Here is a 110056-nt window from a genome sequence, read left to right as displayed (position 1 = left end):
CACATCTGTGCCTGAAATGTCCACAAAAAGATTTAAAGGTGAAGGATAGGAAACAGAGAGTGAGGTTAAATGGGCAGTATTCACAATGGAGAAGGGTAGTTAGTGGGGTTCCTCAGGGGTCTGTGCTAGGACCGCTGCTTTTTAACATTTATAAATTATTTAGAGATGGGAGTAACTAGCGAGGTAATTAAATTTGCTGATGACACAAAGTTATTCAAAGTCGTCAACTCGCTACAGGATTGTGAAAAATTACAGGACAGTGGCGTTCCTAGGGGGGGGGGCGGTGGGTGCGGTCCGCCCCGGGTGCACGCCACTGGCAGGGTGTCGCACGCCTGTCCGCTACGTTCGTTCTGTGCTCCCTCTGCCCCGGAACAGGTACTTCCTGTTCTGGGGCAGAGGGAGCATGGAAACGAACGAAGCGGACAGGCGCGCGGCACCCCCCCCCCCCCCAGCGGCGTGCACCCGGGGGGGGGGTTCCTTCACCGGGGGGGGGTTGCGCTGCACCCAGGGGGTGGGGCGCATCGGCAATCCGCCCCGGGTGTCAGCCCCCCTAGGAACGCCACTGCAGAAGGACCTTACGAGACTGGGAGACTGGGCGGCTAAATGGCAGATGACGTTTAATGTGAGCAATTGCAAGGTGATGCATGTGGGAAAAAAGAACCCGAATTATAGCTACGTCATGCAAGGTTCCACATTAGGAGTTATGGACTAAGAAAGGGATCTAGGTGTCGTCGTCGATAATACACTGAAACCTTCTGCTCAGTGTGCTGCTGCGGCTAGGAAAGCGAATAGAATGTTGGGTATTATTAGGAAAGGTATGGAAAACAGGTGTGAGGATGTTATAATGCCGTTGTATCGCTCCATGGTGCGACCACACCTTGAGTACTGTGTTCAATTCTGGTCACCGCATCTCAAGAAAGATATAGTAGAATTGGAAAAGGTGCCGCGAAGGGCGACTAAAATGATAGCGGGGATGGGACGACTTCCCTATGAAGAAAGACTAAGGAGGCTAGGGCTTTTCAGCTTGGAGAAGAGATGGCTGAGGGGAGACATGATAGAGGTATATAAAATATTGAGTGGAGTGGAACAGGAGGATGTGAAGCGTCTGTTCACGCTTTTCAAAAATACTAGGACTAGGGGGCATGCAATGAAACTACAGTGTAGTAAATGTAAAACAAATCGGAGAAAATTTTTCTTCACCCAACGTGTAATTAAACTCTGGAATTCGTTGCCGGAGAAAGTGGTGAAGGCGGTTAGCTTAGCAGAGTTTAAAAAGGGGTTTGACGGTTTCCTAAAGGACAAGTCCATAAACCACTACTAAATGGACTTGGGGAAAAATCCACAATTCCAGGAATAACATGTATAGAATGTTTGTACGTTTGGGAAGCTCGCCAGGTGCCCTTGGCCTGGATTGGCTGCTGTCGTGGACAGGATGCTGGGCTCGATGGACCTTTGGTCTTTTCCCAGTATGGCATTACTTATGTACTTATATCTGCTACTTATTACATTTTAAGCATACTGTGCTCACCAGAATCACTAATCTCTGTTTTAACTCCATTTTACCAAACAGTGTTTAGTCAAAATAAAAGGCATTTCTCATTGCAGAAATACCTGCAGACTTCAGGCTCAAAAAATGTATGAATGAACCACATCTGCTTCTCCACCAGCTTAGAGCATACTGGAGTAAAAGAGCAGTGTTTTGCCGAAAGAGCTGGTGAGTAGTCCTGGAATATCCAGACCGGTCGGCCTTCAAACTGTATCCCATCCTTATTGCTCTTGTAGAGGCGGAGGACCAGTGTCATCTGCGAATAACAGTGAAATTTAGCCAGCACAAATCACAGCCTCATGTCTCCAACGTGCGCTGGGCCCAGACGATGGGCCCATTCCAGATGAATCAGGCCGCCGTCCCCTGCCTGGGGAAAGTGGGCCAAAAGCCAGCCTTCAAGAGTCGCACTCAGAGAAGCCTCTGCAACTGACTTGGGAGTTCCACAAACCGCAAATTATCACGTCGGGCCCTGATCTTCAAGTCCTCGATTTTCAGCTGCTGAGATCAGGTGAGTTCCTCCAAGCGCTCCAGCTCAGCTGTATGGATCTGATGCAGATCTCCGACCTCTGACATGTGGCATTCGACCTCTCCAGTCCTGCAGGACAGCTCCGAGGTAGTATGAGCAATCCCTGCAATCTGGTCAGAAAGCTGGGTGAAATGCAAGACCAGCGCCTTTACCACTGCATCTGTCAGCTACGGAATAAAGTCCAGGGTGTTCTGAGAATGTGTTGGGGAGGCCACCATTTTTTCCTCACCCACCCCTTCCCGTGCACTCCGCTCCATGGATAAATCCTTCATATCTGTTCCCTTCTCCACTACTGCCAACTCCAGACTTCACGCCTTCTGTCTCGCTGCACCCTACGCCTGGAATAAACTTCCTGAGCCCTTTTGCCTTGCACCATCCTTGGCCACCTTTAAATCTAGACTGAAAGCCCACCTCTTTAACATTGCTTTTGACTCGTAACCACTCGCCTCCACCTACCCTCCTCTCCTCCTTCCTGTACACATTAATTGATTTGATTACTTTATTTTTTGTCTATTAGATTGTAAGCTCTTTGAGCAGGGACTGTCTTTCTTCTATGTTTGTGCAGCGCTGCGTACGCCTTGTAGCGCTATAGAAATGCTAAATAGTAGTAGTAGTAGTAGTAATCTTGTCCCTGGCGCAGCGGTTTAGTTGACATTTGGACGGTTGTTCTCATTAGATATTTGTCCATGCAGCTAAATAAAGAAGTTATATTGTTCAGCAGCAGTCTGGAAGCAGGGGTGCAGATTAAAATAGAAGAAAAAGGGAGGGAGTCTCCAAGCTGCTCACCAGCACCACGTCTTGCCCCGCTCACCGCATCACGTGACCTCTCGGTTTGTATTCTTTTAACAAACTTTGGGCTAGATATGCTAGTCTGTGTTAATGTATTAGTCATTAGTATGCCTTATTTAATGCAGGTCCCCTTATTGTCAATATGGCCTATCCTATATAATAATTCTCACCTCCCACGTTCTGACTTGCTGCCTGGGACCGTGGCTCATTCCGAGTTGGTCAGGACGACTCCGTAGATCAGGCTGACATCACCGTAGCCATTATGATGTCAACTTCAGAACCCGGGGGGGGGGGGGGGAACCTCACAGCTGATCCATGTCCAGAGGAGGGTCACTGGACATGGGTGGCTGGAGGGGGGGCAGGGGAGAGAGGAGGGTCACTGGACATGGGTGGCTGGAGGGGGGGCAGGGGAGAGAGGAGGGTCGCTGGAAATGGGTGGCTGCAGGAGGAGCAGGGGAGAGAGGAGGGTCGCTGGACATGGGTGGCTGCAGGGGGGGGCAGGGGAGAGAGGAGGGTCGCTGGACATGGGTAGCTGCAGGGGAGCCGAGGAAAACCTTGCCAGTGCCCATTTAATTTGTGTCAAAAACGGGCCTTTTTTACTAGTTTATTAATAATTCACATTAAATGGCAATAGTGCACATTAATGCAGGTTAGTAAATCTATCCCCTGTACTTTTTTCTTCAGGACTGCTTTTTGTTATATGTGTGTAATATATGCTAACTGTTCTGGTTGCTGCTTGAAAAATTGATGGCCCAGCACCTACTAAAAAATAAGCTGAACTTTTCCCTGCAGCCCCTATACAGTCCTCAATTTAAATGTAATTAGCTATGTGAATAAGTGAGATAATTAGAGGATAACTCCCTGTGGTTATAGAGATCTGGATAAATAACAGATTTTGAACCTGTTAAGGTAAGAAGAGCAGGAATTCTTACATTAAGATGCAATCAGTAGGGCTGGCACAATTTACTCAGTGGCCTTGAGGAGAGATCTGGATTAAGTTCAGAGCTTTGCTTGTGCTCCCTGGAGCTGGGGATGCTGTAGGACAAAGGGAGTCTCAGACATTAGGCAGCAGTGCCACCTAGTGATCAGAATTAGGGTGTGTGTATGGGGGTCTAAAAAGTGCTACAATCTGTAGATTTCAGCTGAAGAATGGTCACTGCAGTGGTTGCCCTGGATAGAAGGGAGGTTATAAATGGGGAAGTTGGGAGGAAGAGGAGGGGACTCCTGGGTATTTCTTTGGCAGCACATGTAAAATTTGTCATGCCAAAAGTTGTCTGAATCAGTAAACTGGAGGCCCTTAGCACCACAACCCAAGGAAGGGCTGGTTCTGGTTGATCTGCAAACCAAAAAGGAGCAAAATGAAAATGCACTCCTTTCCCACATAATAATAATAAACAACCCATTAGCAGCTCAGCTGTGAAAGCTAGTGAGTGAACCATATGGCAAAGTGGGTGTTAAGAAGCCAGAGAGGAAGAACACCTGCTCAGCTCTTTGCTTCTCATTAGTTAATCGGCAAAAGCTTTTGGGAAGAAACTCACAGTATTCTCCCAATTAGAGACATTCACCTGAGCTCTTCAGGCCTCTACTTCACTTCTGTTCCTTTTATTTGCGTACCTGTGACATGTTCCACATAAATTTGCAGTTCAGCTATTGTTCTTGTGAGGCAAGAAAGCAATAACAGAAAACAAATACTGATTACATATACATTACTGCATTAGTTCAAGGCTAAGCAAAAGTTACATTAAGATTTCGACTTTGTCCTCTGCAGGATGGGTTTATCACATACTTGGTTTGGCAGGGCCAGTCTTAGGCAGGGGTGACAGGGGTGGTCACACAGGGCCCCGTGCTCCTGGGGGCCCGCATCTCTGGCACATCTGGCCTCCTGTCTCGGAACACCTCCCTGCTCCGTACCTTAATGTGTATCCACATTTCAGTGGAGAGCATCAGGCAGCGGCAGCGATGTTCACATCCCATCAGCTGCCGAGCCCAGAGCTGCCTCGCTGCTGCGAATTCCCCCTTTTGATGCCACTTCCTGCTTCCAGAAGGGCAGGATGCAGCAGCAAGGAGGCTCTGGGCTCATCAGCTGAAGGGATATGAACATCGCTGCCACTGTCTGACACTCTCTACTGAAATGTGGTGGATGCACATCAAGGTACGGGGTGAGGTGGGATTCCGAGAGCTCCTTTTAAACTCTGATAAATTATGGCTTATGGTGACAGACGCAGGTGGTGGGGGGGGGGGGGTGCAGGCTGGAGGCAGGGGCAGGGGCATGGCTGGGGGTGGGGAGGGTGGGCGCAGGCGGGGGGGCCTATTGGATTGGTCTGCACAGGGCCCCGCAATTGCTAAGACCGGCCCTGTGGTTTGGTGTTCTTGTCCATGACACCTGTGCAGGATATGTTTATCACAAACACAAGTCACAAGCTGCTTAGACCATTCTTTTCTATTTTCTGCTTACATTCTTAACCCTTGATGCTCCTCTCTGGATAGGGGGATCCTATTTTTATAAATGTTCTCAGGATCTTCAGTTCCTAGGGGCGGACTGACCACATGGGCAACTGGGCAGTGCCTAAGGGCCCAGGGCAGTGGGGAGCCCAGTATTTCACTCCCACCTAGGGCCGCCAAGAGGGGGTTACAGGGGGGAAAAAATTCCTCGGGCCCGGGCCTCCGGGGGGGGCCCAGTGCCGCCGCAGTCCAGCCCGCCAGCCCACCCGCCCTCCGTCGCTCCCTGGCACTGAACTTAAGTGCCTCACCTTCGAAAGCGTAGCAAGCAGCGGCAGACCACTCCTTCCTTTCTTCCGTGTCCCGCCCTTACCTGACGTAACTTCTGCGAGGGCGGGACACGGAAGGAAGGAGTGGTCTGCCGCTGCTTGCTGCGCTTTCGAAGGTGAGGTGCTTAAGGTCAGTGCAGAGGCCCCGGGGGTGGAGAGAGGGGTGGGTGGAGGGGGGGCCCAGAGACCTCGGGTGGGGGGGCGGCCTTGTCCCGGGCCTGGCCCAGTCTCTCGGTGGCCCTGCTCCCACGTGACTGACATCCCTCTCTCCCCTTCGTCCCCAGGTCCAGGACTGGAACGCCCCCTCGCTCTCCCCCTCCCACACATCCGTCGCCAAATCCCCCCTTCCTCTCTGCAGGCAGGGACACCGGTAGCTACATTGACCGTCTGCTGCTGACTCAGGAACTTCTCTCCGCCGCAGCCTGCCCCCTCTTCTGACGTAACTTCCTTCTTCCACAAGGGCAGACTACGGCAGAGGGAAGTTATGGCGTCAGAGGCAGACAGCCAATGTAGCTGCCAGTGCCCCCGCCTGCATAGAGGAAAGGAGGCAGTGAGGTACCTGGAGGCTGAGCTGTACTAAGGGAACAACAGGGCAACTGACCTGCAAACTCCAATGTGGAAACAAACCAAGCAGCTCAATTAGAAATACCAACAGATTTTTATTGATGATAACACAAACCAAAGCAATGCCTGACATAGGCCGTGTTACTAGACAACATAGCACCTTTGCAAACCAGAACCTCACGCAGGAAGAACTCAATACCTTGGTTTAATGAAGAACTGAAGAAACAAAAAACACAAGTTAGAAAGCTAGAACGAACATGGAACAAAAAAAAGACGACTCTACACTCAATGCTTGGAAACAACTACAAAGAAAATACAAATACACCATCAGACAAACCAAAAGATCATATTACAAAGCTAATATTGGACCAGAATACAAGGACACACATAAACTTTTCCAACTTGTGAGTAAATTATTAGACACCGCTCCGGTTTCCTCAAACATCCCATCAGCAGACAATCTTGCGAAATATTTCAAGGAGAAAATTATGAAATTACGACTCATGCTACCAGCCAATACCAATGACTACGTAAAATTCCTCGACTGTCTAGACCCAACACCCGGTGAACATCCAGCTGATCGAACCTGGACTAATTTCAACATACTCCTGGACGATACTGTTTCTCAATCGATCAAAAGATTCATCAAATCTCAATGCAAACTAGACATATGCCCTAACAACCTTATAAACCTCGCACCTCAACAATTTACACAAGACCTCACGATGCATTTGAACTATAAGCTACAAAATGGACTCTTCCCAAAAGACAAAGGAAACATTCTACTCACCCCCATACCTAAGGACCCAAAGAAAAATACAAGTGACTTAACCAACTATTGCCCAGTAGCATCTATCCCTCTGGTAACCAAACTAATGGAAAGCATGGTGACCAAGCAACTCACCAATTACTTAAACAAATTCTCAATTCTTCATGAATCTCAATCAGGATTTTGGTCTAATCACAGCACCGAAACAGTTCTTACTACTCTTCTAACTGAATTTAAACAAACAATTGCGACAGGAAACAACATACTTCTATTACAATTTGACATGTCCAGTGCATTCGACATGGTTAGCCATAAAATATTACTAAACATCCTAGAATACTTCGGAGTTGGTGGGAACATGCTTAACTGGTTCAGAGGATTCCTAACCACAACAGCATACCAGGTGACATCCAATTTGAAAACAGCAGCTTCATGGACACCTGAATGCGGTGTGCCCCAAGGATCCCCACTCTCGCCGACCATCTTTAACCTAATGATGACACCCCTGGCTAAATCGTTATCCAATCAAGGCCTCAACCCCTACATATACGCAGATGACATCACGATCTACATTCCATTCAAACATGACTTAAAATAAATCACTGATGTCATAACCCATAGCTTCCAAATCATGCACTCTTGGGCAGATGCATTTCAATTAAAACACCGCAGAAAAAACGCAATGTCTCATACTCACATCTCAATATAACACAAATAAATTCACCACCCTAACCACACCAATCTTCTCCCTCCCCGTGACAGACACCCTGAAAATTCTTGGAGTTACCTTCGATCGAAATCTCACACTTGAAAACCATGTGAAAAATACAACAAAGAAGATGTTCCACTCCATGTGGAAACTTAAAAGAGTAAAACCTTTCTTCCCAAGAAACATTTTTCGGAACCTGGTAAAGTCAATGGTGCTAAGCCATCTAGACTACTGTAATGCACTATATGTTGGCTGCAAAGAGCAACTCATCAAGAAACTTCAAACAGCCCAAAACACAGCTGCCAGACTCATATTTGGCAAAACAAAATACAAAAGTGCCAAACCCCTAAGACTAAGAGATAAGTTACACTGGCTTCCACTTAAAGAACATATCACGTTTAAGGTCTGTACACTGGTTCACAAAATCATTCACGGGGATGCTCCGGCTTACATGATGGACCTTATTGACTTGCCACCCAGAAATGCTAAAAGATCAGCACGTTCATTCCTAAATCTTCACTTCCCCAGTTGTAAAGGGCTAAAATACAAACTAACACATACGTCTAGCTTCTCCTACATGAGTACACAACTGTGGAATGCACTGCCAAGGGACCAGAAAAAAATTTACAATCTAAACAATTTTCGTCAATCACTGAAAACTTATCTCTTCAACAAGGCATACCACAATGACCCAAAATAGGAATTGTAATTCATCACCAATTACGTAAAATCCAGAATGTTTTTTCCCTATGCTTACTGTGTAGTTCTTCTAGTTAATCTATACGACATGTACTATACCAAGTGCATCTTACTATGAAACGACGTTCTATTATTTCTATCTGCTTAATTTACCAGGTCATCAATGTCCTTAGATAGCACCAATTGCTTCTTTTACTCTGTAAGACAAACCACTATGTTATCCACATATCTATTATGTCACCCATGCTCTCTATGTAATCTATTGTACCTTGTTCACTCTGTAATGGCAAAATGCCATGAAGGAACATTGTAAGCCACAATGAGCCTGCAAAAAGGTGGGAAAATGTGGGATACAAATGCAGCAAATAAATAAATAAATATAAGGGCTGCGTCAGGGGCAAAAAAAAAAACTCTCTTGGAGAAGGCACCTTCTTAACACATAAAAAAACAGCAAAGTAATAATACGTCTAGCACAAACACTCTCCAGAAGATGGCAGTGTGCTCAAAGGAATCAGTTTCGCTGGTGTTTCCATACAAGGATGAGCTGTATTTGCAGCAGTCAGACTAAAGAAAAAGGTCAGTGGCACTGGCAGCTTAAAGGCAGGAGGAGAGGGAGGCCCAATGATCCTTATTGCCCAGGGGCCCAGATCACTGTCAGTTCACCCCTATCAGTTCCACCTTTGGAAACAATAAGCAGAATATTGGGGTCCCAGAGATTAGGATTTAGAGGCATGTTTGCTATAGTGCGCTAAACAGTTAGCGTGGGTAGTGTGTTCCCATGGTAATGGATACCACACGCTAACAGCAGCCAGCACTTTAAAAATCCCATTCTACCTGCATAGCACATTAGGGGATGAAAACTGGCTGAGTTATAGGTGGAGAAGGCGTGTAGACTGTACACTGCAGTTAGCGTAAACTGCTTACTGTGTGTTGTCACAAGAAGGCATTAACCCCCAGAATTTATATAGGGCAGCCAAAGTTAGGCACACATTTCCATACGGTGGTTTCCATTTCTACTTCCACGCATAGCTTAATAGGTTAATTGGCTCTTAATTGGCACAATCAATTAACCTTAGCTAGTGTGCCCTATTCTATAACCCCCTGCCTAATTTCCATCCCATTCAACTCCAAAGTGGGCATGGGCATGGGCAGATCAGGGGCATGCCTGGAAGTTAGGTATGGGGTTATAGAATGCTTGCTTTTCCATGACTGAATGCCAGTAGTTGGGTGTGCCAAATACCAAATAATTGAAATAAGAAATTGTGGTCTAGTATCCAATTACAGTCAAGTATAATAATAATAATAATATGACTACTAAAGGTAATTCATATAGAAATATTTTTGTGGACAATCAGATGATAATTCATAAGACGACCAACATTTTTATGCTCATACCTCCATTTCTGTGCCGAAAGTGATGTACTTATTTGTAAGTTGTGGGTCATATATTTATTAATTTGGCTCCTGGATGGAGAAATATTTTTAGTAATGCTGAGACAATCTGTTCACTTACAGAGAATGCTTCCCTGACGCAGCTAATGCAAAACATAGCCCTATTTCAGATGCTCTTCTATGTTAGAGATGCAGCAACTCAGATTGAGATAAGTACTGAAGATAAGTTGACATAGACAATATTATATATATGAATGTGTTCAAGAAGATTATGCAAGATGTATTGAATCACATGAATTTATGTTAAAATGTAAAATTGGACTGATGAGGAATGGAGGTATGAGCATAAGAACGTTGGATGTCTTACGACACATTGTCTCATGGCTTATGGTCTGATGGTCCACAAAAATATTTCTATATGAACTACCTTTAGCGAGCCATATTAGTTGGGTGCAAGCATTTACACCAGCCTTTGGAAGGCATAAATGCTCACACCCAAAGTTAGGCATGAAATATAGTAACACAGTAAATGTCCGCAGACAAAGACCTGCATGCTCCATCCAGTTTGCCCAACAAGGTGGCCAGAGTTGAATCTGCACAGGTTCTACTTCTTTATGACTAAAGCCTGATAAACCTAATCTCTATCTTTCCCTGCCAATTTTGGGTCACAGACCGTAGAACTCTGCCCAGCACCAGTCCTACTTCCCAACTACTGTAGTTGCACGCTATGCTAGTATTCTATAAAAGCCATTCCGCACAGAACTGTCATTATAGAATTTGTGCTTAGCATGTATCATCCCAGTACCTAAATGAATCCCCCCTAGGTGCCTCTGTGCTATTTATGAATAAACTTAACACTAAGGGTGAGTATTTAGAGGCCCTTTTACAAATCGACCCTACCGCCTAGGTAGCGCAGGAGCCCGGCAGTAGTTCTGAAGATGGCACGCACAGTTCACCACGGTAGAAAATCATTTTCTATTTTCTACCACGGGGGGTGTTCCTGGCAGTCATCGGCAGCGCGGCCATATTGTCGCGCAATGCCCGATTACCATGGGGTTAGCCATGAGCCTTTATCATCAAGTAAATAGGAGGCGGTAAGAGCTCACACAGTAAATGGCCAGGTGCTAATTTGGACCTGAATCCCTGGCCGTTAATGCCGTAAATAGAATTTATGCCCCAGGGGCATAAATCACTTCGGTGTAGTCTCGTTTGGGTGAGTTTACACTCTGAGATTTCTCCACTATTATATAAAAATATTTCAACAGTTGTTGAGCGGACACTGGATTATTTATTCTCTCATTTTCTCTTTCCTTATCATACCCTGGTTCTTTGGTGATTTTAGTTTATTTTTACCAGAGGTTGTTTTTTTGGGATAGAGTATTTGCAAATAGAATTTCAGCATTTATGCAGACGCACTAAGAGGTGACCTGAGCACAGGGGAAAATCACATGCTAAAAGTAGCGCAGGCCACTTTTTAGCTTGTCTTTGTAAAAGGACCCCTCAGTGCACTACTAATTTGATTACATTTTTAAACTTTTAACTAGGATTAAAATATTTACTCCTGATCCATTTTTAACTCCCCTCTGTTGTGCAGCATTCCTTTCTCTCCCCTGCCTATCCTATTTCACCTTGGCATAACATAACAGAGGGAAGACATCAGCCTGGCTTGCAAGTAACATGTGGGACTCACTGCTGGAGAGCCTTTGAAGAGCCAGATAAATGTGGTGGTGGGGGGATGAGGAAGAGATGCTGGACCTGTGTGCTGGGGGGGGAGGGGGTCAGCAGGAGAGGAGAGGAATGGGTACCTGTGCATCAGGGGTAACAGGTTTAGCAGCAGAAACCTGGATGTATCTATAGGGGAAGGATGCAGCAAGAGAGGAGAAAGGTTGGTAGGTGTATGGAGGGGAGGGGGAAAAATGTGCTGTGAGAAGGAAGTGTGTGTATGCAACTTTTCATTATATTCAGCAGGTTTAAAAAATGTCCATGCAGTGGGAATTTAGTAGTAACAAGCCATCCAGCCCAAAGGTATGATTAATTCTGTAATCAAAATTTTTAATACCACAATTAATTTTGATTAACATTTTTAATCATTGCCCACACCTAATTTAAATAGCATGTTGTGCAGGATAATCAGCTACACTGGACATTTGCTCATAAGGATGTTTGGGTCAACATGAAAAAATTGAAAAGCATGTGCCCAAAATGCATGTCGTGATTAAGCATGATTAATTCTGTGATTAAAATTTGCATGATTAATTGTGATTAAAAATTATAAATTTTGCCCACCCCTACTTAACATGTGGTAAGTAAGATATCTGTGCGGTAACTGCAGAGGTGTGCTGGGTACGCCCCCAACAGTTAGTACATAAGTATTGCTGTACTAGGACAGACCAAAGGTCCATCAAGCCCAGCATCCTGTTTCCAACAGTGACCAATCCAGGTCACAAATACCTGGCAAAATCCCCCCAAAGTGTAAAACATTTTATGCTGCTTATCCCAGAAATAAGCGATGGATTTTCCCCAAGTCCATTTTAACAATGGTCTATGGACTTTTCCTTTAGGAAGCCGTCCAAACCTTTTTTAAAACCCCGCTAAGCTAACCGCCTTTACCACACTCTCTGGCAACGAATTGCAGAGTTTAATTACACGTTGACTGAAGAAATATTTTCTCTGATTTGTTTTAAATTTACTACTTTGTAGCTTCATTGCGTGTCCCCTAGTCCTAGTATTTTTTGAAAGATTAAACAAGCGATTCATGACTACCCATTCCATTCCACTCCACTCAGCCATTTTTTCTCCAAGCTGAAGAGCCCTAGCCGCTTTAGCCTTTCCTCATAGGGAAGTTGTCCCATCCCCTTTATTTTTATTTTTGTTACATTTGTACCCTGCGTTTTCCCACTCATGGCAGGCTCAATCATTTTCGTTGCCCTTCTCTGCACCTTTTCTAATTCCACTATATCTTTTTTGAGATGAGGTGACCAGAATTGAACACAATATTTGAGGTACAGTTCATGTACAGCCTTTGCACTAATCCTATGTTCTTTTTTTTTTTTAATTTTATTTTTATTGAATTTTATAATACATTTAGTCATACAACATAAATGTCGGAAAAAAGGAAATAAAAATTATCAAATGTTGCAAATCGTGAAATAATCCAGAGTACATTTAGACCACAATTTATCGGGCAAGAAACAAGGAAAAAAAGAAAGAAAATATACAACATAATCTAAAGAGCGGTGTCATGCAATTACTCACAGCCGAATATCAGCGTGTCAAACCTATTGAACATTCAAGGTTGAGGTTCTCTACTTTCTCTAGAACTAATGAAGACCTTCATTTTTTGGGGTTCAAGAAACATATATGTGACTGAATCAATAGATATAATACAACGACATGGAAATTTTAAAACAAATAAAGCACCTAGGGCAATTGCTCTAGGTCTCAATCTCATAAATTCTCGTCTCCGCAATTGAGTATCTTTATTTAAATCTGGATATATGCGAACTTGTTCACCAAGAAATTTCTCATTTAAATGTTTAAAATATACTTTGAAAATATTATTTCTATCAAGTTCTATCGCAAATGATACCAAAAGGGTTGTCCTCTCCATCACAGTGTCCAGTGAGTTCTCCAAAAAAGCTGTTAAATTTTCAAGCTGATTTTGGGCAGCCAAGGGGTCTAGTTTCTTAATCCCAGTTAAATATTGGACCTTATTAATAGGTGGAAAAGCCTCTGGAGGGATTTTAAGTATTTCCTGGAAGTATTTACGAAGCATATCTATAGGTGTGGTCAAAGGAGCTTTAGGAAAATTTATAAAGCATAAATTATTCTTCCTCCCCTGGTTGTCCAAGTATTCTATTTTCCTCTTCAATATGTCCCTTTCTTTAGAGACATCTCCTGAAAACAACTGCAAAGTAGAGAGTTCAGCCTTTAAATTGCTAACTTGATTGTCTTGAACTTGAAATTTCTCCATTAAATTCTGCTGGGATTGTTTTAAATCCGAAATTTCTTTAGTAAAAGAGTTAGTTACCTTTGTTAGTAGAGAATTCATTCCCTGAAGCACGTCCCATAGGGAGTCCAAAGTTACAACAGCAGGTTTTATCATCTCCGAACCACTAGTAGTAGCTGTTCCCGAAAGCGTGGGGGTCGAGGTGGCATTAACCCTCCAACTTTCCGTTGTTCCCGCTATCGGGGCAAATATCGCCGAGGTACCTCCTAGTAGCGCTTGGTTACTCTCCTCTCCGGGAGTCGAACGAGGCGTTCCTGCCTCGGAGAAAAAGCTACTTCCGGGTCGCGGAGGTGCTGTGTTTTCGAGCGGGCTCAACGAGACCGCTCCTTCGCTGTGACCCAGGGAAACATCCGCGGGTCAATCCGAAGTGGGTATTTGCATAACTTGTGGGAGAATGCCAACTTGCTCCAGGGTCAGCTGCCGGGGAGCAGGGGTAATTCCAGGTACCGAGGAGGACGGTGCTCTGGGTTTCCCCTTCCTTTTCCCCATATCCTGGGGTAGGAGTTACTCGCCCAAAGATTTCCCTGTGCAGTCAAGAGCTCTCTCTCACGCTTCCGCTCTAATCCGCCATCTTGCCCTGAGAATGACTAATCCTATGTTCAAGTGTAGTAAGTGCAAAAACTTATTAGTGCACTCTAGTACACAGACCACATAAAGAGCTGACAAAAGAAGGAGTAACCCCAGGGTAAAATGCTTACTACTCAGTTTCCTTAGCTCTTGAAAGAGTGAGTCTTATGCCCCAATGATTTAAATCCCTGCAACTTGAGGAAATGAGAAAAGCTGGTGAAAACCTCTGCAAAAAAAGTACAAAAAGTGTACTGTATCCTAAAGATCCCAAGTAAGGCAAAAATCCAGTTAGGTGATCTTCAGCTTTTTAAATTGCAAATATTTTGCACCTAATCAGCTAAATGAAACTGTCTTTTTTTTTTTTTTTTTAAAGCAAAATGTTTTTATAAGTATTTTTGCCCCTGAATTCTTTGAGTGGGCAGTTTTCACAGTGCCACAAAGCTGCAAAGTCTGTGGGTACTTTTTACTGCAAAATTTTGGCACGTGTTCAAAGAGGAAAATCACCTGCACTGTTTCAGACCCAGCCCCTGGAAATGCTTGTCACTGTACAAGGGGAAGTGAGCCCTTGGACCGTAGCCAGAAACTGACTTCGGCAGGCGAGCCACTTGGGCTAGGCACAGCACTAGACCAGATTCTAGGCAAGGTTTAGCAGAAGACAAGACGGACAAAGCAGACAAAGTTAGACAAAATGAGGCAGACATGGCAGACAGGGCTCATGAGACTAGGCAAGATAGAACTAAGCAAGGCAACAAGGCTAGCAAGACAGGGCAAGAATTGGAGTCAAGGTTGGGCAGCTGGAACTTGGCAAGGCAGGAACATAGAATCAAGGCAAAACATGGCTGGAACTTTGGCAAGGCAGAACTTGGAGTCAAGGCAAGGCACGGGTGGAACTTGGCACAGTAGAAACTTGAAGTCAAGGCTGGAGTGGAACTCGGAGACACGCTAGAATGGAATTTGAAGACACAAGGCAGGACTTGAAACAAGGCAGTACCTGGAACTGGAAAAAGGCAAGACTAAGACACACGAGAAGAGCTGAAGAAGATTTGTTGGAAAGGTGCTGGGAGAAGGCCTGGGCCTTCCTTAAAAATACACCCAGGCCCATGATGTTACTCCTGGCGCGCCAGCTCGGACTCCTGCCACTGGCCCTATAAACTGTGGGCTGCAGTGCGTGCGCACGCCCTAGGAGGCCAGCACGCAACTGAGGAGGCTGGGAGGACGCCTTCCCTTGGAGCACCACTGAAGTGGTAAGAGCGACAAGGGGATGGGGTAGGAGTCATGGCAGGGCCATGACAATGCCTCTGCACACTAGATTGGAAATTTTGAAACAGCCAGTTTCCAGGGACAAAATTCTATTTCGCATGCAGGATTGACTCTGAACATTGCTCTCTTTAAGACAAGACAAGACAAGAAATAGACAGAGGACTTTGGTCAGTGCAGTAGCAGCAGAACACTTTTGTGTTGGGTGGAGGGGATCCAAGCTCCATCCGCAACCCCCAGTTCTGACCCCTCTCCCAGCTCTGCCTGGCCCTACCCTGCCCCAATGATTTTAACATCATACACAGAACACAGGCCCTCACCAAATAAAAAATAAATGTCTTTCTCCCCAACCCCACACTCTAATTCTCCACTGATCTCACATTTTTCACTAGCTCCCTCTTTTCTCCCCTCTCCGCCCTTCTTCCCCCCCCCCCCCCCCCCCCCATGCCTAGTATCACCGCTCTCTCCTCCTCCCCAGGTCCAGTATCCACTTCCTTTTTCTTCCACCACACAAGTTACATCCAGCATCCTCTCTGTCTCTCTGTCACCCTCTACCCCCCTATGTCCAACATCTCCTCTCTGTTCCCTACCCATCATAGACCAGCATCTCCCTCCCTCCCTGCCACAGCTCCTCCTGCTCTATACCTTTATCACCAGGCAATAGACACATAGCATTGCCACAGTGGTAGCAGACTAAGCAGAGACTAGACAGGAACGTACATGGCCAGGCCCATAATGAAACATCTCTCAGCCCCGAGTGGTAGAACCCCCTGTGATGCATCTCATCTTTCTGACATACACTTCCTTTGGGGGGAGTGGCGGGACACATCAAAGAATTCTACCACTCAGGTCCAGAAGAGGTTCTGCACAGGGCTCAGCCATGCACATTCCCATCTAGTCTTCGCTATACTATTGTAGGCTGTATCTTGGCCAATTGCCTGATGATAAAGATAAAGAGCAGGAGGAACTGCGGCAAGGAGGGAGGGAGAGAGGTGCTGGATCCGGAGGGAGCAAGTGGCAGACAATGCCGAATTGTGTGCTCATATTTTTGGGGTGCCATGGCACCTATGGCTCCCCCGTTCTGAAACCTATAAGACAGTAAATATCTATTTGCTGTAGGATCATTAAAGACCATCATTTCCTTCACTGACTTAAGAACATATGAATAGGCATACTGGGTCAGACCAATGGTTCACCTAGCCCAGTATCCTGCTTCCAACAGTGGCCAATTCAGGTCACAAGTACCTGGTAGAAACCCAAATAGCAGCAACTGTCCATGCTACCAATCCCAGGGCAAGCAGTAGCTTCCCCCATGTACGTATATCTCAATAATACTTCTTAAAGCAGAGTATTACATAGATTTGTAAATACATTCAGTTGTCTGTTCTCTACCTCTCCTGCTTCATCTTTTGGACTTACTTATCACTAATTCTCCCCTCTTGTCTGTTTTTTTATATTTCATTTCATATATTTTTACTTTTGGGGGGACTATATGGTAATACTACCGTCCAAAAATGTGGGTTACATTTTTGCATTTATATTTTTGGTGGGGTTATGGTTATGATGATGGAATGTAAGGGTTGAATTGTTGTTTTAGACATTCTTTTATATTGTAAACTGCTTTGAGTGACTGCTTTGAGTGACCAGGACAGGTTTAAATAAATAAATAGTGCACATTTTTTAATTAGGATCTCATGATTTTAAAATGCTTCTTCCCTGGGAACTTTCTTGTTGTCTTGTGATATACTACTTCATTTTTCACATCTAACACTAGGGGTTCTGATGTAGAGGCAGCAGTGCACACGGTATTTATACTTTACATGTATCAGGATGTAAAGGATGTATCAGGAAAGGGGAGGTCTGATGATTATCAGTCCAGTAGCACCCCTGGTTTACTTGGACTTAAAATTGCAATTTACCTTTTCTTACAGTCACCATGGGTCAACTCAAAACCTAACTAATTAGAGTCATAAGGCTTAACCATTAACACTCTTTTCAACAGATCATTGGTATCAGATTCACTATAATCTGCATTTCTTGACAAAATAATTTGACGGTGAAGTTCCTTGCCTTTTCACCCAGCAGGACAGTAGCTTTCCTAGGAGGATACAGTAAGAGATAGTTTGTGGTGTGAATGGGAGTAGTGAGAGACAGAGTGAAAAAACAGGAAAGAGAAGAGAAAATTTGTTTTGATTTTTGATCACTGGCCGGGAGGCTCAAATTGAATGGATTTTCAAGTGCTAAAACCATCAGAGTCTAGCAACATGTAAGGTATGTGATTGAGGAGGAGGTTGAGAGAAGAAAAGAGGCTAGGGGCGGGGAGGGGGGTAGAAAACGTCGATGTGAGAATCCAGCTAACTTCTTTACTATTACTCCTTTCAGTCTTTCTCTTGTCTCCCAACGAAGGGAGGGACATTTTCAAAAGAAACATCCAAGTTGCGATTTGGACGGCCTTGCAAAATGGCAAAATTCAGGGGCGAGGAAACCCATATTTTTGAAACAAGATGGACGTCCATCTTTCGTTTTGAAAATACCGTCAGAGACATCCAAATCCTTAAATTTGGACGTCCCTAGATTTGGACATCCCTAGACATGGACGTTTCTGACTTTCAGCAATTTTCGAAACCAAAGATGTCCATGTCAAAAACGTCCAAATGCAAGCCATTTGGGCATGGGAGGAGCCAGCATTTGTAGTGCACTGGTCCCCCTGACATGCCAGGACACCAACCGGGCACCCTAGGGGGCACTGCAGTGCAGTTCATAAAATGATCCCAGGAACATAGCTCACTTACCTTGTGTGCTGAGCCCCTAAAACCCACTACCCACAACTATATACCACTACCATAGCCCTTACGGGTGAAGGGGGGTACCTATATATGGGTACAGTGGGTTTGTGGTGGGTTCTGGAGAGCTCGCTGTTTCCTCCACAAATGTAATAGGTAGGGGGGTATGGGCCTGGGTCCGCCTGTCTGAAGTGCACTGCAGTACCCACTAAAACTGCTCCTCGGACCTGCATGCGCTGTCATGGACCTGAGTATGACATCTGAGGCTGGTATAGAGGATGGCACGACATATTTTTAAACATGTTTTTTGAGGGTGGAAGGGGGTTAGTGACCACTGGGGGAGTAACAGGAGGTCATCCTCGATTCTTTTCGGTGGTCATCTGGTCATTTCTGGCACCTTTTTGTGCCTTATTCGTTAAAAAAACACGTCCGGGTGAAAACGTCCAAGTGTTTATCAGGGACGTCCTTGTTTTTTTCAATTATGGGTCAAAGACGTCCAAGTGTTAGGCACGCTCAAGTCCCGCCTTCGCTACACCTCCGACACGCCCCCTTGAACTTTGGATGTCCTTGCGACGGACTGCAGTTAGAGACGTCCAAAATTGGGTTTCGAATTCGATTATACCGATTTGGACGTCTCTGGGAGAAGGACGTCCATCTTCCATTTTATATGGACGTCCTTCTCTTTAGAAAATTAGCCCAATAAAGGCTCATTTTCAAAGCACATAGACTTACAAAGTTACATACGTAACTTATGGAACTTTGTAAGTCTAAGTGCTTTGAAAATACTTCTCTATAGTAACATAGTAGATGATGGCAGTTAAAGACCTGAACAGTCCATCCAGTCTGCCCCACAAGATAAACTCATAGCATAAGAGTATGATGTGATACTACATATGTGTATACTTGATCTTGATTTGTCCTTGCCATTTTCAGAGCACAGACTGTAGAAGTCTGCCTGGCACTGTCCTTGTTTTCCAGCTTCTGAAGTTCTCATTTAAGCCCCACTCCAGCCCATCCAAATCTGTCCATCTACAGGGCACAGATCATAGAAGTCTGTCCAGCACTGGCTTATCTGTTCAGCCACAATCAGGGTACAGACCGTAGAAGCCTACCCAGCACTGGCTTTACTTTCCAATTACTGGTGTTGCTATCTAATCACCACTAATCTTGTTTGGTTCCATGCCTTCCATACAGGATTCATTTGTGTTTATCCCACATATTTTTGAATTCTGTTATCGTTTTCATCTCCATCACCTCTGGCGGGAGGACATTCCAGGTATCTACCACCCTTTCCGTGAAAAAGTACTTCCTGACAATATTCCTGAGTTGGCCCCCCTGCAACCTCAATTCATTTCTTCTAGTTCTACCAACTTCCCGTGTTTGGAAAAGGTTTGTTTGTAGAATATTTGAATGTCTGTATCATATCACCCCTGCCCTCCTTTCCTCCAGGGTATACATATTCAGGTCCTCAGGTCTCTCCTCATACGCCTTGTGGCACAAACCCCATACCATTTTTATCACTTTTCTCTGAACCACTTCAAGTCTTTTTACATCCTTAGCAAGATACGGCCTCTAAAACTGAACACAATACTCTAAGTGAGGCCTCACCAATGACTGGTATAGGGGCATCAGAACCTCCTTTCTTTTGCTGGTTATACACCTCTCTATGTAGCTTAGCATCCTTTTGGCCATGGCCACTGCCTTGTTGCATTGTTTCTTCACCTTGTGATCCTCAGACATCATCACACCAAGGTCCCTCTCCTGAGCTGTGCTTAACAATCTCTCTCCTCCTATCTGGTACATCTCCTTTGGATTTCTACACCCCAAGTGCCTTACTCTGCACTTCTTGGCATTACATTTTAACTATCTACTACTAATAGGGGAAAAGGATTAACTATGAGTACTAATTACATACAAATAATCCAAAGGTACTCCAACTCAAATAAATATCATTCTTTAATGAAAAATAACTGCGCAATTATAATCCACACACACCAAATGGTCCAAAGGAACTCTGCATATCAAACCTCTCACACCATCAACCATACACAGCCATCCAACCTCATTATCCACATAATCATTATATCATCTGCAAATATATAGCTTCATAAGATGCTGTTAATACATATCAAATGAACTTACTCTCTGTATCTATCATTAACTGCAATACATTAAAAATATATGTATGCAGCTACAAACAAAATCAATGTGTTAAAGTTAGAGTCAATCTATTAAAGTTCATATCAGAAGCTCATAACAGGCAAACAGCAAATTCCCACTAAACGGGATTCAACTATTACAGTCCATATATTGAATGGGTGCAGTGCCAGATTTGAAAACAGCTTCCCTCGGAGCCACTTTACATAATCATTCTGATCATGCTAGCTTCCTCTAGTTCCTCGTTCGTACATTTGAACGCTTTCAGATGTACAGGATTCGGGCTGTGGTCCGGGTGAGTCTTGCCGTTTTGGGCTTCCTAGAGGGCTAGCAGTCAATAGTTGAATTAAATGTTTGGTATATTTAATGAGATAAATTCATTTGTTTATTGTATATGAAGAGTAGGCGATATGATTGTGCTTCATTTATTGCAGAAGTTTTATCGTGTTCCTCCTGATGAAGTGAACAACGAAATGCGGTCTTGCATAGAGGAACAAGGAACTAGAGGAAGCTAGCATGATCGGAATGATTATGTAAAGTGGCTCCGAGGGAAGCTGTTTTCAAATCTGGCACTGCACCCATTCAATATATGGACTGTAATAGTTGAATCCCGTTTAGTGGGAATTTGCTGTTTGCCTGTTATGAGCTTCTGATATGAACTTTAATAGATTGACTCTAACTTTAACACATTGATTTTGTTTGTAGCTGCATACATATATTTTTAATGTATTGCAGTTAATGATAGATACAGAGAGTAAGTTCATTTGATATGTATTAACAGCATCTTATGAAGCTATATAATTGCAGATGATATAATGATTATGTGGATGAGGTTGGATGGCTGTGAGAGGTTTGATATGCAGAGTTCCTTTGGACCATTTGGTGTGTGTGGATTATAATTGCGCAGTTATTTTTCATTAAAGAATGATATTTATTTGAGTTGGAGTACCTTTGGATTATTTGTATTAAATTTTAACTGCAATAATTAAAGTACATTCAAAATATACAAATTTCTACTTAAAATTATATTAAATACTATCATTCACACTAAAACTCATTAATTTAATCAGTCCCACTCCCACTATATATTCTTGCTACTATGAAGTTTTGACAACATTAATTATTTTTTAAGAAGTGCTCAGTTCACACTTCAGTCAATAATCAAGTGACAAAGACTAGCTGAGACAAGAACCATCTTTGCACCACTTGTGTTCTTATTCATATCTGGCATAAACACATGAAGTTTCACATGGGTATTATAATGTTGATTAATGGATAAGACCTTTGTGGACTGAGAATAATTGTGAATCTGCGAGGACTCTGACTCTGACAGCGACTAGGCTCTAAAGATCACGTGCATGGCACTCAAGATAAGTAGTGAGCTTAGCATTGATTGATATCATGTCATGCATCATAAACCAACATAATCCATCCGAATCCCCTCCACTACTCTCATCAAATATTCTACATACACTATGTATGTAGAATATTTGATGAAAGTAGTGGAGGGGATTTGGGCAGATTATGTTGGTTTATGTTGCACTGCACATTGATAACATGTAGAATGTTTTATATTTTGCTTTATTTTGTTATTATGCTTTGAACCTCTCATATTGCAACTCATTTTGGGAGTACATTTGTAGGCAACATTTGTTAGTAACACCACTTGATAAATGCACACTGGGGATATTAATGTGCATGCATATGAATAAGAACACAAGAGGTGCAATGATGGTTCTTGACTCTGTCACTTGATTATTGACTGACATGTGACCTGAGCACCTCTTAAAAATAATTACAGTTGTCAAAAATTCATAGTAGCAAGAATATATAGTGGGAGTGGGACTGATATTAATTCAATCAACTAAAACTCATTTAGTGTGAATGACAGTATTTCATATAACTTTAAGTAGAAATTTCTTTATTTTCAATGTACTTTAATTATTGCAATATATTTTGGAGTACAATATTATATAGTTTTTCCTAAATATTGGTGTGTATTAAATTTTAACTGCCACCTTTGACCATTCTTCTAGTTTTTGGAGATCTCTTCTCATGGTTTGTACTCCGTCTGGGGTATCCACTCTATTGGCTATCTTCGTATCATCCACAAAAAGGCATACTTCTAACCTTTCAGCAATGTCTCTCACAAATATATTAAACAGAATTGATCCCAGAGGCACTCCACTGCTCACTTTCCTTTCCTCTGAGCAGATTCCAACCAGTTTCCAATCCAAGGTTGATAAGCCTTTGTCATTGAAATGAAAATATTTAAGAACTGAAAGCTGCTTGGGCTGGCATGATGGACCAATGGTAGTGTTCAGTATAGGAGTCTTGGCTTTAACTCTTGGACCTGACTCCTGCTCCTTGGGCTGACAGGGGCTGGGAATGCTGCAGGGGCACTGAACACAACTAGGGTTACCATACAGCTCCAGATCTGTGGGGAGCGGTTGAGCCCACTGCAAGCTGGGACCAGTGCCATAATCAGGCATGAGATTTGGGGTGGGGGAGGCAATGGCTAACATGGTTGGGCATTAGGCTCCTCATTTGCTCTGCCTTACTCCCTCATTAAAATGACAATTTTAAAGAAGCTTGGTTGACGGGATCCCCAAACCTTGCCAACTGAAGAAATGTGAAGCCACTTCCTATCTGTAAAGCTTAGCTATCAACAGCAGCACATTAGCTGCCGACACCAGGAGCATGCTCAGTTCCACGCATGAACTGAGCATGTACGAAACTAGGTATGCATGTGGAGCCAGTATCAGCAGCTCAACATGCCACTGCTGACTACTGAGCTTTACATTTCTTCAGATGGCAGGGCTAAGGGATCCCTACCAGTAGGTTTACCATATTTGCAGAGACAAAAAAGAGGACAGAAAAAAATAAAAATGGTTGCTACCTTTGCTAAAGAAATATTTAATCATAGACTTTAGTAATGAACACACATCAACTTACTTGCAGTACAGCAGAAGACAATCTACTTCTCAAGAACTTCTGGATTTGGAGGAAGTGACATCACTGACCAGGATGGCAGCTTAATAGCGTGGCTCCGCTGGGGCTAATAGACATTAAAGCAATTCCCGAGATTTTGCCAAGCACGCCGAGGTCAGAGTGGTGGGGGAGAGGTCCCAGAGTCATGGTGCCGAAAAAGAGTTTGGAAAGATTCTGATACATGGCGGAACAGAGTGAGAAATCAAAACTGGAGCCTGCGGGGCCAGGGCTGAAGTGGGGGGCGCACAAGAAAAGGGAAAAAGAGCAGCACTCACTCACCTTATGCACATGTTTATTGTGCTTAGAAAAGCTGCATAAACAAAACCCTACACCACAGATATGGGAGGATCTTAAAACAGTGAGAGGAGAAATTGCGCAATTGCAGATGGCGGAAGTTGATTTTATGAGAACCAAGCTCAAGCAGCAATATTTTGAGTTTGCCAATAAATCAAGTGCAATGCTGGCCCATTATCTACGGACTAAGAGAGTGAGATCTCTTATTCAAAAGATGAGGGATGGTAGGGGAGGCTGGCATTATGCTGATTCTGAAATTGCAAAATGCTTTTTGAAATACTACTAAGATTTATACAGTGCTCCTGAGGGTGAATCAGCTATAGATATAGCTCACTATTTGGAACATGTTCCATTAAAATGACTGAATGACTCCGAAAGAGCTCAGCTTGGGGAACGTATTAGATTAGGGGAGGTGCAAGGGGTGATAAAAAGGCTCTCAAATGGTAAGGCTCCAGGGTTAGACAGATATTCGCAGGGCCGTGCCTAGGGTCTCTGGCGCCCCCCTGCAGACTATCAGTTGGCGCCCCCCCCCCCCCCCCGTGAAAATGATCGCTCACCACTTGCCACACTGAAAGGAATTGTCAGCAATATTCTTAGAAACTAATTGCTATACATTGCAAAATAAGATAGCAGATGTAAATTCTCAAAGTGGACATATTCCAAACGCTAAAATGAAAATAAAATAATTTTTTTCTACCTTTGTTGTCTGGTGACTTTCTTTTTTCAATCATGCTGGTCCAGTATCTGATTCTGCTGCTATATGTCCTCTTAACTCCATTTCCAGGGCTTCCTTTCCATTTATTTCTTTACTTTTCTCCTTTCTTCTTCATTTCTTGCTCTATATCCATTTCCAGCAATTTCTCCTCTCTCCCTGGGTCCTGCCCTCCCATCCATGTCCATTCTTGTCCCTCTCTGCCCTTCCCTCCTCCATCCATACCCAGCAATCCTCCTCTCTCCCCTCCCCTCCATTTCCAGAAATTTGTCCTCTCCCTGGGCCCCCATGTCCATCCTTGTCCCTCTCTGCCCTTCCCTCCTCCATCCATAGCCAGCAATCCTCTCTCCCCTCCCCTTCCCTTCCAGCAATTTGTCCTCTCCCTGGGCCCTGCCCTCCCATCCATGCCTCTCTGCCCTTCCCTCCGCACCCTGGGGCCTTTAAATCTTTTACTTCCGGTCGCAGCAGCGTCAGTGAAAGCGGAGCGCTGCCGACGTCTCCCTTCCCTTTGCGCTCTTGGTTCCCTCAGTGTCCGCCTTCTTCTGACGTCAGAAGAAGGCGGGACACTGAGGGAACCAACGAGTGCAAGGGAAGGGAGACGTCGGCAGCAGTGGCGTAGCTAGGGTAGTTGACACCCGGGGCCCGTCATTGTTTAACACCCCCCCCCCCCCCAATCCAGTACTAGGCATACCGAGAATACAAAACACTCACGACCTATAGAGCAATTTTACCATACCATAAGCAGTCATTTCTACAAGTTACACAAGGAAAAGGAAAGCATCTTAAACACTACAGTGAGCACTAGAACATCAATTCACCTATTGTAAAACGAAACCAGACAGAATAGTACAGATCGTAGATCCTGCACAGTCAATGCCAACTGAAAGCCATGTCTTTTTCAAACACAGATACACCCTAATCCACCATAGGATAAGTAATCATAAACTTTCTATTTAGACAAAAATTAAACTGAACCCCCGATGCCAGACTCTGCATACAATGCAACACCACAGAAACAGAAAATGTCCCCTAGTACTGTGCAAAATATAAAGACAGCAGATGTAAATTTGAAAAAACTAACAAATACCAATCACCACTTTACAAATTAACAAATAGAAATAAAACAAATACAGAAAATAAAATAATACCATTTTATTGGACTAATACATTTAGCTTCCAGAGGCCAAAATCTCCTTCCTCAGGTCAATACAGTATAGTGCTGTTACAGTATCCTATCCTGATCTGAGGAAGGGGGTTTTGTTCTCTGAAAGTTAAGTCAAAATGTATTAATATTAGTCCAATAAAAAGATTACCTTATTTACATGTTCTATTTATAAACATTTATTAACACAGCTAAAATACTATATCCTAAAGCAAAATAATAAAAATATATATTTACAGTTTGTTGTCTTTGGTTTCTGCTTTCCTTATCTTCTTTTCACCGTCTTCCTTCCATCCAGCATCTGTCTTCGCTCTCTCTCTGCTCTCAAGTGTCTGCCCTCTCTAATGTCCCTTCCATCCACATCTGCCCTCTATTTCTGCTCCTTCCATCCACCATCTGCCCCAGTCTGCCATCTCTCTCTCCCCCTTCCATCCACCATCTGCCCTCTCTCTCTGCTTTCCCTCTAGCATTTGCCCTCTATCTCTGCCCCCTTCCATCCACTGTCTGCTCTTTCACTCCCTTCTATCCACTGTCTGCCCTTTCTCTCTGCTCCTTCGATTCACCATTTGCCCTCTCTCTTTCCCCCTCCCATCCATTCAGGGTCTGCCCTCCCTCCCCATTCCATCCAGGATCTATCCCCCCTCTCTCACTGCCCCCTCTTTTCGGCTCCCAGTTCCCACCTGCGGCTGCCCCTAGTTCCAGATCCATTGATTCTCCCATCCACCCCTGCCCCAGGCATGACCCCATTCTCCCTCCTGCTCACTTTCAGACCCCAGTTCCAGCTCCATGCCCCTTCTCCCATCTGTCTACCACCCAGTCCCTTCTGCCCATCCGAGTCCCCCTCACCCCATCTGTCTCCCACCCAGTCCCTTCTGCTATCCAAGTGCCCCCACCCTCACCCCATCATCTGTCTCCCACCCAGTCCCTTCTGCCCATCCGAGTCCCCCTCACCCCATCTGTCTCCCACCCAGTCCCTTCTGCTATCCAAGTGCCCCCACCCTCACCCCATCATCTGTCTCCCACCCAGTCCCTTCTGCCCATCCGAGTCCCCCTCACCCCATCTGTCTCCCACCCAGTCCCTTCTGCTATCCAAGTGCCCCCCACCCTCACCCCATCTGTCTCCCACCCAGTCCCTTCTGCCCATCCGAGTCCCCCTCACCCCATCTGGCTCCCACCCAGTCCCTTCTGCTATCCAAGTGCCCCCCACCCTCACCCCATCTGTCTCCCACCCAGTCCCTTCTGCCCATCCGAGTCCCCCTCACCCCATCTGTCTCCACCCAGTCCCTTCTGCTATCCAAGTGCCCCCACCCTCACCCCATCTGTCTCCCACCCAGTCCCTTCTGCCCATCCGAGTCCCCCTCACCCCATCTGGCTCCCACCCAGTCCCTTCTGCTATCCAAGTGCCCCGCACCCTCACCCCATCTGTCTCCCACCCAGTCCCTTCTGCCCATCCGAGTCCCCCTCACCCCATCTGGCTCCCACCCAGTCCCTTCTGCTATCCAAGTGCCCCCCACCCTCACCCCATCTGTCTCCCACCCAGTCCCTTCTGCCCATCCGAGTCCCCCTCACCCCATCTGTCTCCCACCCAGTCCCTGGCCTTCTGCCCATCCGAGTCCCCCTCACCCCATCTGTCTCCCACCCAGTCCCTTCTGCTATCCAAGTGCCCCCCACCCTCACCCCATCTGTCTCCCACCCAGTCCCTTCTGCCCATCCGAGTCCCCCTCACCCCATCTGTCTCCCACCCAGTCCCTTCTGCCCATCCGAGTCCCCCTCACCCCATCTGTCTCCCACCCAGTCCCTTCTGCTATCCAAGTGCCCCCCACCCTCACCCCATCTGTCTCCCACCCAGTCCCTTCTGCCCATCCGAGTCCCCCTCACCCCATCTGTCTCCCACCCAGTCCCTTCTGCTATCCAAGTGCCCCCCACCCTCACCCCATCTGTCTCCCACCCAGTCCCTTCTGCCCATCCGAGTCCCCCTCACCCCATCTGTCTCCCACCCAGTCCCTTCTGCTATCCGAGTCCTCCCCCACCTTCACGGTCACCCCATCTGTCCCCCACCCTCACCCTGCCTCGTCTTCTCCCTCCCTGCCACCCGTCTTTAAAAAGAAATTGCCGACGCGATAGCGAGCGCAGCACCTCGTGTGGATAAAAGAAGCGAATCCGATCATCTCATTGGGCCTTCCTTCACTGTCCCGCCCTAGAGGAAATAGGAAGTTGCGTCAGAGGAGGGCGGGACAGTGAGGGAAGGCCCAATGAGATGATCGGATCCGCTTCCTTTACTTCCACACGAGGTGCTGCGCTCGCTATCGCGTCGGCAAATAAATTTAAAGGGCTGGTGCGGGGGGGGGGGGTGCCAGGATGAAGAGCAGCGGGAGCGGCGGCACCCCCCCTTTCTGGTGACACCCGGGGCGACCAAAAGATTTAAAGGCCTCGGCGGGGCGAGGGTAAGCACCGCGGCGGCGCCCTCCAGAGGTGGGCGCCCCCTGCGGCGCTTACCTCGCTTACCGCATCGGCACGGCCCTGGATATTCGGCAAGGGTTTACAAGTGCTTTGTGGAGGAGCTTGGGGACCTGTTGGTATGGGTGGGCAATGGCGCTTTGGAGGGCAATGGGCTTCTGGCATCCATGTCTGAGGCTGGGGTGATGGTTCTGCCTAAACCCGAGAAAGACCCCACCGTCTGTGGCTCATATAGACCTATTTCACTTCTGAATGTGGGCACAAAGATAGTGGCTAAGATCTTAGCTAACAGATTGGCTAGGGTTGCTGAAGTTGATTCATATAGACCAATCCGGGTTTATCCCAAAGAGGCAGGTAGGGGATAACATAAGGCATACTCTCCATTTAATATGGGAGGCGCAAAGATCCTTGCCCAGTACAGCTATCTTGGCCATAGACGCAGAAAAAGCTTTTGATTGAGTCAGCTGGGAGTTCTTGCAGGAGGTAATGAACTGCATGGGCTTTGGGGATAATTTTAGTATTTGGTTAGCAGCCCTATATGCGGCTCTGAAAGCAAGCCTAAATATTAACGGAGGATATACATCTTTCTTCCCAATTGGTAGAGGGACTAGGTAGGGATGTCCCTTGTCACCCCTCCTATTTGCACTGTATATAGAGCCTTTAGCAGAATTGATATGTCACCATCCAGATATTCGGGGTATCATGGTTGGGGGCAAGGAACATCGCATCGCTCTGTTTGTGGATGATGTGCTGCTTTATGTTACAGATCCCAAGCAGACGCTACCTATGGTATTGAGGATCCTTTGGGAATTTGAAAGATATGTTGGATTAAGGGTCAATATGGACAAAGGTGAGCTATTGGGGATTTCCTTAACCCACATGGAGGAAAGTAGATTGAGAGCAATGTTTGATTTTAAATGGGCTAAGAATAGCATTCGGCACTTGGGGATCCAGATCCCCAGGGACCTGGGAAGAGTGTATAGTTTAAACTATGGGAGGATCGTAGATCAAATTCGGGTACAGCTATCCTGATGGAGGGGATTGTGGCTTCCCTGGTGGGGGCGTATGGCAGTAGTGAAGATGAATATGTTGCCTAGATTGCTATTTCTATTTCAATCACTGCCGGTGGCGGTTCCAAGACGGACACTTAAACAATTGCAGGGCTTTCTATCGCAGTTTATTTGAGAAGGCAGACACCCCCGTTTGGCAGGATGGGTACTGTGGGGGGCTTCTGAGCGGGGAGGTAGGGAGGTGCCTAATATTGAATAGTATTATTTTGCTGCTCAACTTCGGATGATTATGGATTGGGAGAGGGTAAAGCAAAGCCAACTAGTCAGGTGGAGCAATCGTATTACCCTCACAGACCAATGAGTTCTTACTTATGGACTACTGAAGGAGTGGGATTGGTACTGGCCGGCATACAAAATCCATTTGTGAGGCATCTGATGGGGTTGTGGGGAGAAGTGCAGAGGAGATGGGGACAGACTGATAGGAAGTCCACACTTACACCTTTGCGATGGGAGCCAAAATTTGGGGCTGGGAGAGAAAATGCCATATTGGCGCGGTGGGAACAAGTAGGTATATTGAGTTTTCAAGATGTTCTGCAGGGAAGGAAGGTGAAGAGCCTGCCCGGGGGGGGGGGGGGGGGCATTTTTTCCTACTTACAAATTCGGCCATTTAGCCATTTAGCTACCATTTAGCTTCCAGGGGGCGTGGGAAGCAGATTTAAACTGTCAATTTTCTGATCAAAATTGGGAAATAATTTGTGGGGAGGTTCAAAAAGCTTTGGTATGTGTATCGGTGCAAGAAAATGCATATAAGGTCCTTACCAGATGGTATTACACACTTGAGAGACTGAATGTCACGATTGTGACTGTTTTCCTTGGCTGTGCTCACCTCGCCCTCTGGTGGCCAGAACCGCTGGCTGCCATAGACTGTCTTGCTGTCTCCCTATACATTCCAGACTTTCTTTCTGGTCCAGTCCAGATATTCTAGCCCTCCAGACTTGGTTTGAAGTTTGGCAGCTAGCCTCACCCTTAGCTGCCTTGAGATTGCTGCAGCTGTGAGCCTCAGCTGCTGATGGGCTTTATTAACCACCTAGAAACTTTCTGCTTGGCCTTAGCAACGCCAAAGATCCAGGTTGGTGTTGGTGCAGTTAGCACTTCTGCCTTGTCTTGCCTTGTTTCTTAGTTAGTGTTCCTAGTCTGTGTTTCTTGCCTGTTTGAGTCTCCTGACTCCTGTCTTGAATCCAGCCCTGATTGCTCCTTTCCTGTCTGCTTTTGGCTTCCTTTCCCTGTTGTTTGTGTACCTTATATCCTGCCTGTTTGAGACCCTGTATCTTCTATCCTGTTCTAACCAAGCTTGTGTTTGTATCCTGCCTGTTTGAGACCTTGTATCTTCTATTCTGTTCTAGTCAAGCTTGTGTATGTATCCCTGTCTGTTGGAGACCCTGTATCTTGAATCCTGTTCTAGCCAAGCTTGTATATGTATCCCTGTCTGTTGGAGACCCTGTAGCTTGAACCCTGTCTAGTCTAGCTTGTTTCTCCTCTCAGTCCAGTAAGTCCTGCTGGCTGCCCGCACCTAGGGGCTCAACCCCTAGGGAACGGCGGTCAAGCGCAGGTGAAGTCCTGTTCCAGTCACGCTAGTTACTGATTCCTGCTTGTGTTTCCTGATTCTGGTCCCTGCCAAACTAAGTCCATTCCGGTTCTGCTTATTTCTGCCTCACCTGCCTACAGCTTCTACTCCAGTCCTGGTTGAAGGGTTTTGCCTGCTGCTGCCGCTCCTCGTCAGTGCTCACGATTCCAGACTATCCTTGAGAACCTGACACTGAAGCGGATGTACCCTGGTACATCAGATCTGTGTTGGAGGTGTAAATCTCAACTGGGTTCATTTCTACACATATGGTGGACCTGCCCCTGAGTGGTTCCCTTCTGGCAGGCTGTTATGAAAGCATTAGTAATTCTGATTGAAATTTTTAGTGTGCAATCCCTCGGTGTGCCTCTTGGGCTTACATAATGAGAGAGTTTCTTGGGAGAAGAGCAAACTGATGCGGTGGGGGCTGGCAGCAGCCAAGTGCCTCATAGCATAAAATTGGAAGAAAACAGACCCCCCCCCCCCCCCCGACACTGAGTGATTGGAAATGCAAATTGGGTCGGTTAATACAAATGGAACGCTTTACGGCATACCGCAGGGAAGGACATCTACGACATAAAGGGGGTGGGCTCGATTCCAACAGCGTTTAGCACACATTTAGGATGGCGGGGATTCAGAGGAGAAATGTGGGCTTGTAGGGGACAGGAGGGGGGCAGGGGAAGGGAGCTTCTCCCAAAGAACCATGGGGCATTCCCAAGATATGAAAGAATTGGATTTGGATGGGGGGTTGGGGGAGGGGGTACTGCATAATGATAACGCAAACTTTATTTGGGTAAAGGACAATGCTACCAGGACCACTGATAATAAGATTAATGCAGAGGAGTATATATAGATGATAACATAGAGGGGTATAATCAAACTGGGCGCCCATCTTTAAGGGTGCCCATCTCTAAGGACGTCCCAGCGAAGGGGCGGGGCATCCTGTATTATTGAAATAAGATGAGCGTCCATCTTTCGTTTCGATAATATGGTCGGGGATGGCCAAATCTGAACATTTAGGTCGACCTAAATGTTGAGATCGCCGACCTTAGAGATGGGCGACCTCGGTTTTCTCCGATAATGGAAACCGAGGATGCCCATCTCAAAAATGACCAAATCCAAGCCATTTGGTCATGGGAGGAGCCAGCATTCCTAGTGCATTGGTCCCCCTCACATGCCAGGACACCAACCGGGCACCCTAGGGTGCACTGCAGTGGACTTCAAAAATTGTTCCCAGGTGCATAGCTCCCTTACCTTGTGTGCTGAGCCCACCAACCCCCCCCCCCCCAAACCCACTCCCCACAACTGTACACCACATAGCCCTTAGAGATGAAGGGGGGCATCTAGATGTGGGTATAGTGGGTTTGTGGTGGGTTTTGGAGGGCTCCCATTTACCACCACAAGTGTAACAGGTAGGGGGGGTGGGCCTGAGTCCGCCTGTCTGAAGTGCACTGCACCCACTAAAAACTGTTCCAGGGACCTGCATACTGCTGTGATGGAGCTGGGTATGACATTTGAGGCTGGCATAGAGGCTGGAAAAAAATGTGTTTTATTTTTTTTTTTGGGTGGGAGGGGGTTGGTGACCACTGGGGGAGTAAGGGGAGGTGATCCCCGATTCCCTCCGGTGGTCATCTGGTCAGTTTGGGCACCTTTTCAAGGCTTGGTCTTGAAAAAAAAGGGACCAAGTCGGCCAAATGCTCGTCAGGGACGCCCTTTTTTTCCCATTATTGGCTGAGGACGCCCATCTCTTAACCACGCCCCCGTCCCGCTTTCGGTGCACTGCCGACACGCTGCCTTGAACTTTGCGATGGAAAGCAGTTGAGGACACCCAAAATCGGCTTTCGATTATGCCGATTTGGGCGACCTTAGGAGAAGGACGCCCATCTCCCGATTTGTGTTGGAAGATGGGCGCCCTTCTCTTTCGAAAATGTGCTGGATAGTAACATAGTAGATGATGGCAGAAAAAGACCTGCACGGTCCATCCAGTCTGCCCAACAAGATAAACTCATATGTGCTACTTTTTGTGTATACCTGACCTTGATTTGTTTCTGCCATTTTCAGGGCACAGACCGTAGAAGTCTGCCCAGCACTAGCCCCGCCTCCCAACCACTAGCCCTGCCTCCCACCACCGGCTCTGCCACCCAATCTCCGCTAAGCTTCTGAGGATCCATTCCTTCTGAACAGGATTCCTTTATGTTTATCCCATGCATGTTTGAATTCCGTTACCGTTTTCATCTCCACCACCTCCCGCGGGAGGGCATTCCAAGTATCCACCACTCTCTCTGTGAAAAAATACTTCCTGACATTTTTTTGTCTGCCCCCCTTCAATCTCATTTCATGTCCTCTATTTCTACCACCTTCCCATCTCCGGAAAAGGTTCGTTTGCGGATTAATACCTTTCAAATATTTTAACATCTGTATCATATCACCCCTGTTTCTCATTTCCTCCAGGGTATACATGTTCAGGTCAGCAAATCTCTCCTCATACGTCTTGTAACGCAAATCCCATACCATTCTCATAGCTTTTCTTTGCACCGCTTCAATTCTTTTTACATCCTTAGCAAGATACAACCTCCAAAAACAGGAGTGGCCTAGTGGTTAGGGTGGTGGACTTTGGTCCTGAGGAACTGAGTTCAATTCCCACCAGGCACAGGCAGCTCCTTGTGACTCTGGGCAAGTCACTTAACCCTCCATTGCCCCATGTAAGCCGCATTGAGCCTGCCATGAGTGGGAAAGCGCGGGGTACAAATGTAACAAAAAAAAAAAAGTATGTACATGATGTACTAATTCAGTAACTGTTTGCCCCTGCGTGGGCTAGAGTGGGAAAGTTGGCTGTTACAAAACTACAATAAAAACATTTAAAGATAAAAAAAAATGAACTTCTGGATTTGAGTTTGACTGAGTCTGAGCCCAAGCGTACTAATCAGAAGAGCGCACACTCCTCAACAACTTTGGCTGGCTTCTGAGATACATGTGAAAGTATTTGCATAACATAGGCTTAAAGTTGTGCTGCACAAACAAAATTCCTTTGACAGCTTCAACCAGCAGAGGAACAGAGAGGAGATCAGCAATGCCTGCCTCTCTCTTTAGCACTCCCATTGACTAATAGGCCAGAGACGGTTTCTCTCATTATGTGGACAGGTGTGTTGGTCATAGGCGTAAAAGAAAAAGAGGACATTTCCCTAAAAATTAAAAATCCTGGTGGACATATCTGAAGAAGTCCAAAAAGAGGACATGTCATTTACTATGTTACTATGTCCTCTTAAAAGAGGACATAGTAACATAGTAAATGACAGCAGATAAAGACCTGTACGGTCCATCCAGTCTGCCCAACAAGATTAACTCATTTTACATGGTATGTGATACTTTATATGTATACCCGAGTTTCAGGGCCGGTCTTAGCAAGTGTAGGGCCCTGTGCAGACCAATTTGAAGGGGCCCATCCTAGTCCTACCCCACCCTAGCTCCACCCCTCCGAGCTCCAGGGCCCCCTCACCCTGAGCTCCAGGGCCGCCATCCCTACCTCTGAGCTCCCTCCGAGCTCCAGGACCATCCCCCTCCCTCTGAGCTCCAGGCCCCCCCTCCCTCTCTCCCTTCGAGTTCCAAGGACCTCCCTCCAAGCTCCAAGACCCGCCTCCCTCCCTCCAAGCTCCAAGGCCCCCCTCCCTTCGAGGCCTCCCGCCCTCACTCCGAATTTTAAAAATCATCTTACCTAGTCGGGTTACAGCAGCAGGCAGCAGCAGTGAAAAGCATGCGAGCTCGGCGCTTCAGGAGCCTTCCTTTCTCTCTCTCAGCTCTGGTCCTGAATCCCGCCCTCATTTCCTTTTTCCGCAAGGGCGGGAGGGCGGGACTAGAGCTGAGAGAGGGAAGGGAAGGCTCCTGAAGCGCCGAGCAGCTCGCACACTTTTCACTGCTGCCGCCTGCCGCCGTAACCCCGACGAGGTAACTTAGATGACTTTTAAAATTCAGAGGGAGGGGGACTGGAACTCGGGTGGTTGGGACGGAGTTCAGGCGTGCTGCGCGGGACCCCCTTGAGCGCAAGGCCCTATGCAGTCACCTCGGTCGCCTCGCCCTAAGACCGGCCCTGCTGAGTTTGATTTGTCCTTGCCTTTCTCAGGGCACAAACCGTAGAAGTCTGCCCAGTACTGTTCTTGTACTAAGTTCTGAAGCTAACATCGAAGCCCCTTAAAATTTACACTCCAGCCCACCCCTATCTATTCAGTCACGATCAGGACGTAGACCGTAGAAGTCTGCTCAGCATCGATTTTGTTTCCCAATTACCGGTATTTTCCACCTAATCTCCACTAATATTCCGTGGATCCATTCCTTCAAAACAGGATTCCTTTGTGTTTATCCCACACATGTTTGAATTCCATTACCATATTCATCTCCACCACCTCTCGTGGGAGGGCATTCCACATATCCACCACCCTCTCTGTGAAAAAATACTTCCTGACATTAGTCCTGAGTCTGCCCCCCTTCAACCTCAATTCATGTCCTCTAGTTCTACCGCCTTCTTGTCTCCAGAAAAGGTTAGTTTGCGGATTAATACCTTTCAAATATTTGAACGTCTGTATCATATCACCCCTGTTTCTCCTTTCCTCCAAGGTAAGGAGGATGTGTTTAAAAATGTTTTCAAAATGTCAATAATGTAAGAATAGAGCAAATTGCAACTGGCAATGTATTCCAAAGTGCTGGTCCAGAATCCATAAACATTGTTTCCCAATAAATATCTAATCTTCTAATAGAGGGGCCCACCTTTCTGAGTCAGTCCAGGCTTCTTGGACCATCAATCTTGGAGATAGTCAGTACACATGAATGGGATGTATTAGTGAATGGGTGGAGAAAACTTGATTGCTCGTCTGGTCATGGAAGTGAGTGTATAGCACTTTTGGACTTCCCATTACATAAGTACATAAGTGTTGCCATACTGGGACAGACCAAAGGTCCATCTAGCCCAGCATCCTGTTTCCAACAGTGGCCAATCCAGGTCACAAATACCTGGCAAGGTCCCAAAAAAGTACAAAACATTTTATGCTGCTTATCCCAGAAATAGTGGATTTTCTCCAAGTCCAATTTAATAATGGTCTATGGACTTTTCCTTTAGGAAGCCATCCAAAACCTTTTTTAAACTCTACTAAGCTAACCGCCTTTACCACATTTTCTGGCAACGAATTCCAGTGTTGAATTACACGTTGAGTGAAGAAATATTTTCTCCGATTTGTTTTAAATTTACTACTTTGTAGCTTCATCGCATGCCCCCTAGTCCTAGTATTTTTGGACAGCGTAAACATAGTAACTAACATATGGTAACCCTACCTACCAGCTACATAGATACTGTGCCTGGCTGCTGGATGGGCCCAGTCAGCCCAGGCCCACCCATGGCTATGCCTCTGGATGGGACTTATAAAGAGGGGCTACAAATTCCTGCATGCATTAAGATTAAGGTCAGGATTGTTACAGTGTTTGGGAGGGATAGGCATCTTAGCCACCATGCAATGCACCAGTGAGACCTACAAGTAAAACTCTGGATTCCAGAGGGAGCCACAGTCCAGAGCCAGCACCCAAAACTATGGCTGAGATGGCTGAGTAGTAAAGGGACAGAGGCATTAAGGAGCTCTTTTAATAAACTGTGGTAAAATCTGAGCTTAACATGTTTTCACGCAGGACTGTCCCATGCACTAAGCCCAGATTTAACGCAGCACTTTTTTAGTTTTTAGGTTTTTTAAAATTTGTAGGTCATGTGCTAATGTTCCCATTAGCGTGCAAGACCTGCAAAAACTTAACACGAGAATACTTACAATCTCCTATTTAGGAGGCACCAGGTGCTCCTGTGTTTACCTGTGTTATCCAGTTAGCACACGCTAATTGTAACACACTAACCGGATAACACAGGAATGCCCAATCTCTGTCCATGACACGCCCTCTAAGAAAAATATATTTTAAAAAATTATTAATGTGGGGTTTACCGCATGAAAACAGGCATAATACTGCAAAACGGAAACAGGATACTAGGCTAGATGGATCACTGGTCTGACTCTGGGCTAGATGGACCACTGGTCTGACCCAGTATGGCTAGTCTTATGTTGTTATTCCTTTCAATGGATAGAAAATCATTCATATTTATTGCTCATAAGCACTGTCACCCTTGTCCCCCCTATTCTATAAATGGCGTTCATGTGCCTAATTTGTACAGGCAATTTAATTGAGTAATGAGCCAATTAGTGCTAATAATTGGGTGCTAACAATCAATTATTGACACTAATTGGTACTAGGCACTATTCTATAAAGATGCGCATATAAAGTTTTTAGGATGCAACTGAAAAGGGGGCGTGGTCATGGTAGAGGCATGGGCAGGTCAGGGGTATTCATAGAAAACATAGAAAAATATAGGCATATAATGACCATATGGCCTATCCAGTCTGCCCATCCATTGCATCTATTCTCCCTATTATTGCCTTAGAGATCCTATGTACTTGTTCCAAGCTATCTTGAATTCAGACACTGTTTTCGTCTCCACCACTTCCACTGGGAGGCCGTTCCATGAATTCACCACCCTTTCCATGAAGAAGTATTTCCTCAGATTACCCTTTCTCCGTCATCCTACGCCCCCTCATTCCACAGCTTCCTTTCAATTGAAAGAGGCTCATCTCCTGTGCATTTATGCTGTGGAGGTATTTAAACATCTCTATCATAGCTCCCCTCGCCCACCTTTCTTCCAAAGTATACACAGGGCCAGTGCTAGACAAGATGGGGCCCAGAGCAGATGCTAGGGAGGGGGCCCCAAAGCTTGCTTGCATATTGTCCTTCTTTTAACTTTAGTAGGTTTGGGGACCCCAGTGACATGGGGGCCCAGGGCAATTGCCTTGTTTGCTCACCCCTAACGCCAGCCCTGAGTATATATATTGAGATATTTAAGTCTGTCCCATATGCTTTATTACAAAGACCACTGACCATTTTAGTAGCCGCCCTCTGGACCGACTCCATCCTGTTTATATCTTTTTGAAGGTACAGTCTCCAGAATCTTATACAGGGGCATCATCACCTCCTTTTTCCTACTGGCCATTCCAATCCCTATGCTCCCAAGCATCTTTCTAGCTTTTGCCGTTGCCTTTTCTATCCGTTTGACCACCTTAAGATCATCACATATGATCACATTCAAGTCCCGCTTCTCTTTTGTGTACAAATGCTCTTCACCCCCAAAACTGTACCGTTCCCTTGGGTTTTTTAAGCCCAAATGCATGACCCTGCATTTTTTAGCATTAAATCTAATCAGTCAAATTCCACACCATTCCTTTAGCTTTGCTAAGTCCTTCCTCATGTTATCCACACCATCAGGGGTGTCTACCCTACTGCAGATTTTAGTATCATCTGCAAAGAAGCAAACCCTACCTTCAGCAGTATCGCTTACAAAAATGTTGAAAAGAACTGGCCCAAGAACCAAATCTTGCGGCAGACCACTGGTAATATCCTTTTCCTCAGAATGAGCTCCATTTACCACTATCCTCTGTCACCTTTCACTTAACCAGTTCCTAACACAGTCAGTCACTTTAGGGCCCATACCGAGGGCACTCAGTTTATTTATTAGTCGTCTATGTGAAACCATGTCAAAGGCTTTGCTAAAATATAAATACACCACATCTAGCGCTCTCCCTCAATCCAACTCTCTGGTCACCCAGTCAAAGAAATTAATCAGATTTGTATGACAAGACCTGCCTCTAGTGAAACCATGTGGCACGGGTCCTATAATCTATTGGATTCCAAATTAAATTCTCTAATTTTAAAGTGTTTCCTCAAACTTACTGGCCTGTAGTTCTCAACCTCTTCCTTACTTCCGCTGTTGTGGAGAGAGACCATATCTGCTCTTCTCCAGTCCACCAGGAGATCTGCACCTACTTTAGGCATTAGGATTTATACCGAGTTTCAGACGGTATAAATCCTTATGCCCAAAACTGGCGCTAGTCTATAAATGGAGCCCGACTCAGAGTGCTGTTTTCAGAACAATGTTCAGCGCTCAATTTTTTGGCGCCTTAATTTGGGTGCTATTTACTGAATCCAGTCCTATGACCACCTAAACTTCTGGAAAAAACTAAAAACTAACCTGTTTAAAAAGGCATACCCTACCAATCCAAGGTAAATGCCTGATCTCTGCAACACAACAAAACTAAAGTACGTAATGGACATAACACAACTCTTCCATGGTACAATTCCCTAATGTGGCTGTGCCACGTGAACTTTATCTTACCACAACATCACTTTGTATTTGTTTACATCGGAGTCTGCAAACGCCTCTCTGGTACTATGTAAGCCACAATGAGCCTACAAATAGGTGGGGAAATGTGGGATACAAATGTAACAAATAAATAAAAATAAAATAAATATGTGGGGGTACAAAGAATATCAATAAAATAACGGACATTTTTAGTAACAGAAGAAATAAGCATTTATAATAACATAGGGGCCCTTTCACTAAAGGGCATTAGAAAAACAATGTGCACATAAAGATTAGCGCAAATACCATGCAAATTTAGTCAAGTGGATGTTAATGAGTTCATTTCCTATTCCCTTCCAATGCTCAGAGAACAGTGCACGATACAAAGCCGCACTTACCACTGAAAACCTAATGCCAGCTCGGAGCAGGTGTTAGGGTGATTGATGAGAAGATTTCTCATGATTCTTTCTTTAAATTCCGTCAGATTTGATTTCTTTTGGGAGTAGAAGAAAAGCTGTGCAAGCCTGTAAGTGCCAGTACTAAGAAATAAATATGCGCGAGTCTGAGCAAACCCAAAAGCGAAAGCACACGTTGGTGCCTGTTTCCTATGCTTAAATATAAGCCTTCCAAATTAAAAAAAAATTGAAAAGTTTATATTTAAAGGCGCAGAAAACAGGTGCTAATGTTTCAGGTTTGTCTGTTGCATGTGCACAAGGGCTCAGCTTACCGCAAAACTCTACTGCGCATGCACCAAGCATGTTCCCCCTGCTTTCATTTTTACAGCACACATATAATTTAAATACTATTTACTACTACTACTACTTAGCATTTCTATAGCGCTACAAGGCGTACGCAGTGCTGCACAAACATAGAAGAAAGACAGTCCCTGCTCAAAGAGCTTACAATCTAATAGACAAAAAATAAATAAAGTAAGCAAATCAAATCAATTAATGTGAACGGGAAGGAAGAGAGGAGGGTAGGTGGAGGCAAGTGGTTACAAGTGGTTACGAGTCAAAAGCAATGTTAAAGAGGTGGGCTTTCAGTCTAGATTTAAAGGTGGCCAAGGATGGGGCAAGACGTAGGGGCTCAGGAAGTTTATTCCAGGCGTAGGGTGCAGCGAGACAGAAGGCGCGAAGTCTGGAGTTGGCAGTAGTGGAGAAGGGAACAGATAAGAAGGATTTATCCATGGAGCAGAGTACACGGGAAGGGCATTGGGCCTTTGAGCATTGGTGATCTAGTTTTCTGCACTGCTCCAGCAATATGGGCTCTGCTCTGTTGGCTTTACTGTGGGAGTTCTGAGCATCAGCCTAAAACCTAGCTAAGTTAATATTCAGCCCTTGACCCCAAAAGCCAAACCACTTAAAGATAGGATTGCTACTTATACTTATATATGGAATGGAGGAGTAGCCTAGTGGTTAGTGCAGTGGACTTTGATCCTGGGAAACTGCGTTCAATTCCCACTGCAGCTCCCTGTGATCCTGGCCAAGTCACTTAACCCTCCATTGCCCCTGGTAAAAAATAAGTATCTGAATATATGTAAACTGCTTTGAATGTAGTTGCAAAAACCTCAGAAAGGCAGTATATCAAGTCCCCTTTCCCTTATATGGCCCAATTTAAGCAGTTTACTTATGTAGTGAGGGGTTGAATATTGGCACTTAACCTGATTCCACCCTTGGAATACCCACATTAGCTACTTTTGAATTCAGCGCTAACCAGTCATTTTCAGTGAAGATTACCGATTAAGTGCCTCTGAAAATGATCAGATAGCTGGGAACAAGCAATTTAACCAGTCGGCGGCCATGTCTGACTGGTTAAATTATTTTGAATATCGGCTGGAATAAATATAATAATAATTCTATGCAAATCTGCTTCAGAATTGCTAAAAAAGAAAAAAAAGAAAACTATGCTGCTGAATTTCCTGACCCTTGCCATGCAATTTGTACCTGAGCTGCCAGGAAAACCAGGGGCTTTGTATAAACCAGGTTAAACTTTATTAGATCTCATTTACATGTTGCTCCTTTTAAGTGAAATTGAAGGGAGTTCCCTAGACTTGTTATTCAAGTAATGAATATAGGTGTTAAAGAGCATTAATGATACAGCCTCTAGACTTTTTGATAAAAGACTAAAGGATTTTGCACCTCGTTAAGGTGATCATTATTAGTCTGCCTGCTTTGTGTCTGTCTAAGGATTCAAACTTGCCTAAGGCAGTGTAAGAATTCTTTTTGTTTTAAATGGAGAAACTAGTGTCAGTCAATGTATTATGTTTCACTCAACAACATAAAAGTAGTGAAGGATTACATGAAAATGGTGAAAGAAGAGACTGTACTAAGGGGCCCATTTACTAAACTGCAGTAGAAGGCGTCCTGCGCTAGCGGCAGCGGTCGTTTTTGCCGCATGCCATGGCCTTTTTACCGCAGTGGGTAAAAAGTCCAAAAAAGAAAGGCCATTCGGTAAGTTCGCACTTGCCACATGGCCATTTCGGGGGGAGGGGGGAGCCCTTACTGCCACCCACTGAGGTGGCAGTAATGGCTCCTGCACTAACCCAGTGGTAACTAGGCAGCGTGCGGCACTGTCTGATTACTACTGGGCGGGGGCGTAGCCAGACTTCGGCAGGAGGGGGGTTCAGAGCCCTAGGTGAGGGGGCACATTTTAGCCCCCCCCCCCCCCCCCGCCATTGCCGACCCCAGGGCCGCCAAGAGGGGGGTCAGGGGGGATAAAATTCCCCGGGCCCGGTGCCGCTGCCGCAGTCCGGCCCGCCCGCCCTCTGTCGCTCCCTGGCATTGAACGAAAGTGCCTCACCTTCGAAAGCGCAGCCAGCAAGCAGCAGCAGACCACTCCGTCCTTCCATGTCCCGCCCTCGCCTGATGTAACTTCTGCGAGGGCGGGACACGAAAAGAAGGAGTGGTCTGCCGCTGCTTGCTGCGCTTTCGAAGGTGAGGCGCTTAAGGTCAGTGCAGAGGGGCCGGGGGTGGAGAAAGGGCCCGGTGGTGGGTGGAGCGGGGGCCCCGGGGGCGGCCTTGTCCCGGGCCTGGCCCAGTCTCTCGGCGACCCTGGCTGACCCCCCCCCTGCCACCACCAACAGCAACTTTGACCACCCACGCTGCCGACGACTCTCTCAACCCCCCTCCCGCCACCAACCCTCCCCCGCCGTCACCTACCTTTGCTGGTGGGGGACCCCCAACCCCCGCCAGCTGAGGTCCTCTTCTTCTGGTGCAAGGCTTCATTCTGTTTCTGAGTCTGACGTCACATCAGACTCAGAAACAGAACAAAGCCTTGCGCCGGAAGAAGAGGACCTTGGCTGGTGGGGGTTGGGGTCCTCCGCCAGCAAAGGTAGGTGACGGCGACGGTGGGTTGGCAGCGGGAGGGGGGGTTGAGAGGGTCATCAGCAGGGGGGTCCAGGGCCAAATCTACAGGGGCCCAGGCCCCCGTGGCCCCATGTACCTACGCCACTGCAACCGGGTAACCCCTGCGCTAGAAAATCAGAGCAGAAATGGCACACGCTGGGGCAGAACTACTGCTGGTGCCCACATTGGCCTGCTGTAGTTCGGATTGCCAGGCGGCAACCCTTTATAAAAGGGCCCCTAAGTGAACAGATACTGCAGTGACGTGACATTTATGAGAAAACTTTGCAGACCCACAGAATCACAAAGAAAACACAAGTTACAACAATGTACCATTAGCCAATGGCAGAACAGCTTTAGCATTTGCCATGGCATCAAAACGTACTTCAGAGCCACCTAACAGCTCCACTGGGACAAGGAAATGAACACAGAAAATAAGGATTAACAATTAACTTCTTATGGAGTGGAGGAGTAGCCTAGTGGTTAGTGCAGTGGACTTTGATCCTGGGGAACTGAGTTTGATTCCCACTACAGCTCCTTGTGACCGTGGGCAAGTCACTTAACTCTCCATTGCTCCTGGTACAAAACAAGTACCTGAGTATATGTAAACCACTTTGAATGTAGTTGCAAAAACCTCAGAAAGGCAGTATATCAAGTCCCATTTTCCCTTTCCCTTCCCTTTGATTACAAAAGCAATATGGGGCATAATAAACAGGCTGTGCAGGGTACTTCCTCATCCTTGATATCTTTTACACGGTAATTTCATAATGGGGCACCTAGTTTAAAAGGCCAAGTAGGCTCCTACTTAGGCACCATTTTATAAAGACACATACCCCCGGATTCCATATATGGTGCTCAAAGTTGCATGTGTACGCACAATTTAATTGAGTAACGAGCCAATTAGCACCAGTAATTGAGTATTAACAATCAATTATTGGCACTAATTGGCAACAATTTGTATTTACGTGCAGTGGCGATCCTAGATCGGCTGCCACCCGGGGAGGATCGCCGCTGCACCCCCCCCCCCAGGTGCAGCGGCATCCGTCCCCCTCAGGGTGCAGCACGAACCCCCCCCCCCCCGGTGCAATGACACCCCCCTCCCCAGTGCATCAAGAACCCTCCCCCCCCCCCCGGTTGCATTCTTGGCTGCTGGAGGGTGCAGAGAGCAGCCGCGCACCTGTCCGCTCCACTGGCTCCCTGCTCCCTCTGCCCCGGAACAGGAAGTAACCTGTTCCGGTACAGAGGGAGCAGGGAACCAGCGGAGCCGACAGGTGCGCGGCTGCTCTCTGCACCCTCCAGCAGCGTGCACCCGGGGCGAACCGCCCCCACCGCCCCACCCTTGCTACGCCACTGTTTACGTGTTCATCTTGCTAGGTGCTATTCTATAAAGATGTGCATGCAAATCTGAAATAGGGCATGAGCAGATCAGAGGCTTTCACTAAAGATGTTCGGAGCAGCATAAGAATAGCCATACTAGGTCAGACCAGTGGTCTATCTAGTCCAGTATCCTGCTTCCAGCAGTGGCCAAACCAGGTCACAAGTACCTGACAGAAACCCAAATTATAGCAACATTCCATGCTACCAAACCCAGGGCAAGCAATGGATTCCCCCATGTCTATCTCCCTAACAGACTATGGACTTTTCCTTCGGGAACTTGTCCAAACCTTTTTTAAACCCAGATAAGCTAACCGCTGTTACCACATCTTCCAGGAGCGAGTCCCAGAGCTTAACTATTCATTGAGTGAAAAAATATTTCCTCCTATTTGTTTTAAAAGTATTTCCACGCTCCCTGGTCTTTGTACTTTTTGAAAGAGTGAAAAATCGATTCACTTCTACTCATTCTACACCATGGGTAGAAGTGAATCGATTTTTCACTCTTTCAGAGTTTTGAGCATCTGCTGTTAGGTGCTAATTTATTGAATAGCAACTAAATGCAGTTAGATGCCTGACTGCTGTTTATCCCCATTTGGACACCTAAAGTTTGGCAACTAATTAGTGACCTACTATATAGAGATAGGTGTATGTGTATCTGTATAAAATATAAGCAGCAGAAATTGCACCTAAATTGCAGATGGAGATAACTTATGGGGATTCTACTCATGCTCCTCCTTTAGGGGCCCTTTTACCAGCGGGGATCCGGGAAATTATAAACCGCTGAGCCTGATGTCGGTGCCGGGCAAAATGGTAGACACTATTATAAAGAACAAAATTATAGAGCATATTCAAAAGCATGGATTAATGAGACAAAGCCAACATGGATTTAGTGAAGGGAAATCTTACATCACCAATCTATTACATTTCTTTGAAGGAGTAAACAAACATGTGGATAAAGACGAGCCGGTTGATATGTGTATCTAGATTTTCAAAAGGCGTTTGACAAGGTACCTCATTAAAAACTCCCGAAGAAATTGGAGAGTCATGGGATAGGAGGTAGTGTCCTATTGTGGATTAAAAACTGGTTAAAGGATAGAAAACAGAGAGTAGGGTTAAATGGTCAGTATTCTCAATGGAGAAGGGTAGTTATTGGGGTTCCCCAGGGGTCTGTGCTGCAACTGCTGCTTTTTAACATATTCAAGTTATTCAACGTTGTTAAATCGGGAGAGGATTGTGAAAAATTACAAGAGGACCTTACGAGACTGGGCATCTAAAAGGCAGATGACGTTTAATGTGTGCAAGTGCAAAGTGATGCATGTGGAAAAGAACTATAGCTACGTAATGCAAGGTTCCACGTTAGGAGTCACCGACCAAGAAAGGGATCTCGGCGTCGTTGTTGATGATACGTTGAAATCCTCTGCTCAGTGTGCTGAGGCAGCTTAGAAAGCAAATAGAATGTTAGGTATTATTAGGAAAGGAATAAAACAAAAGTGAGGATGTTATAATGCCTTTGTATCGGTCCATGGTGCAACCGCACCTCGAATATTGTGTTCAATTCTGGTCGTCGCATCTCAAAAAAGATGTGGAGGGGCATAATCGAACGTGAACGTCCATCTCCATGGGTGTCTATGTCCAAAAACGGGTTCATGAAGAGGCGGGACAGACCGTATTTTCGAAAAAACGGATGTTTTTCAGCTGGGCGTTTGTTTTTTTTTAGCGATAATGGAAACTAAAAACGCCCAGCTCAAAAACATCCTAATCCGAGCCATTTGGTCGTGGGAGGGGCCACAATTTGTAGTACACTCACCCCCCTGACATACCAGGACACCAACTGGGCACCCTAGAGGTCAGTGCGGTGGACTTCAGACAACGCTCCCACATGCATAGCTCAGGGGCATAGCTACGGCTGGGCCTGGGTGGGCCTGGGCCCACCCAATCACAATTCAGGCCCACCCAGTCAGCGCTCGGAAAATCGGGCACTTAAAAAAAATCAGTGAAGCCATTTGACGGGCAGCTCTTCGTGTCTGCCCTGCGTGGATTGCAAAAGAAGGAAATTGTCTTCGGGCCTTCCCTCACTGTGTCCCGCCCTCCGAGGGCAGGACACAGTGAGAGAAGGCCTGAAGACAATTTCCTTCTTTTGCAATGCACGCAAGGCAGACGCGAAGCGCTGCCTGTCAAACGGCTTCATTGATTTTTTATTAAAGGCGGTCGCTCGCTCCCCCAAATAGATTTTCTACAAAAAAGGCGCCTACGTGCACATGCGCTGTGCAGCAGCACCATTTCCCTTGGCAGTTGCACGTGGCGCCTATGAGCTTGCGCTGCACCGCCGCCCGCCACGCGGTAACAGAATGCCTCAGATCAGATTGTCATAGTCGGCGTCGCGATTCACTTGCCTGCCAATGTGAGCCGCCCGCACACCCCACGCTCCAGGTGGCTGTCTCCCATGACAGGCCCAGTCAGCCAGGTCCGTGGTGCAGGCGGCACTCACTGTTGCCTTGCAGCCCAGCTGTTTGACGACGACGGCGGTGGCGGCGCTGGCTTGGCCTGTTGGCTGCATGAGGCCTCTTCTTCTTAAGGTAGGGACCGCGACCAGGCGACCACCGACACAGTTCCTGCGGCGGGTGCTGACTGTGTGTGTGTGGTGTGGGCTGCTACTGGGTGGGGGATGATGGATCCTGGAATTGGACGGGTCGGGTCAAGTCCACCTCCCTGGCACTTGCAGAAGCTGCTCACCCGACCAATCCCCGACACAGCACAGACAGGGCAGCCAGGAAGTTGGAGAAAACAGAAGAGGAGGTGTTCCTTCCTAAGATTTTGTTTTCTTTTTACTTATTTGACAGCTTTTTAATTTATTTAAAAGTTTCCTATATCTAGGTTTAAGTAAATATCATGAAATAAAAACTGAACATCAGTAAAACAGCTTAAAAGTGATTATAGCTGGTAGAAACAGCAGTTATAATTCTCTGTATTTTATGCTCATTTTTCTATGCTGTTCTAAACAATACACATTGCAAAATTTCTGTGAGAATGTTCCTTGATCTTAACTGTTTCTGTAATCTGCCTTTGGGATTGGAAAGCCTGGTGTTATAAAGATGGAATATACTGAAATTCAATGGAAGTAAAATTAAACTCTCCTTTCATTGGGGCATATGGAATCACATCTGCATCTGGTGTCTGTTTTGGTGGCCCTTTACTAGGTGAGAAGAGGAGGGGAAGGGGAAAGGGAATGGAAAAGAGAAGAGGAGGGGAAGAGGAAAGAAAGGAGGTGGAAAGGGAAAAGTGGAAGAAAAAGGGCATGATAGAAGGGGAAGGAGAAAGGGTGGTAGGAGAAAGGAGAAAAGGGGGGAAGAGAGAGAAGGGAAGATGAGGAGGGAAAAGAAGAAGGGGGAAGGATGGAAAGGGTAAAAAGAAGAAAAAAGGGGAGAGAGAAATGAGGACAGGAAAGTGGAAAGGGTCAAAAAAGGAAATGAAAGAGAGGGGAAAAAAAGGAAAGAAAAGGAGGGAAAAAAGAAAAATGGTGAAAGATGAAAGGGAAGATCTGGTTTTGTTTTACAATAGGTGAATTGATGTTCTAGTGCTCACTGTAGTGTTTAAGATGCTTTCCTTTTCCTTGTGTGACTCGTAGAAATAACTGCTTATGGTATGGTAGAATTGCTCTATAGGTCCTGAGTGTTTTGTATTCTCGGTATGGTGGTTTTAAGGTTTGCAACATAGGTTCTGAATATGTATGTGGTTTATGTTGCTGTAGGACAGCTGTTGGGCAGACTGTTTATTAAAAATGATTTAGGATCCCCCCAAAAACTACTCACACCTATATATACATAGTGCCAGTGGCGTACCTAGGGTAGTTGACACCCGGGGCTGGTCATTTTTTAACACCCCCCCCAAATCCAGTACTAGGCATGCCGAGAATACAAAACACTCAGGACCTATAGAGCAATTCTACCATACCATAAGCAGTCATTTCTACGAGTCACACAAGGAAAAGGAAAGCATCTTAAACACTACAGTGAGCACTAGAACATCAATTCACCTATTGTAAAATGAAACCAGACAGAATAGTACAGATCGTAGATCCTGCACAGTCAATGCCAACTGAAAGCCATGTCTTTTTCACAAACACGGATACACCCTAATCCACTATAGAATAAGTAATCATAAACTTTCTATTTAGACAAAAATTAAACTGAACCCCCAATGCCAGACTCTGCATACAATGCAACACCACAGAAACAGAAACTGTCCCCTAGTACTGTGCAAAATATAAAGACAGCAGATGTAAATTTGAAAAAAACTAACAAGTACCAATCACCACTTTACAAATTAACAAATAGAAATAAAACAAATATAGAAAGTAAAATAATACCATTTTATTGGACTAATACATTTAGCTTTCAGAGGCCAAAACCTCCGTCCTCGGGTCAGTACAGTATAGTGCTGTTACAGTATCCTATCCTGACCTGAGGAAGGGGGTTTTGTTCTCTGAAAGTTAGTCAAAATGTATTAAAATTAGTCCAATAAAAAGATTACCTTATTTACATGTTCTATTATAAACACATCTACAATACTTTATCCTAAAGCAAAAAAAATAAAAAAATATATTTTATTTACAGTTTGTTGTCTCTGGTTTCTGCTTTCCTCATCTTCTTTTCACCGTCTTCCTTCCATCCAGCATCTGTCTTCACTCTCTCTCTCTCTCTCTCTGCCATCCAGTGTCTGCCCTCTCTGCCGTCCCTTCCATCCACTGCCTGCCCTTTCTCTCTGCCCCTTCAATTCACCATTTGCCCTCCCTCTCCCATCCATCCAGGGTCTGCCCTCCCTCTCGCTCCCCCTTCCATCTAGGATCTGTCCCTCTCTCTCTCTGCCCCTTTTTCAGCCCCCAGTTCCAGCCCCCTTCTCCCCTCTGAACACCCTCACCCCAGTCCCCTTCTCCTGTCTGAGACCCCCACCACAGTCCCCTTCTCCCCTCCCCTGTCTGAGACCCCCACACCAGTCCCCTTCTCTCCTCTGAACACCCCCACCCCATCCCCTTCTCCCCTCCCCTGTCTGAGATCCCCACCCCAGTCCCCTTCTCCCCTCCCCTTTCCCCTCTGAACACCCCCACCCCAGTCCCCTTCTCCCCTCTGAGATCCCCACCCCAGTCCCCTTCTCCCCTCCCCCTCCCCTGTCTGAGATCCCCACCCCGTCCCCTTCTCCCCTCTGAACACCCCCACCCCAGTTCCCCTTCTCCCCTCCCCTCCCCCCTCTGAGACCCCCACCCCAGTCCCCTTCTCCCCACCCCAGTCCCCTTCTCACCTCCCATTTTCCCCTCTGAACACCCCCACTCCAGTCCCCTTCTCCCCTCCCCTTCTCCCCTCTGAGATCCACACCCCAGTCCCCTTCTCCCCTCCCCTGTCTGAGATCCCCACCCCAGTCCCCTTCTCCCCTCCCCTTTTCCCCTCTGAACACCCCCACCCCAGTCCCCTTCTCCCCTCCCCTTCTCCCCTCTGAGATCCCCACCCCAGTCCCCTTCTCCCCTCCCCTGTCTGAGATCCCCACCCCAGTCCCCTTCTCCCCTCCCCCTCCCCTGTCTGAGATCCCCACACCCAGTCCCCTTCTCCCCTCTGAACACCCCCACCCCAGTCCCCTTCTCCCCTCCCCTTCCCCCTCTGAGACACCCACCCCAGTCCCCTTCTCCCCACCCCAGTCCCCTTCTCACCTCCCCATTTTCCCCCTCTGAACACCCCCACTCCGTCCCCTTCTCCCCTCCCCTTCTCCCCTCTGAGATCCCCACCCCAGTCCCCTTCTCCCCTCCCCTGTCTGAGATCCCCACCCCAGTCCCCTCTCCCCTCCCCTTTTCCCCTCTGAACACCCCCACCCCAGTCCCCTTCTCCCCTCCCCTTCTCCCCTCTGAGATCCCCACCCCAGTCCCCTTCTCCCCTCCCCTGTCTGAGATCCCCACCCCAGTCCCCTTCTCCCCTCCCCTTTTCCCCTCTGAACACCCCCACCCCAGTCCCCTTCTCCCCTCTGAGATCCCCACCCCAGTCCCCTTCTCCCCTCCCCCTCCCCTCTCTGTGATCCCCACCCCAGTCCCCTTCTCCCCTCTGAACACCCCCACCCCAGTCCCCTTTTCCCCTCCCCTTCCCCCCTCTGAGACCCCTACCCCAGTCCCCTTCTCCCCTCCCCTTCTCCCCTCTATCCCCACCCCAGTCCCCTTCTCCCCTCCCCTGTCTAAGACCCCCACCCCAGTCCCCTTCTCCCATCTGAACACCCCCACCAGAGTCCCTTTCGCCCCTCTCCTTCCCCACCTCAGTCCCGTTAAAACCGGCGAAGCAGCGTCGCAGGCAGCGCCTCGTGCCCTGCTTGTAAAAAAAAAAATCAAATCTCCTTCCTTCTCCTCGTCTTGACGTCTTGACGTCGACTCGGGCCTTCCAATCAAATTGATTGGAAGGCCCGAGTCGACGTCAAGACGAGGAGGAGGAGAAGGAAGGAGATTTGATTTTTTTTTTTACAAGCAGGGCACGAGGGGCGCTGCCTGCGACGCTGCTTCGCCGGTTTTTTTAATGTGCGGCGCCGCAGGAACGGCCACGGGAGGCGGTGGGAGCGGAGCACCCCCCACCCACTGGTACCCGGGGCGGACCGCCCCCACCGCCCCCCCCCCTTGGTACGCCACTGCATAGTGTCCACCCATATTAGCTCTGGGCCCACCCAAAATGTCAGGTCTGGCTACGCCACTGGCATAGCTCCCTTACCACTGGCGCTGAGCCCCCAACCCCCTCCCCCAAAACCCACTACCCACAAATGTACAACACTACCATAGCTCTTAGGGGTGAAGGGGGCACCTACATGTGGGTACAGTGGGTTTTGCAGACCTCCCATTTACCAGCACAAGTGTTACAGGTAGGGGGGGGGATGGGCCTGGGTCCACCTGGCTGAAGTGCACTGCGGTACCCACTTAAAGTGCTCCAGGGACCTGCATACACGCAGACCTCTAGGACTTGTTGCTGCTATATAACATTGGCACACCTGTTGACACCTGAAGACTAATCTCTCCGAAAACGTCCTTTATTGGAATAAGCACGCTTACTCACAGTTAACTGCAGATCAGAGGTTGTGCCCCACTGGCAATGAGTCTCCCTGGTTCTGAGATGAGCAGTAGGTCAGAGCTGGCAGAATGGTGTACAATGCCCTCTTTCAGCCACATTCAAGGTAAGGACTAAGTTCTGTAAAGTGGCTAACACATGAAAGGGATCTAAAACTGGCTTACAAAAATGGCCACTACCTCATGGACTACCGGAAACAAAACAGGGCACACTCTGACCCAGTAAGCAGGGGGAAAAGCACCATGGGAGTAGAGCCTACCAACATCGTGAGCATTTGCCACAAGCTAGTGGAATAACGGAGCCCAATACCCTACACCCACCACAATGCATTGCTGATGTGACTCTGCAGTGCGCATAACAGAAAAGGTGTCACACTCACCCGAGAGCCACATCAGAACCAGGGAAAGGCTGTCAGAGGATAGAACACATTCTGCTGTCATGGAGGTGGGTACGGCATTTGAGGCTGGCATAGAGACTGGAAAAAAAATTGTAAGGTGGGGTTTATTTGGTGGGTTAGTGACCACTGGGGGAGTCCGGGGAGGTCATCCCCGATTCCCTCCAGTGGTCATCTGGTCAGTTGGGGCACTTTTTTGGGACCTGTTCGTGAAAAAAAAGGGTCCAAAAAAAGTGACCCAAAATTGCGGTAAAAACGCCCATCTCTCCTCGGCCAATAACCACACCCCAGTTCCGCCTTCACCACGCCTCCACCACGCCCCCATCAACTTTACCCGTTTCCGCGACGGATTGCAGTTGGAAACGCCCAAAATCGGCTTTTGATTATACCGATTTGGGCGCCCACAGGAGAAAGACGCCCATCTCCCGATTTGGGTCGCAATATAGGCGTTTTTCTCTTTCGATTATAAGCTGGATAGTGGAATTAGAAAAGGTACAGAGAAGGGCGACAAAAATTATAAAAGGGATGGGACCACTTCCCTATGAGGAAAGGCTGAAGCGTCTAGGGCTTTTCAGCTTGGAGAAGAGACGGCTGAGGGGAGATATGATAGAAGTCTATTATTATTATTATTATTTGTTGCATTTGTATCCCACATTTTCCCACCTCTTTGCAGGCTCAATGTGGCTTACAATACATCATGAATGGTGGAAATACGTAAGAAAATATACATTTAGTATTACAGGAGGATCTTGGGTAACATGATATTGATAAAACATGATAGTAGTTTAACAAGCAAATATTGTAAGACTGTTCTGGATATATGTATAGGAGTTCACATTTGTTGATCTTTGTGGTATGCTTTGTTAAAGAGATGGGTCTTCAGTAGTTTGCGGAAGTTAGTTAGTTCATAGATTGTTTTTAAGTTGCGCGGCAGCACATTCCAGAATTTTGTGCTCAGGTAGGAAAAGGTTGACGCATGCATTAGTTTGTATTTTAGACCTTTACAGTTGGGGAAGTGAAGATTAAGGAATGTGCGGGATGATTTTTTAGCATTCCTGGGTGGTAAGTCTATCAGGTCTGACATGTAGGCTGGGGCGTCTCCGTGAATGATTTTGTGAACTAGGGTGCATATTTTGAATGTGATGCATTCTTTAAGTGGGAGCCAGTGTAGTTTTTCACGTAGGGGTTTGGCACTTTCATATTTTGTTTTACCGAATATTAGTCTAGCTGCGGTGTTCTGAGCTGTCTGAAGTTTCTTGATTATTTGCACTTTGCAACCAGCGTAGAGTGCGTTGCAGTAGTCTAGATGACTGAGCACCATTGATTGTACCAGGCTGCAGAAAACGGTCCTTGGGAAGAAAGGTCTAACTCTTTAATTTCCACATTGAGTGGAACATCTTCTTGGTTGTGTTTTTCGCATGACTCTCGAGTGTTAGGTGTCGATCAATAGTAACTCCAAGAATTTTTAGGGTGTCCAAAATTGGAAGATTCAGTTTTGGTGTTTTAATGGTGGTAAATTTGTTCGTGTTATGTTGCGAGGTAAGTATTAGGCATTGGTTTTTTTCTGCATTGAGTTTCAGCTGAAATGCATCCGCCCAAGTATGCATGATATGTAGGCTTTGGTTGATGTCATTGGAAATTTCCTTTAGATCTTGATTAAATGGGATGTAGATCATTACGTCATCTGCATATATGTATGGGTTAAGGTTTTGGTTTGATAGTAGTTTGGCTAAGGGTATCATCATTAAGTTGAATAAGGTCGGTGAGAGGGGGGATCCCTGTGGAACTCCACATTCAGGTATCCATGTAGCTGATGTAGTCGAATTAGATGTCACTTGGTATGATCGTGTGGTTAGGAACCCCTTGAGCCAATTGAGAATGTTGCCTCCAATTTCGTAGTACTCGAGGATATGTAGTAGTATCCCATGATCAACCATATTGAAGGCGCTGGACATATCAAATTGTAGAAGTAGTATGTTCTTGCCAGTTGCGATCATTTGTTTAAATTTATTCATGAGAGTAACTAGTACCGTTTCCGTGCTATGGTTAGACCGGAATCCTGACTGGGAATCGTGTAGTATTGAAAATTTGTTTAAATAGTTTGTGAGTTGTTTGGTTACCATCCCTTCTGTTAGTTTGGTTATTAAGGGAATGGATGCTACTGGCCTGTAGTTGGTTAGTTCACTAGCACTCTTCTTCGTGTCTTTGGGTATGGGGGTGAGTAGAATGTTTCCTTTCTCCTTCGGGAAGAGTCCAATTTGTAACATATAGTTCACGTGATTCGTGAGGTCTGTTATAAATTGTTGAGGGGCAGATGTCATAAGGTTGTTTGGGCATATGTCTAATTTGCAATGCGATTTGGGCATTTGGGAGATGAGATCCTCCGATATAAATCTCGAAGTTGGTCCAGGTTCTGTCAAGGAGTTCGGCGTATTTGGTGGTACTGACTGGTATTTTAAGTCACAATTGTACGATTTTCTCATTGAAGTATCTCGCGAGATTGTCTGCTCCTGGTGTATCTTTGTTGTTGGTTGTGATTGGTGTGGTATCTAGTAGTTTATTCACAAGTTGAAAGAGTTTATGTGTGTCTTTGTATTTTGGTCCAATTTCAGTTTTATAAAATAATCTTTTAGTTTGTCTTATGGTATATTTATATTTTCTTTGAAGTTGTTTCCAGGCGTTGAGTGTGGGGTCATCTTTCTTTTTATTCCATGCACATTCTAACCTTCTAACTTGTGTTTTAAGTTTTTTCAGGTCTTCATTGAACCATGGTGTTGAGTTCTTCCTGTGTGAGGTTCTGGTTTGAGTTGGGGCGATGTTGTCTAATACTGATCTGCATCTATCGTCCCATTCTAGGAGGAATTGGTTTGTATCTGCCTTTATTGTCCATCCATTGTGGTAGATCTGTTGCCAGAATATAACCGGGTCTATTTTTCCTCTCGTGGTGTAGGTTTTGCATTCTTGTTTATTAATTGTGTCTTTCGTTCGCCATTGGAGGGAGATGTATTCTTTATAGTGGTCTGACCACGGTGCGGATGTCCATCTTGTATCTGTTAGTATAAAGTTTGAGTTTGGTTTGAATTTGTGTGTGATAATGTCTAGTGTGTGTCCTTTAGTGTGAGTTGGTTGTGTGTTTGGTGCGTGAAGATTCCATAGTTATAGAAACTCTTTGCATTCTTGGGTGCTTGTTGAGGTAAGATCTTCAAGGTGCAGGTTTATATCTCCTATTATGATAAGGTTGGAGGTGGAGACACATGTATTCGAAATAAAGTCCATAAGGTGGGTTTGGGAATCTTGCCAGTTGCCTGTGGTCTGTAGAGTAGGACTGTGTTTAGGTGTTCCTGCAAGTTTGGGTGATTGATTCTTACTGAGGCGATTTCAAGTTGTGGTAGAATGGATTCAGCTGTGGTTGTGATGGTGAATTCGGTTTTGTATATTATGGCTATTCCTCCTCCTCTTTTTCTGTTTCTTGTCCAGTGGGTAATTTTGTATACTGGTGGGCATAAATCTAAGATTATGGGGTCTTTAAGGTCGTGGATCCAGGTTTCAGTGATGAATAGGAGCTCAAGATTGTCTGTAGTGATCCAGTCTGTTATAATCTCTGTTTTGTTTACTACTGATCTGGCGTTTACGTACCCCATTTGGATTGAATGGTAGGTTCGGTTTGGGACATAGATGTGTTAATTTTTATTAGTTGCCTGTTTTCTTGGTATCTGGTTTTGTTGTTTCCTTTCTTCCCTTTCTGTTGGTTATTTCCGTATGTATTTGTTTTTCCTTTTAGTTGGATGTTGTTCCTTTGGTCTGAATTGTAGGTAAGTTGTCTGTAGGGTTTGTGTATTGTGGGTAGGTTGTTGTTTGAATTGGGAGTAGTCCATGCCTGGTAGATTAGGGGGAGGAAGTAAATTATCATGAGTAATTTGTTGGTATTCATGTTGGCTATTGTTCGTGGTGCTTGGTTGTGCCTGAGGGTATTAGTGGATGAAATTTTGTATGGGCATCAAGCAGTGTCAGTATTAGGCAGTGTCAGCATCAGGCAGTGAGTGAGTGTAAATCCAAGCAGTATCCGCATTAAGCAGTTTTAACATCAAGCGGTATCAGCATTAGGCAGTATCAGCATTTAAGCATATATGACAAGAATCACACTTATAGTCCGTGGTGTAATGCTCATCTATGGCACATTTCAGATTAGTATAGTGCATCTAGTGCGTATAGAGCGATCAAAGCAAATAGGGCATTAGCAGTCTGTAACTTAATTAATATGTTGTAGATTGGGGCAGCTGGATTATGGACAGTTTTAACTGAGATACATTGTAGCAGTGCCGTATCAAACTATGGAATGCAAAAAGGAATATGGCAGAGCATTTGGTGGTTAGTAGATAACAAATATTGCAGTGATACAGCGATTCAGTAGTTGTACCCTACTTATGCTGCAGAGAATACCGTATCAAGCTATGGAATACATAAAAAGACTATAGCAAAGCATTTGGTGGTTAGAAGTTAACACATACTACAGTGATACAGTGATTCGATAGTTGTGCCCTATTTATGCTACAGAAATACAGCGACTAGAAGGTTACTTCAAGCAGTTAGATAGCCTACAATAAAACATGCAGCATTGTAAAGGAGTCAGTAAATGACAATTATTACCCTCTAAAGTTGAGATTTTTCCCTCTGAGGTTAGGTTTTACCCTTTAATGTTCGGTATGGTGAGTCCTTGGTTGGAGCATGTGTGGGTCGCGTCTCTGGCTTGATTCAGCTGTGCAGCACAATCGTGGTGGTCGCGTATATGGATCGTTTCGGGTAGAGATTTGTGAAGGGAAAGCTTGGGTCTGTCTCCTGGGCGGTGTTGCTCGAGGTGAGGCTTCACCTTAGCGTGGTTGAGTTGTTGGCTGCCCCTCTCTGTGACTCTTATTAGTTCGTTGGTGGATGTTCTAATATTATCCGGGTGAGTGGTGGTGGCCGGCGATGGGGTCATTCGTTTGGGTGCTTCAGGCGCCATCACACAGGTTGGTCGCGTCCACATGGTCGGGTGGTCTGGTTGGAGGGTTTGGAGTGGCTTGGATGAGTGGTGCTGGCCAGCGATGGAGTCCTTTAGTTGGTTTGCAGCGGTTCGGATGAGTGGTGCTGGCCGGCGATGGTGTCCTTTGGTCGGGTGCTTCAGGTGCCGCCACACGGGTAGATCGCATCCACATGGTCGGATTGGTGGGGTTGGAGCGTTATTCTGGGCGAGCCTTTCGAGCCGTCTGCAGGCTCCCCTGTTCTGCAGGTTTCCGGCTCCGTTTTCTTTAAAATAATGAGTGGAGTGGAACGGATAGACGTGAATCGTTTGTTTACTCTTTCCAAAAATACTAGGACTAGGGGGCATGCGATAAAGCTACAAAGTAGTAAATTTAATACGAATTGGAGAAAATGTTTCTTCACTCAATGTGTAATTAAACTCTGGAATTCGTTGCCAGAGAATGTGGTACAGACGGTTAGCTTAGCGAAGTTTAAAAAGGGTCTGGATGGCTTCCTAAAGGAAAAGTCCATTATTAAATTGACTTGGGGAAAATCCACTGCTTATTCTGGGATAAGCAGCATAAAATGTATTGAGCTTTTTTTGGGATCTTGCCAGGTATTTGAGACCTGGATTGGCCACCTGTTGGAAGCAGGATGCTGGGCTTGATGGACCTTTGGTCTGTCCCAGTGTGGCAATACTTATGTACTTATGTACTAAATTGTGACCTTAGCATGATGTCCTTATGTGGTTCATTCCTGCGACCCTAAGGCTATTTTCCTGCATGGGTAAAATGGCCTAGTTTTCTATTTCTGAATTAATGGCCACGGTACTAATTTTCCCAAAGCACTGACCATTAGCGCTATGAGCACTTACCAATACTTATTTCCTAATCGGCTAGCGCAAGTAACTTATATGGCACCACCCAGGGCGGGGAAGAGTGTGCACCCCCGAGCAACGCACACCCCCATCCTCCAAGCAAGGTGGTGCGCGGAGCAGATGCGCGCTGTCAGCTCTGCCGGTCCCCCTGCCCCTCAGATGTCCACTCCCTGTTCTGAGGCAGGTGGACCGTCGGAGCCGACAGTGCCTGCCTGATATGTGCACCTCCTCGGTGCTTGTACTCTGAGCAGACTGCCCCACCACCCCACCCTAGGTATGCTAGAGGTGCACAGCAATGAAGCTGTGCTAACCAATTAGTGCTGTACATGCCTTCTCTCTGCCCCCAACCTGCCCCAGCGCTAAAAAATAAATTCTGTTTTGAGCATGTGGAAAGCCCATGCAGATGCTAAAATTACCACAGTATACCCGAGCAGGCCCCACTGAAAGGCATTTTAAGCTGCGGTAAGCATGGGTTAGTGCTTACTGCAGTTTAGTACAAGCATCCCTTAATTATGCATTGATTCAATAGAGAAATGTGAAGAAGGGTATTACGATGGGGAGACAGGCCCCAATCTTTATTTTATGTTATTTTAAAACTTAGTTAGTATACCACTCACCCAAGAATTCTTTTTTCTAAGCAGTTTACAACTAAAACAGAAAGAACTGTTAACGATTGGAGATACATAAATATTTTAAATAGAGGGTCCTTTTACTAAGCTGTGGCAAAAACTAGCCTTAGCACACCCTTGAGTGAGTTTTCCCTTTGTGCTAAGGCCATTTTTACCACAGTAGTAAAACGGCCAATTTTCCTTTTATTTTTGTATTTTTTGTATTAATGGCCATGCGCTAATGTTGTCATGAGACAAACTTCCCTTGGAGCTGGCTCATTTTAGTGACAAAAAACAATCTTCACTATCCAATATACAGGGTTCCTAGCCAGTGTATTTTTTTTTTAGATAATCATAATGAATATATATGAGATGTTATATGCAAATGAATATGCTAATGTGTCACAGCCCATCTTCCCCTACCCTCACACCACCACCATCAAATGGAACAGTCAAATTATGCCTTTGGGGTAGGAGGAGGTCAGAAAAGTATAGGGCTACAAAGTATTGGGTTATAAGAAACTGAAATGTCGGATTGTACTTGGCCTCTGCCCTTCTGTTCAATTTTTTTTTTGGGGGGGGGGCATCTAGTAATGGGTGAGAGAAAATGTTTTGCTGCTGAAGGTGTATATTATTTTTTATTTATTATACGGATTTATATGCCGCCTTTTTTGAAAACAATTCACCCAAGGTGGGTGTACAGCAGAATAAATTGAACATAAGCACCATATACTACAGCAGTAAAATATTCAGATAACAATATATAATATGGCATAGTATTGCCTACTGAAATTGTCAACAACAAGAAGCCATAAAATATTGAATAAACTTCATAATGTTTTAAGCAAAAAGTGGACACGTGGACAGATAAGAGAGAGTAACAGGAGTTAGAAAATTAGGGGACTAATTTACTTTATATACTTTAATTACCTTGTAATGAGCACTGAAGTTGTGTGTTAGCTGTTGTAATGTCTTAAGCAGAGTGTTCAACAAAAGGCCTGTTAAATTTAAAAAAAAAACACAACAACAACAGCAATAATCCAGAAATATACAATATCGAAATTAAATGATCAGACACTTTGGAACAGACAAGAAGGGACTTAAGAAAGATCTGGGCTTTCTAATATATTATGAGCCATAAAATTCTACTGCCTGTCAACTTATAATCTTTCATCAACATTGACACTCACTGGAATGTTCCGTTGATTGAGTTATATTCTCTAGTATTGACGACTTTTCTCATTCTGTCAATAAGTAGAGGAGTGTGGTAGCCGTGTTAGTCCACTCTTAAGGTTATCAATAGAAATCAAACAAAATAAAACATGGAAAGAACTAAGATGATACCTTTTTTATTGGACATAACTTAATACATTTCTTGATTAGCTTTCGAAGGTTGCCCTCTTTGTCAGATCGGAGATCCTGCTGAACATCGTGACGAAGAAGGCAACCTTCGAAAGCTAATCAAGAAATGTATTAAGTCATGTCAATAAAAAGGTATCATCTTATTTTCTTTTCCATGTTTTATTTTTGTTTGATTTCTATTGATAAACCGTATTCTGTCAAGAAATGCATTTAGTCTAATAGAGGTGTCACTTTATATCCCCCCCCCCCCCCCCAATATTTAAACATCACAGTCAATGTTGACTTCATACACTGCGGCGTTACATTTACAACTGGACATTCAGAACCAGGACATACTCAAACACCAGTACCTAATATCTGGATGTAGTGTAGTCGCCAGATGTTATCTGGGATCTGCAATATTCAGCACCGCTACCTGAATAGCCATCCAGATAAGTTAGGACAGCTATTCGCAGCTCCACATTGGTTCTGCCCTTGGTCTGCACCAACACTGTCCAGACAGAGCCAAGAAGTCAGTTAAGATGTTCAGCAGGGTTGTCTAGAAATGCTGCTGAAAATCAGTGAGTGGCACTTTCTGAGCAGGAACTGCTCCTACCTGGATAATTGCCACTGAATATCGACACCTTTATTTCTGTGGTTAAGTGAGCACTATTACAAACATGACATTCCTTATCTCAATACACAGGGATTCCAGTTTTATGAACTAATTTCAGAGGTGGGGGTTCCTTGATGTTGGGGAATGAGAAACTGCTGGATGGGAAGTCTCTCTTTATGTTTCTTTTGTTTTGTTGATTTTTTAAAAATTTTACTTTTGTTTTTTTCAATTTGAGCTAGAGCCATCTCTTTTTTCCAATGTTGGGCTAGATCCATAAGTTCTACGGTTCATAGCTTTGCATGCAGTAGATATATCTGTTCTAAAAATGTGGTTTCTGTAGGTTGAATGATTAAGGTGATAACGGGGGAGATCCTATATAGGGCACCAAAAAAATCGGCGCTGAATCAGTGCTAACTAAGCGTATTCTGTAATCGGCGCCTAGATTAGGCATCCATTATAGAATGCGCTTAGTTGCTATCTCTGCACCTAAAACTATGCGCATCCATTTACACCAATGAAAACGTGGTGTAAATCCCGGCACGTAGATTTACGTGCACTGGACCATATTCTATAACTACGTATGCAAATTTTGGAATGCCCATGAAACACCCATTTCCCTGCCCATAACCACGCCCCTTTTAACCTACACGCATTAGAAGTTCAGCGCACTTCATTTCAGAATACACTGAGGGCAAGATGCATCAACCAAAACATAAAAGAATCTAAAACGTAAAAGTGCTTACCGAATTTGAAAAAATGCACTAAAACACACACCTCAGAAATGTTCGGTGCGGTATTCAAAAGTCGGTTGCATGAAAGTTTCGCTTATCTGGTGCAATCCCCCGTAGCGGAGTAGGAAACGCTATGCGCACATAAGCACATGTTATCGGCGTGGCTAATGTGCGTAAGAATTTTATGGACGTCCTTGCCCCGCCCGCCCGCCCGCCGCCGCCCGAGGTCACCCACTGCTCCCCGCTTCCCAAAAATCAAAACTTTAAGCTGCCCTCGGCCCCTCCCTCCCTTCCTCTCTTCTCCTCTCTTTCTCCCCAGCTCCGCATCCGCTATCCTCCGCCCCGTGCCCTGCCCCTGCCACCCCCCCTCCACCGGGCCCCCCCTCCGTCTACCGGGCCCGTGCAGCGCCTCTCACCTCTGTGTGAAGGCGCTGCACGGGCAAGAAGAACAGCTGAGCGCCTCTTCACTGAGTCTTCGGACGTCCCTCCTTTCCTCCTGGGCCCGCCGTTATGTCAGACGAGGACGGGCCCAGGAGGAAAGGAAGGATATCCAAAGACTCAGTGAAGAGGCGATCAGCTGTTCTTCTTGCCCATGCAGTGCCTTCACACAGAGGTGAGAGGCACTGTGCAGGCCCGGTAAGACGGAGGGGGACCCGGTGGAGGGTGGTGCGGTGGCAACGACCTCAGGGGGGGCAGGGCACAGGGGTGGAGGATGGCGGGAGGCGGAGCTGGGGAAAAGAGAGGAGCAGAGAGGAAGGAGGGGGGCCGGGGCAGCTTAAAGTTTTGATTTTGGGACGCGGGGAGCAGCAGTGACCGTGGGTGGGCAGGCGGGGGCAAGGACGTCCATAAAGGACGTGTTTTTTAAAATTCTTACGCACATTAGCCACGTCGATAACATGTGCTTTCTGTGCGCATGTGTTTCCTACTCCGCTACGGGGGATTGCACCAGATTAGCGAAACTTTCATGCATCCGACTTTTGAATACCGCACCAAACATTTCTGAGGTGTGTTTTTAGTGCATTCTTCATTTTTTCAAATTCGGTAAGCACTTTTACGTTTTAGATTCTTTTATGTTTGGTTGATGCATCTTGCCCTCCGTTTTTGTTTGCTGCTACGTCGTCGGAAATTGGGCTTTAATGCATGCCAGGGTAGGAAAACTGTTCGTTAAAGGGTCGTTAACTTGTTCGTTAAGTTTAGTGCATCTTGCCCTTAGTGAGTTGTATGCGTAAATTCTAATCAGTGCCAATTAGTGCTCATTATTGCTTGTTAAGTGCTATTATCAGCACTCATTAGCTTGTTACCTTACGTGCATTGTTATAGAATCTGCTTGGATTTTGGTGCAGATCTCTAGGCGCGCTATATAGAATCTAGGGAAATGTGTACATAGACAAACAAAGCAAATACTTAAGGCATTTTTCTTTCTTTTCTTTTTTTTTCAGAAAAAGCACTAAAAACAAAACATGAGAAACTTCAATGCAGTTTCTGCCAATTACATAGTAAATAATGTCAAATTTTGCCTTAATTACTGAAGGTCACGGTAGAGTGTTCCACGCTTTCAAGAGAACTCAGGTTTAGGGAGCTACACTACAAAAATATTCTGAAAGTTAAGTGCACGATCTTTAATACATGATTTTCTATTGTTTGAATATTGATATTGAAGAGTGAACATTGGATATTAAGAAATCAGTAAATGGAGTTTTTTCAGACCTGTGAGGTCAGCAGTATATCAAAAGCAATCCTTTGAAGTGATAAATCCACTGAGGTCTTTTTCTCCATATATTTTATAGTTTATTAAGGCTGGCTATACTGCGCAAACTGACTTTGCAGGACAGGTCGGAATACATAGTAAATAACATGTAAGAAAGGAAAAGGAATTCCTTTGTTTGATAGGACAGCAAAAGCACTCATTCTAAGAAGTAGACAACATACAAACAGGTATGGGAAGAGACTGTAGAAGGGGTAACAAAAATATCATAGATAGTTCAGAGAACACAAAGATATAATAAAAGGTGTAGAGTACACCCCTCATGCATCTGGCACTCCGAATGCTTGCACAAATAACCAAGTTTTAAGTTCTGTTTTAAATTTTTTACAAGGAAGAATTGCTGCGGAGGGAAAGGGGAAGGGCGTTCCAGACATGAGGAGAGAGACAGAAAATGCACAATGTCTGGTGGATTCTAGATATGTGGATTTCTGACTAGGAAGAATTAAACGATGATAATTTATGGAATGTAAGACTTTTGCTGGGGAATAAGGAATTGAGAGGAATGAAAGGTACTCAGGCAGACCTACTCAGAGAGCCTTAAAGGTGAGTATCGCAACCTTATAGGTGATGTGTTGACGAACTGGTAACCAGCTTTAATAAAGGTGTAGTGTGGACATATTGATGAGCGCGACAAAGTAGACAAATAGCAGTAGTTTGTAAAGTGTGCAGTTTTTTTTGTGGTGAGTGTGGTAAACCTGCGTACATGATATTACAATAATCCAGACGGGAAGTGAAAAAAGAGAGAATAAGTGTGTGAAACTGTTTAGTGTCAAAAAGTTGACAAACTGCCCTTAATTGCCGACAGATGAAGAAACTACCCCTAGATAGATATGAAATTTGTGCTAGGAAAGATAAAGATGAGTCTAGAATGACTCCTAATTAACAAAAACTGGATACTGGATTAACAGGAGTTCCGAAGAGAGTGATGGGAGAAGAGGGGGGTGTTAAAGGACCAGTGAATCAACAGGTGACATTCTTTCCAGTGCTGAGTACCAAGTGGTGGTTTTTTAGCCATTTACCCCCGGATTCTATACATTGCACCTAAAGATCGGCGCCAAAATCTGCACGAATTCTATAACAATGTGCATAGTTTAACAAGCTTAACAAGCTAATGAGCGCTGATAAAGCGAATGCTACATACCTGTAGAAGGTATTCTCCGAGGACAGCAGGCTGATTGTTCTCACTGATGGGTGACGTCCTCGGCAGCCCCTCCAATCGGAATCTTCCTAGCAAAGTCCTTTGCTAGCTCTCGCGCGCCCCGCGCGCACCGCGCATGCGCGGCCGTCTTCCCGCCCGAAACTGGCACGAGCCGGCCAGTCCAGTATGTAGCAAGACAATACACTTCAAGGGAAGACACAACTCCAAAGGGGAGGCGGGCGGGTTTGTGAGAACAATCAGCCTGCTGACCTCGGAGAATACCTTCTACAGGTATGTAGCATTCGCTTTCTCCGAGGACAAGCAGGCTGCTTGTTCTCACTGATGGGGTATCCCTAGCCCCCAGGCTCACTCAAAACAACAACCATGGTCAATTGGGCCTCGCAACGGCGAGGACATAACTGAGATTGACCTAAAAAATTTACCAACTAACTGAGAGTGCAGCCTGGAACAGAACAAACAGGGCCCTCGGGGGGTGGAGTTGGATCCTAAAGCCCAAACAGGTTCTGAAGAACTGACTGCCCGAACCAACTGTCGCGTCGGGTATCCTGCTGCAGGCAGTAATGAGATGTGAATGTGTGGACAGATGACCACGTCGCAGCTTTGCAAATTTCTTCAATGGAGGCTGACTTCAAGTGGGCTACCGACGCAGCCATGGCTCTGACATTATGAGCCGTGACATGACCCTCAAGAGCCAGCCCCGCCTGGGCGTAAGTGAAGGAAATGCAATCTGCTAGCCAATTGGATATGGTGCGTTTCCCTACAGCCACTCCCCTCCTATTGGGATCAAAAGAAACAAACAATTGGGCGGACTGTCTGTGGGGGCTGTGTCCGCTCCAGGTAGAAGGCCAATGCTCTCTTGCAGTCCAATGTGTGCAGCTGACGTTCAGCAGGGCAGGAATGAGGACGGGGAAAGAATGTTGGCAAGACAATTGACTGGTTCAGATGGAACTCCGACACGACCTTTGGCAAGAACTTAGGGTGAGTGCGGAGGACTACTCTGTTATGATGAAATTTGGTGTAAGGGGCCTGGGCTACCAGGGCCTGAAGCTCACTGACTCTACGAGCTGAAGTAACTGCCACCAAGAAAATGACCTTCCAGGTCAAGTACTTCAGATGGCAGGAATTCAGTGGCTCAAAAGGAGGTTTCATCAGCTGGGTGAGAACGACATTGAGATCCCATGACACTGTAGGAGGCTTGACAGGGGGCTTTGACAAAAGCAAACCTCTCATGAAGCGAACAACTAAAGGCTGTCCTGTGATCGGCTTACCTTCCACATGGTAATGGTATGCACTGATTGCGCTAAGGTGAACTCTTACAGAGTTGGTCTTGAGACCAGACTCAGACAAGTGCAGAAGGTATTCAAGCAGGGTCTGTGTAGGACAAGAGCGAGGAGCTAGGGCCTTGCTGTCACACCAGACGGCAAACCTCCTCCACAGAAAGAAGTAACTCCTCTTAGTGGAATCTTTCCTGGAAGCAAGCAAGACGCGGGAGACACCCTCTGACAGACCCAAAGAGGCAAAGTCTACGCTCTCAACATCCAGGCCGTGAGAGCCAGGGACCGGAGGCTGGGATGCAGAAGAGCCCCTTCGTCCTGCGTGATGAGGGTCGGAAAACACTCCAATCTCCACGGTTCTTCGGAGGATAACTCCAGAAGAAGAGGGAACCAGATTTGACGCGGCCAAAAAGGAGCAATCAGAATCATGGTGCCTCGGTCTTGCTTGAGTTTCAACAAAGTCTTCCCCACCAGAGGAATGGGAGGATAAGCATACAGCAGGCCCTCCCCCCAATCCAGGAGGAAGGCATCCGATGCCAGTCTGCCGTGGGCCTGAAGCCTGGAACAGAACTGAGGGACTTTGTGGTTCACTCGAGATGCGAAGAGATCCACCAAGGGGGTGCCCCACGCTTGGAAGATCTGGCGCACCACTCTGGAGTTGAGCGACCACTCGTGAGGTTGCATAATCCTGCTCAGTCTGTCGGCCAGACTGTTGTTTACGCCTGCCAGATATGTGGCTTGGAGCACCATGCCGAGACGGCGAGCCCAGAGCCACATGCTGACGGCTTCCTGACACAGGGGGCGGGATCCGGTGCCCCCCTGCTTGTTGACATAGTACATGGCAACCTGGTTGTCTGTCTGAATTTGGATAATTTGATGGGACAGCCGATCTCTGAAAGCCTTCAGAGCGTTCCAGATCGCTCGTAACTCCAGGAGGTTGATCTGTAGACCGCGTTCCTGGAGGGACCAGCTTCCTTGGGTGTGAAGCCCATCGACATGAGCTCCCCATCCCAGGAGAGACGCATCCGTTGTCAGCACTTTTTGTGGCTGAGGAATTTGGAAAGGACGTCCCAGAGTCAAATTGGACCAGATTGTCCACCAATAGAGGGATTCGAGAAAACTCGTGGACAGGTGGATCACGTCTTCTAGACCCCCAGCAGCCTGATACCACTGGGAGGCTAGGGTCCATTGAGCAGATCTCATGTGAAGACGGGCCATGGGAGTCACATGAACTGTGGAGGCCATGTGGCCCAGCAATCTCAACATCTGCCGAGCTGTGATCTGCTGGGACGCTCGCACCCGCGAGACGAGGGACAACAAGTTGTTGGCCCTCGCCTCTGGGAGATAGGCGCGAGCCGTCCGAGAATCCAGCAGAGCTCCTATGAATTCGAGTTTCTGCACTGGGAGAAGATGGGACTTTGGATAATTTATCACAAACCCCAGTAGCTCCAGGAGGCGAATAGTCATCTGCATGGACTGCAGGGCACCTGCCTCGGATGTGTTCTTCACCAGCCAATCGTCGAGATATGGGAACACATGCACCCCCAGCCTGCGAAGTGCCGCTGCTACTACAGCTAGGCACTTTGTGAACACCCTGGGCGCAGAGGCGAGCCCAAAGGGTAGCACACAGTACTGGAAGTGGCGTGTGCCCAACTGAAATCGCAGATACTGTCTGTGAGCTGGCAGTATCGGGATGTGTGTGTAGGCATCCTTCAAGTCCAGAGAGCATAGCCAATCGTTTTGCTGAATCATGGGGAGAAGGGTGCCCAGGGAAAGCATCCTGAACTTTTCTTTTACGAGATATTTGTTCAGGGCCCTTAGGTCTAGGATGGGACGCATCCCCCCTGTTTTCTTTTCCACAAGGAAGTACCTGGAATAGAATCCCAGCCCTTCTTGCCCGGATGGCACGGGCTCGACCGCATTGGCGCTGAGAAGGGCGGAGAGTTCCTCTGCAAGTACCTGCTTGTGCTGGAAGCTGTAAGACTGAGCTCCCGGTGGACAATTTGGAGGTTTGGAGGCCAAATTGAGGGTGTATCCTTGCCGGACTATTTGCAGAACCCACTGATCGGAGGTTATGAGAGGCCACCTTTGGTGAAAAGCTTTCAACCTCCCTCCGACTGGCAGGTCGCCCGGCACTGACACTTGGATGTCGGCTATGCTCTGCTGGAGCCAGTCAAAAGCTCGCCCCTTGCTTTTGCTGGGGAGCCGCAGGGCCTTGCTGAGTCGCACGCTGCTGACGAGAGCGAGCGCGCTGGGGCTTAGCCTGGGCCGCAGGCTGTCGGGAAGGAGGATTGTACCTACGCTTACCAGAAGTATAGGGAACAGTCTTCCTTCCCCCGAAAAAACGTCTACCTGTAGAGGTAGAAGCTGAAGGCTGCCGGCGGGAGAACTTGTCGAATGCGGTGTCCCGCTGGTGGAGAGACTCTACCACCTGTTCGACTTTCTCTCCAAAAATATTGTCCGCACGGCAAGGCGAGTCCGCAATCCGCTGCTGGAGTCTATTCTCCAGGTCGGCGGCACGCAGCCATGAGAGCCTGCGCATCACCACACCTTGAGCAGCGGCCCTGGACGCAACATCAAAAGTGTCATACACTCCTCTGGCCAGGAATTTTCTGCACGCCTTCAGCTGCCTGACCACCTCCTGAAAAGGCTTGGCTTGCTCAGGGGGAAGAGCATCAACCAAGCCCGCCAACTGCCGCACATTGTTCCGCATGTGTATGCTCGTGTAGAGCTGGTAAGACTGGATCTTGGCCACGAGCATAGAAGAATGGTAGGCCTTCCTCCCAAAGGAGTCTAAGGTTCTAGAGTCTTTGCCCGGGGGCGCCGAAGCATGCTCCCTAGAACTCTTAGCCTTCTTTAGGGCCAGATCCACAACTCCAGAGTCGTGAGGCAACTGGGTGCGCATCAGCTCTGGGTCCCCATGGATCCGGTACTGGGACTCGATCTTCTTGGGGATGTGGGGATTACTTAGTGGCTTGGTCCAGTTCGCAAGCAATGTCTTTTCAGGACATGGTGCAAGGGAACAGTGGACGCTTCCTTAGGTGGAGAAGGATAGTCCAGGAGCTCAAACATTTCAGCCCTGGGCTCGTCCTCCACAACCACCGGGAAGGGGATGGCCGTAGACATCTCCCGGACAAAGGAAGCAAAAGACAGACTCTCGGGAGGAGAAAGCTGTCTTTCAGGAGAGGGAGTGGGATCAGAAGGAAGACCCTCAGACTCCTCGTCAGAGAAATATCTGGGGTCTTCTTCTTCTTCCCACGAGGCCTCACCCTCGGTGTCAGACACAAGTTCACGGACCTGCGTCTGCAAACCGCGCCCGGCTCGACTCTGTGGAGCCACGTCCACGATGGGGGCGTCGAGAGGTAGACTCCCTCGCCCGCATCGGCGAAGCTCCCTCCGCCGACATAGTCGTGGGAGCCCTCCTGGGAGGTGGCCGCAGTCGGCACCGCACGCGGTACCGACGTCGGGGACCTCACCCCGGGCGATGGGCCAGCCGGCGCCACGCTCGACGGTACCGGAGGCGCAAGCACCGCCGGTACCGGAGGGGTAGGGCGCAACAGCTCTCCCAGAATCTCTGGGAGAACGGCCCGGAGGCTCTCGTTCAGAGCGGCTGCAGAGAAAGGCATGGAGGTCGATGCAGGCGTCGACGTCAGAACCTGTTCCGGGCGTGGAGGCTGTTCCGGGCTGTCCAGAGTGGAGCGCATCGACACCTCCTGAACAGAGGGTGAGCGGTCCTCTCGGTGCCGATGCCTGCTGGGTGCCGACTCCCTCGGCGACCCAGAGCTCTCGGTGCCAACACGGGGAGGGGACCGGTGTCGATGCTTCTTCGACTTCTTCCGAAGCATGTCACCGGAGCTCCCCGGCACCGACGAGGAGGACGTAGAATCCATCCGTCGCTTCCTCGGGGCCGAGGACCGAAGAGGGTCGATCTCGGGGGGGCTGTACCGCAGGAGCCCTCAGGGTAGGAGGAGACCCACCCGAGGGCTCACCGCCACCAGCAGGGGAATGGACAGCCCTCACCTGCACTCCACTCGATGCACCACCGTCCGACGACATCAGGAGACGAGGTCCCGGTACCACCGACGTCGATGCAGCTATCCGATGTCTCGGCGCCGATGCAGAGGGCCGATGCCTCGATGCACTCGATGCACTGGCAGCCAAGGGTGAAGGTCTGGACGCTGATGACGTCGATGCACACGATGACCCCGGTGCCGATGCCGACGAAGAGCCCGAGAACAAAACGTTCCACTGGGCTAATCTCGCTACTTGAGTCCGCCTTTGTAACAGGGAACACAGACTACAGTTCTGGGGACGGTGCTCGGCCCCCAGACACTGAAGACACGAAGAGTGCCTATCAGTGAGCGAGATTACCCGGGCGCACTGGGTGCACTTCTTGAAGCCGCTGGAAGGCTTCGATGTCATGGGCGGAAAAATCACGCCGGCGAAGTCAAAATCCGAAATGACGAATTTGGAGCACCAAACTTTAAGGGAGAAAAAATCTCGACCGAGGCCGAAAGAAGGCCTACCCCGACGACGAAAGAAAACTTACCGGGGCAAAAAACTGGAAATACGGGAAGGGAAAACGAGACCCAAGGGGGTTTTCGGAGCACTTCCCGACAAATTACAGAACTTTTCCGAAGAAAAACACGTCAATATAAAACGGATGCGCGAGGTCGACTCTCCGGGGCTCGACACGACAAAAAACACAGCCGTACCGAGTGCGGACGAAAGAAGACTGGCCGGCTCGTGCCGGTTTCGGGCGGGAAGACGGCCGAGCGAGAGCTAGCAAAGGACTTTGCTAGGAAGATTCCGATTGGAGGGGCTGCCGAGGACGTCACCCATCAGTGAGAACAAGCAGCCTGCTTGTCCTCGGAGAACAGTACTTAACAAGCAATAATGAGCCCTAATTGGCACTGATTAGAATTTAGGTGCACAACTTGCTAAGTGTATTCTGTAACAATGTGCGATGAACTTCTAATGAGCGCAGGGAAAAGGGGGCATGGTTATGGGCAGGGAAATGGGCGTTTCATGGGCTTTCTGAAATTTACATTCCTAGTTATAGAGTATGGCCCAGTGTGCCTAAATCTACACGCTGGGATTTACGCCATGTTTTCATTGGTGTAAATAGATGCACAAAGATTTAGGTGCTGAAATATGAACTAAAAGTATTCTATAATCTGTGCCTAAATCTAGGCACTGATGTGATGTTCAAAGTGGGAGTGAAGCTCACTAATGAGAGCTGTCATAATTGTTTCAGTACTGAAGTGACTCTAAAACCTGATTGTCTAGGGTGAAGGGCCAGTGATTTATCAGAAAAAGAAGCAAGTTGATGAAACACTGTTTTCTTAAGTATTTTAGACATGTAACACAGATTGGAAACAGGACGATAGTAATAATGATGTTTTTTTTCAAAATGGGGCATACTATTGCTAATTTCCAAATTTCAGGGACCTGACCTGTTGATAAACTTAGATTACTAATTGATAAGTGAACAGGTAGCAATTCGAGTTCAGATATTTTTAACCAGGATGAGGGAACTGTCACAAAAAACTTAATTGTAGACATGGTTTTCTGCAATGACAGATGAGTTTGCGGATGAAAAGTGGACCAGGTGCAGGAACCAGAAGAATTGGGAGTTAAGAAATGATTTGAGGAGGGAGGGAGGCAAATTTGTTTGTAGGGGGGGCTGAGGTAAAAGTACACAAAGACGAAAATGGCTTCACTAGGGTGTTAATTTTATCAGTGAAGTAATGTGCAAGCACATCTGCTGAAGGAAGGGGGGTGGTAGTCCACATTATTCGTGGGTCATTGGATTGAGTAAAGATCATTTGAAGACTTAGAGGACTTTGAGAGAGTTGTAGCAATAAATGATTTATTTTCAGCCTTTAATAGGTAGTTATAGTCCCAATGAACTTGTCAACATTTATTTAAGTCTGTTGTAGAGCCTGATTTGGAACTCTTGACTCCTGATTGAATAATATTTGCATCAGATTGGGTATTTTAGATGTTGTACATTTTCCCTTTCTGAATCCTTTGATATCAAGATGGGGAAAGGGAAAATGGATGGGATTTGATATATTGCCTTTCTGTGGTTACAAAGTGGTTTACGTAATTATTTACATTGTACTTGGGACAATGGAGGATTAAGTGACTTATCGGAGTCACAAGGAGCTATGGTGGGAATTGAGCCCACTTCCCCAGGTTCTCAAGCCACTGCACTAACCATTAATTTACTCCTCCACTCCAAGACTAAGACTAGCATGGCCCATCCAGTCTGCCCAAAAAGATGGTTAGAGTTGTTCCTGCTTCTCCGTGCAGGTTAACCTCTCTATATCTTTTTTAGATTGGACTGTTGTGAGAGGAAATGCTCTGTACTTATAAGAACATAAGAATAGCCATACTGGGTCAGACCAATGGTCCATCTAGCCCAGTATCCTGCTTCCAGCAGTGGCCAATCCAGGTCACAAGTACCTGGCAGAAGCCCAAATCGTACACATCAACAGGCATTTTCTGTAGTGGCCCCTGTCCTTTAAAATAAGCTTCCCCTACAGTTGAGGGCAAAATGTCGTTTGATGCGTTTTAAGCGATTATTGAAAACTTATTTGTTTTCATTGGCTTTCTCTACTGTTAATTAGGAAGGGTTATTTTTCTTTTACCACCACCATCACCCGCTCCACGCCACTCAGGATTTTGTAGACCTCAATCATATTCCCCCTCAGCCATCTCTTTTCCAAGCTGAAGAGCCCTAACCTCTTTAGCATATGGGAGCAGTTCCATCCCCTCTATCATTTTGGTCGCTCTTCTTTTAACATTTTCTAATTCCACTATATCTTTTTTGTTTGAGATATGACGACCAGAATTGAACACAATACTAAAGGTGAAATTGCACAATGGAGTGATACAGAGGCATGATAATATTTTTGGTCTTATTTTGCATCCCTCTTGCTATATAGGGATTTTATGTATTTATCCCATTCCAATTTTGATACAACTATTTAAAAAATAAATAAATCCTTGATTTGACTTGTAAGGTTCGTCATTCAAGACTCTAGCTCTGAATGAATAGCATGGACCCTAGCCCCCTCTGTTGGCTGCATGTCTGCACAGCAAGTGCCCACCTCTTGACATGCAGAACACCCTCTTCACCCTAACAAGGAATAATGCAGTTCATGTGTGTATTTATTTATTGCATTTGTATCCCACATTTTCCCACCTTTTTGCAGGCTCAATGTGGCTTACAATACATCATGAGTAGTGGAATTATATTAAAAAGACATTTAGTGGTACAGAAGGCTCTTGTACAACATGGTAATGATAAAACATAATAATAGGATAACAAGCAGATATTAAAATACAGTTCTAAATATATGTGGGGGAGTTATGTATATTCATATTGGTTGATCTTTGTGGTAAGATTTGTTAAAGAGATGGGTCTTCAGTAGTTTGCGGAAGTTCGTTATTTCGTAGATCGTTTTTAAGTTGCGCGGTAGTGCGTTCCATAACTGTGTACTCAGGTAGGTAAAGTTTGTCGCGTGCATTAGTTTGTATTTTACACCTTTACAGTTCGGGAAATGCAAATCAAGGAATGTTCGGGATGATCTTTTGGCATTATCATTATCATTTTGAAGTAATTTGTTGGCAATGTGGAAATGAATTGGTGGTTTCGGTCACAGGTTTCCACATCACTGAAAAACCACACTATCATAATTCAACAACCATCAATTTACTTTTAAAAATCTTGCATGCTTCCTTCCCTCATTCAAACTGGATCACAGCTCAAAGAGAAAAGAAACTGGTGGTTGGTAGTGTGAGCAGAGAGGTCAAACATTCCACAAAGAAGGGAAATGAATTACTCTCATATACAGAGGTAGATAAATGGCACACAAAGTTAGGCATAAGGATGATCCGTGCTAAGCTATATGCTATAAAGGACATCTGCGTGGAATGACCTTTACAGAATACAGTGTGCATTTTGGGCCAGATTCTATATATGGTGCCTGAAAAATCTGTGAGGAAAACATTTCCACCTATGCATATTCTATAAGCGGTGCCTAGATTTACACGCAGTATACAGAATACACCTAATTGATATCACAGCGCCTAAAACTATACACATCCATTTACACCAAGGGAAACCTGGCGTAAATGCTGGAGTGTAAATTTATATGCACTGGGGCATATTCTATAAATGCATGTAAATTTTGGAATGCTCATGAAATACCCATAACCATGCCCCTTTTGGCTGCGGGCATTAGAATTTAGGTGCAGTGCGTTTTAGAATACACTTAGGAAGTTGGGTGTGTAAATTCTATTTATTGCCAATTAGTGCTCATTATTACTTGTTAAGACCTGTTACCAACACTGATTAGCTTGTTAAGCCAATTAAGTTATGCGCGTTGTTATAGAATATGCTTGGATTTCAACACAGAATGCTAGGCACACTATATAGAATCTGAGGGATGGCGCCTAACTTTGGGTGCAAGCATTTATGTCTGCCAAAAGCTGAGATAAATGCTCGCACCTAACTGATAGCAGTTAGACACGCAAATACAGGTTTTCTATAACATTGGGCCTAATTTCTTGGAATGCCCCTGACTTGCCTATGCCCCTCCCATGTCTGTGCCCCCTTTGGAGTTGTGTGCTATAAAATTGAGGCACACGTTATAGAAGAGCGTAGGGATGGAGGGGAGGTTTCCAAGATGGTGGCAGCAGTGTAGCTGTGTTCCCTTTCAGTCATTCAATATGGTGAAGAAGAAGGCAAAGTGAGGGTTTATTCTCTCAGAACCCTCGCCGATGCTCCTCTGGTGTATCAGGACTGATGGATGATTTTGTGACCCATGGAAGTGTGACCTCTCCAGAGTTAGGGGTTTGAGGATCGCTGGTTGTACGAACGCCACTACCAGGTGTAGCAGTGCCTGACCTTGGCTCAGATATCTCACTCACCCCAGATCTGCATACTCCCCCACCGCAACTGGGTCTGATGAGCTCTGAAGGCTTCTCAACAGATCCCCTACATAAATCGTTGGAAGGACCTGTTGTTAGAGGGAAGCTTTTAATCATGATTGGGGAGGTGTCGAGTATATCTCCAGGTCAATATTCCCCGGATGGAGCGACGAGAAATCATGGACCTGCGCTGGAGATTAGCCGGAGCTCTACTGCTATGGGAAGTGGTGATTTTGCAGTGGGATTAATACAACTTCAGGGACTTTTAGTCTTCATTTTGGAATTGATATGGAACACTGTCTCAGACTTGGGTAAGGCCCTCTCAAGGTAGTTTGCTATTATGAACGCTAATAAGAACATGAGTATTCATACTAGGTCAGACCAATGGTCCATCTAGCCCAGTATCCTGTTTTCAACAGTGGCCAAGCCAGATCACAAGTACCTGGCAGAAACCCAAATCGTACACGTCAACTGGCATTTTCTGTAGTGGCCCCTGTCCTTTAAAATAAGCTTCCCCTGAGGGCAGAATGTTGTTTCATGCATTTTAAGCCATTATTGAAAACGTATTTGTTTTCATTTACTTTCTCTACTGTTAATTAGGGTTATTTTACTTTTATATTATATATTTGGATATGGCTGCTCTATGTGCTTTCCTATTTTTATTGTAGTTCCTCTCTTTTATTGTATTTTACTGTAAACCGCTTTGATATTGTATTACATAAGGCGGTATATGAAGTGTAATAAACTATAAACTATAAGAAGGCTTTCACAAAGTTGGAATCATTGTCTGTTCTAATAATTTTTCATCTGATGGCAAACTGTTTGAATATCTTCAAAAACTGATGCAAAAATGTCAAATGTGTAGGAACCCTTCAGTCTTAAGCCTAGAGACTTCTTCTCTAATGACTATCAATCCAATGGACAGTCACCTCAATGTGAAGTTTTCCATATGATGGCCAGCAGTCTGTTGTAGAGACATATGTCTGTTCACCAAGAATTGCTACCACCTTCAGCTTCATCTCCACTTTAAAGTGACCCAACTGTTCAATTGAATTCAGCTAATATAGAACAACTTTGCAAGGATTTGTCTCAGATAGCACAGAAGGTGGCAGATAATATTGAACAAACTAAGAATTCTCAAGTTTTGTCTACAGCTTTGATCAAGGAGAACCTAATATTAAAAAAGGAGATTGGAGTTCCTGGAGAACTCAGTGAGATTCTCTAATTTGAGAATATTAATTTTCCTAAACTTCCCTTGATGTCTGCTCGAGGTATGTTTCAATGATATTTGAAAGAAGTTCTTCTGGTTCCGTAGGAATCAATTCCTCCATTAACACATATCTATTATCTTCCACTGGCTAAGAAGGAAACTGTGCAAAATGCCCAGAATGAGGGATCGGCCCCTGAGTTATTAAATGTATCTGCATTATTGGAGACTTCGGACTCAGAGGTTGTTTCTTTGGCTACAATGATTGTGTCACTGGCTTTTGCCATCTGATCCTGAATGGTTGTTAAAACTTTCTTTAAGAAAAGGGATGTTCCCTTCTTAGGTTGTCAAGTCAGGATTTTTCCTGCTCTTACCAAAGAGACTAAAAAGAGAAGGAAAATTTTCCTTCTTCTTAAACCAGCAGTGCTCCAACTGGGAGTTCTCTTTTTTAAAAAAATATCCTTGTAAATGCGCAACTCTCAGCTTTTCTTAGTAATGAGACCAACGTCTAGTTCTCCGATTAAGGCAGTTGTTCACAAACCGCAGTAAATGTTCTTTTTCTGGATAGGACTATTCTGTTTCCCCTTTATTGCATAAAAGATATCTAAGTCAGTTATGACAAACTTGTCTTATTTTCTTCTTATATTTCAATTGTATTCCTCCTCATAAGTCGTGGGCTGTACTTAAGTTAATGTTTGCTTTGATGTATTGGCTTGTGCCTAGTTTTCCTTTCACTAATTGCTGTGTTACCTTCTAAGTGTAATACCTTGGATTTTGTTTAAATTGCAATAAAAAAAACAATAATTAAAAAAAAAGAGGGCATAGGGCAGATCTGCACTTAACTCCTAATTACTGGCAATCAAGTGCTTATTACCAGCAATAATTGATTGTAAGCATCTAATTAGCTAATTAGTTTAAGCATGGATCCAGCTGTTAGAATGATGTCCCCCCTCTCTCCCAGAGAAGGGACATGGCCAGGGCAGAACTGGAAGAGTTACACTGCTTTTGCAGTCCAGGATGTATCTGTTCTGTGGTGGGCCACTATGTATGTGTGTGTGAATGAATGAACTTTGCACTGTTGCTGCCTGTGTTATACCTGTTCTGTGGATAAATTGAAGATTTGTTTCCAGTGCTCTCAATTCAGCAGCTTTCAGAAGCAGTAAATTCACCAAGTTGCATATTAATCGAGGGTCTCTTGTGATTAAGACCCACCTTACCTGCAGCTTAAATTTAGGGTGCAGCATGAGGGTCCTGGGTACTGGCAGGATTGCACTGATCCATAGCTGTGCCCTGTGTGACTTGTCCACTGGAGACCCCTTCCCCACCTGCTTCACCATCACCAGTGATAGAAGACAGTGAGCTGGATGAAGTATTTGCACCCCTCCATATTTGCACCCTGTGCATCTACGCCACCTACACATCTCTTGATTTGGCACTGCGTGCTATGCTGAATCTGTTTCATTGTGCCCCAACCATAAGACCTCTCTGGCCCTGAAGGTGGTTAGTGCAGGGGACTGTGATCCTGGAGAATTGGGTTTGATTCCCACTGCAGCTCCTTGTGACTCTGGGCAAGTCACTTAACTCTCCATTGTCCAGGTACAAATAAGTACCTGTATATACTATGTAAACCGCTTTGAATGTAGTTGCAAAAACCACAGAAAGGAGGTATATCAAGTCCTATTCCCCTCCCCCTTCCCTTACAACCATGCTGCCTGGTTACCGCCAGTCTACCACTTCCTAAATAGGAGACAGTAAGGGCTACCCCAAAAAATGGCTGTGCAGCAACTGTTTAACTTACCGCATGGCCATTTCCTTCCTTAATTAAAACAAAAGGCTTTTACTGGCCAATGCCCTTTTGCTGCCATTTGGTAAAAGGGCCCCTTAGCACGCACTAATAAATGAATGTGCATTTAGTGCCATGCAGCCAATAGGTATGCAATGGGCTGTGCAGCATTTATCATGTTAACCATTATTACACGCTAACCCCCAGATTCTATATAGCTTGCCTAAAGATCGGCGCCAAAGTTGGTGCAGATTCTATAACAATGCATGCAATTTAACAAGGTAATGAGCACTGATAATAGCACTTAACAAGCAATAATGAGTGCTAATTGGCACTGATTTGGATGCACAACTTGCTAAGCATATTCTGTAGCGAAGTGCGCCGAACTTTAACGCACGCAGGCAAAAAGGGGCGTGGTTATAGGCATGGAAATGGGCATTTCATGGGCATTCCAAAATTTACGAGCTTAGTTATAGAATATGGCCTAATGTGCCTAAATCTACACGTAGGGATTTATACTGTTTTCGTTGATGTAAATCGATGCGTGTAGATTTAGGCACTGAAATATGAACTTAGCATATTTATAATTGGCGCCTAAATCTAGGCACCGATTATAGAATACACTTAGTCAGCACTGATTTCAGCGCCAATGTTTTAGGCGCCATATATAGAATCTCTCCCTAAATCCATTAGCACACCTTAAAATTTTATTGTCTAACTTGTTGCCTATGTTCTGTTGATATGATGTTACTTGATGTTCCTTCATTCAGACTTGATGTTTACTGTTCTGCAAATTTTTATGTTGAAGATGCTGGATTATTGAACACTCTACCTTTTGAACTATGATGTATCAGCTCAATAACACGATTTATAATAGGAAACAACTTATAGCTCATTTATTCGTTTAGGGGCCCTTTTACTAAGCCATGTAAGCGTCTATGCATGCCAAAATGGAGTTACCACATGGCTACCATGTGGCTCTTGTGGTAATTTCATTTTTGGCATGTGTCCAATACATGCATCTGAAAAATATTTTTATTTTCAGATGCACAGAATGGACGCACGGTATTCTATATATGGTGCCTAAAATCTAAAATTAACGCGCAATAGGCAATCACATCTAAGTGTATTCTAAATACCGCTTGTAAATCTGCGCACGATATTTAGAATACGCTTAGGTGTAGTTCATGCGACTAAATCTATGTGCGTCCATTTACACCAACAAAAAGCTGGTGCAAATCCCTGTTGATTTTTAAGGCTCTTAGCAATGATCTTCCAGTTGCTCTTGCTAGTTCTCTGAGAATTTATCGATCTTCTTGAACCTTGCATTCATCAGAGAAACTTTTACTTGACATTCCTTCTTTTCACCAGATCAGACTATCTGAATGCTGTTCTTCCATTTTTCACACCAAGGGTGCAAAACAGTGGAATCTGTTACCTTTCAATTTACAAAGAATGACTTAACTTCTTCAATTTCATAAGCATTTCTTTTTACTCAAGCTTTTTCTGCTGGTTAGTGATGAGTTTTTATCATTTGCTGTGTAGAGTGTGTGCATGTTTTGTTAATATTTTTTACTGCGTATGTAAAGTTGTGATCCACCAAGAGTTGTAGGATTGTGTGGAATATACATTTTTTAAATAAATAAACTAGAGGGGGTAAGGGCTCATGCAGTAAGGGGCCCTTTTACTACACGGCGGTAAGCCCACTGCAGGTTTATCACACACCAATCCGTAACTACCACCAGTGGTAATCAGACAGCACCATGTGCTGCCCAGTTACCACCAAATGGGTGGCGGTAAGGGCTCCCCACCAAAATAGCATCAAAATTACGCGCTGATGCTAATGCAGGCCCCCTTTTTGCAGCTTAGTAAAAGGACCTCTAAATATTTTTACTGGGCACATATTAATGTATATGGTTTCCATGTTAGACCATTTTAAAGGTAATAAACAGACATAAAACAACAAGAAAAACAGAAATAAGATGAAAAAATATGTACCAAAAGCGGGGTTAAAAATAACAGAGATAAAGCCTATAAAAGTCTGAAGAGATAACTTTGGGTAACTTTCATTTTTGAAATTTGATCACAGTCTATAAAGAAAGGTCAAAATTTTATCCATAACTTCCTATAGAGTACAGAGACATAGATGTTTTAAGTTTGCTATTTTTAAAATGCATTTTTCCAAAAAGCTTAGTTTTTTATTGATAAATGATTCTCATTTTTTAAAGATGTAATTAGTTCATACCGGAGACTGAAATTTTGCAGGATTATGCAGTTTTATTCCTCTATCTTGTAGCACAAATAAGTCACATACCCCACTTTTGGTACCTTTTCACTCAGGTGCCCTTTTACTAAGCCGTGGTAAAAAGTGGCCTGTGGCAGTATAGGCACGTGTATTAGGCACACGCCGGACCAGTTTTTACCGTGTCTGTATCGGGAATAGGGCATGCGGTAAAACTGAAACCAGCGAGTGTCGGCCTAAGCCTTTAACGCCACCCATTGATCTAGCGGTAAGGGCTCATGCGCTACATGTGAGGTAACCAGTCGGTGTGTGCCAACTGCCGATTACTGCCAAAAACAGTACGCGTGTGGGAGGAAATAAATAAATAAATAATCCAGCCATTATGGGTGCATGCCAAATCTGAAATTACCCCAGGGGGAGTACTGGCCTGATGGTAGTCTCATTTGGGCACATGCTGCATGCACATAGAGTCTATCGCGGCTTAGTAAAAGGGCCCCTCAATGACTTATGCATTGCAAACATGGTAAACACTACAACAGTGCTATACTGGAAAAGTACTGGGATATCAACCCTATGAGAACTATGGAGCAGGAAGAGGTTGTGACCATCTGGGGCATTCTTATCCAACTGATAAGACACTCAATGCAAGGAAACTAGACATAGTGGTAAAAGAGAAAAACATGAAAATGGCATTGATAACAGAGGTACTTACTTTAGAAGCACCATTCCCATTTTGGACTTCTATAAACGAACACTTAAACGTCAATCATGCATCGACATCTAAGTTCCAATTTTACAAAGCTGGGAGATGAACATCCAAATGACAAGAGGGCATGGTCTGGGTATGTTTTGGGTGGGACTAGGATGGGCCCCCATTTCAGAAGGGGAATGACTATCTAACAGAGTAACATAGTAGTTGACAGCAGATAAAGACCTGCACGGCCCATCCAGTTTGCCCAACAAGATAACCTCATGGTTTATGGTATGATGTGATACTACATATGTTCAAAAATATGGGCATCAAGATTTAGACCTGCTACCCGGGACATCCAGGTTTCAGAACGGTGCTCCTATTGAGGAGCACTGCACTGGAGAGATTAGGGGAGGTCACCTCCTTCATGCCCCAGTTGTTAGTATCTCCCCCCTCCCACCCACACACGACAGCGAAACTTGCAAGGGATAGTGGACTCTTATGACAGCTTCGGGAGAAACAGATATGTATATTCCTAAAATGGTTGACGTGGAGGGGCATAATCGAATGGAAACGCCTATCTCCATGGGCGTTTATCTCCGGGAAGGGGTCCGTGAAGGTGCGGGCCAAACCGTATTTTCGAAAAAATGGACGTTTTTGAGCTGGGCATTTGTTTTTTTTAGCGATAATGGAAACTAAAAACGCCCAGCTCAAAAACGTCCTAATCCAAGCCATTTGGTTGTGGGAGGGGCCACGATTCGTAGTACACTTGCCCCCCTGATATGCCAGGACACCAACTGGGCACCCTACGTCAGTGCGGTGGACTTCAGAAAAAGCTCCCACATGCATAGCTCCCTTACCAATGGTGCTGAACACCCAACCCCCCTCCCCCAAAACCCACAAATGTACAACACTACCATAGCTCTTAGGGGTGAAGGGGGCACCTACAGTACATGTGGGTACAGTGGGTTTTGGAGGCCTCCCATTTACCAGCACAAGTGTTACAGGTGGGGGTGGGGGGGTGGGCCTGGGACCACCTGGCTGAAGTACACTGCGGTACCCACTAAAAGTGCTCCAGGGACCTGCATACACGCAGGCCTCTAGGACTGGTTGCTGCTATATAACCTTGGCACACCAGTTGACACCTGAAGACTAATCTCTACGAAAACGTCCTTTATTGGAATAACCGCCTTTACTCACAGTTAACTGCAGACCAGAGGTTGTGCCCCACTGGCAACGAGTCTCCCTGGTACTGAGATGAGCAGTAGGTCAGAACTGGCAGAATGCTGTACAATGCCCTCATTCAGCCACATTCAAGGGAAGAACTAAGTTGTCTAATGTGGCTAACACAGGAAAGGGAACTAAAACTGGCTTACAAAAATGGCCACTACTGCATGGACTACAACAGGAAACACAACAGGGCACACTCTGACCCAGTAGGCAGGGGGAAAAGCACCATGGGAGAAAAGCCTACCAACTACCAACATCGTGAGACTGTAACACAAGCTAATGAAATCACGCAGCCCAATACCCTACACCCACCACAATGCAATGCTGATGTGACCCTATACTGCACCCGCGAGCCACATCTGACCCAGGGAAAGGCTGTAACAGGATCGAACACATTCTGCTGTCATGGAGGTGGGTACGGCATTTGAGGCTGGCATACAGGCTGGGAAAAAAGTTTTTAAAGTGGGGTTTTTTTTGGTGGGAGGGGGTTAGTGACCACTGGGGGAGTCTGGGGAGGTTATCCCTGATTCCCTCCAGTGGTCATCTGGGCAGTTGGGGCACTTTTTTGGGACTTGTTCGTGAAACAAAAGGGTCCAAAAAAAGTGACCCAAAATCACGGTAAAAACGCTTTTTTTTTCGATTATCAGCTAAAGACGCCCATCTCTCCTCGGCTGATAACCACGCCCCAGTTCCGCCTCCACCACGCCTCCGACACGCCCCCGTCAACTTTATTCGTTTCCGCGATGGAGTGCAGTTGGAAATGCCCAAAATCGGCTTTTGATTATACTGATTTGGGCGCCTTTGCGAGACAAATGTCTATCTCCCGATTTAGGTCGCACTATAGGCGTTTTTCTCTTTCGAAAATAAGCTGGATAGCCAGTTCATATTCCAGCACATAAATGTCTATGTTACCATTTCATGACATAGACATTCATGTGCTGTCATGGAGACATTTGAGTTCCTGTTGATATTTTAGATATCTATTTTTCTCTAAAATGGATGTTCATGCTGCATATCCCTAGTGCATGAATGCCTATTTCACCATGTATTTTAGAACATGCTCTACATTGGCAGATCCTGTTCTAAGATACTGGTGGAACTTCAATCCCAACTTGGACATCTAAATTCTGATTTAGACATTCTTTCTAAAATGCTGTTCAAAGGTATTAGTGCTATGTGATTATTCTGTACATCATGGAGAAAAGGAAGATCCTCAAGTACCAAGTAGTAATGCTGTTAGAGGTGAAGAACTGTGGCATAAAGATACAGAAATATTTCCCAGTGTATTAGGTGCCACAAGCCTAAATACAAACAATTCCCATGCACATCTTAATTGCTTACACATATTATATCCTGTGAACTCCTGATGGAAGTATGCTTTGGCAAGAGTGTTAGCAGTAAATTTGAGAGACTGAGATAATACTCCACATTTCCTAGCTTAGGAGTGAGGTTCATTACTGTCATAGTTACGCACAAATTAACCAATCTGGAGACATTGCTCCTGAGAGGTATTATCACAGCTTGCAGAATCAGTGAAAGGCCGAAGCTTTTTAATGCAGTCTTTTCTCATCAGTGCATTTTTTCTGGATTTTTATTTAGATTATTCTTTAATTTGTCTTGCATTATTGACTTGATTCTTCTCTTGCCCATTGTATTTAGGACATAGATATAATATGTTATGTTATTATTCATAGACAGCTCAGTATTCAGCAGGGAGGTAGCCATATAACTTCATAAAGCTAACTTACCCAGATTCCCCCAGATTCTATACATGGTGACTAACAGTGTGCATGCAAATCTGTACATGTAGCCAATTTGTGCACGCAATTTAATTGTTTAACAAGCTAATCAGCACTGATAGGGACCCTTTTACCAAGCTGCAGCAAAAGGGGGCCTACACTGGCGTCGGTGTGTGTTTTTGACATGCGCCAAGGCCCCCTTTTACCGCAGCGGGAAAAGGTAGGTCTTGCTTTTCTGCAGGAAATGACCATGCAGCAAGTAAAGCACTTGCTGCGTGGCCATTTCGGGGGGGGAGCCCTTACCGCCACCCATTGAGGTGGTGGTAAGAGCTCCTGCGCTAACCCGGCAGTAACCAGGCACTGCCCAATTACGCTGGGTACACACTGGCACTACAAAAATAAATATATTTTTGTAGCGCCGGATATGATGGCACGTTGGGGTGGGAAGTACCACCGGGCTGTTACGGTAGCCCAATGGTACTTCCTTTTTAGCGAGCGGTAAGCCCGCCATAATTGTCCGCTAACAAGCAATTATTGGCACAAATTAAAATGTACGCATGCAACTTTCTAAGGGTATTCTGTAAAGTCTTGTGTATAAATTAGAATGCATGGATCACAAGAGGGGGTGTGGCCATGGGAGGGGCATGGGCAGGGCGGGCACATTCTGAAAATTTACGCACACTGTTACAGAATATTCCCGATCTGTGCCTAAATAAGACATGGACATTTACACCAGGTTTTAGTTGGCACAAATGACTGTGCCTAAATTTTAGTTGTGGATCATTCCCAATTGGTAAGGCTGCTTTTTCTATTTTTTTTTTTTATTAATGGCCAGGGACAAAATTCCCCGAGCCCGGGCCTCCAAGGTGGACAGGGGGGGGGGGGGGGGGGCAGCGATGACAACAACCTCGGGGGCAGGGCCCCGGGGGCAGCCTTGCCCTAGGCCTGGCCCAGTCTCTCGGCGGCCCTGTTAATGGCTAACAGTGTGTGAGCCCCCATCACCAGCTATTTGCTTTAATCACGTACTAATCAGTTACCCTCCCTGTTTATAAAGCAGCGCGGCAATGCAGACACATCTCATTCAAACTGAATGGTCTATGTCGGTGCTAGCGCACCTTTATAAACAGGGGGGGTTAGTGTGCAGAAATGTAGCTACGCTAACTGATTAGCACATAACATGCCTATTCTCTGCCTCCACCCTGCCCCCCAGTGCTAAAAAGTAAAATCTAGCTTTTAGTGCGTGGGAAGCATGCGCCAATCACAAAATTACCACGGGATGCCTGAGCACGCCCGGTGGTAAGGCCTTTTTTGCCTCAGTAAGTACCGCAGCTTAGTAAAAGGACCCTATAATAATTGTGGAGAAGATATCTTCAAAACAATTAAAGGACCATCATATGAATGTAGGGCAAATTGTGGAAATTTGTATACCAGCACAAGCCCCAATAATGATCTAATCATCAGTCAATGAAATGAAGATATTTCATATGAAAGCAATTTTGATTTTAAGTCCTAAAGGGCTAGATTCTGTATATGGCTCCTGAAAAATTCTGCGTGGAAAAAAAGTAGGCATACCTATATTTTATGGAATAGACTTAAATTTCTACGTGAATTATTCACAAACCACGCCTCACTCCCTAACTTTCCACCTTTTATTTCATTCAAAATATAAAGGAGTGCATTGCAAATTAACATTTTTTTCCAAGGCCTTTTATGGGGTCTTTTGCTACAGATTAGCTTATCTGCAGCAGGGCCCATTTTATTCCTATGGGCCCTGCTGCAGATAATTCGAGTTAATCATTACTAAAAGACCCCCTTAGTTTCCTGAGAATATTGAACATCTCTAAAGTCCCGTGTTTCCTGGAAGGATGTGGACTGCTTTCCAGAAGGATCTGGCAGAAGATGTCCTGAAAAAGGATGAAGAGCAAATCACCATGAATCAATTCACAAACAAAGAAACATCCTGTTTGCGGGTTTTTATTACCAGGCCTGTCACCCCTCTTCCACTGTCAGACGGTGACACTGAGCAAGCAAACTTTTCTCTCCTTTAAGTAGATTCCAACCAGTTTTAGTTTTAACCATGAGAAAAAAATCTCATCAAACTCAATCCTCTAGGAAATAGAGACAAACTTTCTTCACACCTTGTCTGCAACCAAAAATAATTTTGGTCTATATATAGGGATAATTTCATAACAGGGAGCCAGTGTCAAGCTGCCATAAAAGTGCCTATTTTAATAAGCCATCCTAGATGCCTATGTGCCTTTACTACTACTACTACTTAACATTTCTAGAGCGCTACTAGGGTTACGCAGCTTTATTAAACCTTTATTAAATAGACACCTAGAATAATCCCTAATAGTGCCTGTTCCAAAAAAGATTTATTTATTTATTATATTTAAAAAATTTATAACCTGCTCAATCCATAAATTCACAATATTAAAATGGCAGAGACAATCAAACAAATATCACATCGAAGTCTCCTCTCATAGAGGCGACAAACTCTCTCTTTCTTACGTCAACCATTATGTTCCCCAAAGTATTTCAGGTTATACTTATCCAGGAGCATATTAACCACCAAGGGCTAGATTCTATACATGGCGCCTGAAAATTACGTGTGGAAATAAAATACCCCTAGGTATATTCTCCAAAGCATGCCTATATTTTATAGAATAGGCTTAAATTTCCATGTGGTATATAGAATTTGCCGAGCGCCTCTCCACAAGATCAAATTTAGTCATGGACATTTACGCCATGTTTTACTTGGCATAAATCCCAACGCCTAAATTAGGTACAGAGCAGGTGTATTCTACGACAAAGCATCCACGTCCCAACCATGGCCATGCCCCCTTTACAACTACACAACTTAGAATTTAAGCACCCCACGTATTCCCTAAGAACCCTTTTTGGCATGTAGAAAAGTTTTCCATAATGACCCCCACAGTGCACTAAGGGGCCCTTTTATTAATCTGCGGTAAAAGGGGCCCTGTGCTTAGCAGCAGCGGCCATTTTTGCAACGTGCCAGGGCCCCTTTTACCACAGTGGGTGAACATAGCCAAAAATGAAATGGCCATGCGGTAAGTTCGCACTTGCCATGCGGCCATTTCAAGAGGGGGAGACCACTTACCCACTGAGGTGGTAGTACGCGAGCAGCACGTGACGCTGCCTGATTACCACTGGGGAACCCCCCGCAGAAATATTTTTTCAATATTTCCGCTAGCACCAGAAAAGGTGCACGCTAGGGTCAGAACTACCACTGGCACCCACATTGGGCCAGTGGTAGTTCCAGGTTGCCACATGGCAATCTTTTAGTAAAAGGGCCCCTGAACTAGACACGTTGGAGTTCGCAACCTATGGGGCCCTCTTACTAAACGGTTGCCGCGCGGCAACCCATAACTACCGCTGGCCCAATGTGGGTGCCGGCGGTAGTTCCACCCCCCAGTGCATGCCATTTCTGGTGTTAACAGAAATATTGAAAGAAATATTTCCACAGGGGGTTATCTGACGGTCATCAGGCAGCGTTGTGCACCAGGTTAGCGTAGGAGCCCTTACCACCACCTCAGTGGTTGGTGGTAAGTGTTCCCCCCCCTCCCCTGAAATAGCCACATGGCAAGTGCAAACACTGCATGACCATTTCATTTTTTGCTATTTTCACCCACTGTGGTAAAAGAGGCCCTGGGGCAAGGCAAAAAATGGTTGCTGCTGGTAGCACAGAGCCCTTTTTACTGCAGCTGAGTCAGGACTGTTTCAAAAATGTTGGCAAGCAATACAACTTCCTTGGGTGCCAAGCCCTTGGGGAACAGCAGCATCACATTGCCCTTTTGAATCAGTCTGTGGACAAACAAGCCCTAAAAGGAGGAGGAGGGTGTTGAAATTACAAGAAGTATTATGGGTGAATCAAGAATTCCCCCCCCCCCCCAATCTCCTTGTGCTTAGCCCTTTGATCAAAGCACTAGGCCACCCCTTGCCCTGAAGGGTAACGTTTTTGACTACAAGAGAGAATATTGCATTACTTGGGATTGGCAAGAGGAGGGGGTGTGTCTATGGTTTCACTGTTATTTTCCATGCAAAACTAGAATTTCACCATAGATAGTAACTCAAAACATTCCAATTGTAAACTCTTTCAGGCAGGGAGTTCCCTAAATCTGCCTTGTGCGAACCACAGTTTATATCCCTATGGATTAAGGCAGGGTCAGTCCAGCACATTGTGAAACCATGAATCCAATAATGCCCCTATATAAAAATAAAATAGAAAACACTCCTAATTGGAGAAAATGTGCTGGCACAAATGAGTCTTTGGGTCCCTCTGTCATACAGAGCATAGAATAGTTACTGCCTTGTAATTGCCCTTGAGGGGATGATGCTTTCTGTCTCTATGTAGCTTTCTTTTAGTGTGACTTAGTACAAGACACAATACTAAACCCATGTTTGCTCTCTTCCCTGTGTTTCAGTAGCAGTGGCATAGCCACAGGTGGGCCTGGGTGGGCTGGCACACATTTGGTGGTAGCTGGTGGGGATCCCAAGCTCCACCAACTGAAGACTTCCCCCTGATGGTAACGAAAACGCTACACTCCACTATACCGGCACCTGCGCATGCTCAGTTTTCAGCGCATGCCTGCTGCAGACTGCCAAGGTGGAAAGAAGCATTTTCCCGCCAGCTGAGATACTTTTTTGGGTGTGGGGGGGATGAACACTTCATGCCCACCCACGTCTTGCCTAGGCCCACCCAAAATCTGTTGTCTGGCTACACCTCTGTTCGGTGGGGTGAGAGGGCAGAGTTTGTTCATGTGTATTAGTTCACTGTGAGCTGGAGGGCCCATTAAGGGGCTAAGAGCAGGAAAGGTATACAATAATGTTGCAGTCTACTTTATACTTTTGTCCTGAAGCAAAATGGATTCTCTGTGAGTCATGATACTTTTGACTGGACCAACATTAGACCTGTCCAAAGATTATTTCATCAGTGATGCATTCTGCTGTGTGGAAGTCTTGGATGTGTTTACTGTCAGGTCTTACCTTCCATGGCCTGATGTGACCCAGAGTTACCACAAAGGCCTCTGGCCAAGGACAACCACTAGAATATAAACCAGGGGAAAAATCACCAACTAGTGGCATATGAAGGCTTATGGCACCAGATTTGGGCCTGGTTCCAATGGAGGTGGAAGCCCAAACGGACAGGAGGAAATTGACAAGCCAAACTGTCCTCTCTCCCTTAGACCCCGCCAAAATAAGCTCATACATTTGTGCAAAGATTGTCATTTACATGAACTTTCAAGACCAGGAAGATCCATTCTTCACATGTGAAAAGAGTATACACATTTTTCTCCAGCCTCTTCAAGGGGGGTAGAAGACAAAAAGAGTGGATAAGGAGAGGATTATACCACTCCTCTGCCAATCCTTCTATCCACATCTTCATCCATATTCTCAGTCTATCTGTTCTGTGTTCTCCCTTCATCACTACATTCCCCTCCCCATTATGGCAAACAACCTAGGCTTCAGAATTCATCCTTGGTATGGAGGTTAGGCAAATCATTACCAAATCTTAAAATAATAATAATAATTTCAGAAAAAGTAATACATCAATATTTTTATGTTAAGTACTGATGGTCTTAGGAAATGAAGCATCACCTTCAAGGGATGCACTGGAACAGTGAATCATTCTGAATATAAGGCTTGCTGTCTGGCATTTCGTCACAATGTCCAACAAAATATGATGAATCTTTTTACTTTTCAGTTTTTTTTAGCCATCCTTAGCCTGTTTTCCCTCCATTAAGCCTTCCAAGCAACAAGAAACAGAAGCGTACTCAGTGTTTCTAAATCTAGTTAAGACAGAGCACAGGAAGAGATGGGATTCTCACTGATTTCAATATGAATAATAAATTCTCTCCCTGTGTTCTCTGTGTCTTACTCTGTATGATGTGGTGAGATAAATATGATATCAAGAAGACTGGATACCCTCTGCATGTCAGACCAATGAGATACAGAGAGAATTCTTTCTTTGAGTTTGGAAATCTAATGGTCCTCTCCTAATTCAGCTTTTTCTGCCTCTGATTCCCTTCACACTGTCTAGAGCAGGGGTGGGCAACCTGCAGCCTACCATTGAATTTTATGCAACCCCTGAGACCATGGGAAGTATACAAAGAAAATGTCATTAACTAGAGTTTTGTCAATTTTAAATACTGTATTTCACAAATATTTTCAAAATAGCCACTCCATCGTTTCCATCGTTTTTTATTTATATTTTTACTTAGTTATTTATCATAGAAAGTCTGTGGAGCTCTGTGCATTTCCGATTTCAACACTGCGTAATGTTGCAGCCCGCTAGGGGTAGTACTGACATTCATGTGGCCTTCTGTGTAAAATGGTTGCCCTCCATTGTCTAGAGATGTTATTAAAAAACTGGGTTCCCTGATGTCCTTTGAAAATGTTTATTCCAGAGAGTGAAATTCCTCTTCAGCACCCCCAGGATGGTTAATCAAGGTGGCATTATAAGGTAACTCTTCATTATCCTTTGACCACAGTATTTCAGCCTGGTGTGGCCCCTGAAACATAAGACGCCACTTGTGATTTCAATATTTGCTGCTACACTCAACCTCACCATTTTACATAGGGTCCTTTTACTAAGCTACGGTAAAAAGGGCCCTGTGCTAGTGGCAGGAGCTGTTTTTGCCACTCGCTGTGGACCTTTTTACCACAGTGGGTAAAAAGGCTGAAAAATGGCATGGCCATCTGGTAAGATTTCACTTACCACTTGCCTATGTGTAGGGGGGAGCACTTAATGCCACCCACTGAGGTGGCTTTAAGGGCTCCCGTGCTAACCTGGCAGTAACTGGGTAGTGCGTGGTGCTGCCAGATTACTGATGGGTTAGCACCTGCGGAAATATTTTTGGAATATTTCTGCTAGCGCAGGAACTGGAACTACTGGTTGCACCTATGTTGGGCCGGAGGTAGCTCCAGATTAGCATGCGGTAAGCTTGCATTGGTCTTACCGCTACTTTGTAAAAGGGCCCCATGGAGGGGCATAATCGAATGGGGCACCCAAGTTTTCCTGAGGGTGTCCTCGCAGAACGTCCTCGCGAAGGGGCAGGGAAACCCGTATTATCGAAACAAGATGGGCGTCCATCTTTCGTTTCGATAATACGGCTGGGGACACCCAAATCTCAACATTTAGGTCGACCTTAGAGATGGTCATCCCCGGTTTTCAGCAATATTGGAAACCGAGGATGCCCATCTCAGAAACGACCAAATCCAAGCCATTTGGTCATGGGACGAGCCAGCATTCATAGTGAATTGGTCCCCCTGACATGCCAGGACACCAACCGGGCACCCTAGGGGGCACTGCAGTGGACTTCACAAATTGCTCCCAGGTGCATAGCTCCCTTACCTTGTGTGCTGAGCCCCCCCCCCCCAAACCCCCAACTGTACAACACTATCATAGCCCTAAGGGGTGAAGGGGGGCACCTACATGTGGGTACAGTGGGTTTGTAGTGGGTTTTGAATGACTCACATTTACCACCACAAGTGTAACAGGTAGGGGGGGATGGGCCTGGGTCCGCCTGCCTGAAGTGCACTGCACCCACTAAAACTGCTGCAGGGACCTGCATACTGCTGTCAGGGAGCTGGGTATGACTTTTGAGGCTGGCATAGAGGCTGGCAAAAAATATTTTAAAAGTTTTTTTTTAGGGTGGCAGGTGGTTAGTGACCACTGGGAGAGTAAGGGGTGGTCATCTGGTCATATCGGGCACCTTTTTGAGGCTTGGTCGCAAGAAAAAATGGACCAAGTCGCCCAAGTGCTCGTCGGGGACGCCCCTCTTTTTTCCATTATCGGTCGAGGACGTCCATGTGTTAGGCATGCCCCGGTCCCGCCTTTGCTATGCTTCTGACACACCCCAGTGAACTTTGGTTGTCCCCGCGACGGAAAGCAGTTGAGGACGCCCAAAATCGGCTTTCGATTATGCTGATTTGGGCGACCCTGGGAGAAGGACGCCCATCTTTCGATTTGTGTCGAAAGATGGGCACCCTTCTCTTTCGAAAATAAGCCTGATAGTAACATAGTTAATGATGGCAGATAAAGACTTGTACGGTTCATCCAGTCTATCCACGAAGACCTGCTGCACCATGCAACTTACACCCTGTTTGAGTGTAAAGGTCATTTAACCTTCACACTTAAACTTCAAAGAAAAGCTACTACAAAAATGTTATGGGATTTGCGTTGCAAGACATAGGAGGAGAGACTTACAGACCTGATCGTGTATACCCTGGAGGAAAGGAGAAAGAGGGGTGATATGATACAGATGTTCAAATATTTGAAACATATTAATCCTCAAACAAACCTTTTCCAAAAGCAGGAAGGCTGTAAAACTAGAGGACAGGAATTGAGGTTGAAGGGGGGCAGACTCAGGAATAATGTCAGGAAGTATTTTTTCACAGTGAGGGTGGTAGATACTTGGAATGCTCTCCCGCAAGGGGGGGGGGGAGTGGAGATGAAAACGGTAACAGAATTCAAAAATGCATGGGATAAACACAAAGGAATCCTGTTTAGAAGGAATGGATCCACAGAAGCTTAGTAGAGATTGGGTGGCAACACTGGTAATTGGGAAGCAAAGCCAGTGCTGGGCAGACATCTACGGTCTGTGCCCTGAAAATGGCAAGGACAAATCAAGGACAGGTATACATATAAAGTATCACATGCAATGAGTTATCTTGTTGGGCAGACTGAATGGATCATACATGTCTTTATCTGCCATCATCTACTACGTTACTATGTTTTGATTTGATTCCATCCTCTTTTTATATAAGGATTCCACATGTTTTTGAATTCTGTCACTGTTTTTGTCCCCACCACCTTCCCCAAGAGGGTATCCCAGGCAAATACCACCTTCTCCATGAAAAGTATTTCCTGATGTTACTCCTCAGTCTACCTCCCTGCAAACTTAATTTATGTCCTCTTGTTCTATCGCTTCCCTCTCTCTAAAAGAAAAATACATTTTCAAGAGAAGTTAAAATGGTAAAACTAGAGGACATGAATTGAGGTTGCAGGGTGGTAGACTTTGCAGTAATGTCAGAAAATTCTTTTTAACAGAGAGGATGGTTGATGCCTGGAATGCCTTCCTGAGGCAGGTGGTGGAGAAAAAACTGTGGCAGAATTCAAAATGATGTGCAATGAACACAATCTGCCCGATATTCAGACAGCGAGAAATAGCCAGGCTATCTCCTGCAGTCCGTGCTAAACCTAGATATTCAATACTGATCCATTTCCAGTGTTAGGTATTATTAGGAAAGGAATAGAAAATAAAAATGAGGATGTTAAAATGCCTTTATATCGCTCCATGGTGCGACCGCACCTCGAATATTGTGTTCAATTCTGGTCGCCGTATCTCAAAAAAGATATAGTGGAATTAGAAAAGGTGCAGAGAAGGGCAATGAAAATGATAACGGGGATGGGACGACTTCCCTATGAGGAAAGGCTAAAGCGGCTAGGGCTCTTCAGCTTGGAGAAAAGGCGGCTGAGGGGAGATATGATAGAGATCTATAAAATAATGAGTGGAGTTGAACGGGTAGATGTGAAGCGTCTGTTCATGCTTTCCAAAAATACTAGGACTAGGGGGCATGCGATGAAGCTACAATGTAGTAAATTTAAAACGAATTGGAGACAATTTTTCTTCACTCATCATGTAATTAAACTCTGAAATTCGTTGCCAGAGAATGTGGTAAAGGAGGTTAGCTTAGCGGAGTTTAAAAAAGGTTTGGACGGCTTCCTAAAGGAAAAGTCCATAGACCGTTATTAAATGGACTTGGGGAAAATGCACTATTTCTGGGATAAGCAGTATAAAATGTTTTGTATTTTTGTAAGGATCTTGACAGGTATTTGTGATCTGGATTGGCCACTGTTGGAAACAGGATGATGGGCTTGATGGACCTTTGCTCTTTCCCAGTATGGCAATACTTTTGTACTTATGTACCCGGTTTAACTTTGTCTGGTCTGAATTTAACCGGCCAAGCAGATATTCAGTGCTGGCCAGTTAAAATCAGATTGACCAAAGTTATTCTACCTATTGTGGTGGCAAAATATGGCTGCCAAACCTGGCTGGTCTGCCTTTAAAAATCGGTGGATAGCCATTTATATAATGTGATATAACCAATTATCTTTAAGCGGCTAACCAGTGATATTCAGCACTGGATAGCCGGCCGGCTAGATAATCGCCTAAGTGCCATTTTAGTGGCCATTTTCTTTTAAATATCGGGTGGAAAGGATCTCTAATTAGAAAATGAATGGTATAAAAAAACAAAACTTAAAGGGTTACATATGTGTTTGCATGTCAAGTGGTGCTTAGATGGCAAATCTTGCTGTATCAACTAAGGCTGGTGCTGGGCTGGCTTGTACTGTCTGAGTCCCGCATATAGCAATCTGGTTTAGGATGGGCTGGAGAGAGCTTCGATGGGCGGGCCTGCCCGTGAGTGGGGAAATGTGGGATATAAATGTAATAAATAAATAAATAAAAATTTGGAACGTGAGGACAGTGCTGGGCAGACTTTTACGGTCTATGTCCCGCAAATGACACATTTGGATAGGCTTTGACGGCAACTCCAGCAGTTGGAAGAAAAGGACAGAGCTGGGCAGATTTCTACAGTCTATGTCCCAGAAACACCAAAGAAAGAGCATAATCAAGTATATAATTTCACATTCATTGTTGATTTCATCTAGAATTGAGCATGAATGTGACTGTTGAACAGACTGGATTGACCATTCATGTCTTTATCTGCAGTCACTTATTATGTTACCATGTTACACCAAAGCTGGGCAAATTTCTACAAAACCTTGAAATTTGACAACAGTGGACTTACAGAAAGCAGTTTTGCTTGGTTCAAGCTACTTTTTACATAGATACCTGGATAATTCCTAAACTTCTGGATGAAGCTCGAATTTTCCAGGGATACCAGACAAATATGTGTTTGTATTATGTGCCTTGTATAATAATAAAAATACTTCACCAGTTGAGACCATCTTTGTGCTTATAAAATATTTTAACATCGCCTCCGTGGTTCTAGTTTCCCCAACACAAATCTCTTCTCAAAGTCCTCTCCTACAATCACACATCCCAAATCATCAGATTTGTGTAATGTATTGTTCAAATGAACTTGCTGCATGGTTCGTTCCCCTCAGTTCCAAAACGCAGGCCTTGCTTGCCTTCAGCACCCCAAGCCTTTTCCTCTGCTGTTTGTTTAAAAGGGGCTAATGCATGGATGCCAATGTTCTGCTGTTTGTCCCATTAATAAATTGATTAGAAGGAAGTTTGTGTCCTGCTGAGTGCAAACTCTCCTGGCTGAGCCCCTTACAATGAGCTAATTTCACATTTACTAGAGAAAAATGATCAACAAACCCAGCCCCCTCCAGGTGTTTAAATCTTTGCAGCTTCTTCCTATACAAGAGGCCCTGATCTTGCTTTAAAATAAGAAAAGCACACAGCTGTGCTGCTTCCCGCTTCATGGAAGTTGTGTACTGGGGCTAATTGTAGCCAGGGGACTGGGGGTTCACATTCGCACCCTGTTAGCACAGCAATTACCTTTCTTTACATTGACTGATTGCTGGTTTACATATTTGCCCTAATTCTATCTGGTTTCAGAGCTTAAACTGCAGCTGCCTCTTGGGGACTGGTATAAATTGGGGCACTGAACATCCCAGAAGCATTGGAACTCCCACCCCTCCCCCCCCCAGAATATTTCAGAGAATCCACTGGAAGAGTTGAGACTGGGATCCAGAAAGATGCTGCAGCTCCTGCTCCTTCTTGTCTTTGTAGAAGTGGGCACTGGTAGACCCACAGATGGCACAAAGACACCCCTTTGGGGAGAAGACTCCGAGGAAGTGAGATCAGAGGCTCTCAAAAGACTTCTGGAAGTTTTTGGCATAGAAGATCCCCCGAATTCCCCTCACCACATCAAGCAACCCCCTCAATACATGATCGATCTCTATAACACAGTGGCTGATGCTGATGGGGTCACGAAGGACCCCCACCTCCTGGAGGGGAACATTGTCCGCAGCTTCTTTGATAAAAGTAAGAACAAAGTTTTCCAGCCTTCTGGCATCCTTCTCTTTTTCTCAGACGTAGCTACAAATCAATCAATTCCTACTGAATTTATCATGAAATACTTTTATTATTAATCTGTGACAAACAAATGTTTAATCTTATTGTTTCTCTTTGTAAGCATTTCATTGACAAGTAGAGCCAGATCATGTATTGAAGGGTTTTGTTTCAGTGGGACAAATTCTTACCTGTACATCTGACTTTTAATCTACAAAGTAGTCTTGAAATGCTGTAGAATCTTCCTTGTTGAACTCTGAATCCTTGAAGGTTTAAATTATAACTCACCAGCTCTGGAGACTAGCAGCCCTTGTTGTGTATGTGTGAATTCAGAGCTTCTTTTGCTGAATTACACAACAGGCCATGACTCTCAGATTGTATTGTGATCCCCTGGTTTGATTTTCCCATCTTCAGTTCACAGTGATCGGATGCATTTCCTCTTCAACGTATTAAGCGTGGCCAAGAGCGAGAAGATCCTAACAGCTGAGCTGCATCTCTTCAAGCTTGGACCCAAGGCCAGCGAGATGCCTTACTTCAGGAGACATCACTTCTGCCAGGTAGGAGAAGATATCTCCCTATCCCTCCTCCTTTTGTTTAGTGCAGGCTTCCAGGTGCGATGTTGGTCCTGGAGAAAACTGAATTTTTTGCCAGCTATTCTCTTTTACCACCATCTTCTCATGTGCAACCCATTCCCCTTTCTTAAAAGTAAAGTTGAGAATACTTAGCAAGCAAATCAGTACTGTATGTCCTTACAGATCTGTTGTTATTTGTCATTTTAATCGGAGCCAGTGCAACAATAGTGGGTGCCCTTGACAAATCTTCAGTCTTACCTCCCCTCCCCCCTAGATTAAGGACCCCTTTTACAAAGCTGCAGTAAAAGGGGAATGGCGGTAGCGTCGGCGCATGGATTTGCTGCGTGCCGAGGCTCCCTTTTACTGCAGTGGGTAAGAAGCTTTTTTGTAGCTGTTTCCCCAGGGAGCCCTTACCGCCACCTATTTAGGAAGTGGTAGGGACTCCTGCGCTAACCCAACAGTAAGCAGACAGCGTATGGGGCTGCCCGATTACTGCTGGGTAAACCCCTGATGCTAAAAAATTTTAAATATTTTTTAAGTACTGGAAATGGTGTGCGCTGGGGGGGGGGGGCAGGCACTACCATTGGGCTCCTGCGGTAACCTGGCAGTAACCGCTAGGTTACCGCCACACTAAAGAAACAAAAAACAATTTCCGGAGCATCGGAAACAGCGCACGTTCCAGCTGGAACTACCGCCGGTAGCTGTGTTGGGCTGGTGGTAGTTCTGGATTAGTGAGCTGTAAGCTCACATTGGGCTTACCGCCGCTTTGTAAAAGACCCCCTCCCAATCACACAAAAATCCTACAGTGTGCGCTGATGATTCTTACAGTTTGTATTGCTGTCAGAATCTATTGTTTTGCTTTGATTGCAGCTGTTCTTTGCTGCCTCTCAGAAGCTGCTGCCCTAGGCAATTGCCTAGTCATGCCTAATGGTAACATATCTATTTAAGAAAGCTTATGGTAATCTCATATGTCGCTAATGTTCCATAATTACATGTAATCGAATACTAACACTGTACTCCCTCTTGCTAACTGTAAGCCACATTGAACTGAACCTTGTTTTTGGATAACTGTAGGATATAAGAATGGATAAAGAAATAGTTGTGAATATGGGGGTAATATTTAGACAGTGGTAATCAACATTTTTTAAAATGCTGACCACTATCACCAAAATTATGCCTGGATATTCAATACCAGGCCATGTCCGGGCACCGCCATTAAATATGTGGGTACGTGTGGATGGCTGGCACTCAACCAGATAATGCCAATATTCAGCCCTTAGCCAGTTTATAGGACTGTAATTTATGTTGTCCTATTTGGCTGGTTAACTTAACCAATCAAGGACTGAATATCGACACTTATCTGGTAAGGTGCTGACTCCGCCCCTGGACCGCCCACACAATAGCTGGTTTTGGCTTTAGTGGTTAGAAGCGATATTCAGCGGCACTATCCTCTGGATTCTATATAGTGTGCCTAGAGATCTATGCCAAAATCCAAGCGTATTCTATAACGAAACGTGTAACTTAATTGGCTTAATAAGCTAATCAGCATTGATAACAGCACTTAACAAGCAATAATGAGCGTTAATTGGCTGTAATTAGACTTTACGCACGCAACTTGCTAAGCGCATTCTGTAATGCAGCGTGCCTAACTTCTAACGCACACAGGCAAAAAGGGTAACGGTTATGGGCAGGGAAATGGGCGTTTCGTGAGCGTTCTAAAATTTATGAACATAGTTATATAATATGGCCCAGTGGGCCTAAATCTATGCACCGGGATTTGCACCATGTTTTCACTGGTGTAAATGGAGGCGCGTAGTTTTAAGCACTGAGAAATCAACTAAGCATATTATTATTATTTATTGCATTTGTACCCCACATTTTCCCACCTATTTGCAGGTATATATTCTATATACCGCGCCTAAATCTAGGCACCACTTATAGAATACGCTTAGTCGGCTTTGATTTCCAAACCAATTTTTTTGTAGGTGCCATACATAGAATTTCCCCCTTTACGGGTAAATGTGGCTGAATATTCCTTTGAGGCTTCTCAACACCAGTTAACTGGACAAGAGGCTTTCTTACCTGGCTAACTGGCTTGGAAATAAGATCCCTATATGTTTATTTTTATTTTAGGACTGCTGTTTGGGGTTATGTGGGTGTGCGTTGATACTGAGGCATTTAGGAGAATTTATATGGTGTTGATATTATATTTGTATAAAAAAAAAGAAGATTCCCCCAAGCACACCAAGAAAGGAAAAAAGAAAAAAAAATGGCAGATGACCAATTGAATCCAACTTGAGGGTAACTTGTTTATTTGAATGTAAAAAACAAATGTACAATGAAACAAAAATGGCCCTTATTGACAATCAACTTGTTAAAATGCAATGCAGTTCTGAGTTTTGGCGCAGAAGGCGCCTGCCTCAGGAGTCACAAGTAAATCGGTCTAGTTCAGTGTTTCCCAAGTCCAGTCCTGGAATACCCCTTGCCAGTCAGGTTCTCAGGATATCCACAATGAATATGCATGGACTTGATTTGCCTACACTGCCTCCATGATATGCAAATCTCATTCATGCATATTCATTGTGGATATCCTGGCAAGGGGTACTCACTGATTCCTGTGGTAAAGCCCTCTGAGCATTCCGTGCAGATTAAAATGCATGCTATTCCCGCAATAACTGACCTTACTGCCAGTAGTAGGTTTTGAGAATCAGTCTGTTGGTTTTTTTTTATTACGTTGTACCACACTTACAGGCAGATGATCAAAAACCCTGCGCTGTTCCAAATAGCGCTGGAACAGCACGGGGCGCTATTAAACCTATGATCAGAGATAATGCATGCAAATTTAAGCAGCACAATTATCTCTGATCATGGGGTAGAAGTGCGGGAGAATTGTGCCTGAGCATGCGCTCAGCACAATCCTCCCGCACTTGTTTGACAGGTCTGGGCTGGAGACCAATGAAAAGAGAAGGACGCTCATCTTTAAATCGGAAGATGGATGTCCTCAACTGCCCTGTTGCAGGGACAGCCAAATTTCAAGGGGGTGTCGGAGTTATAGCGACGGGGCAGTTGAGGACGTCCAAATTTTGGACGTTTCTGCAATGGGCAGTTAAGGACGTCCAAAATTGGATGTTTCTATGAGAAAGACATCTTTCTCATAGAAACATCCAATTTTGGACGTCCTTAACTGCCCATTGCAGAAATGTCCAAAATTTGGACGTCCTCAACTGCCCCGTCACGGAACCGTCCAAATTTTGGACGTCCTCAACTGCCCTCGCTGGCAGGTTTGTAGGGGGAATGGGGGCCTGCCAGCATGCAAATGCATGCTGGACAGGGCTCGCCATTCCTCCCCAATGATCTGCAAACCCTAACGCCAGCTTGGAGCTGGCGTAGGGTTTGTCGCAGCCAGCGACCCAATCTTTGGCACGCTGGTCGCTGATCATTGGGAATAAATGCGTTAAGCACTGATTAGCATGCATTTGCAAGCTACTTGCACTAATACTTGCACTAAGAGCCCTCGAGCGCGTTGTTTCACGCGCTCAAGGGCTCTGATCATGTGGCGGTAGCAAACGCCGGCGCTAGTATGGCGCTAACAGCCTCTAGCGCTGGCGTTTGCTTTTGATCATCTGCCTGTTAGTATGTGATTAGGAAGGTAAAAAATATAAGAAAATCATTAGATCAATAGTTAAAACCAAGGCAACTTCTCCTGCTTTCATCCTTTGAAGACAATAGGAATTATGTTTCTCTCCTGTTTTCTAGGTGAATGTCTATCAGGTCTTGGACAAGCACAACATGGACCTTCCACAGGGAAAGAAGCTGCTGTCTTCCAGGCTCATCTCCTTGCAGGCAATGGGGTGGGAAGTCTTTTCTATCACTCAGGCTGTAAGTTGAATGCCCAATCAGGGTGCTGAAATTCCTTATACTAAGACAATGTATTGTCCCTGTGCACTGTAATTATCTCAATGAATTTGTTGTTTTATGGAATGCTTAGTTTTGATAAGAGAAAGCAGTGTAGTATTTATAACACTGTCTTCTCACTGGTGGCAGTGGCGTAGCCAGACCTGACTTTTTGGGTGGGCCCAGAGCTAATATGGGTGGGCACCCAGAAGCCCACCACCAGAGCCATTATTTTGGTTACAAGAGTAATCAAAATGCTCGCTGGTGGTGGCTCTTCACTACCTAGGGCCAAAAAAAGGTATATTTTAATAATTAAATATACCTTTTTTGCCTTAGGCAGTGAAGTGCTTATCCCACCCAGAAGCCCACCACCACCAGCAAGTATTTTCAGACAAAAACGCAAATCAAAACATGACACGTTAAAAAATATTTTAAAATACATATGTATTTATTACCTGGCTCCCGTAGCTGTGTGGGGCAGCGGGGGAGTGCTGCTGCTGTGACTGTGCATAGACCCAGCTGGCAGGACAGAGCACAGGGTGGACTTGGAGCCGCGACCACATCCGTGACCTTTCCCATGCGGCGCTGCGTTGGACGTGACGTAGCGCCATCGTGCTGTGCGCAAATGCACACTTTGGGCCCCGGCCAGGCTGGGGGAGCGGAGACGGCAGTGTGGTGGCAGCTGCAACTCCACAAGACTTTCGCGCGAGATTACATGCGGCCCGGCATCTGGCCGAGGAGGAGGAGCTGCCAGTGCGATTGCTGAGAAAAACAGGTGGGAGTGGCTGAGCGGGCCGACAGCAGATTGGGCAGAAACTAAGGCTGTGGCTGCTCAGCTGCTGTAAAACTGGGTGGGCCTGAGCCGAGATCGGGTGGGCTACGCCCCTGATTGGTGGGCTAGGGCTGTCATAGTTTGGTAAGTTTTCTATATAGGTTCTGATCCCCCGATATTCAAAACCATTTAACTGGCCACGAACGGCACCTGGCCAGTTAAAAGGTACATAGCCAGCTATCTGGCGATATTCAGCGGGGGATAACCAGCTATCTCCCGCTGAATATTGCCGGTTAGTGGCTAGTCTAACTCCTGTCGTCTGAATATTGGCCCCTGAGTGTCTTTTTCAGGGTCTTGTGTGGCCCTATTTGAAAGCAAAATGAAAAAGGCTTAGGACTAGGAGTACCCACATCCTGTAGAGGCAAAGCACAAGCAAAAACCTGTCTGCTTTAAATAAATCATCTGGCAGTGGAAGGAGGTGATTATCATAATTTGAAGATATATATATATGTGTGTGTGTGTGTGTGTGTGTGTGTGTGTGTGTATATATATATATATCTCCAGCCAATATTCAAAGCAATTTAAGTGGGCCCACTTTACTCACTTACCGCTTCCTAAGTGGGGATATTCAACGGCAGTTAATCGGACAGTGGCACTGAATATCCCCACAGACTGTCCAACAAAAAAGTGGACAGGTCAGGGGCGGCGCTGGGGATGGTATTGAGGAGGAGCCAGGGGTTATGTGGGTGTTGGCAATATTCATTGTCGGCACTTGCATAGTTAAGCGAGTGAATTTAAGACAGCTCAAAAGCTGTCTTAAGTTCACTCACTTAGCTATGCAGGCCATGACACTGAATGTTGGCTGGGACCTGCATAACTATTTTTGAGTTTAAAGCCCTCCTGATCCCCCTCCAGGCCTCCCAAGTAGCCCCCCTCCTTCCTACCTCTTCCCCCAGCCCATGAGCATCAATGCCCTTCCCCTCCCTCCCCAAATGAGCCCCCCTACCCCAAGCCCCCTGAGGTACAAATACATTCATACATACATATGTGTATGTATATATATATATACACACACACACACATATATGTACACACACATATATTGTATATATATATTTGTATGGCAAATTTTAAGAGGGATAGCTCCGTTTTTGGTGACTATGGAATTTGTGATACAGAACTAGAGGGTTAGATAATCCAGACTTCATTCCCACACAGAATAATTTGTTGAGTGATATTATCAGTTATAATAGGAACCAAATGGTGGAACTCCTTACCACCCAAAATACGAAATATACAGGAATATACTAGATTCCGCAAAATCCTCAAATGGTTCCTATTCAAACAAACCCTCACAAAGAACAACCATATCTCAAACAATTAATTATTACCTGAATTGGTTATTACTCTATTTACCATTAACTTTCTCTTTGCTTCATGTACAATTTCTCATTCATAATAGATTTTCTAAATGTTAAACATCCATAGTTATCCCAGTATGTTTATGATAATGTATTGTAAAATTGGATTCTTACAACAAATTACTTTCTTATGCATTATTCCTTGTTATGTATCCTATACTGTTTATTGTAAGCCATATTGAACTCAAACATGTTTGGGATAATGTGGGATATAAATGTCACAAATAAATAAATAGCAGTTTTGCTGGGTAGCAGACATTGGCAGGAGGGTGGGGCCAAATTTAAAAGTAAGGAGAAGGAGGGATATCTTGTGTGGAAATGTTGCTTTGGTTTGCTTCCCCTATATCCAGTTTGCCCCCCCCCCCCCCCCCCCGTTGCCACCCTAAATATTTCTGTCTAGAGAGGCCACTGAATCAGACCTGACAACCCCAACTCAAACAACCATCAAAGTGTACTTTCACTCACAAAGAAGTTAGAAATTTACATATATTTACATATTAATATTTAGGGGGGGAGCTAGAGATCTGAAAGATAATTGAGGGGGAGGGGTGCACAAGACTAAAGGTTTTCCTAGGGCACTGAATATCTTGGCACCAGCCCTGCCTCCATCTTCATAGAATAGATTCTCAATGAAAAGGGAGGAGTATCCCTTGCTATTGAAGTTCTGTACACCTTCAGGTATTGTTTTGTTGTTTGAAACGTCTGTTGATCTATAATCCTTACAGTGACAGAAACTTGGGACCATCAGGTATGTACTGTAATTTTGTTTGTTTTCTTAGGTCCGGGCATGGAATGATGAGGAAAGCTCTAACCACGGCCTTCTGGTCACTGTTTGGGGTTTAGGAGGGACACCTCTGGAACCCAACCTTGTGCGTTTTGCCTCTGGGAAACACCATCACGAGAGTAAACAGCCTATGCTGGTCCTCTTCACGGATGATGGACGGAGGGGGACTGTGCCTCTCCACAGCCTCCAAGGTAAAAAGAGGCTCCATGTGACTCAATCTTAGTGGGCAGGATGGGGCTTCGGGAAACTGAAATAACTTATGTGATTCTAGTTTTTCTGCCTAATTACACAGCTAAAAATATGTGCCTACTTTTCACTATGTGGTCTCTGCTGGATTTTCTAAGTGAAAGCATGCAAATACATTCAACTTTGAAAATTACCCCAGGAAAACTACATGCAGTGCATACACATTATACATCATTTTTCTGTATTAAAGTAGGCACATATGTTTGAATTTTCTATAGTACATTTTTAAGTGTTAATCGTGCCCCAATCCCGCCCACAGGAATGTCTTCTCAAACAATGGATAAATGCAAGCTGTATACATGTAACTTTACCCACACATAAAAACATGGTAAATGATGGCAGATAAAGACCAGAGGTCCATTTAGTCTGCGCAGTGTACCTACTGTTCCATGCTGGTTACACCCCTCCATGCCTTTGTTTAGTATTGTACATAAAAACATAAGAGTAGCCATACTGGGTCAGACCAGTGGCCCATCTAGCCCAGTATCCTGTTTCTAATAGTGGCCAAGCCAGGTCACAAGTACCTGGCAGAAACCCAAATCGTGGCAACACTCCATGCTACAAATCCCAGGGCAAGCAGTTGCTTCCCCATGTCTGTCCCAATAGCAGACTATGGGCTTTTCCTCCAGGAACTTGTCCAAACCTTTTAAAAATCCAGATACGCTAACCGCTGTTACCACATTCTCCGGCAATAAGTGCCAAAGTTTAACTATTTGCTGAGCGAAAAAATATTTCCTCCTATTTGTTTCAAAAGTACTCCCATGTAACTTGAGTGCCCTCTAGTCTTTGTACTTTTGGAATGAGTAAAAAATCGATTTACTTCTACTTGTTCTACACCATTCCATGCAGATTACATGTCTCTATGTGTTTTTCAAGGTATGGTAGTCATTTAAGTTTGGCTTTAATTCCACCATTTTGCTATATAGGGGTCCTCTGTGTTTATCCTATTCCCTTTTGAATTCTGTCACAGGTTTTGTTTTGTTTTTACCCCACCATCCCCACTGGGAAGGCATTCCAGGCATCCGTCACCCTTTCCGTGATTGCTCTTAAGTTTATCTCATTGTCGCTTCATTTCATGTCCTCTAGTTTTATGGCTTCCCCATGTTTGAAAAAGATTTGTTTGATTATTAATGCCTTTCAAGTATTTAAACATTAGTATCATATCTCCTCTATTCTCCTTTCCTCTATGGAATACATATTCAGATCTTTAAAGTCTCTTTTCACGTCTTCTAGTGCCTATCCCATACCATTTTGGTCACTTTCCTCTGATCGCTTCATCTTTTTATATTCTTAGTGAAATATGGCCTCCAAAACTGAACACAGTACACCAAGTGGGTCCTCACTAATGACTTGCACGGGGGCATTCACACTTCTTCTCTTCTACTAGTTAAATTCCTCCCTATGCAGCCAAGTATCCTTCTGGTCTTGGCCACTGCCTTATCTTACTGTTTTGTCACCTTGAGATTCTCGAACATCACCACTCTGACGTTTTTCTCCCTGTTTGTACACATAAGCTTCTCACCTCCTATTTTCTACAGCTCCTTTGGATTCATGCACCCCCAAATGCATCAGTCTAACTAAGAAGCATCAGCCTAAACTTCTAATCTTTGTAGATCACAACCTAGGAAGTAGGAAAGCTGGCCCAAGAGCATTAATCAACTTATTTCCAGCGAGGCCTTCAGCTACTCCATGTAGATTTTATAAAATACTTATTATGTTGTCCATTCATTCAAGGGTATCCACTCTGTTGCAAATCTTCATGTCATCTGCAGAAAGGCAAGCTTTTCCTTCTAATCTTTCACAAAAACATTGAACAGAATCTGTCCCAGGACTGATCCCTGAGCCAATTCACTAGCCCCTGTTCCATCTTCTGCATGAATTCCATTTGCTACCATTTTCTGCTGTCAGTCAACCTATTTCTAATCCAGTCCATCACCTTGGAACCCAGCTCAGATTGCTCTGTTTACTCATGAGCCTCTTATGAGCAGTTCCAACCCAAGGGTATTGGATGCCATAGGAAAACCATCAGACATGCACTCCTCCCCTTCCTACAGAACAAGAACCTCCTCTTCCGTACCCCCCTACCCAGATGCCAAGCACATTTCCTCTTCTCTCCATTACTTTTCCAACCACCAAGGTAAGGTGTCCTGGTCTGTAGTTTCCCCCTCTTCTGTTACCACTTTTGTAAAGAGGAACGACATCTGTCCTTCTCCAATCCCATGGAACATCTCTCATCTCCAAGGATCTATTAAACAAATCTTTTAAGAGAAACCACTGCATCCTCTAAGCTCATTCAGTATCATGTCTTTGTCCACTTTCAGTTTTTCAAATTGTTCATAAACACTTCAGCGAATGGTGTAGTATCTACTCCATTTCCATATATGCTTTGTCAGCCAACTGTGATCGTTCTCCAGGATTTTCTACCGTGAACACTGAACAAAAGAGTTTACCATTTTCACTTTTTCCTTCTCAGGTTCCACATAGGGCAATAAGTTTTATAGAAGCCCATTTCAGCAGGTAAAGCACTGCAGAACTGGCTTTGTTTCAGAAATTAACTCTGTAATTTTATTTTTAGTCTTTTTGCCATTGTCAGGTGCTTCCCCTTCTTACTTAGGAAAGACATTCTTGGGAGATATCCTACTGCTTTTGAAAGTGGCCTCATTTTAACCATGGTTACTGCTGATTTTGTGCTGATAATTTTTGTAAAACATGTGGGCTTACAGCACCTACTTGGCCTCCTGACCTAGGCAACTAGTTATACAATTATATTCTACAAAAATAAGGATGTTACAATTCAGCACAACTACTTGGCAGACAGGCCAAAGATTGCACAGACCTAGAAAATGAATAACCCTCTTGCTCTGCTTACTGGTCCCTCTGAAGCAGGGCAGGCCAGGCCATGTCCAGGTACCAGCATTGAATATCCAGGCTAATAAAGATCGTGCTGGCCACTGGCGCTTATGAGGATCCCGGCTGATATTCAGCCAGGTCCTGCATATGACATTTTATGCGAGCCTCAGCTGAATATCGGCCGGAACCCGCATAATGGTTTCTGTCCATGTCCAGAGCCCCCTCTTCTGATCCTCCCTCCCACTCACAGAACTGCAGCAACCCACCTCCTGTCCTGATCTCACCTTCCCCAAAGAAAAATTGTGGCAGGCCTGAGTCACTCCCCCCCCCCCCCCCCAAGCCTACCTTGATGGTCCCTAGTGGCCCAGACATCGCAGCAGCCATTTTGAACAGGCTGCAATGGCAGATAGGAAAAGTGGGCATCTTTGCTTCTGCCTGTTTGCCCTGCTAGACCACTAGGGACTATTAAAGTAGGCCTGGGGGGGGGGGCTATGGGGCTGGGAGGGACTTGGGTCTGCCGTGATATTTCTTCAGGGGTGTGGGATTGAGACAAGAAAATGGGGATGCTGCAGTCCCAGGGGTTGAGTGGGGGGGGGGGGGGGGGGACAGAAGGGGAGGGACGTGAACTCCTCTGCCGCCACCTGGAGGTTAACCAGGCAGCCAATATTCAGATTGGAGTCCAGTTACCTCCATGTACCTAACCAGTTAGTGATCTGAATGCTGGTTAAGTCCCAGCTCCTCCCTGGCTCCGCCCACTTACTGCCCCACCACGAACCAGGCGGTGCAGGGGTGGTCTGTGGTGATATTCAGCGGCACTCTCCAATTAAGTGCCGCAGAATATCAGCGCTTAGGCAGACATAGGCAATTTAATAGGGCAGGAGCTTCTCCTGCCTGATTAAATCACTTTGAATAACGGGCAGTAAGAATGTATGCAAATGTTAGTATTTTAGTCATTTACACACATGAAGCTACTTACATATGAGCTCTTATAAAATACTGACTAGCATTAATGCATGTAAGTTTCATGGTCCATCTTTTCTTTGTGGGACTGCACAAGAGCAATGTTTAGGTGGAGTCCACACATGCATAAAGATTATAAAATTCCTTAATTTATGCATTTATGTGTGCAAAGTAAATGCTGACACTTACACCAGGCATAGAGTCGGTGTTTCGTGCTAGCACCTATGTGTCCCAATGGTGCATCTAAGATGTATGGGAGACCTCCGCCTACATTCCTGCCAATGGGTGGTGCTGTTTCAATATAACATTTTCAAAAGCAAGGGACAGGCAAGTTATGCAGGACTCCAAAGGACCTGACTGACCCTAGCAATTGAAAACACAATATTGAAGCACCACCCCCTACTGGCAACACTGCAGCTGGAGGACACCAACGGAACATTGCTGTGTAGATTATTTTGCACCTAGGCTAGTCTTTTATAAAGTCAAGTAGGCACATGCTTGATTTTATAAAACAGGTGTAAAATAGGCACATCAGGCATGGCTTTCAAAATTATCCTCTATAAAGGCAATTTTACAACAGCACCTAGGTTTATAGGGAAGGAGGGTGTTTTTTTTTGCCTGTTTTTTAAAAATACGTATTAATCTGTGTCATTGTAAAATAGTAGCAAAAATCCTGCAGACATCATGCTTAGATTGAAGATGTGGCTACTCCCCTAAATTCTATATACGGCGTCTTAAGTTGTGCGCTTTAATTTGGCCACACGACCAAATTGCACGCACAACTTAATTAACAAGCTAATTGGTACTTAACCAATTAGTGGCACTAATTGGCTTTAATTAGAATTTACACGCACAACTTTCTAGGCATATAATGCAGAGCTCATAAATTCTAATGCACACAAAGGGGGCGTGGCCATAGGCATGGAATGGGCGGGTTGTGGGCATTTCAAAAAACGATGCGCACTATTATAGAATACACCCAATCTGCACCTTAAGCGCAGGTATTTAGGCATGGTTTTAGGTGGCCTAAATGCCTGCGCCTATATTTTAGTTGTAAGAATGGTGCGTGAGCATATTCTATAAACTACGCCTAACTTTAGGCATAGTTTATAGAATCACTCTAACTACATGGTTTTACGGCGCTGATTTTTAAGGTGACATATATAGCATTTCCCCCATTTCATCTGCTTGACAGCAGGTGTAAATGAACGCAATTTGCAGAATTGTACATATTTTACAAAACTACATGTGTGCATCACGACTCCAACCATGCTCCACCCAAACTCTGCTCCTGAGCATACCAAATGTAGAAGTATACACCACCCAACTTTATATGAGCCCATTTAAATTCATAAATCAGCATTTTGGGCTAGATTCTATATATGGCGCCTAAACGTTCCATGCTGAAAAAAAATATACCTAGGTGTATTCTCTAAAGTATGCCTACATTTTATAGAATAGGTTTAAATTTCCACACGGTATATAAAATAACGCTGAGCACATCTCCATGCGAACAAATTTAGTCACGGCCATTTACGCCATGTTGTACTTAGTGTAAATCCCAACACCTAAATTAGGCACAGATTGGGTGTATTCTATAACTACTACTACTTATCACTTCTATAGCGCTACAAGGCATATGCAGCGCTATACACCATACACGAAAAAGACAGTCCCTGCTCAAAGAGCTCACAATCTAAATAACGTGCATAGATTTTAGAAACGCCCATGCCCTGCCCCCTTTTCAACTATGTGACTTAGAATTTAGGAGTACAGAATAAGCTTAGTGAGCTGTGCATGTAAATTTTAATACCAATTAGTGCTGCTGATTGCTTAACATCCAATTAATAGCGCTGATTAGCTAGTTAATTAAGTTACGCACATTGTTATAGAATACGCTTCGATTTCCATGCAGAAATTAAGGCACGATATATAGAATCCCGAGGTTTATGAGCAAAAATGGTTTATAAGATTACCCCATAGAGTTTGTAGTTACACCATCATGAATCTGTATATGGATTCTTGCCCTTTGTGTGTTGAGTTGCAATTTAGTCTTTGGGAGTGATCTGCAGTGTACCCTTAGGTGCTCTTAAAGTGCAACAAAGAGTGACAAAGGATTATAGTCAACTAGTCTAGATTCCTCTTAAAATTAGAGGTGTTTATATTTTGTGGCTATAGGTGTGCATACATTTAATTTTGCTAGCTACACAATTAACTAATTCCTTCCACATCTCTCAACAGATACAAACGTGCAACGCGCAGCCCTTCCAAATGAGCCCATGGCACCTTCCCCTAACCGCACCCGGCTTGCACGTTCTCTCGAGGCTGAGGATGGACATTTGCCTTGCCAGAAACACCCTCTCTATGTAGACTTTGAGGAGATTGGCTGGTCTGGATGGATCATTTCTCCACGTGGTTACAACGCTTATCACTGCAAGGGCTCCTGTCCATTCCCCCTAGGTCAAAACATGAGACCAACTAATCATGCCACTGTACAGTCCATTATCAATGCTCTCAAACTCAGCAAAGGTGTGAACAGTCCCTGCTGTGTCCCAGACCAACTTTTCTCCATCAACCTGCTGTACTTTGATGACGATGAAAATGTGGTCTTGAAACAATATGACGACATGGTGGCAGGAAGCTGTGGATGCCACTGAAGCCTCTATGGTAAAAGACTTGAGCATGTGCAATGCAGTAGGACAGCAGTATACAAAGGTTACCACTAGCTATGGGCAGACTGCTCCACCACTTCCTCCCCAGCACATTTGCTTTATTAAAGCAGATGGTCCACATTTAGGAGGATGGAGTCATGGCCATGCATCCACCTGTCAGAGCATTTATTCAGGCAATCCAAGCTTCAGTCCATATGAGTCACACAAATCTCAAGTGGCAAACTCTTCTGGCAGAGGATGACATCACTAACAGATGAGTCAAGATACTGGTTACGTATGCTGATTGGCCACACGGTTCTCCCTGCACTCCACCATTCCTGGCTGGTAGGTGTTTGTTATTTAGAAACTTAAACTAGAAAGATTTCTCTATGTTGTATGATATGTACATAAAAAAGAGCATAATATATAAGACAATAAAGAAAGATGTTAGTGTACATTTGTAAATCTTGAATATTAAAAGAATCAAATGTTCTGGGAGTGTTTTTCTTTTGGGCATTGACTATTATATTGAAAGTGTTATAGTCTGAGAATAAACACTATGTTGGTGCTTATATGTATATATTGTGTATATGTATATATATATATATTTGTGTGTGTATGATGTAATACAAATTATTGTACCTCACCTTTGCTCACATTCCTATTTAGTTAATAAAGTATCAGACTGGGAACAAAATGGTTTATGATCTTCAGCCAATGCTTGGAAAAAAATCTTTTGTCTCCCTCATCGAGTCCATTCTTGAGTCCTTATCCTTCTTCTGAGGGTTTTTTTCCTCTGTTTTATAATTTACTTATTTTATTTTAACATTTTACAATCAAGAACTCCTGCAAACAGAAATTATCTTTATCTAGTTAACTTAAGGCCAGGTATTTTTCCAATCAGACTTAACTGGTTGACTTCAGCTGGGTAGAATCTGCAGAGCAAGCACTATCCACACCCTCCAGAATACCTTAGTTATCTCACAGGGCTGATCCTTGGGGCAGCAGAACCCAGGGTTCTCCTGAGTCTGAAGCTGGGGAGAGAGAGGATGTCTATCACTGTACCTTTCCATCATCTAGATCACTACAGTTCTAGGTCTACCTGTTCACTAGCACATTCCTCCCACTAACCTCTACAGCAGTGATATGGGAAGAACATCTTGAGAAGGGATGTCAATACAAGTATCAGGGATGGTGCTGCTGTATAAATGTGGGGCTCCCCCAAAGGAAAATGCCTGTGGCAATCACTCCAGTTCCCACCTGCTGCTATCTTATTCATATGATTCTTTTCTTTCTTTTATTTATAGTCTACTCTATGCTAAAATTCTACGTAGATTACGAATGAAACATACACAATAAAAATAAACCAAAAAAATAATGCTAATAATTAAAAAAAACAACAATGTAAGGACATCAGAAACATATAAACAAAATATCAAGAAACAA

General features: G+C 45.2%; 1 protein-coding gene across 1 annotated transcript; it reads left to right on the top strand.

Moving 5' to 3' along the window:
- The first annotated feature begins 28853 nt into the window (after window positions 1-28853).
- LOC115480954 (bone morphogenetic protein 2-like) lies at window positions 28854-108753 on the top strand. The gene is made up of 6 exons (XM_030219938.1): window positions 28854-29001; window positions 94179-94433; window positions 94875-95017; window positions 98789-98911; window positions 101899-102094; window positions 108201-108753. The coding sequence occupies exons 1-6, from the start codon at window positions 28854-28856 to the stop codon at window positions 108614-108616; spliced, it is 1281 nt and encodes a 426-aa protein (XP_030075798.1). The 3' UTR covers window positions 108617-108753.
- Window positions 108754-110056: the final 1303 nt, after the last annotated feature.

The sequence above is a fragment of the Microcaecilia unicolor genome, chromosome 11 (genome assembly GCF_901765095.1).
Source record: "Microcaecilia unicolor chromosome 11, aMicUni1.1, whole genome shotgun sequence".
Taxonomy (NCBI): domain Eukaryota; kingdom Metazoa; phylum Chordata; class Amphibia; order Gymnophiona; family Siphonopidae; genus Microcaecilia; species Microcaecilia unicolor.
The sequence above is the reverse complement of the archived record's forward strand: the minus strand, read 5'-3'. Positions and strand labels throughout refer to the sequence as shown.

What these genes read in the sequence shown, in the direction of transcription:
- LOC115480954 (XM_030219938.1), top strand. Translation starts at nt 28,854, where the DNA reads ATGGTTGGGGGCAAGGAACATCGCATCGCTCTGTTTGTGGATGATGTG. An exon ending in GGAGACATCACTTCTGCCAG is followed by an intron (nt 95,018 to 98,788) that starts GTAGGAGAAGAT and finishes CCTGTTTTCTAG; the next exon opens with GTGAATGTCTATCAGGTCTT. An exon ending in TCTTTTCTATCACTCAGGCT is followed by an intron (nt 98,912 to 101,898) that starts GTAAGTTGAATG and finishes TTGTTTTCTTAG; the next exon opens with GTCCGGGCATGGAATGATGA.